The 132,645-nt window shown below is 44.8% G+C and overlaps 4 protein-coding genes and 2 long non-coding RNA genes across 16 annotated transcripts; 1 reads left to right on the top strand and 5 right to left on the bottom strand.

Moving 5' to 3' along the window:
• Nucleotides 1-1,335: 1,335 nt before the first annotated feature.
• Nucleotides 1,336-30,046, bottom strand: FHL1 (four and a half LIM domains 1). Of its 3 annotated transcripts, none has more exons than XM_068697416.1 (6): nt 29,890-30,046; nt 5,159-5,340; nt 4,559-4,736; nt 3,888-4,057; nt 3,121-3,307; nt 1,336-2,363 (listed from the first exon to the last, which is right to left on the bottom strand). In XM_068697416.1, the coding sequence occupies exons 2-6, from the start codon at nt 5,312-5,314 to the stop codon at nt 2,206-2,208; spliced, it is 849 nt and encodes a 282-aa protein (XP_068553517.1). In that variant the 5' UTR covers nt 5,315-5,340; nt 29,890-30,046; the 3' UTR covers nt 1,336-2,205. The 3 variants fall into 3 exon arrangements, with proteins under 3 accessions (XP_068553517.1, XP_068553515.1, XP_068553516.1); XM_068697414.1 differs by lacking the exon at nt 29,890-30,046 and adding an exon at nt 12,208-12,366; XM_068697415.1 differs by lacking the exon at nt 29,890-30,046 and adding an exon at nt 12,208-12,366 and having other exon boundaries at nt 1,336-2,360.
• A 12,908-nt stretch (nt 30,047-42,954) lies between these two features.
• Nucleotides 42,955-61,925, bottom strand: SLC9A6 (solute carrier family 9 member A6). The gene is made up of 16 exons (XM_068696699.1): nt 61,578-61,925; nt 57,460-57,659; nt 57,011-57,088; nt 56,251-56,327; nt 55,246-55,358; nt 54,981-55,086; nt 51,859-52,005; nt 51,533-51,633; nt 51,220-51,308; nt 50,889-51,002; nt 49,238-49,349; nt 48,841-48,994; nt 48,468-48,498; nt 47,210-47,289; nt 46,479-46,584; nt 42,955-46,286 (listed from the first exon to the last, which is right to left on the bottom strand). The coding sequence occupies exons 1-16, from the start codon at nt 61,852-61,854 to the stop codon at nt 46,011-46,013; spliced, it is 2,061 nt and encodes a 686-aa protein (XP_068552800.1). The 5' UTR covers nt 61,855-61,925; the 3' UTR covers nt 42,955-46,010.
• Nucleotides 60,162-61,514, bottom strand: LOC137863525 (uncharacterized). The gene is made up of 2 exons (XR_011100948.1): nt 61,101-61,514; nt 60,162-60,812 (listed from the first exon to the last, which is right to left on the bottom strand). It is a non-coding gene; the product is annotated as an uncharacterized lncRNA (long non-coding RNA).
• Nucleotides 61,926-61,939: 14 nt separating the features above from the next.
• Nucleotides 61,940-66,384, top strand: MMGT1 (membrane magnesium transporter 1). Its single transcript, XM_068696711.1, has 4 exons — nt 61,940-62,101; nt 62,232-62,284; nt 63,084-63,187; nt 64,153-66,384. The coding sequence occupies exons 1-4, from the start codon at nt 62,020-62,022 to the stop codon at nt 64,313-64,315; spliced, it is 402 nt and encodes a 133-aa protein (XP_068552812.1). The 5' UTR covers nt 61,940-62,019; the 3' UTR covers nt 64,316-66,384.
• Nucleotides 66,385-75,089: 8,705 nt separating this feature from the next.
• Nucleotides 75,090-112,545, bottom strand: INTS6L (integrator complex subunit 6 like). Of its 7 annotated transcripts, none has more exons than XR_011100929.1 (19): nt 112,296-112,545; nt 112,109-112,186; nt 95,708-95,857; nt 94,918-95,007; nt 94,420-94,603; nt 93,454-93,582; nt 91,415-91,578; nt 90,184-90,336; nt 88,287-88,419; nt 82,630-82,724; nt 81,770-81,880; nt 79,970-80,185; nt 79,368-79,491; nt 78,809-78,951; nt 78,450-78,681; nt 77,403-77,795; nt 76,517-76,610; nt 75,731-76,110; nt 75,090-75,364 (listed from the first exon to the last, which is right to left on the bottom strand). XR_011100929.1 is itself a non-coding variant. In XM_068696695.1 (18 exons), exons 1-18 carry the CDS (start codon nt 112,404-112,406, stop codon nt 76,011-76,013), a joined length of 2,700 nt encoding a protein of 899 aa, XP_068552796.1. In that variant the 5' UTR covers nt 112,407-112,545; the 3' UTR covers nt 75,589-76,010. The 7 variants fall into 7 exon arrangements, 4 of the variants coding, with proteins under 4 accessions (XP_068552796.1, XP_068552797.1, XP_068552798.1 ...); XR_011100930.1 differs by having other exon boundaries at nt 75,809-76,110; XM_068696695.1 differs by lacking the exon at nt 75,090-75,364 and having other exon boundaries at nt 75,589-76,110.
• A 975-nt stretch (nt 112,546-113,520) lies between these two features.
• Nucleotides 113,521-123,187, bottom strand: LOC137863523 (uncharacterized). 3 transcript variants are annotated; one of them, XR_011100944.1, is made up of 4 exons: nt 122,920-123,187; nt 122,323-122,388; nt 120,658-120,816; nt 113,521-115,745 (listed from the first exon to the last, which is right to left on the bottom strand). It is a non-coding gene; the product is annotated as an uncharacterized lncRNA (long non-coding RNA). The 3 variants fall into 3 exon arrangements; XR_011100945.1 differs by lacking the exon at nt 122,920-123,187 and adding an exon at nt 122,569-122,671; XR_011100946.1 differs by lacking the exon at nt 122,920-123,187 and adding an exon at nt 122,544-122,663.
• Between the last annotated feature and the right edge of the window lie 9,458 nt (nt 123,188-132,645).

The raw sequence follows: 132,645 nt of genomic DNA, 5'->3' as shown, positions 1-132,645 counted from the left end.
AACCTAAACTTGCCTGCTTTTTACAGCATGAAGAGATTAACTAAGCATCTTCTGAAAACTGCTACTAAAAGTAATACCGCAGTCTTGTTCTTAAGTCTCCTGTAATAGATATACTAAATAAGTGATTAATTTAAAGAATAGCTGTCTCAAATCCTGCTATAAACCATTGACTGATAGTTCAATTAAAATGAATCATCCAAATGGCAGCTGAATTTAAAGTGGTTAAATGCAAATGTATTTGCTGGAACTGCATTCTTTTCTTGACATCTGCAATTGCAATAGGAAACCCTCAGCCTTCTTGCTCTCACTATTTGCTTTTCAGAATATGTTAGAACTGTTTTAGATTTTAGAGCAGTGCCTTAGGTAAAAAGAAAAATGTATTTTTGTATGATAGTTATTTCAGGCAGAGACAATCACTCTAACAAAGATGCTGATATTTTTTTCTGTGCTGATATTATTTGTCGAATGGTCTGTTACAGCTCTATGTAAATATGTGCGCACTGTTAAATAAACTTTGCAGTTGAACAATGCTTTATTTCTGTAATGCTAAACATTACCTTACTAGGAGCCTCCAACCCCTTGCTGTGTTGAGATGCGCTCTGGTACTGCTCTCTAACTACTCCACACTGCAGAGTCCCGAAACTAGTAGCCTCGTTGGCAGTTGCATTTATATGGTTGGAAAGGTACTTGTACTAACACCTTTAGGTTTTGCTGTGTTTGTATAAGATTTTTCATAACTGTTGAATTTTTTAACTTGCTTTTTACTGCAAGCCTTTGCCTTTTACTTGTAGCACCAGCATCTTTATGTTCTAACAGTGAGTCTAGAAGTGTTCTGTGGCTGTTGTGGAGCAGCAACCATCACAAAAACAGCAAGGTGCTGCTTTCTAGTTATCCTGAGAGATTTCGCTGTTCCTGGTAGGTGTTTGTGAATGAAAGGGAATGAGTGTAGTAGCATCCAGTTTATAAATATTTCTTTGTGGTATTATCATTGCTATGGAAGAAAAAAACAACACTTTAAACCAGCATTCAGGTCACTGAAGGGTAGTAGACTGTGTATGGACTGTTGCTGTACATGTGTTCTCCAAAGGGTTTTTTTTTTCCACACAGGTTGTTCTTGGCAGATGGTCTAGTGTCAGTTATGTATTTTTTTTAGTTTATGTAAATTTTTGCTTTGGTCCTCATGTATTTAATGACACTATGTCAGAAAAGCTGGCTCTCTACTTCAATGTATCAAGGTATCAGACTTGATTGCAGTAGCTCAGCCATAAACGGTGTCAATCAGGTAAGATAGAAAAATAGAAAAAAAATAAAAAACAGTTTTGCAGACTGTAGGACTCCAAGCAGGCACTAGTCTCATTTTTATTAAATCATGAAACATATACTGACATGATAGGAGAGCTATGGTCATCAGAGCTATATTTAAGGCACTTCTAAATGCATGTGCATTTTGCTGTAGTTGAAAGATTTTCTACTTATTAATGGATTAATAATTATATGTAGATGGCCTCATTTAAACAATAGTGTAAAAAAAGCTAGTGAGCAAAACTTTTGACAAACCATGCAAAAATCATAATCAAAACAAGTTTATGGAAACTTAACTAAAGCTAAGTTGTACTGCCAAAATGTTGTTATATGTAAGAGAAAGCCACTCCATACACTTGTTGCAATTTGGTATGGTAAGATAAGCAAAGTTAATATTGAGTTTCTGTTAATGGTGTGATATATATGTACCTGTACTTGTAAAAGCATAATAATGGATCTCTCTGATCCTGGGTGCAATGTTTGCATCTCTGTTCCAAGGTGCCGAGGCTTGTGCATGCCTTGTTAAAAACATTTCATTGTAAGTTCTGAGCTTAAATGTATACTAAAGTTTAAAATTAGCTGCTTTTTTTTTTTTTTTTTTTTTTAGTTTAAGCCACACACAGATTATGGTACTACTTGGAATTCTAATGCTAAATCTAAATGGCGTTTCAGGCCTTTACACCAATAGTTACTTGAAAGCAAAGTTAGCTTTTTGCAACAGTACATGCTTTCTTGCTGCAGGAGCTTCAAAAGTTAAACCTGGTATATTTAGGCTATTTTAGTCTGTTTTATGCTCAAACAGAAAAAGGTAAAATTCTTAACATGCAAAACCTGCACCTTTACCAGGACTATTTTGAAAAGCAGGCCTTTAAAATCCATTTTATAGTAGTTGCTGTCTGCTCCTTACAGTCGTTTGGGACACTCAGCACAGTAAATTTTTCCATTATGGCAAACAAAGCGCTTGTTGGCCAGACCACGGGCACACTTTGTGCATTTGAAACAATAATCGTGCCAGGATTCATCTTCATAGTTAACCACACTGGTTCCTCTTCCAAATCCTGCTAGGAGAGAAAACAATTATAGGACGGCGATAGTAGCTTTTCCCGTGGCTGGGTTAGTCCATCAAGCAGCAGATCCCATTCTTTCTGCCTCCCATGTGGCCGTATTTGTAACATTTAAAATACTAGCCCAAAATGCAACTGAACTGCACTGTTTGCTGCTCTGTATTAGAGAGATCCAGGCAGTTTAGCATAGGTATGTGCGGCTTGTCTACAACAAGCTTTTTCCTTGGATCTTTTTCCCAGGGAACAGTCAAGCTAATGGAAAGGTCAAGACAGAGCAAGAAGAGGTTGGGCTAAACAGCCTACCTTGTTCTTACAAGCTCAGATCTATGCTCTGAAATGCTGAATCAAATGCAGGACTTACAGGACTAGCAGGATAATGCACACATTTCAGAGCCGATTTTCATATGCGGTCACTAACTGGGGCATGTAAAATATATTAGAAGTAAAACAAATTGTCAGTTTAGGGCAATATGACACTGCTCTTTTTAGGCTTCCAGTTCCCAGACTAAGATTGAAGTGGGAACAGTTCTACCTGGGACAATTCTGGAGGTAAATTTGAAGAGTTCAAAAGGTTAAGATCTCAGTTACTAATTCAGCCTCCATCCAACAGCACATGGGTTATATAAATTGTTGGAAAAGGGCTAGGGACATTTGAACTGCTTCTGGTGGTGGTGGCCTCTGAGCTGCATCTCTGGGGATCACAGTTCTGACCTTAAGCACCCAGCACCCTCAAGCTGCATTTATTACAACATACCTGTAATAGGATTCTTGCAGCCAGCACACTTCTTGGCAACACATTCCTTGTAGCACTCAACACAGTAAAACTGATCCTCTACAGGTGTGAAGCGCTTCCCACCCAATTGCTTCTTGCAGTTGGAGCAAATGAAGCACTCTGAATGCCAAGGCTGTTCCTGGTAAGTGAGACCTCCAGAAGTGATGGGCTAGGAGGAAAAGAGCAGGGAAGAGAATTCAGAATCAGTATGGAAGAAAAGAGGTTGACATAGGTATAGGGTGTATGGTATAGGGGAGCTTTGTTATGGTGAAGATCATTTGAAAGTTTTCATTAAAATGAAGTATTGCAACACTTAAGTTCCTTTGGACTGAAATCTTGCATGCCTGGAGCTTTCATAAGAGTTTATTTTACCTGCAATGACACTGCAATTCTACATTAATCAATTGCAAAAGTGTACAACAGCTGTTTTGCAAAACATTGTTTTGTAGCTTGAATACACAATACATGCTAGAGAGCTATAAACCTTCTTAGCCTTGCCCTCCCTAAAGCTAGCATATGGCTGTGCTCACTTTGTTTCAACAGATTTACACCCAACTCAAGTACTCATGTGCCACAGCCTCTAGCTCTCACATTATTATGTTACCAGCTGCTTGCGCCAGTATCTCAAGGAAGAAACATAAGCAATGGTACAGCTACAAGATGATCTGTCTGGTGGTTTACTCTCCTAGCTTCTAACAGACATGTCAGGGCCAGTTCTGGCACCTGCCCCTGCAAGTGGAAGGACTTACATTCTTGCATTTAGCACAGGTCTTGGCAAATTTATGCTCATGGCAGGAGACACAGTAGAAGTCATCACCCTTCGGGAAGAAACTCCCAGATCCAATCACTTGCTTGCACTGACTGCAAGTGAAACAGTCCTTATGCCAGACCATCTTCTTGTATTCCACGTTTTGGTCTCCTACAACAGACAGAAATAACTTGTTAGGTGGGATTTCAGGCCTGTGACAAGCTCCCCACCGCATGCAATGTAGCATACCTGTAGGCAAGACCTGCCCATACAGGACTTTAAACATAACATGGACAAGGGAAGCACTGTTAATTTCTACATCCAACTTTAACTAGCCAAGGCCTTCCAGATTTTCTTAGATATTTAGTCAGACAGGTACCCGATCCTTTCTGCGAAGAGGATCTACATTTGCAGAGTAATGCTTTTGGTAGAATTTATCTAATACTGACTATTAAGGTGAACAATCCACATGAGGGTTAACTGCAATGCAGCCTTTGAACACTTGTCTAAAACGGACAGGTAAGAGCAGCAGTCAAAACGTGTACCACTTCAGTAGTTCTGCAGATTTTCACCGTGATGCTCTTAACTGCAGCCTGCACAGCTCCTTTAACCTCCATGGTTTTGCCCTAGAACAGCACTCAGCATTCATATCAGTATTGCTAGCACCAGTACCTGCAATAATAGGCTTGAAGCAGCCCTTACACCTGAGTGCGTCCTCAGTGGCAGTGCAGTTACTACACCAGACCTTGTTGTTCTCCCTTAGCATGAAGGGCTCGTTCACCAAGGATGTGTAGCACTTGAAGCACTTGAAGCAGGTGTCATGCCAGTAACGGTTCTTGAAATGCAGCTCCTGCAACAAACAGAAACAAAGTGAGCAATAAGCCCTTTCCTTTTGCTGAGCAGCTCTAAAACTAGTTCTTAAGCAGGGCTGCATTCAGTGTTTTCAGGGTGCAACACGGCTGCGAGCAGCTGGGGAAGGCCATTTAACCAAAAGCAGTGGCACAAGGGCCTTACTTATAATCGCATTCAAATTGCTACAGGTATGCGGGGTTTAAATTCACTTTGGACTTTCAAACTTCAAGCTGTGAGATTTAAGGTTCTATAAGTGTGGTCTTTTCATGTCATCTTGTTCCTTCTAGCTTAGGTATATGTTATTATTGCCATAAACATAAAGCAATAAACACCTGAAAAACTGAAAAAAATATATATATAAATCCTATGTTTCCAAGTGCTTTGCCCATAAGATGAGTTTTTTGGGAGTCCTCACCGTACCTTGGAGTCGGCACCGATGGGTTTCTTGCACTCAATGCAGGTGTTGGCACAGATCTTGTCAAAGCACTTGACACAGCAGTGGCGGCCCTCCTTCTGCACGTACTTCTTCCCGTGCAGCGGGTCACGGCAGTAATAGCAATCAAAGCGCTCCGACATGGTGCCCACAGTGTAACTGCCGGGCCCTGCAAGAGGAAAAAGGGTAAAGTTAGAACGCTGAAGCCCTGATAACTGCTCAAGCTTCTTCCCGTTACTCCTCATCTGTCCGGACCCAAAATGGCTCAGCCACGAGCATACAGTGGGGTTATGTGCCTCAAGGGCTTGTTGCTAGAGAAAGCAGCTTCTGGAAAACAGCAAAAATTGCCCCAACAGTGCTATCAGACAGCTCAATGGTTTACAAAACAAGACAGCTCTCTACCAACTGCACGGGCATTTTCCAGGCATCTCCTGCTTTGCCTTTAGGGCCTAGAATAGGCTAACAGGCTAACACACCATCGTGTTCAGAGGCTGGCTGCAGTAGACAACCTGTGTTCAATCACAGCAATCATGAACTCATATACCTAGTAAAGCATGTCATGTATTGACATGTCCCATGTCGTGTATTGCCACTTAGGACGTAGGGAGAGAAGTACCAGGAATTCAGAAAAACGTAGGCTACAGCATTCAGCCCTGTGGGCTGGCTCCTGGCTGTGCTGCGGAGCTCAGCAAGGTCAGGGGCCGCCCTGCCTCCTGCAAGCACTGTGCTTGCTGCTGCACTTAGCATAAGCAATGTGTTAGTAACGCAAATATTTTCAGTTCCCTTAATAGCCATCCAAGATCCAAATGCTAAATTTCTGCCTACAAAGAGGCAGGATGGGCTCTGGCCAAACACAAAAATGCAGCTCTCTGCCTCCTGGAGTGCAAACTGCTGTGCTTGCAGCGCTGGCGAGTTTACTTGCTCCATGGCTCCAGGAACACAGTTGCTGGAGAGGGGAGCAGAGTCACACAGCAGTCTTCCCCCATCACCTTCTTAAGAGGAAGGATACTGAACTGTTTTATTTACTCGTTTCACATCAAGCAAGGATAATGATACGTAATCACTCAGAGCGACTTGGTTCATTACAGCAGGCCCACTGCAGGGCTGGCAAGATCCCGTCTGAGGCACAGCATAATCTGAGCAGAAATCACCGCCAACCAAGAGCAGAATAGTTTCCATGTTTCCAGCCTAAGCTTGCAGCCAGCTGCAGCCCTCCGAGGCCTTTTGTGCCAGATATTTGTGCAGCTTCCAGCTGCCTGTTTCACTAGGCTTTCACATATAAAGTCATGAGGAAAAACAAGAAAAGACCTTTTACATTCTTACATTTAAAGAAACTTCTTCAGTTCATGCCAGCAGGACTGGCCCAATGCATGACTGCTCCCTGTGGCCAGCTGGCTAATGCTCCAGCTGCGAGCCCAGCTGGGTGTGGGGGTCTCTTGACCAGAGGATTTTCCACTTTGGCCAGAAATATAAGCTCACACTTTCCACAGATACTTGCCCCAGCCTGCACCCAGGCTCAGCCTTCCAGACCACCTCTGCTAAGGAACAGCTCTCTTCATTTCCCCACGCCCTTCCTCAGAGGAAGCCAGCAAAGCCCAGCCCAGGCGGCTGCAAAAGCCCTTGGAGGTTATACGAGTCCCCATGCATGTGTCTCCTGCATGCCTGTGGCCCCAGCTCAGCAGAGCTCTGCTTCCCCGTACTACAAGCAAGCTGGGATGCAATCTTAACCTTCATCAGTAACCGGACAGGAGCTGTGGCAGCAGTCTGGCAACAGGACGTCAAGAAGAAATTTAATTATTTTTTCCCAATGGAGCTGAAGCACTGGCACGGAGTGAAAGAGAGAAGAATGCAGCCAGGCAATATAAACTGCTGCTGCTTCCTCTTGTAAGGTGCAGGAGGCCTTTCACGCTTCCCTGCATAGCCTCACCTTGGACCCTGTCAAGCCCTGGTTTCATGGTCAAAAAGCAGTGAGACCAAAATCACTCCCACTGTGGTTGGCTGCTTTGCTGTCTGTGACAGCAGAATCAGCATGAGGGTATAAATCAGAACCAATCTTGGGGTTTTGGGGTGTAGAGAAGATGCTCTAGGGTAGCTGTCATCCCTAGAAGGCCTGTGGGTCCCCTAGTGCTTGCCCTTGGCTGCTGTGTGGGCAGGACTACCATGTTGTTATGGCATGAGGACCTGCTTACACAACCACTTGGACACCTGCCCACCCCAGTAATTCTAGATTTACCATCAACTGTGTAGCCCATCCTGATAGCCTGACACTGGCACAAGAGCCCCAGGCCACAGGATCATTGCTGCTGCCTCTGCGAGCAGCAGGGCTCAGCAAACACAAACGCACATCAAACCAAACAGGTCCTGACCCGGGCACTTGCTACCCTGCAAGCCCAGGTAGTGGAGCAATCTGGAACATTTCTGTTCCAGAAAACAGTACAGATGATCCCAAGGAGAGAAATGTGACACAGGGAGGCAGCAGCAGAGGCAGGGGCTGGGTTCACACCCTTCCCTTCCCTTCCCTTCAACTTTCTGAAGCGGAGGCCGAGTTGGCCAGCATTGAGCTCTGTGGGGACCAGGGCTGGAAACGCCGCCTTGCCAAGGTCAGGAGACGGCCACGTCCTGCTGACAACTACGCCAAGGGTTGTGTTTGTGCCGGTTCAAGTAAATGAAACAAACAAACAGCTGGGAAACATGGAAACTATGTGAGCCACCGCCAGCCCTGCAGAGCTTTATCAAGTGAGTGGGTTTTATTTAGAAGAAACGCAGTTGTACAGAGTCCAGGGCAAATGGTATCGAAACGCTCCTGATATCAGGTTTAGGGTTGCTTTCAACCAGATGTAATTGTGGACATATGGCTCAGGGAGTAACACGATCCAGTGTTCCCGTGCAACGCATCATCTGCTAACGTGAGACACACATTTATCACAGTAGCTTTAGAGCCCCACAGACAATTAACATCGGGCCTGGCAGCCCCAGGAGCTTCTGCCCACCTTGTGCCATCTTATGGACCCAAGAGCCCCTCTCATACCTAAGCTGTGGCATGGATTTGTTCCCAGCTCTTACAGGAGCTTTCTGCCCTCAACAGAACCACCCCTGCCCTAATCTAGACCTAGAAAGCCACCTCTGTCCTCTTGCCTGCCATGAGCACACAAACACTGACCATCTTGTCCCAGCAAATGTGTGTCTGCCCAGCCCTGCCATGCCAAGAGCCCAGACCATCCACACCATCCCCTACAACCCTCCCACAGGAGCAGCCCACCAGGGGCTGGTGACGAGAGCCCAATAGTGGTAGCAGCTGCACTGGGACCACAGGGACATTTCCCTGGGGTGGAACAAATGTCCATCATGGCTTCAGAGCACGCTGCCCCACAGAAGAAACTTTTGGCACCCTGCTGCTGCTCCCCCATGCTGTTGAGTCCCCTCTCACAGGAGGCAGACAGAACAGAACGGGCATTTGTTGTGTAACCAAACAAATATATTTTCTGAGTCTAGATTTTGGAAGTGATTTATCATGATTTTGGAAATGTTTGTCTCCTTGATAACTTCAGGCTCCAATTGCTCCATGTTCCCACCACTTAACTTTCCAAAGCTTAACCCTGGTCTGTCTTTGTTGACTTGGAAAACAGACAAATCATGAAACTCAGGACACACCAGAAACTACCCCCACTTCAAGCAAGGTTCAAACTCTCCTACCAGCCTGGCAGAGTGCTGTCTAAATGTAGCTCCCTGATGAATTTGGCTACAGCTAAGGGGCGGCTGGCCAGACCAGTGGCCTTCTCGAGTATCAGGGTATTTGGCACAAAAGACCTGCTGGAATTCAACCCTAACATTTACCTGAACACAGAGGTACAAGTTAGCCGCTTGTCCCAAAAGAGCATCTGCAGCTTTACAACGCAGCCCCTCAGCCCACAGACAGACACCCATGCCTTTCATCTTTCAAACAAAAGTCTCAAATGTTTGGGCCCTACAGGCTTCCCGCACACCTCAAGCCATGCTGAAACCGTGCTGCGGAGCAGCCAGAGCTGTCCCAGCTAGTGGTCAGGGCTACACCACTGCAGCACAGCAAGCTTTGGGACTGGAAATGGTGCAGACCTGAGAAGCACAGCCCCACAAAAGCTATGGCATTAACACAAACCCTGCCGCTCCCTTCAGTTCCTGCCTCCCACGGCCCCATGCCGGTTCATCCTGGTTCAGCCGGGCTGTGTACCACCACACAGCAGCACAGTGGTTTGCAGAACAAATGAAATCAGAGCGCTCAGCAATTGAAGCTGAAGCATAGCTGATAAGCAAAGCACTTAGCACAGGATATGTGTTAATGTCTCTGGGGAATATGTTTAAATGTGATAAACCACCAAGGAAGAACTTCAAGTGCGTTCTCTGAAAACAACCAGGGAAACCGTACTTAAGCCTTACGGACTATTCTGTCACTTAGGAAGGAAGATGAGGCTGAAGCTGTTAACCCTCTGCTGGGGTACTGGGCACACAGGGAAAGAGCAACTGCTTTTTGGCTGTCAGCTTTGTTGTTCTGAGCAGACTGAGTACACAGCCCCCATGCCACCAAGCAGTGACAGCACCTGCCTATTTCAGCTCAGGACCTGGTATCTGCTGCTGTGTCACCTGAATTGCTACTCTCAGCATTCTTCTATATGCTTTGTGGTTTGCTATAAATACCAGGGAATACCCTTAAAAGAAGCGTCCTGTTAATCAGAAAGGAGAAGCAATGCTGAGAACTGCACCTCAAGGTCACAGGCACATTGCCCTGGACAACAAACATTGCTCTCTTTCCTTTGGCTTTGCAAATCACTTGCAGGTCATTTTCGCTGGGAGGGCTGGCAGTAAAGAGCGGAGAGCTATGCTCTCCCATTGCCAGGCTGGGGCACGTGCAAGTCTCATACTCTATAATTCAAAAATTAGTCTGATGATAAAATAGAAACTTCTTTATTTAGAACAAGAATGGTTCCAAGTTCCTCAGGCAGTTGCCAAAATCATTCCCTATGGTCCTATTGCCACCACGTCTGAGCACATCCCAATCATTATTAAATCTTCACAGTTCCCCAGGGAGCAGGGACGTGCTATTAAAAACACCCTGAAAACACATCCCCCAGGGCTGACTTTCACACTTACTACAGAGCTCAGCTAAGGCTAGCAAAGCTCTCGGAGTGCACAGCACCACTGCCTAGAGTAGGCCTGAGCACTGAGGCAGAGTTTAAGCAATGAAGCCCAAACCTTTCCAAACAAACTAAATCAGTCAAGGCAAAAAAAGTTCTGTTCAGTACCTGTGTGTTACCTTCTCCTCTCTTACACTTCCAGCTTTGCACGGACCTGCACCATCTCAGTAGCTAGGTGCCCTTACCATGCCCAGGTGTCCCCAGGAGCCTGACACAAGGCTTTCTCTGGCTGCGGGGTTCCTGCCCCGGGGCAAGCGCTGTGGCACCCCCCAGGTGATGTGCCAGGGAAAGGGGCTCCCTGCTGCTCTAAGAATGGACATGGAGCTAAAACTTGGTGGTGGCAGCACTCCAGCTGCAGCATCTGCTCAGCAGACATTTTAGTATTTTATATCAAGCACAACAACGAATGCTGGCAGGGCAGACCCTGCCCTCGGTTCAGGTGGCAGGACCAGCAGCCGGGCTGGACAAAGGCCCTCACACAGACCTGAAGGCTGGTGCATTTCTGCACCCCCTGAAAAGTGCACAGGATGTCAGGTTATCACTGCTGTCGTTGCTTCAGTTTAAAACTGGCTACTCAGGCTTGTGTTCATTGCCGAGGAGCCAGAGATTTTGTGACCAGCCCCAGTCACTTGTCCAGGGAGTTTGGTAATGCAGGAATTCTGACTCGGCTCTCCCATAATCTCAGTGCAGTGCCTGAAATGCCAAGCAAAGCCCAGTCAATGCCCCAGAGAACATCTCCCCACAGGAACAAGAGAAAGAAAAGAAAGAAAGAGCTAGAAGTAGAATGAAGTGATGCTACAGTATCAGTCAGTCTGGTGGGCTGAAGTGAGCAAATAAATGTAATCTTACATCTGAATTGAATGAATTGCTCTTTTTAAACACCTTTGAGGTGTTTAAAAAATTATACCATGGAAGTCAAATATCAATTGGAGAGAGATATCGCGTGATGTGTATCTGCCTCACACAAGCAAATCCTAAGCGAGTTACATGCCATGCAAGAAGCCTCATGCTCATGCCTTGTCCCAGGTGGCTTAGCATGAAGCTGAGTTCCCTCCCTAATTTTTAAGAAGCTCTGTGCCTCCAGCCAGGTGTGGAGCACCACAGCCCCCTAGCTCTGGGTGTGCAGCAGCTTGGTCTGATGCCCACAGGAGCTGCAGCCCTGCACTCCAGGGCATGTCCACCCCTTGGGCTATGTCCCATTAAGAGATGCAATAGCACTGCAATTGGATGTTGTCACCTAGGGCTGTAAATACATGCTGGGCACACACAAAATCAGTTTTTAAGAATCAGTCAAGTTTTTCATGCAGAGCTGACATGCACTGTCAGTGTTAATGAGAAGGAAAAACTAGGTTTTTATATTATTACTACTTGAGAGAGTCGACCTCCTTGATCTACAAGATAAACACAGAAGAGGGAGCAAGCACACACCGCCCACTAGAGCAGAGCAAACCATCTGGGTTTACCCGCTGGGCTTCTGCTGCAGGTTTCCCCTGCCCCAGGCAGTAATGCCACAACAAACTGGCTGCGGGGAGAGGCGCCATCCCCCACCTTCACCCAGTCTTCCCCCAGTAACAGCTGAGCCCCAGCCCTCTCACCGCAGCAGATACAAAGCATACACCCCGTGCATTTTACAAATGAGTAAACATTTACAAGGCATACAGCCCATGCCACCATGCTCTTCCCAGCACCAGTCCCACACACTGGTTACAAGCCTGTTTGCCATCATTAGTTACAGCTGCAGACTGCAGAGACTTAAGACCACATTTAAAAGAGTTATTTCTCTGTTAGCAAAACCTTCCTCCCTGTTCAGCAGTAATTTCACACACAGGGCTTCTCCCACAATGCAGACCGCAGCGTGTCCACTTTACCTGTGTGCCTGTGGAAAGCCATGATTAACAGCCCAAAGTCACAGGCAGCCCCTGAGGCAACAGGGTGCAGTCTCTTGGCTGATTAGAAGCTGCCTCTTTTGATAACATACATTTAAACGGAGGCTATTAATACAGACGGGACTCCTACCAGATGTCCACTCCCCTCCCCAGAGATCACAACCTTAATCCCCCTTGAAAATTCTTACCATTTTAGGTGATCCGAGAGAGAAGAATAGGATCCAGAGACCTCTGTAGGCAACATTCAAATACCTGCCCAGCTACTCAGCACCCAAATTAGTCCCAAAGGCAGAGAGTGCCTTAGGAACTTGACCCCATGCTAGTACTATTTGGCCTTGGCTTTAGAGCTAGATTGTGTCTCATAACAGTCCTGAGCTAAATTACAGACCCAGTGTCAATTCTGCACCGCCGCTGCCGAAGGGAAGAGGAGAATCATGGTCCCCAGGGCCAAAGGTGCTGCGATCTAAGGAACCAGCTCTGGACCATACATGAGGGGCTGTCTCCTGGCTGTAGGGCCCAGAAAAGTCAAGGGTTGCTCACTGGGGGACCCAGCAGAGATTATGGAGAAGCACCAGGAGCTACATTCCTGGGAGTTGGACTTGTATTCAGCATGAGAGGCAAGCTGAAGTTTTATTGCCAGTAAAACTACCGTGCCTGGTGCTCCTCCAGCTTTTACCCTAAGGAGCCTCAAGGCATTAATCATCCAGAGCGAATGAGTCCTTGAAGAGCAGCACTTTAAAAGCCAGGTTTCATGATTATGGGGCTTCTCTAGCATCTAACAGTATGGTTGGGCTTGTTCCATGATAGGATTACAGAGAGCAATGGCTCACAACTATGCCCTCTCTGCTCAGGTGTCCCCAAAGCTCTGCAGCACAATGGGAATTTTGGCGACCTACTTCTACCTGAGCTATGGCAGGGAGCAGGGGGAGCTCTGGTCCCAGGCTCACTCCTGCATTTGGACACAGGCTGCAGCAGCAGAGGCAGCTCCATGGCCATGCGTGTGCTGGGTCATGCAGTCAGCAGCAGCACGTGTGGTCGGGGCTGTGGCCAGGGACGCCCAGCTGCTAATCCTGCCTTGACACTGACTCACGGCATGGCCGTGGGAAAGGCAGTTAGCCTCCCTGACAGCCAGTGTTTATCATTCCAGTCACAGCCCATCACGGTGGTGTCTGGCCTCCGAACAGCCTGGCACTGGGCACATCACTGCTGCCCACCACAGAGGTGCCAAGGAACTCCTGAACTGCGTTTGTGGGGCGGGGAGAACAGAGCCTTCACCCCAGCACCAGGCTTGGTGACCGCCCTGGGCCTCTACAGCATCATGAAAGGTCGGCATCATTCCGACATTCCCAAATTTTCAGCATTGCCTGGGAAAGGCCACACTTGACAGTGTGCTGTCCCAAAACAGCATGGCACGGATCCACTTGTGTAGCACTATGAGGCTGGGAAATGTGCTAACATACTAGAGCACCAAAATACTTTGGCTAGAAAAAAACCCTACGTTACTCTGCCCCAGCTCATCTATAAACTCAAGCAAATTGTTTGCATAATTCAGATGGTAACAGGAACCCTAACAACTGGTATTTTCCTGTGCTAATCTTGCTGAGTGCAGTGTAATATTTACAGACATGAGTTCATTTTTGGCAATGCATGTCGAGTTTGCACCATTAACCATTCTCATTCCTTTCTAGTTCCCTACACAAAGCGCTGGCGTGCTCCCACCTGGCCGTCATTTCCTGCTTCCCCAGGATACCCTCTGCTCCCAATCACAAACAGTAACCTTTTCTCCCCACCCTGAAAAGCAGCACAGCATTGCCGTGCACCGCCAGCAGCTGCCACGTCCCACCCAGAGGTGGCTGCAGTCCAGCTGCAGTGCGGCAGCATCTCAGAGGTGTACGGAAAGTAGGGATGGACACTTGGCCATCAAAGTGCTTTTCATGCACAAACGCACGGGTGTTTGCAGCATGACAACAGGCACGAGCTGGAGGAGGTGGCAGGGAGGAAGCTTGACCCAGCAAGAGGAGCAGGACCCAACCCTGTTGATGCCAGCAAAGCTTCAGTGTGAGCCTCCCTGGAGCTGCATCTCATTGCACAGCTCAGAGGCCCTGGCAATCCCCCAGAGCCATCTGTACTAACAAGGCCATTTTTTGCTTGAATTTGTGGCCTCCTGGGCCAGCACAGCAGGAGGTGGATGGGAACAACACTTGCTGAGAAGACAGGGCTGCTCTTGTTGTTTTGGCTTGTTTTAGCCACATGACCCTGAGCAATTCCCATATCCCCCTATAAACCTCCTCCTTCCCTGCAAGCCCAGCTCCCTCTGAGAGGATTAAACGCACTGGTGATGCAAGGTATGGCACAAGCAACAAGGAGGGTCATTGTTGCCCTGTGAAACATGGCATGGAGCAGAAGCCACCAAGCAGGAAAGCCTGCCCCAGAAAGACAGCAAGCCAGCCCTGCCTGAGCACCTGCCAGTGCCTGCAGACAGTGTGTGCCACTCATGGGCACATCGCATGGCCTCGTGCAGTGTCACCATGAAGTCTCTGCTCCCACCTCCTCCATGCCACCGTGCCCTGCCAGAGCTGGGCAGAGAGGGAAGCATACTGCAAACACATCAGCAAGTGCACAGCAGGACACACAGGCTTAGGTTTTCAGGTCTTTATCATGAAACCTCATCTGTCCTGGAGGTTTTCAGCCCCACAGGGAGCTGGTCTGGACACAGTCACTCCACCATGCAGGTCTGACTGCAGAGCAGCATGGCTGGTGCATAGTGTCATCCGCTCGGATAGACAAATGATTCACATTGTGGTTTCCAGAGTATTTTCTTGCCCTAACAATCCTGCCAGAAAAGGTCTGGGCGTCTCAGCTTGCCCACACATCCTACTGTCACTCAACAGGCTGCAAGTCCTAAATAGAGACAGTATAACCCAGGCATTGATGAACTATTAGTCACCATCATCAAAGAAAGAAGCAGGCAGCAGTAAATACGAGCAGGAGGGGGGCACCTGTCCACCTTAGGATTAACACTTTACTTTCTGCTTAGCAATGAACAGCAAACATGCACAGAAAAGCACAGCCATGGTTCAGTGGGCTCCCCACAAAAGCTGGGGCTGCAGGACACTCCCCAGCCTTTCCATCCTGCAGGCTGTTGGAGCTGCTGTGATAGCACAGGATCTGCGTGGCCCTGTCAGGCAGCACAGGGCTTAGCACCCCACATCCAGGCTTGCTCCCACCTTTTGCACAAACATTTCCTTCATTTCAAGTAACTGCAGATTCAGGTGGTGTTTTTTTTTTTGGTTTTGTTTTTTCTTCAAATCCACTCGTAGCTTGCATGCAGTGTGCATTCTCCCACAGCAGGGAGCACTCCTTCTGCCCAGCCTACTGCAGACCTGAAATTTCCCTTGGCTCTGCCGAGGCAGAAACTAAACAAATTTTATGAACAGCTCCACTAACAGCTCTCCACACCACACTTTCTTTTTTTTTTATTCCCCTCTAATGACACAGAAACACCAGCAGCATTAGGGTCCAGGACTGACACCGTGGGCTGATCCAGCTCTCCAAGCCCTCAGTACACCCCTGATGCATCTTGCAGGTGAACTCACGTGAACACAAGACAGGCTGGTTCACAAGGGAGGCAGCCACATTGACAGCAAAGACATCGCTGCAGTGTCAGAGGACAGACAGACCAGCCATCAGGCAAGACTCATGCTCTCAGGGAGCCAGCTCAGCCCATCCTCCATGGGATCCCACTTCCCACAGGGAAGGTGGAAAAGGAAAGGGGCAGCACACAGCAAAGGCACCGCAGGTGTTTCCCTTCCTTCCATGCTGAACGGTCAGGTCCATGTGCTGAGCTTGTCAGTGCCAAGGGACGCTTTTAGGATCAGCTATGGACATGTGGGGCAAAGGAATTGGGAATAAATTTATAAGAAGATACATACAGGCTGGGCAGCCCTCCACAAACTAAGATATAATGTAAGTACAAAAAAAAAAAAAAAAGAAAAGAAAAAAATACAGAGAGAGAAAAGACAGATGGAGAAGAAAAGAGAAAAGAAAAATAAGGATGAGGGTACAGTAACAGAAAAGAATGGCCCAGAAATAATGGAGCTGGAAATAAAGGGATCTGAAAAATAGCAAAATTGGGAAGCCACATAAACTGGGTTTTTCCCATCTGCCTCCATCCACAGTCTGGACTGTTTCCAGGACTATTCCCATGGCAGCTCCAAATTTATTTCCCTGCTGCCATCTGCTCTGCAGCTCCCCTCTACACACGCTCCCGACTGGCACTTGTTCCTGTCAGCTGTTGCTGACATGGCAGACCTCTGGTGGCTGCTGAAAGCCAAGTGACACCAAGGCTTGAGGAGAGCACGTGTATAAATCAAGAGCTGCTTTGTAGGCTCAAGGTTTTGTTCAGCTCCTGTCCTCCTGTCTTGTATCAGTGGAAGAAGTCCCCAGATTAGCATCTCAAAGCCAAACTCTCACCCACACCAGCCAGGCCCCTTCATTCAAAACTCCATGAAGAGCTCTGGGGCTTCTGCTCACCGCAGTGCCCAGAGCTTTGGCTCCAAACCTCCAGCTAAGCAGTGCTGCTGCTTCAACACTGCCGGGTGTGATGCCTCTCAGTTACCTCCAGCGCTCCCACCAGATGGATTCCACATGATCTCTGGGGAAGCCCTCCCCGAGGCCAAGTGAGCTGCACCACAACCATCATTCCCCCAGCAATTACTTCAAAGCTTCGTGCTTAGGACAGCTGAGCTCCGTTAGGGCAGTCCTGATTGACTGCAGACATCTTTGTTCAAGTTTAGATGCAGTCACATGCAGGAGGAATGACCGGTGGAGTCAAAGACATGGCAGAGGTTTGCAAGTCATAGCCTCCCCCCATGGCTTAGTGCTGGCTTCACAACTGAAAGCGTAACTGAAGTCCCTGTCAAATAAACACCGTGCTGATGCCAGCCAGGCAGCGTGGCAGTGTTGTCCAGGAGAGACGAAGTCTGATGAGCACTCACAGCAATATAACCTTACCATACCCATGCAATAAGTGCTCGTGTTGGGGCTTCACCGAGTAGTTAGCAAGCCTTCACTGAAATGGTATTTCACAACCTCCAGTATGCTTTCTGCACCGCTAATTGCTTTCAGTTACTTCTCATAGGCACAGCAGCTGGCTGAGTGGTGCTGTCCTCCCGTGAAGTTAAACAGCTCACTGTGGAGAGCACAGAAGGAAGTTCAACTATGTGTATCACTGCCTGAAAGCTGGGTCATTCACCCTCACTGGATTCACTCCCATTACAGATCAGAAATTAGCAGCTACCCAGCCAGCAGCTCTCCAGCATCCACCATATGGGCCTCCAGCAGCCCTGCCACCCTGCTGCGTCCATTCAACGGGACCTGGCAGCCAGAAGGACAAGGTGAGCACCGTAGGCTACACCTGTGCTCTTCTTCCAAAGGCAGGGAACACACAGCATGCTGAGCCCAAACCCCACTTCTACTATTTTATTTTCAGGAGAGAAGAAGAAGGAGCTCTTTGTGGGTGGACCATGATCCTGGCAAAAGACCTTCCACGGATTTAGCACGTGGGAGACACTGAGGACACAAAGCTTCAGCTGGGGTGGTCAGAGATGGGTAAAGCAGATGATTCTCAGAACAGGGCTAGGCAGAAGCACGCTGCCTGGCTATGGGTGAAGGTAGGCCACCACTTCGATGAGAAGGACGTGCCCTTCCAGGCATTGGCATGCCAGCTGGGAAGACTCCCTGGCATCCAGCACACCAAAGCACCGCCCGAACTTGGCACGAGCACCAAGGCCATGTCCTGAGCGCTGATTTAGAGCTGGTGGGAGCCAGCCCTGGCATATGGGTTTAGTAGAACAACCAGCCCATTACCTCAGGCACGGGACAGTCGCCTCCAGCAAGATTAGCGTTTGGCTATCTACGCTTTCTGTTGTTAGATGGCGCTGGTGGCTGAAAGGACCAAATCACCCTTGTTACATGGTCATTTTTAAAAATAACATTTCCCAAAGCCCCACAGTGCATAACCCTGTGTCCGTCTCAGATCCAAGAGCCAAAAGAGATCAGCTTGCAGGGCTGACGGGGTATTTTTGGGCACTCTGACTAATTGTCAGGACATATGCTGTGCATTCTTTACAAGGAAAAACAAAGCTGCAAAGTCCCCTCCAGTGAGGCCTATGGGGTTGGATTAGCCACAGAAGTTATTCTCAGTAATTCTCTGCTTTGGGAGGGTTTGATTACATTTCTAACTCCTGAAAAGAGTGTTTTAAAATGGAGGAAGGGGTCTGCTTCCTTGCAGCTTGACACCAATAAAAAAGGTTGAGCCATGTTGCACCACCAGCAAGGGCAGAAGTGAAAACCCTTCACCTTGGAGTGACTCCAAACTCACAACTGCTTTTTTTGCATCACACTACATCGGCATTCACTCGAACTGCCAAGGGACGTGCTCCAGGACAGCCTGGAGATGTGCTCCAGGACAAGCCAAGGAAAGGACACTCATTTGAGGAGCATGAGGAGGCCCACAAGCACCCACACACTTGTAAGATGGAGATATGGTGCAACCTCCTGAGACGCCTTGCTCTGGTCCTGCATTGTCACCCATTTCCTCTGCTGAGACAAATGTCATTTAACTTTCTCCTTTTCCCAGGCATAGTTTGCGGCCAGAATTCCTTTAAGCCAGTTCATGCTAATACTCTGCAAATCAGCACCTCAAGTCTCTCATGAAAGCCCTGTTCATTTAACAGCTGCGCACCACCCTGCTCAGCCAGGCTCTTTGCCCATCTCCTCTTTCAGGGAAGTCTGAGACCTTGCTGGACTAGACCACTCGCTCTGCTTCTACTGAACTTGCCTCGGATGCTCCTTCCCCAACTGACTCCCAAATACAAAGACTCAGCAAAATCAGAGAAATCATCCAGACTTCAAGAAGAGCCTGAAGCTTAAATAAATACATGAGTACTTTGCCAGCTGTGTCCCTCTTCCTCCTCCAGACTCAGGAGTGAGGTTCTCCTCGCTCAGCAGCTGCAGAGCCTTGATGCACAGCAGCCAGACACGAAGTCCTCCTCAGAGGCCATCTCCCCAGGAGGATCACCTTTCACCAATCTCCTCAGTACCTCAAAAGCTCTTCACTCTCACACCAGTTTAAGGCAGCACTCACCCGGCTCTGTTTCTTTATACTTACTTATTAAGGCAACAAAGCCTCTGTGTGCAATATTGCCACAACACTCAGGGACACGCAAACCCAGAGCAGCCCATTGTTTCTCCATCACTGCGTGAGATCTGAGCATGCATTGCTCTTCAGTCTCAAAGCTGTTTGAATGCTTTAACCCTTGCTGCTGCCACCCCTGTGCTGCTGGCCCACGCATTTCTGCTTTCCCTTTCTGTGGCATACAAACATCAAACCTTGTTCTTTTTGTTCAGCAGAAACACTGCACCGAAAGCACACACATCTCAGGGTGACAAGAGCTCTCTGAAGTCTCCACCACTGCTTTCTGCATATTTTTCCCCTAAGCTGCACAGCAATTTCCACTGAGAATAAGTGTTGTCAATTCAATTTCTAATAGCGGCATTAAAATGTATGAGACATTTCTCTGGAGTCAGGAATAATTTTTTCAAAGTGCCTGTGTGCTACATGAACATAATTCTCATTTTTCATAAAGCTATCAGGATCCCAGGTCTCCCTGGAAATCATGTCAGATCAGAGCTGGGCAAGGACTACACCAAAGAGTGTTCTCCCTGGGGTGGGTTGGAAAACACTCACTCAAATTAAAAAAAAAAAAAAAAAAAAAAATGTTTTTTAACACTAAAGTTTTCAGGGTTAGGATTCAGTTTCTGCCAAAACCAGGGGGACCCAGCCTAACCCTCAGCCCAGGCTGGAGCCCAGGCCTGGTTTGCAGCACTGCAGCTGAGTGCCTCGATGGCAGCTGTTTGGGTGTTGGCAGGGAGTGAGCAATTTGCCTCCCCCTGGCATCCTCTTGCTCCAGTTCTCGGGGAACCTAGCAAAACCGCAGTCGCTTTGGTGTCTTCGGAAACATTAAGATCAGTAAACTAATACTTGACAAGACCTAGCAGAGACAGACCAGCTCAAAGCAGCATGGGGAGGTAAGGTTATTTATGCTGCTAAACTGAATTTGCTCCGCATTTGCTGAAGCAGCAAATGCTTTCATCCCTTACCTCCACGGGGACAGCCCAGGGACCGAGACTCCTCTCCCACATTCACACCACAGGTCTCACAGCAGCAAAGCACGCTACAGCGTTACTATCAGTGCTCACTCTTGGAGCAATGGGCAAAGCCTACAGGCTGTTACATTTATCACACAGAAACCCTGGAATAAGAAAAATAAGATACTTAGAAGTGTGCTTAAATTTATACACAGAAATAAACCAACTGGAGTTGGTACAACCACTTATGTGTTTCATTAAGCCATCCTCTGCTCTGTGGCTGGATCCAGGCCCAAAAAATGATTTTGTTTTCTTTTTCAAGTAGCAGTGAGACAATAAATTGAGGGACAACGAGTAACACAGTCTGCAAAGGGAAACAACCCTTCTCAGTACAATTGCTGCTGGCTGTCAGACTACTGTCCAAATCAAACTACCACAGGATCGGCTTCATAAGACAAAAAAGCAGTGTTAATTGCACACAAGTGCCAGAGAAAACTGTCAAAAAGCTAAAGCAGATGTGAAGCAGTGGCTTGCTTTCTCTTAAAATGAGCTTGTGCAGCTGCATTACATGAGAGCCCACAAGCGTCTGCATTCCCCTGGGAACAGGGCAGAGCCATGGGGAAAGGGAGAGGTTTCCAAATCCTCAGCAACTTCTCCAGCAATTATGAGGGACTCTGAGTGTGGGACTCTACTGTCACCTTGCTAAATTACATCTATTAGGCCAAATTCTCTTCTCAGCTGTGCTAGAGCCAGCCCAGTAGCAAGTCTTGCCTGCTTTATACCAGTGTTGAGCCATGTTAGACTCGGTCCTGGCCAAGCCCAGGATCTGAAAAGTATGGCAGTGATTTTAGCTGTGCAGAGACAGCCAAAAAAGCAAATATGCTTTTGTACCAGTAGGTGAAACAGCGGGGTAAGGACAGGCTGATGGAGGAGGACACAGCCAGGAGAGACATCGCAGACCTGCAGGGATGCCTGTCCCACCCCCAAAACCCAACACCTACTGCTCTACGCTACAGAAGAGAGGAGACAGAGAATGTCAAACCCTACATCGAATAACTCACATGCACGCTACACAAGCAGTGCCTCATCTCCAAAGGGCTACTGAAAGCAAAAGACAAAACACCATGGAGCAGCCCGTTAGCTGCCTACCAGCTCGGTTAAGGGCAGCACAGGGGATGTGGCAGCCAGGTCATAGGGCTCAGCCACCAGCAGAGTAACACAGGCTCAAAGCCAGCTGCTTGGGTGGCACAGGCGCTCCTCTGAGAGCACTCCCAGCTATAAAAGGCAGATGCATGCAGGTGAACTCATGCTTCTTTCACCCAAATCTCACTCGGTTGTAACTCTTCATGTTAAAAATCACCTTTTTCAAATGCCACCCTACCCAACTGTTAGGTTCTCTTCCCTAGAGCTGATCACTGAACATACTGGCAGCTGTGATACAGAGCTGCCCATGATGCTGAGGGACTTGGTTGTGTCACCAAAGCATTTTCCACATGGCCCCAGAGAGCAGCTAGAAGAAATCCACCCACAGGCCTGGAAGGGATTTGCAAGAACGCAGAGACCTGCCAGTCAGTGCTTATAAAATTATAATAAAAGACTTCCAGAACATAAAAATACCTCTGCTGAAACCAGTGTGCTGTTTATAGACACAACCTTTGTCCCTTGCTCTAGAATACATTTGGATAAGCCACGCGCTTAATCCAAAAAAAGATTGAGTTTTTGTATCATGTGAATATGTTTGTGGATTATGTTTCAGGGGCTCAGCTTTTGTCTGCAATTGTGCTGTTGATAATTGGTATCTGCTTTCAATCACTATGTCTTAGAGGATTTGGTGAACTCCATCAATGGGCCTCAGGCTTATGTGCTGTTCCATCGAGACCTCCACCCCTGACCCCTAGCCCTACTTCCCTTTTGTGGCTCACCCCCAAAGGCAAGAGGCAAGCACGAGCAGGAGCATGGGGGTGCTGCAGTGCAGCTCTGTAGGTGCCACTGAGAAGGAAGGGGGAGAGTGGGTGCTTGGGGAGCACTGCAGGGATGGGCAAACACAGACAGGTGCCAGGTGCCATCACCAACATCAGCCCCTCAAACAGCAAGCAAGTCCTGGTCTTGATACTGTTCTGGTTATGTAAAGCAGTGGGTGCAATAAGGGCCAAATTTTTGAGGTCCTAATGGGGTACATTGCAGAAGGTGGGTCAGGTTTTTCTTCGTACTTGTTCCAGAGCCCGGAGCAGCAACAGGGGAGAGGCTCCACTTGTCAGATTCACCCATGTAACTTCAGATGCTTAAAAGCAGCCTTTACCTACAAGCCAGGCATCGCAGTTTACCCCACAGTCCTTGCACAGGGAGCGGTTTCCAAGATAGGGGAGAGAGCAGAGGAAGCAGTCACTAACCCCCTGGGGCTCTCTGACCCATGGTCCCCCCCAGGAACGTCACTGCTGCATTTCCAGGAATTGTGAGGGCCTGGGCTCAGCAACAGCCCCACGCACTGTCCCCCGCACGAGCTCATTTGCAAGGCAAAAGCTTTCTGGCAAAGCAGCTCGCAGTGTCCAAATGTCGGCAGAGCAGACAGCGTTCCTGGCGCTGGCTCCCTTTCCATCCGGCTGCTCCAGCTCAGGCACCAGCATTGCTCAGAGGATGAGCTCATCGCTATTTCAGGTTGAATTTGCACTTGGCCATCTCCCTGGTAACCAAAACAAATTACTCATTGGTTTATAGTAGATTTATTGGTTGTTTGTTTCAGTGTCTAGTGAAGTGCACAGAGTTTCAGCACACTACAGCAGCGATGTAGCCTGGTGTCCGAGAGCGCGTAGGACGGTATTTACAGCCACTGCCATGGAGATGGGCTGTGCTAGCACTGGAGGTCAAAGGGAAAGGTAACCGTGGGCTGATCCCAGAGACGTGGAACTGTAAAAAGCAGGTGTGTGGCACGGCCTGAGCTCACACATGGCACAGATGTTGCTGCACGCCAGCCTCCTGCCACCCCAGACACCAGGCAGGTGTTGGCTGCCTCCAGCACAGCAAAGCAGCCAAGGAGAGGCTGCTCACGATCCTCCTCACCCAGAAATCAAATAATCCTTCCCAAAACAGGTATCTGACACTAGTATATCCACTAACACCAGCTATCATCAGCTTCATTTCACAAGTCAGAACCATGAGGACACGAGCCAGTTATAGGACTCACTGCCTGTTTATGCTCTTGGACAGGAATTTTCCCCCATTCATCATCACAGGCACCAGCACAAAGGGCACAGAGAAGCCAGGGAAGCAGGAATAACTCCACTGTATTTGCCCACAGAGTGCTTGAAAGGAAATCAGCAGTTCCCATTTTTCTGTCACACCTAGACCTGAGCCAAGATACAGCTCAGAAGTTGCCCAAATTGCCATGTACATTTAACAGAGGGTTTAGGCTTCTGTTGTTTTTTGCTGGATGTGTTTTTGCAAGAAAGAAAAACTCTATCCTGATGATATCAATCCGGCAATCCAAAACGTTCAGAAGTCCTGCAGACACATAACTGGTGGCTAGGGCCCCAGCCCTGCCTTCCCCAACAGAAGCAGGCAGGTTGTGTCCCCTTCCTGCAGGAGACCTGCTGCAATCAGCCCGTCCTGCCACACAGGCAGGTCCAAAGCTTCCACTTTCAGTTGAAAACGGTATAAAAGGGAAGATGTCAGCAGATGGCACACTCATGCATTAAACGAAGAAAATCAGGATAAAATAAAAGAGACTTCAGCCCCTGCCGAGCACCTCTGTGCCTCCACAGGGTGAGCGTGGGCTGCCTTCTGGTCCTGCTCTGATACTGCCAGCCGTGCCATCTCCAGAGGCAGCTCCGAAATACGTTACACATCAAGTGGCATTTACCTGGCAGGCTGTTCCAGGGTGGAAGCGTGACTGGCTTTCAGTCAGCAGAACAGGGGTAGACAGGAAACAGTATTTGCATGTGCTGAGTGAAATATATAGCTCTGTGTATTTTTAAAGTTAGATGAGACCAGAGAGAGAGAGGGATTCTTGCACCCTCGACTGCTCACTACTGGCTCTCCTATGGTACTGTCAGAAGCAAGACCAGGTCGAGACAATGCTTAGAGATCACCAGGGAATTTTAAAGAGGAAACAAATCAGTAGGAATTACTTATATTTCTGCATCAGGACTAAATTAGGACCACACAGCCCGCTGCTTCTGCAGGTGCCATCTGCATTTGCATTCCCTCAAACCACTGACAACCCTGCAGCAAATGCTGTACAGAAGAGCAGGATGCAGTGCCTGGCCCACATGATGCTAACAGGATCCTAACACTGCCTCAGCAGGTTGTTAATCTGAACGACTGGTCCAATGCATCAGGTAAATCATGCTAAAAAAAAAAAATATCCCTGTAGTGCCCAGCAGCAGCATGACTGCGCAGAGCTGTCCCAGGTCAGCCCATCCCTCAGGATGCAGGTAGTCCTGGGAATGGCACATCTGTGGGACATTTAAAAAAAGCTCTTTGCTATGCCAATAAGAGAAAGGGCAAAGCAACGGGGCAGAGCACGGAGTGAAAAAGACTCAGGAGTCCAAAAATGAGAAGAGAAGACAGAAGCTGGAAAGGCAAGCAGGCAGTGCCTCAGAAGTGACTAATTCCATGCCTTTGCTCCAATGTTTATTTTAGAAAATAAGAGATAAGAAAGGCAGCTGGTGGTAACAACTGCCAGGGGAAGCCAGTCCCAAACTAAACAAATTGCAAATGCCTTGCAAGTAGCCAGCCAACTCAGATTGATTCCCATTACTTGGGGCATTTCTTTAGAAGAAAGTACATTATTTTCTTCCACCCCATCTTGGCATTAGCAATAGGGAAGCTATATTTTGGGTGGTTTCATAGTTACTCTAAGGGGTACTCAGCCAGGTACCACTGGAAGCACACGAAAACTGAATATTCCCCACTGAAGGCACTGCGGAAGAGCTGGGACAAAAGCCAACTAGCAGCCACTGTGGGCCAGACCAACTGTGGGTTTAGTACTGACCACTTATTTTTCTTAGCAAGGGAATAAAGGCACATCCAGCACATTGGTCCATAACACAACATTCTGGAGAATTGAGTGCTGGTGTTCTGTTTTTCCTTTGCTGTCTTCGGCCAAACAAAACAATGGAGACCAATTCTTGCTCTGCCAGAAGCTCTGAAATCCTCTTCTGCTTAGACACTGCTGTGATACAGGAACATTCACACACTGGTGCAGCCACTTTGTCACTAAAAGTAGCTTGCAAGAGTCAAAAGCAAAAATAAGTGGATCACTCATCCCTGTGCCAAGTGTGCCTCCAAAAAGAGTCCCTTGGCACTTCTAGCACATGTAAGTGCTTGTTAACAGTGGTCCCTTAAACCCTTCATATCAGGACATGGACACCACTGGAACTAGCCATCATTTGATGAAGCTCCCGTCTCAAAGCACCAGGGCCTCTGATGTCTTGAAAACAAGTGGGACAATTTTCCTGAAAGAAAAGCATTTTTCAGCTATTTATCCTGTTCTTCCTCTCATCTACATCACAGATGTAGAAATGTCAGAACTTGTTGAACTGTTGAGCTACAGTAAAATAAGAAGTAAATGGACTCTGGAGGATTTTATTCCAAGTTATTACACCTCAAGATACACCTGTCAGGCAGATTTTATTCTTTTCCACTCCAGTCTGGTGTCCCCTTTCCAGGAGTAGAAAGGCACCAAAAACCAGGAAGGCAAAGAGCCACCCTGCACTGCTTATTCCCAGCAGGAAGAGCTTTTTCCTGTTCTTCCTTTGAGGTCAGGGTGACAATTTGTGCTCTGCACTTGATCCCAGCAGATCACAAATGTAGTCATGCCCCACCACTTTTAATCCCTCGCAGGTACTGGCTATTCACTGCCTACTCATGCATCAAGCAGCCAGCTCTGCTGGGCAGGTGAAAGCGGAGGTTTCCATTTCCAGTTCTTTTCCACTACACAGGAGAGAGAGATCCCAAATTACATCAGTCTCTAGGCTCTGCTCAAGAAACAAAAAAGACCAGGCACATCCGTGGAATGAGTGGATCTTCTGAAAACACCACTCTCTCCAAGCAATCTGAGGTCAAGAGGTTTTGAATTTCCTATTTGCAGAAATAATGCAGCTCTGTAATACCATCCAAACCAAAATTGTAACTTTGTCTTAAAGTTTCCAGTCAGGCGCACAGCAAAATACCACCACTTCCACCCTGGGCTGCAGTTCCCTTGCTGTCGGGAACCCTGTCATGGCTGTCCAGCCTTTTCCAGGACACTCTTTAATTTGTCTTTTTTTTTTTTTTTTCCCCAAGATTACTTCTGTAGGACCCTTTTTATCCCACTCCAGCATGCCTATAGTACAGTACTAGCCCTGATTTTGAACAGGGCAAGGATTTTTTTTTGGCGTTTAGCTAAGTCCTAAATGTCATTTTAACCCTCTTCTCCCATCGGATGTGAGCCCTATTTCCACAAGGGACAAGCTGGTTCCTGAGAGGGAGAAGCACAAGAGTATCCACCCATCATCAGTCCCCCAGACAACACTGCTCTGTCTTGCTCCAACAGCAGGAATTTGCTCTGGCAGCACTCTTGCCACCACACACACTGGGGTTATGTCCCAGAGCTGCCCATCTACAAGGGTCCCAGTCACAGCATGTTGGGGAGCTGAAACGCACCGGGCTGCACCCAGTGTCTGAATCCAAGGGAAACCCCAGTGCCTTGGCTCGTACACGCTGCCAAGTGCTGCAGACAGGGTTTTGCCGGAGCACAGGGATTACAAGACAGAATATATAGCGCAGTCCTTCTAAAACTACGTTGCAGAAGTGGAAACAGGCATTTATCTAAATAGCATTTAATCCTTTACAGTTCTAGTGTCTCAAGAGCCATCTGGTTAAAATTCCTCTCCAAATCAGGATATCTAAATGAAACATGAGGTCTCTTTCTTCCTCCCACACATGCTCTGCCAAAATCAGACATAAAATGACTGATCTCAGACAGTTTTGTTTTGTTATTATCCCTGAATCTTCCATAATAAAGAAATGGAAGGAAAAAAGAAAAAAAAAAAAAAAAAAAAAGGAAAGAAAGAAACCACAGTGAATCAAGCTGAAGCACATTGACTAAAGCTGACAATGTGTTTTTCATAACAAAAATCACAGGTCAGGTATGGGAAGGTTCCTTATACACACGTTATTTGCATTACCTTTTCAAGCAAAAGTTATTCTGCCTAACCAAAGTTACAGAACTGCATCTAAAACCTCAGCTTTGCTACCTAAATTCCCCAGCATGGCCCCCAGAAGGGGGGTAAGCTCAAAAGGGCATCATTCACATAGGCTACCACTGATGGGGCAATATTATTCCTGACTCACATCAATATTATCCCCACTGAAACACATTTCCCAGCTCCCCCATGCTAGGAGTTGTGGGTTCATAGCACTAGCAGCAAGTACGTTTCCAAAATGGAATAGGGAAGGCAATCACACAGGTGTGGTGCTCAGGAACAGTGGGATATCCTGCAACACTGAACAACCCTATTTTCACATAGGTATTAAACAAAAAGAATTGTTTCCCGGGGGTAAGGAAGGCAGTTATGTAAAGCTTGTGTTATATCCTAGTACAACAGACATGGACTGCAAGTCATAGTTAGGGGATATGGGCCTAGATCAGAAATAAAATGTGTCCTACAGCATCATTCCCTCATTCGAGAGCAGGGACCTGACAGAACTCCCAGGAGCTGCTTCGTGCCATATGTCTAGATTTTCCATTCATGGTGCAGTCCGATGGAGAGGCTGTTTCCGAAATAAAGGCCAGCCAAGATGGGCTGAAGAGTGTTTATATTCAAGTGTTTGAGTACCATAAACGATGCCTCCTTTTGAACAGCTGCCTTTATTTACATCCAGGCAGAGAATTATACCAGCATACGTGGAGGCAAGCCATCATTCATAGCAGGGAATAACTTCTCCTGTTAGAAACACTTCAAGAGACCAATCCTACAGACCTCTCCTGGCCAAAATTCCCCAAGAGCAGTGCAACTCAGAAAGCAGCTATAAACCCCAGTCCTGAACTGGTTCCTTAGAGCTCCAGTACAAAATCAGAACAGTTAAATTTCTGTTGTGCTGAGCTCTTGTGGTGCTAGCTCTGAAACACCCCCGTTTTCCTACCAGGTATTAGTCAAAAATGAATTTTTATATACTGCATTCTTTACCAAGAAATTAGGAACTAGTTTGTATTCAAGAATGCTGTACTAGGGGGGGGAATAATATATAAAAGAAAGAGGGCGTTGTCACGGAAATGAGGTATGTGGGTGCTTTTATAATTTAAAAAGAAAGTTTAAATTTTAAAGCCATATTTGGTTGCTTGATCAGCTATTTACTTTGTACATCATAGCTTAAGAATTTAATGAGTTTCCTTTTTGAAAGTTAAAAAAAAAAAAAAAAAAACTTTCCTCTCAAAACAAGGTAAGAAACTAATTGGTAGATAGATTGTTTTAATCATTTTTCCCTTTCACGTGCTAGAGTACAGTGATTTAAAAAGCAGCGACATCCATTTCTAGACCACAGACTAGCTCCTGTTTATACAAGGTGAACTGAACCAGTCATACACATTAACTTATCTTTTGAACAGTTGATAAGGATTAGTGACAGAAACACCCATCTTGCAAATACGTAGGTGAATAGTTTCACTCATACAAGTAACTCCACAAATACAGGTAGATACAAGGCGCAGTATTTGCGTAAAGTTAAAGGTGTTTGCATTCACATGGGGACAGCTGCAAGCATGGCTTGTTAGAAAATCACAACTGTCCAATACTCCATAATACAGAAAGCTGAAAATGCGATAATTATTAGCTGAAAGCTTGCATTTCCACCTTCCCCAATTCTGTTACAGCCAGCATGCTCCCACAGTTCAGTGGGTATCGTTCCCTGCTTTCCAAGAACATCGCATCACCTGAGGAGCTGACAAAACAGCCACTAGTTCAGTTATTTCCTCCTCAGCTGTCATTAAAAACTTCCAACGGGCACATCTGATCCCCCGCCTAAGAAAACAGGCTGCTGACAGCTCACACACGGCTCTGTACCACTGCAAACACTCCCGAAACGCCCACTCGGCTAGGAAGCAAAGAGAAAAAGCTATATTTATACCCCGGTGGCTGCCTGTACTTTCAAAGCCATCACCTTCCAGGAGGGAATGCGTGCATCAGAAAAAGGATGCGAGAGAAATCAGAAGCAAGACTTCAGATAAATCCCACACCCAAAACTCCCCCTAAAACAGAGGCAGTCTCTGAGGTTAACTTGGTAATCCATGAAAAAATCGTTTGCTAAGAGTGTTTCAGAAGTACATTACAGACTCACAGACTTCCCGTTTCCCCCAGCCCTGCTCTCACAAACCCTTCCCCAGCCGATTCCCCAAGCCGAGCAGCCCCAAGGCAGAGGACGCCCAGCAGGAGCCCTGAAATCCCGAAGCCCCGCAGAGTGCGGGATGCTGAAAGCCTCCCTGCGCTGCTCGGCAAGATGATGCTCGAGAAGGGAGAGAGGGAGGCATGTGCTTACTGGCTGCCGGAGAGCCTGGGAGCTGCTGCGAGGTGGCTGCTGCCCGGAGCAGGAGCAGGAAGGGATGGAGCACACCCGGCACAGCTGGGAGCGATGTGGGAGCGCCTCTGGCCAGGGCTGTGCCTCCAGCCCCTGGCCGGACAGCCGCTGCTTAGACACTTATAGCAGGGAGGCGCGTTGCAAAAAAAAATTAATCCAGCCAATAGCACCGGTCCTGCCTGGGGAGCAGCTGGAGGGGGGGGAACAGCCTGCTCCTCCCAGGGCCTCTGCACCAGCTCTTTGGGGGGAAAACCCAACCAGTAATGGCATTTTGCTGGCAGGGCTGCTCTCCCACTCCCCCCCAGTTGTTGCTGGGACCCGTGGGATTCAGCAGGCTGGGCAAAGCTGTGCTACCCTCAGGGTGTCCACCCAGAGCATTTCACACATGGAGAACGCAGCACAAAAACTTTATGTGGGGAGTCAGGGGGAGAATATGTCATCGGTCTCCCATCCTGCCCAGAACGCAGTTTAAGTGATACCAAAAGATGAATATTTTCTTCAAAGCAAATATAGAAAAAGTACTATCAGGCGGCAAATCATTCCCACATTTAAACAAATCTGACTGTTTGTGCCACACACCAGGCAAATCTGACAACATTCACTTCTGGTTTTTCCCCATCCCTTATCCCATTTGTTTTCTGCTCATGTTATCTTCCAACTTTGTCCTGCTTTCTTCCATGCTCCTCCTATTGAATACATGGCCCAGCAAGTTTATTTTCCACAGGAGGTGCTTGGGTTGGAGCTCTTGCATTACAAATAGGTTTTTGTGGTGCCTTAGAGAACCACAGAGCTTCTGAGTAAAGACAGGAGAGGCAGGGTGAGTATGCTGGATATACCACTCGTATTCTTGGAAAGCAGATCACAAAACTGGGGCCAAGGGATTTCTGCTTGTTTAGTAAAAAGAAACAAACACTGCACTAGAGTAAACACATCCTTTCCAGAAGCATTTGCATTTCTGTGTCTGTTTCTCCATGCAAACAGGTGAGTACCACATTCTTCCAACATCCCCATCTTATACATTAACAACTTTCCTTGCAGCTACAAGAAAGCTGGGCTGTCCTGAAGTTCAAGGCTCAGACTGTCACCACTTGCCAAGAAAAACTTCAGACATACATGAAATACAGATATGAAACACCCATATTATTTAGCATTATAGACTGAAATGATCCATTTTCATATGAATCTAAGTACTTGTAGGAAATCTAAAAGCTGGCTAGAATCTAAGCTAACTTTTTTCTTTTTCCCTCCCCCAGCAGCTCTCTCAATCCACGTAAAAACTTAGTTACCATCAGAAATAGGTATTCCCTAGTGGCCCTCTCAACAGGAATGTTAGCAAAAGCCTCCTGACCAGAGATGGGTCATTACCCCTGCCACCACAGGGGTATTTAGGGACTGCCCCTGCATCTTTGCTGATGCATCTTGGAGGAGCACAATCACTCTACCAAGCAAGCAAGCCCAATGGCAGGTACTTGCAGCCCACCAGCAGTGTAACAAGTGCAGGGAACAGCACCTGGCTGACACCAGGACCCTCTGCCTCTTATTTAAAATGTTAGATGTCATCTACAAACAACGCAAACCAGAGATTTTACTGTCAACTCCCAAACACCATCCACCATCAAAAACAGATCTAAGGTACAACATCTATCAGCCTAATGGCATAGCAGCTAAACAACAAAACGACCTGTTTAATGTGTTCCATGTCACTATTACAAGTCCCCCTATGATTACAGCAAAGTGTTATTTGAGCAACTCGTTGCTCTCCTCAGGCTTCAGCTAAAAGCCCGCTCCCGCACACACGGCTTGCTCCAGACCCCACTGGCTTTCCTGGCCAGCCTCATAGGCACAACATCACATCCAAAGAAGCAGCAGAATAAAGGACCACGAAGGCGCGTGGCACAGAGAACTGCTCTGCCCCACCTTCAATATTGCTGCTCCTGACAGCAAGTGAGTGTTTGCAGTACCAGACCTTAAATCTGCAGACTTAAGATGACCGATATACCTGACACAGAAAAATTTAAGCACTCTTAACCTCACACATATCAAAATAGCAACTTAATTCTGTTTGGGAAAAAAAAATAAATATATATATATATACATGTATATTTAGAAAATAAAGACAGTATGCAACTAAAGTCAAGGAAAAGGCACTCAGGCATTGTTGTATTACAGATACAACATGGCACTACAAAAGTCTCTGCCAAAGTGCTGTATTAAACAAGAATAAACTGCAAGAATGACACAACTCATTTCACAGGGCTGAGACAACTCTGAGTCAACCCCATGCTATCACCATTGCTTGCTAAGGAATATACCCAGTTATTGCACATACTGATTTTTGGCAAACACAGTAAATTTTTTTTTTGTTAAAAATAAAAATAAAAAATGAGGATTCTAATGCATCCTTGACTGGCAATCCAAACAAAATGAACTATGGGCAGAAGCACTTAAAACTAGGTCGGTTGAATTACTCACCCAAAAGCTAACTGCTAGGAAACTTTATTTGGAAATAGCAGAGCTCATACAGTTGGGCAAGGAAGCTGCTTCACAGCAGAGCGCCCTGCAAGAAACCTCACGGAGCAGGGCAGAACCCCTACAAAAGCACAGATCTTACCTGGGGGCAGGAGATCTTGTCCACGCTGCAAGGAAGAAGGCATCAAATATTTCATCATCTTTGAGACCTCCGGCCTGTTTAAATTCAGTCACTCCACATCCACAGAGGAGGTCTTCTGCACCGTCGGGCCCATTTTTGTAAGTCCATGCTCTTCAGAAGGAAGCCATTTTGGGGTGCATCCATGCAGAAGGAGGCTTGTGCACCACTTGGGAGGGCTTGGCTGTCCTCATGGCTTCCACACACCATGCTGGGAGTGACATGCCCCCACAGTGCTCCCAGGTCAAGGCTAACAGCAGCTACAACCACCCAGTGTAGAGAGAACAGGGCCACTGCACTCACCTGTCTCTGTGGGACATCACGGCCATACAGAGCCACAACAGCTCTCCAGGCCAGCATGGGTAGCCTGTCCACACATGCTGGTCTCTTCTCCTGGCATGCAGGACATGAGAGGACCTGGACTGTGCCTCAGCTACACCAGCTGCCTCAGCTCTTCCTTCACATCACAGCTCGTCCCACAGCTGCCCCACTCCAGGTGGGGGTAATTACCAGTTCCCTCCTTTAGCTCTCTGCAGGCAAACCTCCTTTCTCACAAGCAGCATTTCTCCTTCCTACAAAACCACCTGGAAGGGCCCTTTTCTTCTCCCAAGTTGCAGCCTGAGGGAGGCAGCCATGTGGGGGCTTCAGTTGTGCAACCACCACCACCACCTCCTGCCAGTGCATGAGCACAGGAAACATTCCAGGAGGTGTTTCAAAGGGTACAAAAAGAGAGGAGAGAAAGGGGGAAAAAAATAATAAAATAAAATAAAATAAAATAAAATAAAATAAAATAAAATAAAATAAAATAAAATAAAATAAAATAAAATAAAATAAAATAAAATAAAATAAAATAAAATAAAAACAGGGAAATAGACGCAGCAGTCTCCATGCCCTGTGCTTCCCCACCATTTTGCTGCTCTGGGGACAGGTCGTGGCCAAGCTGCGCCCCCACCCTGCAGGCAGCTGGGCCTCACCTGCAACACACTAATTACTGTGCAGGCCGTTAGCAAAATGTCTCCAGGCAGGCAAAGTAATGGAAAAGCTGAACTATTTCAGAGTCATTCCTCCTGGGGAGTAAGGGAGGGTGGGGCTTTGGGGGTTTTATAACGGTGTGGTTAAAACATCAGTGATGTAAACCCTTTTTCCACAGTTTAATGTGCTGAAGGGGCTCGGCTGCCTCAGCCATGGCTCTGGGCCAGGTGCACCTCTGCAAAACACAGGCATCAGTCAGCTCTCTGAAATGGGGAGTGGAAAGCAAAGCCTGAAGAGCAATGGCCAGCGAACCTCAGTAGGAGATGTGTGCTCCACCATTTCCACCACACTGTTGTGGAGCCCAGTGAAGGGCTGTGTGCATGCACGTGTTCAAAGAAAAAATTACTGGAGTATTGGTATGACCTTGCTAGCTGGAAAAGATGCTAGAGCAGTGCACCACAGACAGCAAATCCATCCAGGTCCAAGTGGGATTTGCTTAGATTTTGCTCAGCTTCTTTGTCTCCAATACCAGGTGGTAAATAAAACTGCAAAACAGAGAGCACCACCGACAGAATAAGGCTTCTGCAGTAAAACCAGTCTTTGCTTACAATATAATTTTTCCTATCAAAGTAGTTTGGACACTGCACACATGTATATGTGTGTAGTAAAAGAGAGGGGTTAAATTGCTGCTGAGGGGTATCTGTGGATCCTTCTCTATCAGTGGCTGTACAAACTAGCCAAGGATGAAGCAGGAAGTTCTCCTCAATTTAGGGGGCTGACAGTAAGACACTAAACAGGTAGCTGGTTGCTCCTAACCTACTCATCTTTCCACCATTTAATGTCAAAATATATCTGCAGCATAGCCCTATAATGCCATCAGCAAACCCAGATCAAGAGATCAAAAGAGATTTTCAAGAACTGGAAAATCACCTGCTGAAAGACCAGTGGCGAATGTGCCTGTGAGTAATTACAGTGACTGCGTTATTCAAGGCATCACCACTACTCAGATTTTCCTGAGTGACACCAGAACATGCACTTTGAGAGAGTATCTAGCTAGAGATCGTTCCCACCTTTAAAAAGCAACTGCGGGGAGGGCTCAGCTATCAGGTTAAGAGGAGAGGCTGTGTCAGCCTGCCTGTTATCCTTTGGCAGAGGCCAAAATGCTTCTCCCAGTACAAACTGCTCCTCCTGTCCATGGAAAATTATGAAGGTGACTCCCATTTATAAAGGATGATGCACCCTGCAAAATGGACGCATCTGTTGGCTCTGTGGGTACATTTTGAAAAGGCAACACAAAGGAAGGTTTCCACCTCTCTTTCCAGCAACAATATAAGTTTTCAAAGAATGTTGGCAGCACTGGCAGGCATTTATCTGCAGCCTGCAGGGGGCTGTTCAAACACAAGGTTTTCTGCCAAGGGTAGGGCTTGAGGTTTTCTGCTGCATGGTTATTTGAAGCTCAGCATTTCCAGCCACGTTCATACACATGGTCCTTGTGTTGTTTCGTTTCCTCTGCTGCTGGATGTGGAAGCCACAGGGTACCCTGTATGGAGCCGTGCTCCGGCTGGGCAAACACCCATGGGATACGCTAGCCCTGTGAGCGTGCACACTTCTGCTTTGTCCTCCCCATGTACAAGCTTCTTTAGGTCTTATGGTTTGTATAAACCTCATCTAATTGCCTTGCAGAGCCCACAGACTACAGCACGGGGAATAGCCTGGGCAAACAAATAACTTTGCTCATGCAGAACTACTGCTATTACTAAAATTTTTCGGCCACCATCCACTGAAGTCAAGTAAGTTTCCATTGACTTCAACAGCTGCTGGGTCACAATTTGTTTAAGTGTTTCCAGACTTTGGCCCCAGCAAACACCTTGGCCAACCCTTTAACAATAACTGAAATCCATCAAATATTTGAGTATTTGCATAAGCAAACCAAATAAAATTTGAGACAAGGTTTGGTTCTTCTTAGTCTTTATCTATTATCAGTTCTGGGTGGATACATATCCAGAGAGATTTATCAAACAAAGGATACTAATAGCAATGAGGTAAAGTGATGGCAATATAATATTAGGTTTTACTTTTAACATACCAAGGGGATTTGTGAAGGTATCTGTTATCACCACCAAAAACATGCTTATTTTTATCTTACTATACATAATTACCCTAACAGTGTTCTTTTTCCTTGGTGTCAGACTCACCACAAGTTTCATGTTCCAGATTTGAAAAATAGCTTCCAGGCATCAGATCAAAATTAGGCTCCTTTATTAATTTTAGCTTTAGATTTTAGTCTCGGAAAAAAAAAAAATAATAATAATAATAAAAAAATTCAAGGTACCCACAGGCTAACATAAGTAAAATTAGTGTTTTAATGGCAGAGGAGTTTTTCAAAGCATGACAAATTTAATTTTACTTGAGTCTGCAGCTAAAATCAAATCAATTAGAAAGCTGAGGACCATGAAAAAACACACACAACTGGATTAGATCATTGAAACGAACATGAGAAATGATAGGCACAGCATGGGCTGAAACTTAGAGAGTTAGCCTACAGCTCAGGGAACCAAAATTGAATTCCTCATCCCGCTACAAATGTCTTGCCTGACTTTGGCTGAGTCATGTAACATCTGTCCCTCAGGCTCTACCTGCCTGGCTCTGAGGCTGTGGTGTAGACATAACCCAGAAAGGAGTAGTTGTGCTCAGCGCCTGCAGTCCCTCACATTCCTGGCTTGTGGCTGCCTTCACCCTGTCTGCATGCCCAGGCTGGAGGGGTTCACCTGATCTCACTTGGGTTCCTGCTTGTACAAAAGGACATAACAGGACTTTTTGTTTCCCTAGGGATGGACGCATCAAAGAACGAACTGCTTGGCTTCTGTTTAAAATGCAGACTTTGCAAACACAACTGATAGGTAGAAAGAGAGAGGAAGCAGCAGGGAGAGGTTGAGATACCAGCTGTAAAAGCAAGTACCCATGGAAAAGAAAAAGGTTCACAAAGCAGAGCTGGAAAGAGCAGCAGCACTGCAAGGGGCTCACACAAACCTCCTCCGCTACCATGGCCTCTTCCAGACCACTCTGCTCAGATGTGGGACAGGACATGAGAGTCACACGCCAGTCCCCTCCACTGTCAATGTCGTTGTGGCTGTCTGAATGAAAGCCTTGAGCTGCCGAGTCTTAGTATGTGCTCTGCTGGCTTTTCATGATTTTATATGACTCACAGTTAATGCCAGTGAAAGTCTTATTTAGTAAGAGAAAGGCATCTGAAGTGATGGAGAAGCTTGAATTTGGTGTGCTCCCAGGTACCAACCTAAGCTTATCACGTGGAACCTGTGCCACATCAAGGTGCAAAGTGGAGAACAAGGCTGCTTGTCCCAGGACAGGGATGGGATCAGCCCAGGGGCTGGAGCTGACACAGGTCTCCAGCTGAAGAGCCCAGCATCAAGTCCTTCTAGCCAAATCAGAGTCAAGTCCTTTTCTTGTACATAAGGGTTCTGGGAATCATATTTACTACGCAGCCCTGGGCTGATGGTAATAAGAGAAGCCAGGTGACACCTTTCTGCCTATTCTGCTTGTTGCTTGTGCCCAACAGTACTGGCCATGTGAGTATTCTTACCTTCTCTCTCAATTCAATCTCTCCTTACATGAAAAAGCTTTTATTAAAATTGTAAGGCTATTTATAGAAGGTTTAGTCTCTAATAAGGTTGGGGGAAGAGAGTTATTCCCTATGTCAAACAAGGTAAGAGTATCCCCTTAAACTGTGTGCTTCGTGTTGGCTTCATAGTTAGGCAAAAAGAAAATCTGTGAGTGCTTTTCAAAGGCTTTGTATCACAAACAACAACAACAAAAAAAAGAAATAGTCATGGGAAAATTACAAACTGTTTGGCACTAAGGAAATTATGAATGCAATTTCCTGAGTTCTGTGCTAAAAGAGCTGCAGTAAATAGCTGTCAGGCAGCTTTCTCTACCAAAAGATTTTAGACATGATACCACTCCGTGAAGGAGATTTGTCTGTGCTGGACTTTTGCTTTCCTTCCATTTCAGAACAGATTTTCAGCTGATTTAGTTCAGCTGCACAAAGGGAGCATGGGTGTGTTTTCTATGGTTTAAACCAAGTTTTCTGGGAGTCAGCTTTTATGTGAAAATGAGGAAGCTCCCTTTTTAGCTGAATTCTACTGAAGAAAAGTAATTTAAAGATGGGCTGCAGTCAAAGCTGAAAAAGACCCAAGAGAAAGAGCTCAGATATATTCATGGATATAGAGAAACTGTCTTTCTGCCACTTCCATACTGAAATAAATACCTTCAGTAAAAACAGATTGTGAGGTTTTTTTCCCTCAGCAGCACCAGTGAGGGTTGGGAACAGATGAAGGAACTGAACCAACAGCAGGGAAAAATATTTGGCAGTAGAGACTTTGGATCTGGGGAAGAACGTGAGAGGTATGCCGAGGCTGGTTAGATTTTGACAAATGAGCAGCACGCTGCAGCGCAGGGTGGTGGAGCCTGTCTGCACAGGCTGGAGGCAGATGCACACGTTGACCTCGTAGTAGCACCAAAAGCATTTCTGTGCAGCATCCACACAATCACAGTAGGGCCTGGGGGGAGGACATGGTCCTGAAAGGATGTGCTCCAACAGAGTGCCATTAGAGACATCTTACTGAGGTGTAAGATGTCTCCAAGACCCCAAGAGGAAAAGGCCACTCAATGCTGTGTATTCACTTCCCACCTCCCTCATGCACATCAGAGCTGGTCTGTGAAAAACACTGCTAGGCTGACTTTTAGGGACTCAGCAGTGCCTCCTGCCCCCTTCCCAGGGCTTCTGGTTAGGATGTGGGAGCTGGTGCCTGGTGGGTGCAGGGGGTTATGCTGTGCTGTGGCACCGCAGCTGGAGCCAGCCTGTGCCCTAGGCACTGCTGCCTCGGAGAAGTGCTGCAGCAATGCCCCTGGCTCCTTCACAGAGGTTTCTGCCCCTTGAGTGAGCCTATGAGTGTCCCTGGCAACTCAGAGCCACAAACATCAAGTGGTAGGAGCCAAGAGGGACCAGCCAAACACGAAACCTGGTAACTGGGGTATAAATATTTACACCGCGCCTTGGCTCTACTCACTCTGCTGCATCAGGAGCACGGCCAGACACAGAAGGCCAGGTATTAACTGTCCCACTTGTTGTGGTCCAGGACTTCCAGACGGACCATAATCCCCACCGCTTCGATGTCCTGGGTCAGATCCATGCCCCAGAAAGCTGCAGGTGCTCCTCATGCTCCTCTTCCTAGCCTGAGGGTGCCAATGCATCGTCTTCCAGTCTCAGCATATCTACAGCATTAGATTTGCCCAAATGTTCCCCAAATCAGCCAGTCCTTGCAGCTCAGCCTGCTCTGTGCTGCTGCTAGCACGGCTGCTCCAGTGCCCTCTGGCACAGCTGCCTGACCCCGGCTGTTCTCTCCTCCCTGGAGCGATGCAATTCAGCCTTGTGAGCACTGCTGCAGCTTGGTGCTTGCTCTGAAATCTCTGGGATGATCACTTTTTTCCAGGGAATATTTTACTCAGCCCCTACACCCTTGTCACGAGTGCCATCAGTCTATTATCAGCCCTGTCATCGGAGCACAGGCTGATTCCAGCTGAAGCAACAAGTCGCTGATGTTGAGGCGTGTAACGGTGCCAGACGGCGCTGGCATCTCTCTAGCGGGACAATAGCACTGAGCCCTTTAAGGCATCTGGCCCAGTGCTAAGGTATTTTATCGACAGCAAATATCTCTGCAACAAAGCTCCTGCTGGTGAACCAGCCCATGCCAAGCAGAAATGAGGTCACAGGGGAAATTCATTTGCCTTTTGTAACAATTTGGGTATTTTCATGTAAGCAGCAGACACAGCTCTGAAATCCCAGGCTGGAAAACATGACCCAGACATATCTTGTGCTTTTGCAGTGTTTTATCACTCACTTCACCAGGTAGTCACACCTGCTCTGTCAGAGGAATCCAGTCTCCAGCCTTGGTTTTGTACCTTGAAAAATGGACAGCAATGCAAATAGTGACCTTAGACCACTCAACCAGACATACCTTAGATAAATAGCTTTATGTTTATTCCAAATCTAAAAAAATATGGTGGAGTATCTGGAGAAGGGAGTAAGATTCTGTTAATTCTGTCATCGAGAAAGAGGGGCATTTCCAATTCTCTCTTATTACAGATCTCAAAAGCTTCAGAGGCCAGGAGAATTCACACAACGCATCCTGAAGCACCAGTGATTAATATTAACTGCCTGGGAAAAGGGAGAAGTCAGCAACACTGCATCTGTTGTTCCCCTTCCTCTTGTACCTCTGGGAGATTTAGGAGCAAGCTGCATCACAGAAGAGCAGATTCAGCCATCCATCACAGTGTGCAGAGGAGGTACTTCAAGGTGCTGAATGAGGATACAGCGGGGAGGTGGGAGACAGACACCTTGGCAGAGAGGTGGCAATAGCTTCTTCTGCTGTGTTTGGAGTATGAGCAGGTCAGGAGCTTGTCACGGACCATGGACACCAGGCCATGGAGGGAGGAGGAGGAGAGGAGGTGTCCTTGGCAGAAAGATCTGGCCGAATTCAGGGTACAGAAGTTCCTCATGGACAAAAAGTGCTCAGGAATAGCTGCCGGGTACCTGCAGCTCTCAGCCATAGTTTAGCTTGTGCCTGCAGGAGGAGGAAGGGTAAGGGAAATGTTCCTGCTGCTGTCTCAGCCTGAGCACATTTGCAGTACAAAATGCTCTGCTGCCCCGTGGGTTGGTATTTTCCTATTCACAAAGCATCCTTTGCACCACGGTGCCTTGCCAGCTCAGCACAGCCCGTGTGGGTAGGCTGGAATAACTAACCTGGCTGCTGCTGGGAGGAGAGCTGACACGCTGCATACAGCTGATGACTTTAATTTATACACTTTTTATCTTTGTCTGCATTCCTGGGAGCTTATGCATACGGGAAGGGGAGTGATGCTCACACGTGTCCTTAGAAGCAGCTGTGACCACACTATTCTGCGAAACACGCCGGGTTAGGAGATTGCAGCCATATAAGGACTCCTGGGGCCAGAGCATCGCTGGCACCCCTCGCAGGAGGACAGATGGTGGAATTTCCTACAAAAGGCCAATTAAGAAAGATCAAATCCTTTTGTGTATATATACGTCTAAATATTTGACAACAAGTTCGAAGCTCTGCTACCTTGGAGCCCTGAACCCTACAGAGTCTCCTGCAGCCCTTGTAGCCCCTCACGCCGCCTCTGAGTGCCCATCATGGACTGTAATGGCTGGATTAAGCAAAAGCACCAAGATGGCCTGCGTAAGGGCTGCATGACCCCACAGTGACATGCTCCAGAGCCCCTGGTTCCCAAATCCGTTCTGAGAGCAGACCTTTGCACACCCCTGGTGCTGTCCTGCAACCCTGAGGAGTGGCAGACTCAACCTCTGCTTTCCCCAGCTTTGGGCTCTCCAGCCTCCCCACGACATCTCACTCCGCAGCAGCCAACCCACCAGGGCTTTGCCTCGCTTGTTTGGGGGCTGCTCCAGGCATTAAGTGCCCGATTGCTCCCAGCGAGCAGGGGAACACAGGGTGCTCTGCCGGGCAGCATCGGGAGATGTTGCTACACGGGACACGGAGTACACAAACACTGCGCTGCCTCTGGGCTCTCTCAGCGCCTGGCAGGTTTCGCTGTGACTGTCAGCAAGGACACCAGCTCTTCATCAACTCCTCATCTTCCAGTTATTCTCCAGTCACAGACACAGGTGGCCCAAGGATGTTTGCGGCTTAGTACTGGAAGGCTACGGCTGGGTCTGCGAGTGAACGTGTTCCTAGCTATCTATACGGGATTTCCTCCAGCACACAGCCCTTGGCTGGTGGCACACGCTGTGCTGGGGCTGTACAAAAAAAAAAAAAAAAAAAAAAAAAAAAAAAAAAAACAAGCAGCTGGCATTAAAGGGTCAAGCAAGGTGGAATCTCTGAGTACCAGGCCACCTCCAGCCTCCCAGGTGCCAACGTCCAGCCACAGATACCCAGCTGAGAGCCCTCTCCAGGCTGCCCGACCAGGCTGCGAGGCCATTGCTAAGCCAAGCACGTCCTTTGTGAATGCCAGCTCACAGCTGGCTTCAGTGAGAGGTCTCAGGGTGGAAGAGCCGGTGGTATTGCCACGGGGCATTTCCTCCTTTCTGCAAGAAAGGACTGGAGCTGGGTGGTGGTGAGGTGCAGGGAGCACAGCAGGGGATGGAGGGGCTCTGGAGCAGGGGTGGACTGCAGCCTCTGCACCTGCAGGGACACTGGTGGCAGACAATTAGTGGCCTTTCCAATATTGCCATCTAGAGGACCCAGCAAGGACAGGAGATCCTTGCAGGATATGATAAGGAAGATTCAACAGCTTGCATTTTTTTATTTTTTTATTTTTTAAATTTTGCCTCACATAAAGATTTTGTCAGCATGGCACGGATGGAGAGCTAAGTGCACAGCACCTGAGCATGAGAACACAGGATTGCTCTGAAAACAGCCAAACAGCCCTGTGATTCTTCTGAGGCTGTAGGTACCTTTGGGAAGGAAGGCAGAGCCGATGTCCTTTTGGCTGGCCTTGGGACAGTGGTGGAAGAAAAGTTCTTGGTTTTCTCAGTGCCAACTCATTACAAAGGAACTACTTTAAACCAAAATGCCATGGACATTTTCACAGCAAGCGTAGCTGTTTAGCAACAGAGTTCCTCTGTTTTGCTAGCACAACAGAGCAGCTTTGCTCTCTTTTTTGTGGTGGGGGATGGCTCAACACAGGCTTGGTGCTGTATGCCCGTGAGCCAGCGCTGTACTGCCCACCTGGACCTGCAGGGTGGGGGACACCTGTGTACAGGCACGGCTGTGTGGTGGCGTGGTCCTTCCCTCTGCTTGCCAAAATCAAACTCACAGCCATGTAAAGAAGGAAGGTAACAGACCTCTGCACTGCTATGGATGGAAGACAAGGGTTTATGAGGTTTCAGAGGCTGCCCTCCCGCAGTGAAGCGGAGGCACAACATATTGTAATACCCTTAAAAAAGCGAAGGTTGCCCTTTTTGAAACAAAGCCCTCAAAAGCAGATTCCTGAAGTTTCCCAAATGACCTCAGTATTGAAAGACTGTAAAGCATTTGAACAACAAACCTCTTCTGCTGTTCCCACAGCACTCACAAAACCAATGTAGATGAGAGATGGAGGGCGGAATCACCTCCAGAGGACAGCAGATCTGCTGCAATGATCCCAGCTGCAAAATCAACAAAAACACTGGGCATAAAAGTCCAGGAAAGCTCGAGACTCGGTTTTGCAAATGCCACTTGTAATGCACAGGTCCATGCAGCTCTGCAGGGTGGCTTTGCTGTCCATGGATGAGCGTGGGGTCAGCAGCTGCTGCCTTCCCTGGCTGCCAACAGCCGTGAGCAAAGCAGTCCAAGAATGTAAAGCAGCACGTCTTCACTTTGCTACAGATTTATTTCCATGTGAATTAATGAAACAGTACACACAACTCCAGAAAAAAAAATCTTTTATAGGCCCATAATCCTTCTTTCACAGTACAACGCAACAGTAAAGGATTTAGTCAGTGTAAACAGAAGGTCCAATAGTGATCATCAGCTATCACAGATCAGCTGCACAAACACCACAACTACAGGGTTAATGCCATTACCACACAAATTGACAGTACTAGTACAAACCATAACTTTACCTACAATGCTTTTTCATGTGCAAAAACCATGAAAATTCAATTTACAGAAGGAGGGCACCTTCTCTAAATCTCCATGTGAGCTGTAAACTGCCTCCTTGGGGCCGTCCTATCTACTTGGCAAAGGGTCTCAAGGGTTTGCTTCTCTACAGTAACCCTTAAAACCAACTGCAGCATACAAACCATCAGGGCTCTGCATCTGAAACCCAGGCAATCAAGTGTTCTCTGCTGCAGCAGAACAGAGAAAGTAATCAGCTGAGGATGAATCTGAGTCATTTATTAAAATGCTCACGAATTGCAGCGTACATTCATTCTTTCACCAACACTACTTGAAATAGTCCTGCTTATATGACGTATGGATCATAGCAGAGTTCACAGGTACCCCATAAAATCATCTCTTGTTAACTGTTTTTTCTTAAATGTACTAATTGAACTGGCATCAAAAGCTGAGGCTTTTGGTAACGTGCTGGCAAACTTTCAGGACGTGGACACATTATTCAGCTGGGAGGGTCAGAGAAAGAGGAATGCCACTAAGGCTATGGGGAGACCTTAGGCTGTGGCCATCACGCAGCGCTCGGCTGCAAGTTTGCACCTCGGTTGGGATTGCCTGGGCTGGAGCCCCGCGATGCCCGCACGCTGCTCTCCTGCCTGGAGCCTGGCAGCTGGAGCAAGGCAGCTGCCGGCAGGAGCAGGACGCGGCGGCTGCACCAGCGTCAGCTTCGTAAATTGAATTCATAGTCTGACCATACAGGAAAAAACAAGAGGTAGTTATTTATCATACCTCTTCAAAAAGGCAAAACAAAACACAAAAATAAAGGATGTAGAAATGATGCAGTAAACCTAAAGTCAACATGTACCTACTTTTTTTTTTTTTTTCCTTTTTTAAACACGTGAAGTTAAGTTACAGATGTCATATAAAATGCACACTTTATGGAATTCCTGCATAGCAGGAAACAAAGAGGCTAGCGCTAATCCAACAGCTACATTAACAGCGAGACTGCCATTTATTGGTGCAAGGAAGATTTCCTATCTAAATATAAACAGAGCGTACCCCCCTTCTAGAGGAGACCTATGGCAACACCTATACATTTTTTGTTCAGAAGGGAAAAGAAAGGATTTTCTTGGGGATAAACTGCCAAAATAATTAGTTTCACATCCGTAAATTTAAGGCAATGTTACTTAGACCTGAGAAAATGAAAAAAAAAATTGATTTTCTCAACTATAAATATACACACAAACTTTCAGTATTTCCTGTCTTCTCCAGCTCTCAGGTGGTGCTGGGGAAAACAGCTGTAGGGAAACTGCTCTGCAGTCTCAGGATCGGATCCTAAGAGATGCAGAGTTTGTTGCAAGGAAAGCTAATGGGAGCTGGGAGAGCTCACCCTCACCTGGCTCTTTTTCAAATATTCTCTTTTTAAAACACTTCTGTTTAAGCCTTTCGGAGTGGGTTAACTCCAGAACAGGCTATAGTGCACCAGTAACCCTGAAAGGTTTGTATAGCAAAACCGCAGCTAAAACAGACAATAAAATTACATACAGTAAATTTCTGTGCTCCCCCCTTTTCAGGAGGAAAAGAAAGATGTCAGGGCTAACAATTTCACTGCACCTTTAGCCATTCCTGTAGCTACAGAGTAAATCCTGTAACACTAGTGTGAAATCACAAATTGTTCTGTGCTCTTCCTTGGGAAAAAAAAATAAAATAAAATCAACTTGCAAACACAGTTCATTAAATGGTAAGAGACATGAGAGAGATCAGGTGGGGATTACAGACACACAGCATGCTAATGCTAAGGAATTATTAAACAAAGTGCAATGATTTTGACTATACAGGAGGACGGACAGATGGACAACTCCCCTTCAGTACTACCTAGATGCTAAATACCTCACCTCTGGAGAAGCCTGGAGGTACCGTGTCAGTCTGTAGCCATCAAGGACTCTGCGGTCCAGCATGGGCCACGGCAGCATTGCACCTCAGCTACATCCATGGCTTCAGCAGAGGAGCTTCACTTGCACAAAGACACGGTCGCTTCCCAAATGTGAATTTGGTCACCAATTCAGGATTTGATGGCTGCTTCTACAGAGCTGCTTGTGCTACAACTGAAAGACAGACTCAGCCCTAAAATCTGTGCACACCCTGGGCAGCTTCTGCAGGACCAGCTCCTTCTCCCAGAAGTGACTACAGCACGACCCATGCCTCCATCCCACTCTGGGGGCTCCCCCACTCACAGCTAGCAGCGTGACTGATGTCTTACATTAGCCTGCTAAAGCAGTGGCTTGGGCAGAGCTGACGGTCACTAAAAAGCAGAAAATCTCTGGATCCTCAGTTCAGATTCCCACACAGCGAACAAGAGTCTGCAGTCTGACTTTTTGCTGACATTTCAAACGCAACTATCCAAAGATCAGAGGCAAAAAAACAATCCTCATCTGAACAGAAAGCAACTCCCACTGTTCACCAGCACCTCCCTACCCCACTCTCCCACGTTCAAAGGATGAACAGGGAGACAGCTCCTTTACTTACCCAGCTGGGAACTAAACCCTTCATCAAATCACACATTAAAGAAGCTCACTGTGTGCAAAAGACTCTTACGCTAAAACAGTTCCACCCTACACAGTGCAGTCAACACAGTTTTTAACTTAAAATCGCAGCTTGTTCTTTACAAGTGCTTGGCAGAGAATATTTATATTCTTCTGACACCATATAAATAATATTTATACAGCTTAGACATTTTGAGACATGCATTAAACTTTAGGTAGTACACATTTCTTGATCATATATGCAAGTATTACTGTCAATTAAACCGAGCAACCTTATGCTGGACCATGTCTTGCGCTATCCAGGACGTTTGAGGGTGGCTCCGAATCGTCCATGGGAAGGACCAGGCGTGTTCCCCGGATCACGAGTTCATGGTCCCCAAAAGCCAGCTCCCGATCGAGTGCATCTTCGGAGCTGTTTCCGACGAACCGCCGCGATGTGCCGCTGGACGCAACCGAGTCGGTGTTGACGGTGGAGTCCCCGTAGGTCAGACTGATGTCCCCATCGTTCAAAATGAGGTCAGAGTCATCGTCCTTCAGCTGCTCTTGATTCTGGGCAACAAACAGAAGGGAAGTGCTGTTTAACCCTTCCTGAAGGGCTGTGTTTGTTTGTCAGCCCGAGTGTCTAACCTCCCCACAGGCTCCCAGCTCAATGTAGCATCCAAAGGCTACACAGAACTGTGAACACATCAAACCCCACTGACACCACGACACAAAGGACACCAAAGGTGGCATCAGACTTACTTCGTATGCCTGTGGACTTGTCAGGCACCGGGCAATTGGCCCACAGCAGCCGGGGAGTGTGGTCGTGAGAGGAGGACCACTGTGTGTCAGGAGAGGCTTCAGATAGCTGCAGAGAGGGTTAAGGAAGAAAAAGGAAGGCAGCGATGTCGGGGAGTCGAGGGGTGGGATGCAGAGGGAACAGCAAGGAACTCAGTGTCTTGGGGAAAGAAACACAAAACCATGGAAGCACAAAAATGAAAGGGATGAGCAAACCGAATTAAATAAGCAAGAGGGACACAAGCGAACCAGGACACAATCCTGTTAAGAGGTTTTCCAGCATCACTTGTCCTGTCATCCTGCACCCTCCGCCTGGCAAATTACTCCCCTGCTAGCTCATAACAAAGCTTTTGAAAGGGAGGAGAGACCCTGATCCAGCAAGAGGGCTATAAATGGAATGTCCCTCTGCCTCCCTGTCCTCCTGCCATGGGGAACTGGGACCAGAGACCTTTGGAGACCCTCTGGAGACCCTTCCAGCCCGAGAGCCCAGCTTTGAACTTAGCCACTGCAGCACTTCCAGTAAGTGCAGGTGGGAACAGCCACAGACACGAGGAAGTGCGAGTCAGGAAACAACTGTGAGATGGGGAAGCAAATGCTGGCTCATCTGCAAAGCAGGGAGGGAGTCGTGCTCTGAGTCAACAGAGCCCCTCAGGCACAGGGGACCTGGCACGGCAGGCACTGACGTTCAAGGATACTTGTGATCGAAGTTGTACCACATGCGGAAGAGCCAGGCGCTTTCTGCCTTTGTGCTCCTCCTCTCGCTCTCCGGGACACCCTGTGAGAAAACAAAATGTTAACAGCGGCAGAGCAATGTACTGAGGGCAGGTTACCCAGGGGAACGTAGGAAAATGCCTTCCCCACCACCTCTTTTGAAGAGACCTTTGGGCTGCAGCGAGCATAAGGACATCACTCACACCGCGACAGGCTAACAGTGCTCGCAGCACCAGGCTCTGCATTTAGCAGCATCAGAACAGGGCAAGCACAGAGCAACTGCTTTCCTGCTAGAGCCTTCCAGTTTCTGGCCCAAAGGTTTTAAGTGCCTCAGAACCAACAAATGCATCCAGACATCACGCTTAATAGCGACTGACAGGTCCAACCTCCATCAAATCACCCTTGAGATGTAATATGCAAATAATCCTGTGCCATGGGCATTCGTGGCTTCCTTTTAGCTGGAGAAAAACACAAAGCTGTTTGGAGGGCACCGTGTACGTAATACAATTACATATTTCACAGAAATTTGGCTTTCAGATTTATGGCTCCGGGCTGCCTCCTGTATTTGGCACTTTCCTTCCAAGAGCCCAATCAACATCTCTGCACAAAACGAACCTCCGAGGTGCAGACCCCGCACTGAAATCGATTAGAGGCACAGCCACAGCACTGCTGGGCTGCAGACACACAGCTGGGGGCTACCAGGCAGGTGGTGCCCGATGCCACGGGGCTGCAGCACGTATCTCACCACGGTCAGCAGTTCCTGCTCAGCCACGTAGCTGCTTGCAGCAAGCAGGAGGGCGCAACAGAGGTGACAGCAAACCTGAAGATGCTGCATAAAATGGGGCAGTGAGTGGCATTTCTGTCCTGCCCAGGACACTGGGATGAGGCAGCGAGCTTCTGTGTCATGCATGTTTTGATATTAACTTCAAAACCAGTGAGAGACCAAATGTTCTGTGGCAATAACGTGGACTGACTAAGCACTGCAACATTACTTCTAAGGCCTTCTTTCAAACAGAATAAAGGAAGACTCATTATAACTGCAGAGGGCACAGAAAAGAGATGATTCCTATGGACTTCAACTTTCACCAGAGGAGCTAAAAAGCCTTCCTCCCCCAGCTGGAAGGGAGCAGGGCAGAGAGGAGCATTCACACAGTCCCTGACACAACCCCTGTGCCAAAGGGCACAGCACAAAATTCCCCTACCAGGACCGCCTGATGGCAAGTAGCAAAGCCCTGCACTCACCACATTCTCCTGATCCGCATCCACGCCAACTCTGTGGAGGAGAAAACACACAGTGAGCACACGGTGAGCACAGGCAATGCCAGGCAGGTACGTGCCGCATGTCTTGGGGAAGGACAGGATCTTCCCATTGCCTTTGGGGCAAGCGCAGCACTTTCAGCAGCTGCTCCCTCTGCACAGGGGGATGCCCTGGGGCACGTGCAGGAGCGTTTGCCAGCAACAGGCACCACAGCTCTGCAGGGCCATGCAGCTGGTCCCATTTGCCCACCTGGTGGCATCCCTCACACCGCCTCGTGTCACGCAGCCAAGGGCGCCGTGCAACCCGCAGCAGCGGGGTGGGGTGGTGGTGGCCAGGAGCGCCCCACGCCGTGCTCACCGGATGTTCAGGCAGGACAGCATGGCCGTGGTGCCCCCGCCGAAAACCCAGACCGTGAAGAAGACGATGAGGAGCGTTGTGCTGAACATCATCTGCCGGGCATAGGTGGCCGTGTCGCGGATGGCCAGGGCGAATGCCATGGCTCCTCGCAGCCCTGCAAGGGGAAGGGATGGCAGAAGAGCAATGTGAGCCTGCAGGAGCAGAGACCACATTCACTGTGGGCTTCCCATATTCACCGTATCAGAGATTATATTCACTGCCCAGCCTCCCCTGCCCCATGTGGTTGAACACCAGGGAGCCCTGGGGAGCCCTGTCCTGCCCAGCCTCTTCTCCAGACATTGCCCTAAGAAGTCGCTCAGGGTGAGGAATGTTTGGAGGCCAGGATGCATCAACGTACCAGCAAACATCATCATATGCTGTAAATTTGTTCCAATCTTATTTCTCCTCCCCAAATTCAGTAAAAATGATAGAGGATAAATATTGGCAGCTCTTCCTAGGAAGATAGCAAGCTGTATTTGTACTTGTTAAGGAAACTGTTCTTCCTGTGTCTCCCACTGTATCCCACCTCTGCATGCTGAGCCAGCAGAAGCACGAGGAGCTTCATGAACACCAGTCCCTAGGATGCAAAGACAATAACCCAGCTCCAAGTACTACAGCAGTGTGGGAAGAGCATGCTCCTGCCTCACCAAAGCAAAGCACAGATTGCAATTCAGGAATATCACAGAGGACAAACGTAAACATATAAACAAGGGAAATGATGAGAGGATGGGTTAGACAAGAGAGAAAAACCACCAGTTCCCACTGTATGCTCTCCCCTGCTGTGCTCATTTTTCACCACAAGAATTACTTGTCCTTTGCAAAGCCCAGGTTTCACAGCTTCCACAACCCCTCTGACATTCCCCAGCACACCACACTTCACAGTTTGGCTTGAAGCTATAAGCCAGGTCCCATTCCCAAAGATTATTCAGCAAAATGAAAGCAGCAGCAGTTGAGAGGAAAAAAAAAAATCTAATACTCTTTCTGTTTTCATAGCCTGCGAGACACAAGAATCAGCAGCCCCTTCATATTGCTTTTATCTTTGAAGCCGTGTCTTTTAATACCAGCACCCAGATGGCAAAAATAATCTTGCAGCCAGTATTCAGTGCAGCCTAGAATAATATGCAAAATGCTTCCAGCTTTTATGTTCTTTCCTGAACATCACAAATTTGCATAAGAGATGTATTTCATGATCTTTCTCATGAATGAGCTATTTCATCAGCAAGCTAGCCAGTTCCTACTGAAAAGGCACAGCACACAATCTCAGTCTAACTACCCAAATGCATTTCTAGGCTCTTCACTCCCTTTACCCTACTGCAGCCCTGCAAAAGCTAATCAGGGAAATTCATCAAACCCTGCTGGAAACCCATGCATCAGCACCGGTGAAGATAACATTTTGTTTATCTGTATAAACCTGCTTCAGTGTAGGCAAAGGGTGAAAATAATTCCGCACATCAGAACTGAAACAAAACAAAAAAATCCTTCAAGTCCTCACTCTTCTGAGACGTATTAGGGCTGACAGCGTCTCCGCTAGCATCAGCCTGCAGAAAGGGAAATCCCTTCTCGTCTCATCATTGAGAGGTAACTACTGTAGCTCTAACTGTTATTTTGAAAAAAAGGAAGTATTTTTTTTTGGGGGGGTTAGCCAAATGGAATAGCACAGAAAAGAGGAAACAAAGAGGTGTCAGCACGTCCCCATTTGGAAAGCTGCTCCTGTACCACGCTGCCACGGGATGAAGCCTGGTGCTCCAGCACCATGTTCACATCCAGCACTGAGCATCTCAAAAGCTGACAAGACAGAGAAAACACAGCAAAACAAAACAGAAAAGCTGGGAAAAGAATCTCCATCTTCTTGAAACAAACAAAGGCACCACTACACAGGAGAAACTCCCTTTTAAAAATAAAGCTAGACTGAGTGGGAAAAAAATCACATTTGAATGAAAAACACACGCTAGGAATGAGGCAGCTCCCCCTTTCTCTTCTTGTTTTACAAAACGATCTCCAAAGGATACAAAAGCTCCCACCACAAAGGTAGGGTTGAAGACGTGGTTCTGGAAGGTGAACAGTGCAAGTCCCATGTAGGAGAAGATGAAGTTTTCTGCCAAGAAATTCAGCAGTTCGAACAACTGAAAGAGGAAAACAAATTAAAAATGAATTAAACATAACTCAGATTTAACAAGAAAAACATGTTAGCCCATCCACCATGCAATGAATACTTCTGCAGGAGCGACTCCAGCAAAATCCAGCTGTAGACTGGCAGATGCACCTAATTCTGGCTAGAGGGAACAAAAGAATACTAAACTGCAACTCTGGAGAGGATTAAGGGGACTGAGGAGCTCTCACCTGCTTTGTTCTGTGTTGGGATTCTGTAGATAAGTTGTTATAGGTATAATGAGCCTGTGTGATCCCACAGAAGAGTACAGCCACCACACCTGGGGAGCAGAGCATCACGTTAGACTCGTGGCCACGAAAAGGGAGCAGAGCTGCACCCAGCACTGTAGGGTTTTTGATACGATAACCCCAAACTCCCAAATAACTAAACTTATAGAAGCAGAGGATCAGTCCCATCTGCAGCCAATACTTAGAGAAGCAAAATTCAATAGCACCATCATCCCTGCAGATTTCCATTCAAACGCAGGGCAGTGCTGGAGCTTGCCTGTAAAGCCACACGCCTCAGCCAGCAGGAACGTGCTCCAGGACATCAGGAAGAACAAGCCAGTCTCCAGCAAGGGGAACTCCCGCAGTTTGGTGAACTTGGTGACGTTGCAGATTGTTAAGGACAACTTGGAGAGAAACTGCAGGCTGAGGGAATGTCTAATCCTGCTGTGTATCGTAGCAGTACTGCACAGCCTGCCACTAAAAAGGCTGTGGCATTGCCTCTCATTCATTTAGGCATAAAATCATGAAACACTGGGTCTGGGTAAAATGCCGAATAGCAAAAGAAAAAGCTGTTATGTAAACACTTGGAGAAACAACAAAAAGGATATTAAAGCTGTCACAACTCCAGTAGCTGCTCCCATTGCAAAAGACCCACTGAATATCCCCAGGAAGATCCCAATAGACTTGAACATCGCTGTGACATCAAACGTGTGGCTGTTGTCGCCCGCTGGCTGGTACGCAACAATTGAACTGAAAGAGGGAGAAAAAGCACACACAGGAGCAAAACACTCCTTAGTCTGGGGAGAGGGAGATTTTCACAGTGCTGCGTGAGCTTTGCAAAGTGCTACTAGCGCTGCAAACCCTGAGCGTGAGAAACCCTGAGCTCAACCAGCCTAGGCAAGGCTCTGCATTTGCTCCTTCCAGATGCTATAAAGCATCAGACCAAAACCCATCTCTTGCACGATCCCCTACAAATGAGTTTGCCAGGCGACAGTTCTTCATTTACGATGGCATTTTAGGGGCTTGGCATCAGGACTCTGGAAAGCCAGGCACTCTGGGAGCACAATGCATCCAAGCAGGCAGCCTAAGCTTCTCAGCTGATGCCACCTGATGTGAATATCCCCTGGAGAACTGCAGGTTCCTCAGTTTTACTGCGTTTAACGTGTGCTGCCTTCCTTTTGCACTGCTCTGGGTTCTGAGGGGAAACCTTGCAGGGCAGCGAGGCAAACAGCACAGTGCCAGTTCACAACAGCAGCGCTGCTGTCTTCATCCACCAAACTTTAACGTTTCTTTTTGACAAGAAAACCTAGAAGATTTTCCATGGTTGGTGGATCAGCCAGCCACGCTGGTGTCCCCCGGCCTGTGCTGAACGTGCTCCCTCCGAACCCCTCAGCAGGTACCCAGAAAGGCCTCGATACAGGCGGGCCCCTATCCATCTCCTCAATCCTGTGTTAATATTGACTCCTTGTTAGCTTTCTTTGATGTAAACTTGCTGAGAACATTAACTTCCTTGTCAGCAGTCCCTCAGCTGGCTCTGTTAAACCTCTCAGGCTTGAACTTTAACTAGCTGCTGTTTCTGTTTAACCTCCTGAGTTATGCTGGAACGGAAAGTTACCGTCTCACGAACACATCCTGCCCCTTTCCTCCCTAATAACAGACCAACATTCTTCTGCAACATGAGTGATAACCCTACCCTTGCCAACACGTAACGGGTCACTTCCCTTGCTAAACTTCCCTGCTTGTAATAAATTGTATTTTTTCTCCATTGTCTTTTATGCCACAGCCCTCAGACTTCTCCCTGAGATTTAAGTTCTTTTGTCAGTTCCATCTCCTACTTCCCATTCACCAACATGGTCTCAGTCTGGGGTTTTGTTGTTTTGTGTTCGTTTGGTTTTCAATCCAAAGTTTCATTTCCCCTCTATAACTGACTGTGTGGATGTCAGTTTTGCACTTTAACTTATTGCAGCCTTCCTTCTGGTTTTGCTTTTTGCCCAACTAATAAGAAAATCAAGAGGGAGAAACTAAATGGGGAGGAGCAAGTAGGAACCCGGGGGCCACAAGCTGCAGCCTGGCCCCGCACTGCTCACTGCTTTTGGTTCTGGGTTCGATTCCTCTTTACACAGCCAAATCCTGAATCAGGTTCCCTGCCACTAACCCCACTGGAAAGCACCTCCTCACAGGATGGGGAGTGGCAAAGCCCACGGCTTTGTGTGTGTTGCTTCCTCCCAACACCAAACCCCTGTGCTCGGCCGGACACAGCTGGGGCCCCTCTTCAACCCGGGGCGATGCTGGCACCCACCCACGCCAGTCCAGGTGTTCCCCCAAAACCCCCAAATTCTCCACATTTCCGATCCACCCCTCCCAGCCACCAAGCTGTGGAAGCAGAACTGCCCCTGCCACTCCCCACTTATGCCTCTTCCATGCAACAGGCAAGTGCCAAGCTAAATTTAATAAAGGGGAACCACAAATAAGAGCTGCAGCGGGTCTCTTTTGCTGCTTGGAAGCCCTTGAGAATTAAATACGCTGCTGGACCGGTCTGTACACAAACCTTGCATCAAAACAATGGCTGGCTGCAGCTCAGGGCTGCTGGGTTTGGTGCAGATTATCTTATTCCAGAGGAGGGGGGCTGAACTCAGCTCGTGCAACAAGGAAGGGAGGAAATCAGAGCTACAAAGCTGGGAGCAAAACAGTGCAAGGGGCAGATCAGAGCACATGGTGCAGGCACAGATGCATGCACAGACCCACCACAAACTCCACGGCCCTGCTGCTGAGCCCACCGACTCCTGGCAGGCTCCGAGCCCCCATCTCCTCAATGCTCTGTGTCACTTCTCAAACATGACCTGGCTGCGCAGAGTTTACTCTCGCAGCAGTGGTGACACATCCAGCATAAAAACCAGAGTGAGCAATACAAACAGTTCTAGAAACATTCAATTTAGTAAATACAACTCAGGCGGGTGCTGATACGAAGCTCACAATATGTTACTTGCTGCCTCCACATCAGTAAAACCCACGCAATCAGCACGCCGGCTTGACAAGTATTCCAGAAATATTTTCTGCATTAGTCTTAGTTATAAGTTAACCTGTCATGACTGCAGATACTATATATTCCCAAACAAACTCCCATGATGGCAACACAACGGAAATGCAGATAAAATATGTCCTACGTGCAGAGGACATAAAATATTAAAGAATGTTATAAAACACTCTTTAGAAAGGCACCCACTTTCCAGTTCAGGATACTAACTCCAGAAATACCATCTTCTTGAGGCACAGAAAGTGGGCAGAGAAAGGAGGCAGCTGCTTTACCAACTGTCTCCACCAAAACAAAAATGGGTACTTGTGGATGGGAAGGCAGGCAGGTAGGAGCAAAGCCATCAGCAAGGGGTTTCAGTAGGATCCTGTGGCTGAAAAGCAGACGTGGTGCTTTTCACATTGCAGAGAGACATGAAAACTTCCTTCTGGCTGGGTCAATGGACCATAAAAGAAAAACACAGCTATCCATCATGCAACAGGAAGCTGTAGATACAATCCATGCTCCCAAACAGTGGTCTTCAAGGAGGAGGCTGATCAGAAGATCACTACAGCTTCTGTTGACACTTACTAGGGAAATCTGCTCTGGCCAACACCAGTGCTCCTATTTTTACAGGAGCAAGGCCAGGTGGCTCCCCCCAATGCCTGACACAGAACATACATAACAATTAAAAATAAAAACAGAACACACTTACGAAGACAGCACTATGGCAACGGCATCATTGAGAACGCTTTCGCCAAAGAGAAGGGCATACAGCTCAACATCAACCTGGAGTTCATGGAATATGGCAAGAACAGTCACTGACAAATAGAAAAATAGAGAGACATTCAAGAAGGTGCCGTTATTGTGGTGTAATCAAAGACAAAACATCCTTTTTAGAAAGCTGCCTTCCTTCCTTTCTTCCCCTCTTCACCAAATGTAGGTAAAACGAGGGGAAAAAAAAAACACATCTAACATACCTGGGTCAGTAGCTGATACGATGGCACCAAAGAGGAGGCAGTCAGTGAAGTAGAAGTCTCCCCCAAGTTGCCCAGTGACCTTCATCAGTGCCACACAACCGTACATGACGGAGCTGTGGAAGCAGAAGAGACAACAACTCATACTTGCAGTGTAAGGAGTTCCCCGGAATCTGCCAATTTAACCCCTAAAGTTGTCCAAATATAGGAGAAGAATACCCTGAGAAGTTGTATTGCATGAGCTGAGCCTGGTGAAACACCAGGGTTTCAGACCAGAGAGCAGGACTGTGAAATCCAAAGCACTGACAGCACAGGAGCAAAGCACAGTGCTGGGGAGGAGCTGGTACCACGACTCCTCTGCCAGCACAACACGGACAAAAAAAGCAGCAGCTTGTGGGACAGACCATGACAATCACCTGGCAATTGCTTCACAATGCTTGATGTTAACACTTTTCAATGGAATTGACTTTTCAGTTGACCTGACTTTCAAATGTCCTAAACTTGCAGCTAGGAGCAGATAATGCAGGCGCTGAGTTTGCTTGAATCCCCCTGGATCTCCGGTGGAAAACACCCTACACAAGCCTGCACGTTGCTATTCAGAACGGGAATTATCTAGCTCCCTCTGTGCACACAGATAAATAATTTGAAACACAATCTGTGTTTGCTAGGCATCTGCTTCCAGCAAGTAAGGACAGGACATGCATTTACGATCCTGCCCTCTACTCGTGTGTCTCACACTTGTTTGGGCTCCGCTTTCAATAATTTCAAGTCAGTGCCTGTTTATTCTCAGGGATCTGCAGAACTTGCCTTGCCGTGCGTATAAGCAGTCTGTATGGGATACAGGAAAGCACTGTGCAATGAGGCAGCAGGCACACTGCGCGGCCAGCAAAAGCAACGTTAGCTGGCCTGCTGAGTAGCCCAGGGATCCCCCCTGGCCCTCGCTGCAGGACAGAGCTCTGTGTCCACACACAGCCCTGCCAAAAAGCCCGTCTGGCCACAACCTCTCACCCGATCATCAGGCAGGAAATCGCAGTGCCAAGAAAAGCGTATGCCAGAATTGATCCCAAGTTTCTGAAGAAGTGCCTCTAGAAGGAAAAAAAAAAAAAAAAAAAAAAACTGAATTACACTTTGCTATTTATTTCAAGCCGTGCCAACAGATAGGTACCTGCACAGCACCCACAGCAACTTGCGCCTGGCTTGAACACTGCGAGCTGTGTGAGCTTGGCTGAATAATGCCTCACACAATGGCACATGCAGCCAGACCAGCACAGCAAATGCAGCACTAATAAACATCATTTTCCTGTACTGGTGTATTGAACAAGGTGCAGCTCCAAGTCCTGGGGACTAATTCCTAACACAGCATAGGACCTCCTTCCTTCTCCCAGAGATAAACAGGATCATTTTCCTTTCCCTCCAAATCAGTACTTCAAAGAGCTGCTGCTTCCTAAAACCATCCCACCTTCTCAAGTGTTTCAGCATTCCAGATGGCTCAGCTGGCCTAAAATACCCCTGCACAAACCCATGCTGGAAATGGTCGCAGTTGCTGACCCTTCCTGGGATGAGGGATAGGTGAGACCTACAGGGGCATCCTCAGCCCTGCCTCCTACCATCCTGCATGTACTGGGAACACCGTACCCAATTCTGCAGCCTTGGCCTGCTGCTGAGCAAGCATTAAAACACTCTTAGTGTTTTAAGTATTAAAATTAATGTATTAAAAATGCTCTGGGGGCAGAGGAACTGAAAGTGTAGGCACTGTAAAGGCACGTACCCTTTTTAAGCTGTAGCCTGCATAAAATATAATTGGAGGAAGCAATATGTTGAAAAACACCTCAGGATCAAAAGTCACCTGTAAATAAATTAAAAAAAAAAAAAGAAAGAAAAGAAAAAAAAACAGTTAATCAGTTTGTTAAGATTTTACAGGAAAAAACACAAAGAATGACATAAAAAATACCCTGTACTCCCACCAGATGAAGGGCTGTTAGGTGAGCATGGAGGAATCAGGGCTCTTTCAGACGCACAACCCAGAGTTTAAACAGCTCACGTTACGATCAGCTGAACCTAGAGCTTCATTACATTGTGTATTCAGCTTACAATTTATGGGACCAAAGTAAAAACATAAAAATGCAATAAAAAAAATCACATAATGCAGCAGATATGGGATTTCTGCATTTGCATGCACCTCACAGAGCATCCCTCACCACGAAATCGCTCCCTTACCTTTCTCAGCATCTCATTATCCTGGACATTGTTGAGCTCCTGGGCGCTGATTTCCCCCTTCAGGGTGTACTCGTAGAACTTCCCGCTGACGTTCACCAGCAGCGTGGCAGGACTGGTCTGCACCTGGCAGCTCAGCGTCACATTGTTCACATCGCTGGGGACGTGGATGCCGTAGCGCAGCACCACACCAACGAGGACACCTGGGGAGAAAGGGATGTGGGGTGAGACGAGCAAACTGCCGGGGTGGTCACTGTGAGCATCTGCAGCTGGAAACCTGACAGGATCACGTGTCGCCAGTACAGAAATACACGAAACCTTTCCTTTTGGTAGGGGTTAAAAAGGTACCAGCGACTCATGAATGCTCTGAGGACAGTGAGCATCCTTCATACGACGCTGTCTCAAACTGGGGAGAAGAGATGCACTCAGGCATTGGCCGGCACAGCAGAGATGGTTTTGGGTCACTTTTCTGCTGGTTTTCTGATGTTTTTTTTGGGTCACTTAACCCCATTTCTGAACCGCACGTTTATGAAAAAGCTTGCAAACATGTGGGAGCTAAATGGAGACTGCAACACTCTGAAGGCTACTCTATTTGCCTCCGAGGATGCTCAGGCTCTTCACTGCTGCATTAATTAAAATCTCGCTCTGTGTTTTCCTAGGGGCAGGGCACAACCCAGACCAACACCAAACTCCTTCCCCATCACAGTCCTACAGGAGCAGAGAACGGGCACAAGCTCTGCAGCAGCAGGGATGGAGACCATGGGACTCACCCAGCACCTCCTGCAGCCAGTCCCCACGTGCCACCGGACTTTCACCGGCTCTTCCCTTGAAAGCACCTTTCCAGAATGAGATTTGCTCATTTTGCTGACAGCCAGAAGAAAAGCCCCCACCTCCCCTGCCAGGGGATGTGATGTGCAGCAGGGGCACAGCTGGGGCTTAGCTCCTGTGAGCTTCCTGCCTGCTCCAGGAATAAAGTAAAAACACAAGGAAATGCGAGGCAAGGATGTCAGGAGCATCGGGGTGCCCCAGCACAGCTCCATTTAAGCACATGGCAGGGAGGTGTGTGACCACCACAGCATGGGGACAGAACACCCAGAAGATGATGAATGAGCTCTGAGATTCCATGGGAGATGATCAAAACTCTTCACTGGGATAAAGTGAGCTTCAGAGGGTCCTTACATCTGCTTAGGACTATGAAGCAGCCTAAAACAGTTGCAGTGAGAGCACAGCGTAAAGTCACAGCCCCAAAAAAGCAGAAAACCAGGAGGCTCATCCACCTCCTACCCTTGCAACTCTGTTCCTACAGCCTTCCAGAGCTACCCCTTTCAAAAAAGTTGATTTTGGAACTTTAGGGAAGAGTCAGAAACCTCCTGCAGCAGCTGCCTGTCTTTTCTCAGCTGTAAACCCACCCTGAGACACTTTTCAACATCAGGGCCCACCGCTTTGAAATGAGATGCCCGGCAAGGAGGAAGGAGGGAGAGGCTTTGGTTGCGGTTGGAAATTTAGAAGGGATCCTGACTCACCCACCTCTTGGCTCTTAATCCTTGTCCCACAGCAGGGCTACATCTGATAACAGCCGTGGTCGGCCTCGCCATCTCAGCGCCCCACGCAGCTGTTCCCAGCCCCGCGTGCCAGCCATGCTCCGGCCGGAGCCGAATTCCCAGCAATGGGAGAAGGGAAAGGGGACGGGCAAACCTGCAATAACCGCCGAGACCACTGGGCTTGGGGCTGCTAAAGTTTGTCTTGCCCTGCAGCACACGCAGAGCTGTCTGCACAAAACAGAGCTGGGTGGGAAGAGGCATCTGCGTGCACAACCACATCCACGCACACACAGAGTGCTCGGGCACCCAGTCCAAGCCAGCCTCACACCATCAGTTCCTAATGTTGAGACAAAACCAGAATCACCTAGAGGAAAAGCTGCAGGGTGCCGTGCCCGAAGCCTAGAGCTCTGGTGTAGAAACAGCCTGACTGTGGGCCTCGCACCGACCTTCCCCACGCACCTCCCACATCGGGGAGCTGGCTGGCGGCACCTGGCACACACCCGAGCTGCTGGCAGGGTTTTTCAGCCCCCCAAACCAGACCTGTGCTAACGGGATCACGGCCAGAGCTGGAGTACGTCCTCTTGTTGCTGACGGCCTCTTAGGAAGTGGTTGGAACGCTCCTGGCACTCGGAGGGCTGCCCTAGCTGCAACCCGTGAGCCGCCCCACCGGTATCAAAATGGTTTTGTTGCCAGAAGTTTTACAAAAGTGAGCCCTGGGAGGGAGCTGAGCGGGGGAACCCGACACCAGGAAGCTGACAGCTGAAAGCTGCAAGGAGTGAGGAGCTAAAGGCAAAGCTGGAAAATTAACCGGGTTCTTCTATGCAAAGTGCGAAAGATTATTTTCATTGCATTTATCCCAAAGAACAAAAACCCATGGGCTTTTTTTTTTTTTCTGGTGCTACTGAACGCTTCTGAGCTAAGATTTAAAACAAAGACTACTATGTTACCATCCAGCCACTTAACAACAATGGCAGCACACAGGAACCCCCAGGCAAGCATTAATCCGGACACCAAAAGGGAAGAAAAACGCAGCGAGCACCTGAAAGCATCAGGCCAGCAGACAATCGGGATGTCCGCAACCCAGGGGCCAACCGGGAACCACTACAAGGAAACTAAACTTTTAGAGAAGCTCCTGCCACATCCACCACCAGACTCCAAGAAGAAATGAAACAAGACTGCTCATTTAATTGTCCTAAATGTTGAGTATCCAGGGTATGGGAACCTAATTTTAAACACTGAAATGAAGCCCAGGGGCTGCTGAACACGTATTGCCTATCACTGTGAAACAACTCCGGCTCTTGAACAACAGCTCTGAGCCAACAGTGTAATTTGTAAGGTAAAACGCCACCTGAAGCAACAGCTTGTAACTTGGGGTAAAAGCACAGGCTCCGTGGAAACCCTGATGGATTTCAGCAGGAAGAGATGCAGAAGTCTTGACTTAGTTGCTGAGGTTTCTTTAATTAGAAAAAGGACAAGATTTTTTACCAATTGCTTCTTTGCCCAGATGTAAAGGTCTGTTTTGCAGGCTGCCTGCTGCAGCACTTCCACATTTTCCACCAACTTCCCCTGGTCTGAGAGCATCAGAGGGGACCGGGCATGGCAAAGCAGAAGCCGCACTTGCTTTGCTCCTGGCGGCTTGCTGTAAAACAAGAGCTCTCGCCAACCACTGGGAACTAACACATCCCTCTGCCTATGGTGGCTGCCTGACCTGAGAGGGCGATGCCAAAAGCCTTGACAGCAGAGAAAAAGTCAGGGTTTTCCGCCTGACCAGGCAGGTGAGGTTCCTTATTTTGCCAGCAATTCCCTCAGTGCAGTCTGCAAAAGAGCAGACGGAAAAGATGCGTTTTAGGGATCATCGGGAGACCGAAATGTCATGGGCTGGGCTCTGGGACCAAGAGGGGCGCTCACATGGGCAAGGGACAACAAGGGGAAGACAAGTGCAGCAGCCTCACAGAGGACTTGCAGGAATTTGTACACGCAGCCCGGTATTTTGGTTATATTTTGTGCCCCCGGGCTGCAGCAAGCTTCTCCACCCCTTCGTTCCGAAAGCCGCCTCCAATTAACTGAAAGTTAGGATGACAAAAGCCAAGGGCCTGAACGCACCAAGCCGCAGCCTTCAGAGCTGAGCTTTCCGCTGCGTGGGGAGCTCAGCCTCATTTCTGCTCCCACCGAGCTTGGTGGCACATCACCTGCAACCAGACTGGGAGGGGGAAGAAAGAAAGCAGAGATGGGGACTGCAGAAAACACCTTGTCAACCCTATATTCCACTGATCTCGCCTCGATAGGCGTCTGTGGCCGCGTTAATCATTCCCCCAGCACAACTCCCAGCCCTACGCTGGTCGAACTCCAAGGCGCGCCGGGTGACCCTGGGCGAGCCCCGTGCGTTATCTGCTGGCCATGGCCAGGGCACCTCGGGAGGCCACTCCCGAGCACCTCAGGCCACAGCAGCCCAGCATTGAAACCCAACCCTCGATCCACAGCCCCGCTGCGGGGGAACACGAGCACCTCGCAGGGTGGGAGGAGAGACCGGGAGCCCCAAAAGGAGCTCAGGGGGACCCCCGGCCCCTTCTGAGCCCTCACCGTAGATCATGGCGAGCCCGGTCTCGTGGAGGAAGCGGGCGCGGCGGTGCTTGAAGAGCCAGATGGTGAGGATGGTGAGGGTGAGCAGCAGGATGAAGACCAGCAGGTTGGCGCTGTCCTGCCGGTGGCTCTCCTCCGCCGCCTTCTCGGACACGATCTCCTCCTCCAGCGCCCCGGGACGAACCTCCCCTCCAGCTGCCAGCACCCTCCGTGCCCACAGCCCCACCGCCAGCACCGGCACCGGGCTCAGCCCCGGGCCCCGCCGCGGCCCCGCCATCGCCCCGGCCCCGGCCCCGGCCCCGGCTCCGCCGCCACCAGGAAGCGGCGCTGGGCGCAGGCGCCGCCACCTCCCGGTGCCGGCCCCGTCCCCGGTGCCGCTGCCGGCCCCCTGACGCCATCAGGCGGCGCCTCGGCGGCGGGCAGGGCGGGCAGGGCGGCCGGGATGGCGGCGGCCTCGCTGTGGAAGGGGCTGGTGGGGCTCGGGCTCTTCGCCCTGGCTCACGCCGCCTTCTCGGCGGCGCAGCGTGAGTGAGGGCGGCGGGGGGGGCACCGGGAGATGTTGTGGGGTGGGGTTTTGGGGGGGTGAAGCGGGGCCCGGTGCCCGGCATCGTGGGCGCTTGGGGCCGTCCGCAGCCGTGCGCTTGTCTCCCGCAGATCGCTCCTACATGAGGCTGACGGAGAAGGAGGACGAGACGCTGCCCATCGACGTGAGTGGGGCCGCGGCGGCGGTGTGGGGACGGGAGGGGATGAGGCGGCTCGGCCCGAGCTGCCCCCGGCCCACAGAGCCCGGCTGCCCCCGTCAGAGCCAGCGCAGGGCAGGGCCAGGCCTCCAGCCCCTTCCCCAGCACCACCCGGGGACATCTCGCCCCAAGCCCCGAGCACGGCTCCTTCCTCACTCCCTGCAGCATAAACATCCTCCTCCCTCTGGCTTCTGCTGCCTGACATTTGTTTATCCGGCGTGGCTGTGCGCCCGTCTGAGCCCAGCACGACCTGCTTCTGCAAGGGTTTCTTGCTTTCTTTTTTTCTTTTTTTTTTTTTTTTCTGTGGTGGTTTAATTCCACTTATTATCTATCGTGTTTTTGCTTATCTTGAAAGTTAAAGAGGTGAAACACCCACCACAACCAGGACATTTGGACAGAGCAGCAGCTGTCACCTCTGCGCAGCACAGGCTGGCCGCTGACCTGTTTCTCAGAACAAGTATTAGATCCTAAAGTGCGCAAGAACAGGGTGTGCTGTCCCCCAGATCGCGGTGAGGAGCTGTGTGAATTGATGCAGTGCCCGTAGTACAGCCTGTCTGCCCGGTGCTGGGAACTCTTGGCTCTGCCACCATCTCCTGGTGCCATCTTTCCATGCCTCAGTTTCCCTGCTGTTGAGCTGCCCACCTCTGTAAAGCACTTTCTGTCAGTGGATAAAAAGTGAAAGAGATGCTGTTTGACAGATGAGATTTTTTTTTTTTTTTAAAGCAATTATATTTAGTAATCTAAATCTGTTTTCCCTCTCCTACAGATAGTTCTTCAGACTCTGCTAGCCTTTGCAGTTACCTGCTATGGGATAGTACATATCGCAGGAGAATTTAAAGATATGGATGCCACTTCAGAACTAAAAAATAAGTATGTTTTATTTCTTCTCTTCATAAACACATGTATCCGTTATGCTCTATGCAAACAGCACGTCTGCACAATAGCAGGTCTCTTTAGCTCAGCTCTTCTACGCGTGTTGTAGACGTAACGCAGGAACAGTCACATCTGGGAAAGCCAACAATGTGTGGGACATAAGACAGAGTTAGATAACCGGAAGAAATTAAATAAACTTTTTGCTTTTCCCCATCCAAAATCCTGCTGAGCAAATTTAGTAGAGGAATTAAATGTTTGCCTGGGAAGTAAGAGCTTAGCAGTCACAAACTGCTGTCACGAGATGGTCTCAGACCACAGGGCAGTACGCCTGGCTCACCCTCTGTTGCACATTGCTTCTTCACAAGAGCCTGAACTACTGGAATCTTACAGTCTCAGTCAAGGCAAAATGTCAGATGCTTGAAAGATTTTAAGAAAATAAAGAATTTTGAATTGAGATTTTGGAAAGGATATGAAGTGGGGTTGGTAGAGGTAATCTTTCTGGCCATTCCCAAAAGCCTAGGGAAATATGCAAACTGAACAAGTTGGCATCGCTATATTTAGTGCTTACCTAAAACCCTTAGCTTCAGGCATGGAAAGGGCTGGGAAGCTGACAGTGTCAAGTTATTAACACAAGTGACGTCTGAAATAAGGCCGTCACATTTGGTGCGTATGTAGTTAGTAGTTCTCAGAGCTGCCCTTAAGCTCAGGGAAGGAAAGTAAAGTTTGTCTGCAGCATGGGGCAGCTTCTGTGTATTGAGCAGTCAGTATTTGTCAGGCATCTTGGCTTTGTATCTCTTCTGTGACTTGGTTTAGGAGACTTACAAAGTGAGCATGTCTCCCTAAGCTTTGGATTCAAAACTTGTATTTCTGCGTACGTAAAAGCTGGTATGCCCTAGACTGACTCTTTCCAAGCCCCTATTCTGAAGTAGTATTAACGTTGACTTTTTACCTTTATTTTGAAGGACGTTTGACACATTAAGGAACCATCCATCATTTTATGTATTTAATCATCGTGGTAGAGTATTGTTCCAGTCCCCAGACACAGTGAATTCTTCTTCAAACCAAGATGCTTTGTCATCCAGCTCGTCACTGAAATTTCGAAAACTTGAACCTCTGCGCCGCTAAGACTTTTACAGATTATAATAATAATACAGGACACTGGGATGTAATATTCAAGTCGGGGATGTAAACACTTTTTTTAATTTCTGGAGCAGTATTTATATTGATCTTCCAGACTTTATAAAGTATATATATATAAAATAAGGACCTTCTTTGTACACTGTTAATGGAAATGAATTGTGAATTGGCAATGCAGTGTAAATTATTCTACAATTATGCTGTGAAACACATCTTCAAATTTTCATATATTAAAAAAAAGAGTTGCAGGTGACCTAACTTCAGATAAACAAAAAACAAGCTAGTTTTTACTGCGGTTACTGTTCTTTGATAAGAGGGAATGTTTGAGTGCTATTTATTTTCTCAGTTTGCTTGCACTACAGTTTATGGAACTCCTTCAGAAATACTGTGGGCACTGCATCACTTAACAGCAGAAAAAGGGCAGCGTCTCCTGTTCCTAAAATGCCTTGGAGACCTGCATGGTGTAGGCACAGGAAGTCAAAAGGTTGCTTTTATTTTTATTTTTTTTAACAATACTGGAAAATAGTTGTGTGAAGGTTGTTTTTTTTCTTAGTTTTTCATTATCACATTTAATTTCTTTGTTGCTCTCCTCTGTTTAAGCTGTCCTATGTTGCCCCAAGTTGCCTGGGATGTAGCTGTACAGTTGGTGGCTGTGTGGGGAGGGCAGCTTACTTCGGATCACATAGATCATCTTCTATGCTCAGCTTGTTTACCCACGCTATTTATGTTCTGTTTGGTTGTTCATATAGGAATGTTCCTCAGATGGCTGAATGGTGTGTTAGTACCTCAAAATGGCACTGGATACTAGTTCCCAAGTCATCTTCTATGAGATGTATTTAAGTATCAATAAGAAATGTCCCTTCTGTAAATGTTACAGGGGTAGGGTCCAGCAGCTGTATCTGTTTACTGTCATTAGTACAGTACAGGTAAACAACAAGTCATGGTACTAGCCCCTTTTCTGTCAACAGAGCCTTTAAAATTGATTTCATTTTCCAGCTGAGCCCTGCGTTGATTTAAGTTGACTGTCTTTGATTGTCTTAGGACGGATGATATGCTCCTTAGCTCTACTGGCTTCTCAATTCTGACCTCCACTTAGGGGCTGAATGAATGCTAATTTTTTTCTTGCTCTGGCATTTCAGTCCAGAAATGGAACGCACTTCTCCCACCTACCTGCTGTAGCAAAAGAGATGGTAATGATGGGGCCAACTAGAATTTTGCGTAGTCTGAGGATGTCCCACTGCCTCCAAGCAAATTCAGCCTTTTGTCCTAGCATCTGTTTTTTTAAACTGCTAAGAAGCGTTCCAGGCAAAAAGCTTAGCAAAAATACTGTGTTAAATGAAGCCTCTTTTTTTCTAGCTCTGCCCATCCTATGGAGTGGGTGTCCCAATGCTAGAGCAATATCCATAGCTGCTGCTCTTCAATCACTCTTAAGCAACTGGGTTTGGTTAGAAAGGGTTACTCTGCCAGCTGAAACCTGAAGTGTTCTGGTTCCCTCCTCCTAGCTGGTGTCACAAATCAGCTCGTGACAACTGCTGTCACCAAAGGCCTCTGAAATCGTGTCAGGTCAGCTCTCTATTACAAAAAACTTTCCTTGGGGAATTGGGCTGCTGTGGTAGCAGTCGCTGCATGGAGAAAATGGCTGAACATCAGCCAGCGTCCTTGCAAGGCCCGGAGGAAACTGCAAAGTAGTGGAGAGAGGGAGAGGCAAGGCAGGTCAGTAACCACCGTACCAAACTGATCCTACAACCATGGTTGGCAGGGAGCCTTTTGGAGAGGGCTGCTCACCCGTAATGTCTAAGAAGCCCCATTTGTGCTACGGTAAGGCTGTGTGGACCTGCCCACAGTGGGTGGTGCTGCTGTGTGACAGTTCTAAGTTATTCTTGATGAAAAATACTGCTTTTTCAGACTGTCGTGCCAGGAGCACCCTGTTGGCTGCATCAGGTCTCTCTTGTGACAGGTAGCCTTACTCTTCAGCAGCAATGGTTATATCACAGAGCTGTACAAATTATTTTTTCTTATTGATCTTGCAATGTCCAATAAAAACTGATATCCTAAAAGTGTTTGGGAGTGGTCTGTTTATTTCTGACCTGGAGCCTGCTGCAGCAGGTCCCTGATGAGTGCATATTGAACAGTGCCTGCCTAATATTGACAAGCGGGCTTGCCTTCCTTGTGGCAGCTCTGCATGAAAATGTGCGCCTGGCCTGGCATTCAGTACTAGAGATAAGATCAGTACAGGGAATGAAAATAACGTGCTACAAGTGGCTGAACAAGACACTCAGGCTGAAAATGTTACTGGCCTGGGGTTCTCTGCCTTTGCAATTCTTAGTCAACATACCTAGTGGCGCTGACATGGCTTCTGCCTTCCATTTAACCAGAGCGAAGGCTTTTCTACCGTGCACTAATAATCCCTGGCCTACCCACAAGGACAGGCTGGAGCAAGGCCGGGTATTGCAACAGTTGCTGGGGAAACTGGCAGCAACCCTGTAGGGCTGGAGATAGTTACCATTGCGGCCTTGGGCGAGCTCATTTTTCACTGGCTGTTCTGCTTTTCTTTGGGGGGATGTTGGAAAGTTATCAAAGAAGGAGCTTGCTTAACTACGGCATCCATCATGATTGCACCACGAAGAAAGCAGCAGTCACCCTTCAACCACTTGCTGTGCTGCCACGGTTGTGTGCATCCAGCACTGAAGATGAGCGTGTAAAAACCAGTAACCAGCATCTTAAAGGAGCACCTTAACCAGCCCCCAGAGGAATGCTGAGCTTACCTTGCAAAACGTGAGCAGCGCAGCTCCTCACAGATAAGTTGCCCTTCTAAAGCAAACCAAAAGTTATGCCAACAGCTTCTTGGGTCAGCCCAACTAGGAAGAGTTTCCAAGCCTGCCCAGCACGCTTTTGCTGCCATCATACCTTCAGCTGATTTGGCTGCAGGATGGGATGTTTCTACAACGTTAAATAGGAAAAAAAACATGCTGATAATTTGCATTTGTTGCTGATGTAGCAGGCTTGATCTGCCTTATTTTTGCTGGTTTCTCCAATCCTCCTCTCCAGCCAGCGTCACTTTCAGTGGGGAATTTGTTTCTTTGGAGGGGGCAGGAGAAGTTCAGCCCCCAACCAGGCTCAGTGCCCAGCGCCTCTGCTTTGGGGCAGAGGTCAGCGAGGGCTGAGCTGCAGCCCCTCCTTTGCCAATAACTTCAATTACACACATTAGTTTCCAAGCCTGGCAGTCACCGAGGTGCTTACCCTCTGTGCAGCTCCAGAGATGGAGCGCACTGGAGCTGCCTGCAGTACAGGGAAGCAAAATGCAGCTGTGAGCTCAGTCAGTGCTGCTCTGAAGGCCGAGGTGAGCCTTCTCCCCGCTGCTGCAGAGCTCTGGCTTGAAGCCTTCTGGTGAAAGCTGGAGGCCAACCCCCCCTTCCCAGAAGCTCACAAGCACAGGCACAGCTCTGCCCCTGGAGAACACGGGAAATGGCAAGCACTTTCTGCTTTGAAATGATTTTTGGCCTCCTGCTCTCACTTCCCATGCTTCGGGAAGCCCCTCTGGCCCCAGGGGGACAAGGGGCCTGCAGCGCTTCCCTGCTGTCCCCAGCCCATGCCTGCGTGGAGGGGAAGGGCCCAGAGAACCTATTTCGAACGTTTAAACAATCAGAAAGCTTTGGTACCAGCTTTCCTCAGCCAGAGCTGGTAGTGAAGGTAAAAGTCCCCTTGGCTGGCTTGGCCTTGAGGTTCACCTTGAAGCTGTAATCACCTGGGGGAGAACCACAGCGTGAATAAATGCGGTGCTCGAGCAGGTAAAAGCCTTTTAATCAGTCCCACATTGGTCTCAGTGACACGATGTCATTTCGAAACACTTTGGACTGCAACAAAAAGCTATATCCTTAAAATGGCAGCTAATTAATTTTCCCGTCCTGCTCACTTAATCCTTTTTCCAGCCAAGAAAAGGCAAGTGGGCGTTCACGAAGCGGTGAGGCGGCCAGGAGCCTGGCAGGGCGAGCAGGAACGTCTGTCAGGACACAGCCCCAGGCTGCCTTGGCAGGGGCCCAGGCTTTGCAGTGTCACAGCTTATCAGGCCGTTTTCAAGGGAAGGAGGGGAAGAAAGGGTGAAATCTGGATGAACACAGCAGGGGTTTGTCCCAGGCCAGCCGTCCAGGGGAACCCCCATGCCCCCCACAGGGACCCAGCTCACTTTTCCCTCATGTTTCGGGGCCAGACGGAGCGCCTGGTGCTGGCACTGCCCTCCCTGTCCTTGCTGCTGCTGCTGCACCAGTTTCCCAGGGATTAGCCAGAGGCACAGCACGCTGCAGGAGGACTTCGCTCCAGATTTAAAAGAAAAAATTCCCCCTTCCCCCTCCAAGGTTTTTCAGCCGCGTGTTTTAGAGAAGCTGAGGGCCAGCCCCGCAAGGCCAGCCTGGACATCCTGCAAGGCCCAGGCCAGCATCCTCTGTGCCCCGGGGGGTCCCTGCTGCAGTGCAGGAACTAACGAGTGCCCGGCCAGCCGAAAGTGCTGAGGCGGTGATTTACGCCCTTGTCCTGCACACACAAGTGCAGAAAACAGACGCTTGCCTCAAAGAGCGGTTTTGGAGGAGACAGGTCAGCAGACATGCCAAAAATCAGCTTGCAAAACCCCCTCGAGGCTTCCTCGCTTCCCCACAGCAGCCGTGCGGGCTCAGCTGTGCTGAGGGCAGCCCTGCAGGAAGGCAGCGGCTCCCTGTGCAGCGCAGAGGGCAGGGAGGGGAGAGAAAGGGCCACACAACCTCCCCTCCGATGCAAACACAGCTCATTTCTTCCAGAATACCTGATCAGGAACAGCCTGCAGGGCTTTCTCCTTTCTGCCCTTGCTTCTCACACTCAAGAGGGAACTGCGGAGCTTCGAAGGGCTAAAAATGAGCCTCAACACCGTGATGTGCCCAGCAGCCCTGGGACACTTGGCGGGGATCAGCTACCACACAAGTTAAGACAGGAGCACTGAAAAAAACGAGGTGAGTCATTGCAGATGTGGCTGCAGAGGCGCAGAGACGAGGCCGGGTGCCCAGCACCACACACACCCCGCTCGCCATGCACTGACCCCAGCCCCAAGCTGAGATCATGCCAACGGCCTCCCCCAAGATGCAGCCTGGGCTCAGGTTTCTGCCTCCTGAGGAGGTCCCGTTCCGCACATTTGTATCCAAGGATGAACAGGGCAAAGCTTTAAGGGGCATTTTCAAACCCCTACTGGTTTCCTACCGTGACAAGAGCAGTCCCGTGAAGTCAGAGCCTCCTCGGGGCCCTGTTGCATGCACTTCTGGAAAAAGCCATCCCCCAACCTACCCAGCAGCACTTTCCTTTCACAGCCCAACCAGGATTCACCAGCTTTACCTCAGGGGAACACTGCCCGCCCCAGGAAGGAGGCAGCCTGGTTTCCCTCACCTCATCTCACCCACTCCGGGGGCAGGCCCCCACCTCCTATGCCACTAATGACTGCTTTGGATAGCGGCTTCCACACCCGGCCCACTTGTTGGCAGAGGGAAGAGCCCTGAATCTGGGCACACCAGAGGAATTTAGAACACACTTCTGTGATGGCTGAGAAAGACGAGGTGCAGAGCAGCTCAGGTCAGAAACCAGAACTCGAGTTTGAAGATGCGGTAGTAACATCCCCAGCACCTACGGGCTTTGGCCACGTCTCCACAGCCTCCTCCTGACCTCTTTTTGAGCTCCCACTGTTTTCCAGCTCCTGAAGCACACGGCCAGCCCACAGCAAGACTGCGGGGAGGAGCCCACCGACAACACAAGCCCAGCAGCCAGCAGGCTGCTTTGTGGTGGGATTTTCAACACCAGAGAAAGAATTCAGCGTACAAGACCAAATTAGGGCATGGATTTTATAACCATCTTTGCTAGTGAGACACTGTGTGACCTTGGGTAAGTCCCTCCATCCATCTTTAAAGACACTCTCAGAGGAGTGCCACAACACTAATTAGCAGCCCTACAAGTGCTCGAGATAGTTTGTCCAAAATACCCAACCGCAGATGAATTGGAACAATCCCATTTCCAAATTCTGCAAGCAACTGGGATCCAGGCTGCTCTCAGATCAGCCACTTAAACAACATAATCAAAGCTAAACGTGCCAGCTGTGCATGAAGGATTTTAATACGCTGCATGGACCAGAAATTAGCCTGAAGAACTAATGTTATTTTTCCATGTCTGGGATGCCACAGTCAAGCAGCTGCATTATAACCATCTGCAATCAGCAAAAAATTTATCGCTTGCTAGTCTTGGGGAGGAACGCTCATTTTATTTCCATCCAACTTACAAAAGCACCCTGGAATCCTGAGGCACCCATTACCAAGGGATCAGGCAGCTACTACGGCAATGAAAACTGCTAGGTCTTCTGCGTTCTGCAGTTAAAACCCAATTATACAGACAAGTTCCTAAGCTTCCCAAGTTATGTACACAGTAACGGCTCACGCTACCACCACCTCAGGAAATAACCCAGCCAAAACCTAGCTCTGGTTGCCTGTCACATACCCAAAGCTCCCCGCGGTCAGCGGGATGGCTCCGAGCTGTCCCTCCCTGCAGAAGACCTGAGCGCAGCCTCGCTTCCTTCTCTGCACAGCTGCAAGCTGAAGCAAGAGGGGAAGCTTTCCAACTCCGCCCTTTCCAAAGGACTGCACATCTCTTTGATATGTTCTACGTATTAAATATTTACAAATAAAATATAACATTAAAATATGCACGTACTTTGACAGAGTGACAAGAAACAGGCGGACCACACGGAACAAGCTGTGCCCTTTTAACTACCAAACTGCTTTACAAACCCCTCCTCCCTTCCACTGTCCTGTGAGGCAGTATTTTACAAGTGGGGCACAGCATCCAGATGCCCTCCTTGCAAAGAGCTCTCTGTCGCTCCTAGCAGCTGCTCAGCACTGGCGAGTGGGGCACCGGCACACAGAACACTGCCAGAAGCGCTCAGTATTTTTGGGGACATCTCGCAAGACTGCTTGCATCAGAGGAATGATAGGGATTGAAATGACAGCAAGCATGTATAAACGCCAGGGATCCGGCTACTTCCACCGCTGTTGGAGCTGATCCAGGAATCAAAAATATCCATGAAACTCCCATTGCAAATGTAGAGATGAAATTTCCCCAAGCTCTCAGAAAAGAGATAAATCTGCATCGAAAATCTGATTGGGGGTTTCCATTCCACTGCATTTCCCAGACCAAACTACTCAACTTCACCATGAATTGTGTATCAGCTTCAACTCAAGTGCAAAAGCTTAGAAAAAGCACCTTCTTTAGTAGCTTTCCAGCTCACGTTGAAGGCTCATTTTGTTTTCTTCACATGGTATCACACAGTCCCTGTTCCAGGCAAACCCCCATGCCTGTCAACCCAGGGCAGGCATATGCAGCTCTTCTTTTACCACATCTGAAAACATTCTCCACCGAGTTGACCACAAGGCTGTACGAACAGTGCAACTTCTTCCGTGGCATGTTCTTTTTCTGAACTCTGAATAACCAGCTGCTGACGGTACCAGATTTGCACTCCCGGCCTGAGAACTGCCTCATAGGCTTCTTAAGCAAAAGCTCTGAAGTGCAAAACCAGATCAAATGGAAGCAGCTTTCACAGCACGCAAGGCACACTGCCTGTCCCACTGACTCCACCAGAACCCCCTACCCACGGCTCTCTACTTGGTGGGTAACAACAGAGCTCTTGCACAACTGCGGTGCTGGTTAGCCACTACTAAGAAACAGTCGCAAGCATTGTCAACACAGAATGAGAAAAGAAAAACATCACCACTAAAGCCAAGCCAGCAGTCTCCTTTCAAGGATGCAACCACATGCCAAGTTGCAGCTGAATTGGAAACATGGGGAAAATCAGATTCATCCAGTGTCTTTGGTTTAGTCTTCCCTACCTGAAATGCCAGTCTAAAACAGTTAAAAACACTGATCTCAAGATTCAGATTTAATAGTCCAAGTTAACAATTCCTGCAGACCACAAGTTTTTCCTAAATCCCAAAGCATTTTCCTTCTCCAATTTCTTCCTTTTCCACTTAGGGCAGACTTCAGCTTGTTCTTGCAGTCGTGAAAGCAGCAGCTCCTTCTAAATCCAGCGACTACCATCCTTCCTTCAGTTCTCTGCCAACCATTGCTTCTGCCAGATCATTTCTGAGGTGTCTTTGGCCTTGTTTTCAGCTTACTGAGGTTGCAGTATCTTCAAGAGGAGTGCTGCAGAGACCATTTGCTAAAGGTGTGGTATTGCCATGCTGGCTGGTATGAAACAGCTTTACAGTTTGCTTCCGTTACCCAGTCCATATCTAGTCTTATTTTTCTATCTAAAGTTTCCTAATAGGTATCAAAGAGCAGACAAAACCAAATGCAATACCCTACCTCACTGCCATTGCAGAAAAGGGGGGAAATAAAAAAAAAACATCTTTTCCATCCCTTCCAGGAGTAGACACAGGAAAAGACAGGAAATTGCTTGGATAGGAAATTTTGCACTGCAAACCCAAACATAGCACAGTTACAGCCTCCCTGGCATTTATTTTGGAAGATGACGATCATTTTCTGATGCTGGCTAGGCAAAAATACACTCCTGCACATCATAGATGTACAGAACGTGAATTAGGTACAGCAGCACCTAACAGAGATCTTTCAACCGACTGGACCCTAGGAGCTACAAGGCTATGGGCTCACTTTAGGAAAGAGGAAAACTCCTGTTTACAAGAGAAAACTAAAGATAATAAGCACTGAGGATGCCCAGTTAGAGTCAAAAGAGACAGAAAAAGCAGAATACACACTGCTATCTGGACAGTTTAACTGTGCTGCATTATTTTAACTTTGCATAAGGGCTCAAAAAAATTTAAGTTTGAGCAAAACACATGCAGCATCCCATATTCCATCTACATGTACATATGTATTTGCCAGTCTGTGCCATTCCCTGACCCCATTCAGGAACAGTCCTGGTGCTCGGACTGCTCTGTCTTACAAACACACTCTCAGTAATGCAGCTCTTGCTTCATGGGTCATGGTCTCCACCCACAAGAAGAAAGGCCTGACAGCAGTGTAACATCTAGTGAACTGTGCCATTCAAAACTTGTGGCTGTATCTTTTCCAATGCATTTGCTACCCACACCAAGCATGGCCGCGTGTCTTACAAAGAATTGTCTCTAATATTCTCCTTAACACAGGCACGAAGCATCCATTGTCTTTCTAATCAAGCAATGTTCCTTCTATGCTCCATTTGGGATGCAGGACTACATGCACTCAGATTTAATCCACTCATTTTTCTTCATCTTTTCATTGGCAGTCTGCAAAGACGTCTTGCTTTCTTCCCATGAAGACTCACATCCAGTTCAGTGTAAGGCATCTTTTCCCTCCGCTGTTCTAATCCAAATTTAATTTACCCAGATAAAACAATAGTGAGGTAAGAGAGAACTGAGTTGAACAGATTATTTTGCAGTTCCTGTTCATTTTCTGATGTATAATCTTCCAAACAAGTGAATGAAAGTCCCCATCTTCCTGTACCTAATTTAGCAGACAGCTGTACCACATCAGATGAGTAGGTTTAGATACTAACAAGGTCACAGCCCCTGATCAGGCACATCATGATCAAGTGAGTGCCTCTGGAATCAGGAAAGAAACTTAAATAAGAATCAACTAGAAGAAAGCTGTCTCCTCTTACCACCACCTATTTAAAAAATAGTGTATTACAGGCAATTCTATGGACATAACCTGGCATTTCAAAACCACGTACACACAGTATACCTAACCTGCTGTAAATAAATTCCCTCTTACAAGTCCATCATTAGGCAAGAGAGGTGTATTGTGGTGACATACAGCTGCCGTATAATGATCCTGACGGGATGAATCGTCCTTTTTATCACTGTATTCCAAGGGATTACTGTTTTTTTAAATATGTTCAGCTGTACAGATGAGTACAGTACTGCTAAGAGAAGAGTTCAGAAATGTTTATAACAACTTCTTTCCGTGTGTCACTTTTTCACTTAACATCATAACAGAGATACGCTGCTTTTGGATTTTATTTCCTTCTTGAATCTCACTGGTTTAATTCCAATGGTCAAACTACCTCTTCCAGAAAGACAAGGCCACTGCTTCACAGGAGAAGGAAAAGACATCTCACAGGCTGGCTAGTACTAAAAATACTAATAGGAACAGAAGTTCAGGCCATCAACTTAAATCTGTTTCCCTGCCTCTTCTGCTGGCTGGTCAAGTGGAATCCTTAGGATATTCGCAGTACTTTGTAAAGAGCTTGTTAACACGAGCACAACTTCAACCTGTCTTTTAAAACAAAGCTGTTAAAGGAACAGGAGGATGTTTTTAAATGAGAACAACTGAAAATAAAATTATCTGAAGAGCCACTTACTACTGGCATATTACTGTTTAAAAAGAAAAAATTAATTATGTGCAGGTGCTTCAGTCTTCGTTGCATGTTCTGTGATACACAACATTACCTTTGAACAAAAGAGTAAGAGGAACGGAGGAGAGGATATTAACTCAGGTAACCAAGGATTTGGGAAGCTGGAACTTGGTGCCTTTAATACTTTCACCTTGGAGCAAAAATGTACACCCTGCACAGGCTGAGCTGACTGATGAGGCAGGTGCTCCAGGGTGCATGCTACTAGGAGGTAAGTACAAACATGTTCTGCAGCTATTACCATAAGTGGAGTTTGAGGGTGTGCAGACTGGTTTCACAAAAAATATTAGCGGTCTGTTGGTACCAGACAATTCGAGGAATTCAACGCTGCCCGCTACAGACTCCTCAGATTAGCACTTATTAAAAATTAATAAAATGGTTTATTTTATATATACATATGTTCCAAAAAATTTATACAGTTAAAATATCAAATTAGTGATCTGGTAACAATACTGTTCAAAATAATCTCTTTTGTATGAACATTAAAATACACGTTTTTAAAAGCGTTTCCTTTTAGTGCTTCCAAAGCACAGCGTGTGCCAAGGCCACCTGAAGAATCTCCGTCCTCCTCACAGGATGAAAGAGAACTGAAGTCGGGGACCTGGGAAGCCTCAGGTGCACTTTCATAATGTCTGTAGACAAAACAGAAGAGAGTCTGAGGTAGATTGTTTAGTGACCATCAGGTGGTAACAGTCACAGGGCTGTCTTTAGCTTTCATTAACACAATAGCAGTTTCTTTACTCTCAATCTACACTGAATCTCAAGTTTAAAGGCATGGCTAGCAGTTCTCGGGAACAAGACCCTTGTCTCTGTGGTGGCAACATGCAATATTACCAGTGCAGGTGTTTCTGGGAGGTTTTATTTGGGGGGGAACACACGGGATCTCTCCACGATGCAGACAGTGTGTGCATTTGACAGTGCCCCATTTTAGTGCAATCTGCTGCCTATAGCACGTAAAATGTCTAATGACAGTGTTCAAATGAGTAAATTCTCATCACCTGCAGGAGGGGCAGCAATGGTTATTTTTTCTTCAGCCTGTTGAGCAAATAGCACCCTCCACAGGAAAAAAGCCACACCTTTCATAGCAAATCCTTAAGGTTATAGCCCAGCTTCTGCCGATAGAGGTTCGTAAAGTTAAAGCTCCACTGCTTCTTCTCAGACTCTGACAGTAAAATCACTTGACTGCCAAGATGGTGAGGGCAACAGCTACATCCTCTTCCACTCTTCTGTGGCACAGCAAACTCATTCCTGGTCCGTATTCCTCTGGCTGGTACACTATTATCTACTGTTGACATGATTAACTCTGTTGGGTAGGCTGTTGAACTCTAGTTCCTCTAGTATTCTCTCTAAGTGTTGTATTAAGACACGTTTTTTAAACCTAGGGAAGAGAAGGGAAGTAATTTCATTTTTTCTTCCAAAAATAACGGTTAAATAACTCAGTATTATTTTGCCATGACAAACAGTATTACCAGAGGCTCTCTGTTTCCAGCATGGAAGAGCTTTCTTCATTTCTGACATCAGAATGGCAAATTTAATTTGATGCAGCCATCTTTCCCCAACCCAGGCAAATTCTGGCTCTTTCTTCCATAACCACCCATCTTTCTATTTCACATTTCAACTCTAGGTAACGACCATTTACTCCAGAAAATACAATGGTAGTTTGACCACTAGAACTGTAATAATTTAAGTATGTCAAAACAACGTATTCGTTTTGGAAAAGATTAAGATTTACTATCAAGAACAAAGTTAGCATTTAACTCTGAATCATTTATATCTATACAAACCTTGCTGCTTCCTTTATAGCAAATTCAATGAAATACTTCTGAATTTCCATAGGTCCTTGTACCTCCTCAAGAAGAGAGAAGATTTTTTCATAATCTTGAAGAAAAAATCCAAACAGATATTAGAAACAGATCTTGCAAATGCATTTTCAATAAATCTTAACAAAGGAAAAATAACAAAACCTAGAGTTTCCCATTTCTGCATACAGTAATGCACATAAGACAAGAAAAAAGCCAGCATACCAATAATCTGAAGTGATATTGATTAGCTGGTATTCAAATGCAGCACTGAAGGATTTTGTTCTCTTTAAAAGAGCAGTATCTAGAAACACCTGCCCTAGAAAATGCAGTCTAGGTTTAATCAGCAGAGAAGCCTTGTACGTCCATGAACACACTGCCATGATTAGCAGTTAATACAAACAAAGGGATACCAAGCCACGTTTCAACCTAGAGCTGTCATTTTTGAAAGCAGAAGCTTAAGATAATTACTCTTTATAAGATGATTAATCTATGTGGAGCATGAGCACAATTAATATGATTGTCTTGTATAAAGTTAAAAAAAAAAAAAGTAGTGCAAAATAACGAACTGGACACATTAGATCTGAAACTGGTATTTTTTCATTGGTTTCTGTATTTTCTCATCTGAACCAACTATGAAAACATGAATGGCGCTGTGACTAAGCCTGCTTAGGAGTGCTGCAGTAAGTATAGTGAGGATATGAAGTCGGACTGTGAATACATGTACTTACTTGCTTATTCTTCCACTACTCATACACAAGTAATCAAAAATCATTCAAAATTTGCAGTTTTATTTTCAAAATAGATCCTCATTTCAAGAAAAGTCTTCTATATCCCTAGCCTATTTTTAATATACTAATAAAGAACTTACTTCTTCCAGGTTTGCGAACCTCTTTCATCACTCTAATTTTGATATCAGCATTGCTTCCCTCCAACATCGTAGGTGTTATTTTAAATGAATTTGGCACGGATTCAGAAGTAGACTCCATCACCCGTTTTTGGTCATCTCCGGCCACACTGTAATTTAGAGGCCCTCGAACAAGTGCATTGGTACCAGGTTTATGATCCAAGCCATCTTCATTTAAGCAATTGAACTCATCAGGTAGGGAGTCTAAGTCATTGGGTAACATTTCATCTTCTCCCATAACAGCTGGAACTGAAGAAGCCATTTGCACAGACAAGCCATCAATTTGCTTTTCCAGCAACTGACAATTTTCTGCTTTCTTCTCTCCATTACCATCTTGGACAATACTGTTACCAGTGTCTGAAAATGAAGAAGATGTATCTTAGAGTAACTGTAGTGTCAAAAACACAGAAGGAAATTATTCTGCATCCATTCTTGTTTAAAGCACTGTGTAGAGAGTTACTCAGCACTGTCAGATCACTTCAGTAGTTTTATTCACCCTTTGATACAACCGAAGGAATACCTCCTTTTGGACTGCTACTGTCTCATGTGACTGTTGTGAAGTTGTTTTCTGTATTCCCATTTCAGTGTTATGACTTCCAAGTAAGCTAAAGTTTCCCCTCTTTCCCCCAGTTCCAGCCAATTTTTCTTTTGACTATGCTGCAACAGGTGGGTAACTTTTTTTTTTTTTTTTTTTTTACACTTTCCTTCCCCACTATAGAACACACAAGTGAGAACTAAAAGCTGAAATGAAATCCTTGCTACCTCCAAACCATTGTGGTGAAAGGTTTCAGCACTTTTGAAAAACAGTTCAAAATCATTGCTCATTCAGGACTTCGTTAGCTATAGCACCAGCCTGTTTGCCTAAGCCGACCAAAGAAATTCAGTCCTAATTAACTCTAAAACTTATGTGTCCTTTTGAATTAATACAGAAAGCACAGAGACCTTTTTTTTTTTTGCACACTTATTTCCACTTATGACCACACAAGCTCCTGTACTACAACTCCAACATACCTTTGTTTGTTGGCATGCCTTTGAGGTTCAGATATGATGGAGATCCAGCAGGACAGGGTGGCCCTTTCCCACCAACATGGTTTGTCACAACAGGTGGTGACTGTGGCCGTCGCAATAGTGGTGACATGCTGCGCCTTCTTTTTAGTGATGCTGGAGTGTTGGGCTCTCCGGGACGCTTGATCTTATTCTGAGGCCCAGCAACAAATTCATCTGCTTCATCTATCATCATACCCTGAAAAGACATTTTTTTAAAGTAAAAAATAATTACTTCATCAATTCACTACTAGAGTAATTGCCTCTGTGTTACAATTCAGTTAGTTTTCAAATAATGATACAGCAGATAGCAAGACTTCTCCTACCTTCTTATCCTGTTTGAATGGATTGCCAAATGTATGAAGCCTTTTTGGTTGATCCGGATCAATCTCCCGAAGGGGTGAAGGCATCATTTTCAAGTACTCCTGATAATTTCCCATTTGAGCAACAGGAACGCTGTGAAGGCAGTCTGCAGCAGAACAAGGTATCTAAATTTAGTCTACCTTAAAACTAAGGAAATACAAGCCTCATATGCTTCCATTTCAAGTGTTAGCATTTCAGAACTAGAAATCACTATTTCTTCCCTCTACAAAGGAAAAGCAAAAGGCAAATAAAAGCCCTCTTTGCTTTCACCATCACTATAAAAATATATACTGCATCCTGTTGTACAGGAAAGCTCACCCATGAAATTTATTTTTTAAATTCCAAGCATGTTTTGTGACAGAAGACAGAAGTTTCATTCTTTTCCTTTAGAATCTAGGAAAGGACGACTGACCCAACAAACGATGCAAAGTCTACTTCCTCTCCCACACCGAGGACAGAAACACTACTTAGGTGAATTAAATAGCTGTACTAGACTGTTAATAAATAATTGTGGCAATTTACCTTCATCCTGCCCCACGATATGCCTGTGTGTTTTCAGAAGATTGGTTCTCATTCTAGTTAGCTGATCTAGAAGACTGCGACGAGGAATATCATATGCATTTCTGAATGCCTGTGGCTTCAAATCCTAGTTTTATAATAAAACAAGTAACTTTCAGTTAACCCACAAGTTCTCATGCACAAAGAAATTGCTCTATGAACTGTAATAACGTTAACTGTTAAAAAAAATATTCTGAAACAACTTCAGATCTTCCTAATTGGTACAGGAGACTCAACCCTTTTTAACAAGATTTTATTCAGCATTATCTCTTTCAGCTTTATTAAAACTAACTAGGTTAATTCCTGGACTAACAATTTTAGCTGTCTTTCGCAGAGGTTGTCACTTTCATCACAGTTGTCTTTGACTACTACTGTGGGATTTTCAAACTGTGTCCCAAAAACACATGCAAAAAATTGCATTTGCTCCTCTCAGTATTTATGCCTATGGTACATTCTTCACAATTCAGCAAAAAGTACTTACTTCCTTCTTCTACGTTAAGTCGATAAAAGTTACCCATTTAAAACAGATCAGCTGTTTAATCATGCAAGATCTCTATCATGTTTACCTTGTTTAAGAGTCCTATGTGGAAGCCAGCAAATTCTTTAACATTCATTTCCGCCAGTCTCAGTGGAGATTCCCCAGTGATCCCTTGCAGCAGTTGCTTAAAATCCCTACTGTGTACCAAGGAGAGGCCACTGGAGTGATTTTTCACTTTTATTCCAATTTCTTGTGGAACTTTCTTACCCACTGAACCTATTATTCGTTCCGACTCTATTTTTGTCTAAAATGGAATCACATCGTGAGTTAAAGAATCAGCATGCATTGCAGATTTCCAGTATAAAACACATAGTACATGAACAGAATAAAACTACAATTTAGTTCCCAACCACTCAACCTGCCCAGGGATATATTGGATATAAAGTAGAATAAAATTCTTGTGCTAGCATACAGAAAAAATATTTAGCCAGTGTATCTAAATTTATATGCCAGTAGGTGGTCTGTGAACATCCCTGATTTTGCTGCAAGTCTGTGACTTTCTTTATGTGCTCCTGAAAAATCATCTTTAAAAGGAAAGAAATAATGAAAAGGGTGATACCTTAGGTTACTGTCAAGCTACATCTAAAACCGTATTCAAATACAGTAACATCAGATTTCATTTTGGAAACAATCTATGTACTCAGGTTTCCAACAAGATGAACAGTAGTAGAACCTGTATGTAATTTGCTTCATCAGTAAGTTTCTAAAAAGATGTTACTTCTCTAATTAACACAGGTTTCTTATTAATAGCTACAGATAATTCTACTGTATTAAGCTTTAAGTGAATTCAAAGCAAGATTTTTTTTAAACCACTTGCAATACCTCAGAAACACCAGTGATTGCAACCCACTTCCCCCACATCTCATCCTCTACAGGATTTGCTTTATTATCTGCGGGAAACTCTGAATTTAAGGACAGCAGGAGCACTACATAATTCTGGCACTGCTTGCCCCTGCATAGGAGCCTATAATGCATGCAACACATTTAAGCTCTTTCACAGGTTGAGAAAGTCTGTGAAAACCACAGTAGCCATATCAAGCCATTCCAACTCCATATTGCAGATAATAGAATTTGCATGTCATTACTGAAATACCACAGGAAGCTTTATATCTAATAGATGCTCAGTCATTCTGAAGCTTTTGGAATGTAGTTTGTGCATTCTTTAAGGAGGAGGATCTTTTCTTTGTCATTTCTAAAGGCTGCACTGCTTTGCTGCTGACTTCTAGATATTGAAATACTGTTATAGGAACTGTTAATGCTAAGGAGGCACGGCTTTCAGAGTTACACCTGAAAGGGCATTCTTGACAAAGACAGAGAGACATACAAGACTATTTCCCACCAGGTCACACAACACACATAATGGATTTGACCTGAAGGAAACAGGAAGCTCAGATATAAACCATGAATTATGATCTTATTCCCCATGGCCAGGAATGTATACGTTTTGGAATGTACACACTGCCAAGGCATCCGTGGAAATAAATACAAAACTGAGAGCAAGCCTCTGACTTCAGCTGTGATGAATAATAGCAAGAGCAGTCATAAATCCAATTAGTGATAATCTTTGGAATTTAAAGGTCTAGCAGACACTTAAAATGTAGCTAAAGTTCTCCTCACTCCCCTCCACCACTTACAGAAGGCACAATCACTGGCTATACAGTCACTCTAGATTCATCTGCGTTTGTCATGGAAATGTTCACCCATCTTTGATTATAATGTATACTGCACACCCAAATGAACTCCCACCGGGAATAACTGTGTTATAATGAGATTACCACAAACTAAATAATCAACGCACTTCTAATTGCAAAGGTTTTATCAATACTACCTGTTGGCTGAGTTTTTTAAGGTAAGAGATAACACTGTAACTAAGTCCACAATCTAAATTATCTGATATCAGATTTGGAGCTCCCATCATCCTTAGGGCTTTCTTTAATGGCTATAAGGAAAACAAAATACACAATAGTAAGAGAGTAAGTCTTTAAAAAAAATTGTAAAAGATCAATTACAGGAAGCTAAGGCACATGGATTAGTGCTCTAGCTTTTCCACTTTTGGCAACTAAAATTCAAGTCTATTCAGATAACATGTGACATGAGTTTGGTAGACTAACTAGCTTGCAATGGACATGAAGCCACATTACCAAGACACCGCACAGCATGGTGCCACTGGCAATTTCCACTCAGAGGCTCAGTACCAGAATAGCCGGGATGATGCAAGTCCGTATTGAGGTGCATTGTCCAAGCTACATGTAAAAGGTGACATGGTTCCTCCCCCCCACCCTTTATCTGGCCCAGCCAGTTCTCTCAGTGTGAGTTTTTCAAGTTCTAGCAGTTCACCCACATTAATAAACAAAGAAATCTGTATCTTCCTTACCAAGTTACAAAAATAATGCCAAATTTGGTTACAATCTAAAGTGTACTAGATCAAAGCTCATTTAATATTTAACGAACTGAAAACATTTAATATTGTAATATCATTATTATTGTTCAATATTATTAGAAATGTATTTATTTCTTTTAGAAAAGATAGACCTGATCTACATACCTCTACAAAACAGAATGTTTACTACCAAAAATTGCCTCAAATTTACATAAACAAAATTTACTAGGAAGAGGTATGATGCACAGGACTCTGGTCACACCAGCCATCATTATACCCAGGAGCACAAAATGAGAGAAGGAACATACCAGTAAGTAGTAAGGAGGCATTGTTTTTAAGTAGTTGTCAAAAGCCTGTCGCCACTTCAGATTTGGCTTAAGTTTGTGAACCTTAAACAAGTCATCTGCAACAAGGAAAACAACAAAAGAAGGTTTTGTTTATAGAGTACCAGACTGTTAGAATTATCCAAAATTCAACTGCCAAGTAAGTTTCCTCCCATTTTTCTTCTCCCTCCCCCCATCTCCCAATGGGGCTTCCCCACAAAAACTGGTCTTAACCTTAGGATTGAAGGGTTTTGAATCCCCAGTCCTAGCTGTAGGATATACTCCAGAACAATTCCTCATCACAGGTGAACTTACAAGGCCACCAGACTTAAAAACTGCACACAACTACTAGTAACATGGTAGATGCAACAGATTCGCCTCGCAATAATTCGCATCATCAAAGACTCTCTGTATTAGCCAAACAACATTCACTTGGTTCAATTTCCATTTTCAGCTCAGCTGTCTTTTGTTCAACCTGTATGATGAATTCTGGTCTTCAATAAATACAAAAAAAAAAAAAAATCAGAGCAGGGAATCCTTATGGGCAGCTTTGCTGGACTCCACTAGCAACAGTGAGCAGCTATCCCCAGCAGGCAAGGGGTGCACCTTCAGTACCACTGCCTGCCTCTTGCCAGAGCAGCAAACTCCCACAGATGCAGTCGAGTGAAGGTAATTAGCTACAAAAACTGCTGCCTGTTAAGACGGGGCAACCAGACAGACTATTTCCTTTGCAAAGTGTTTTAGAAATACCTTGTTCACTCAAGAGGTGTGTATATTGCCATTTAGAAATCACTGAGCTGAAGCACGTACTCATTTGCTGTGCATGCTATAACAGTGATTTCTAAACATCAGAAGGGAACACAGTATCCTGCAATTAATCATTTGAAATTATAAATTATCAGCTGAGATCAAGCTTCTCCTTAGTAGGGCAATACCATGCTGGCAGAGTGAGGCTAGTGGAAGTAAATACAGAACTGGAGAAAGGGCTGTCCAAAAATTAACTGCGGAGAGCTGCAGGAGATGGAGATGCACACAGAGGAGGGCGCGAGAAAGACAGATGCAGCAAGGAAATTGTTTTCTCCAGACTGAGCTTTCAGGAAGATATATTTGGAGAAGAAAATTTGACTTGCATAGTATTCTGCACAAATGGAACAGATGTTAAGATACACTTTTCCAAGTTCTCATAGTCAAACCACACTTAATTACAGGTATTTTCTAATCTAAATTAATTCTGTAGCACATAAAAACCACACTACAGATGCTCTAGTTCTCTTTCCTAGCCTGAAGGAAGTGGGGTGCAGTTTGAGAGGACAAATTAGAACTCAATTTTACATCTCAATATGCTTAGCACTATTATCCAAAAGAACCCATGGTAGTACCATGAAGCAAGTGGCAAATAGAAAATAATATCCATTCTTATCTTGTAAGCCCATTAGTTTTTTGCTGCAGAAAGGAATTTGCTGCTGAACTATACCTGCCTCACTAAATTAAAAATTAAAAATATCAGTCCTGTAAAATATTCAGTGTTAGAGCGTCTCAATATTTTAAAGCCTATGAGTTGCTTCTAAGTACAGCTTGAACCTTCAACTCCTTAACAGTTTACTCCTTTCTCAGTTCTTCCTCGGCGAAGGTTGTTCCAGCATATAGCCCCTCAAGTCTGACTGCACAGCCACTCTCAAATGGCACAGATTTTCATAATACATACTGGTTCAACCACCTGTAATTCTTAATCTGCAGCATGGCTGCAGTCTGAGAAATCAAATGCAGAAGCACCTCCCTGATCTTCGCTATCCAAATACAAAGTTCTCAAATCTAAGTAGAGCTTCACCAAAGATTTGTCTGTCTTATCTACAGAGACCCTCCCCACAGCATAAGATTCCTTTAAAAGGAATAAACTCACAATGATAAATGTGGCCACAAGTCAAGAAGAACACCACCATCAACATCTTACCTGCCTCTATAGCAAGAGTTTGAGACATGCACTGTCAATAGACTGCAACACAGGCACTTGAAATGCACTCTTTCCACAGTGCCCTGGGCCGCATATAACCATTTATATAAACAAGGAAACAAACAGCAACTTAGTTAACTACTTCATTCATGGATTAAATCCAAACCTTTGGTAAATAAAATCCAAAAGCACTGAAATCATCTTTTCATAGTTTTAATCCAACCTGCTGATTTTCAGATACTGCTCTGTATAGTCCAGAAATCAATACAATACTCTTTTCACTTCTAAACTCAGAGGGAGCCAAAAGCACTGCATAATTGGGAAGATGGCAATAGAAACAACCAGTAAAGGGCCACAAGTTGTAGCAATTCCAAGAGAACAGGTAAACCTACAGATCACTTAATTCAAGTTGTGCTCCAAATGCTCTTTATCCACTTCCAGACTAACATAAAAAATAACCAAATAATGCCAAACCAAGATACCAATACACATCTTCAGTAACCAGTACCACATAAGGGGGCTTGATGCACCTTCAGACTCAGTGAACAAAAGGGAGAGAAAAAGTGTGCAGGAAAGAAGGGTCAGTAGGCAATTTCAGTAGTTTGGCAAGAGCCTAATTACCTGAACAGATCATTTGCATGCTAGTTCTGACTGTTTATACCATGGAACGAAAAAAAAAGTTTTAATTTTTATTTTATTATCACTACCCATGCTAAATTTCACCTGAACGAGTATACCACCATTCCCTGAGCTTTCTGATGTCTCTGCACTAATAGATATGCTCATTTGTTTTAAGCAGTGGGAGACTAATGCTTTTACATTCAAGAAAAGCAGTATTCTTCCCTGCAAAAAATCTAGCCTACATATAAGGAGCTACAATGTAAGATAGTATCCAACACCAATAGTATCGTACTTTTTCCATTGGTACAAAATGTTTGGCTCTCCCTCCTAGTGCAAGAGCATCCTATGTTCACATTTGTGAGAAAGGCAACTCTTGGTTTCCAAAATATTACTTGCAGGTTCGCTCAAGCAGCCTGTAAAATCATCAAAGGAAACGATCCATATTGCAGTCCTTCACGGGCAGCCATTTTCTAAATGCTCATCCTTCTGCATGTTTAGATCCACACAGAAAGGCTACTCACCACCTTCTCATGGCATTTCCATCACAGCCGATTCAACACTACTTCTGCTGACCCTCCCAGTGAATAATCACTCCTGTTGCACAGCAGTACCTGCCCTTCTATGAAAATCAATCATGAAAGCATCTTAGCAGAGATGAGATGCAGCATTGCCCATCTCTATCCCCTCGTTTGACTTTTACTTGATGAAGTTGGCTGTGCAGTTGTTTTTAAACAGTAGAATATCTCAAGTACATGAGCTATGCTAGTATTAAAGGCAACAATCCTTGAACAGGAAATCTCTGTAACGCATAAGCCAAACATATGCATAAGCACATCCCTCTACCTGTGAAAAGTTCTGTCTTCAGAAGCATCTCACACTGAACACACTAAAATCCACTCTTGCAGAAACCGAGATATAAATCATCAAATCTATCAAATGTGATACACAGTTTGCCTCCTTCCATCATGGACCACAACTTGCTTCAGTTGGCTCAAGCATCACCTGCAAGCTCCTTCATGCATACCTCTCCTAGCTTTTAGGACTGTCTCCTATACTCTTTACCAAAAATAGGATTAAGGCTTGCCCTGCTCAAGGACACAGAAAAACAAATGCAAGAAAAAAAAAATCTTCAGCATCTTGTGATCTGTTTATAATGCTTGAACACATATAGGTCACTTGATAAGACAGCACGAGGAAGTTCTTCACAGAGAGGGTGGTTGCACACTGGAACAGGCTCCCCAGGGAAGTGGTCACTGCACCGAGCCTGTCTGAATTTAAGAAGAGATTGGACTGTGCACTTAGTCACATGGTCTGAACTTTTGGGTAGACCTGTGCGGTGTCAAGAGTTGGACTTGATGATCCTTAAGGGTCCCTTCCAACTCAGGATATTCTATGATTCTATGATTCTAGGAATGTTGTAAGGCGTTTTTGACTTGTCTGAAAGAGACAACGAAAGGAAGGGAGAGATATTATCCATGCCACTATACCAGGACAAGTCCCACTCCTCCAACACAGTATAGGCAGTAGCCACTAGAACCTCAACTGGTGGACCAACATTGGTGGGCTGGATACACTAAGTTTCTCCTGGGTTTCGAAGTTCTCACATCCTTTTTTATCTGGGTTACAGTAATGGAAGGGGCCAGATCCGCTTTCAGGTTTAGGTATATTCCACAGAACTTCATTCCACCATGCCTTAGACACCAAGGATAAACAAAGTTCTGGAACAAGATCTGAAGGTAACACTTCATGTACACTTTTTTGTTAACAACAGAGAATGCTGTGCATTCACATTCTAGAGAAAACATCCATTTTACAACTTGCACAACATGGAAGTTTCACATTCTCCTTTAAACAGCCTTTGCAAACTTAAGATACCAGGTGGATGTGAGTGACCTGAAGAATAGCATTACACATACTGAAAAGGTGCTTTTTTTTCCAAAAAAGCAGGAAGAGCTTTATAACCCTGCAAAAAAGGCAGGAGGAAGACATGAGCTCCCAGGGAAGATATAGCAGAACTGCAAACAAACATCAAAAGAACATCAAAACAAACAGGGAAATTCTTTTAGTATCAGTAATGACTTTTCAGCAAGTGGACCTGCAACATTAATGCATTAGCCACCAGCTTACAGAAAATGCTAAATTAGTCTTGAAGGATCCTGCTTGCATACTTTAAGACAACTGTTAGTCTACAAGGATGATTATGGAAGGCAGCCACCTTACCCAGCAAGCACAAATTTCTTTTTTTGATTATGACCAGGATTAGGAAAAAGCAATCCCAAGTTGTTTTCCAGAACTAAATGCACAACCTTGTGCGAGAAAGTAATAATCAAGTTTGTGTTCATTCTCTCCAATTTCCACTTCTATTTTCTATCTATATAAATTTTATTTTCTATCTATATAAACAGAACAAAAAACTCCTACAGCATCTGCAACTAAAAGGTTTGGCAACACCCAAGAAACTCTCCTCTCTGCCATTACCTTTATGGCAAAACCCTAATAGACATAATTATTATGGCAGTTACTCACATAGCACCTTTTCATACTGTTTTTCCTGTAGAAAGTACTTTATTGTGAGTATGAAAAACATTGGTTCTTTGGGCAGGGAAGAATTGTAGGCTGTATCCCTACTCTATTCCTTCTTACTGCTCTGAACAGCATCTGGGAATTCCCTCTTCCCAACACCCATAACACTGAATCTGATCTTCCAGAAAAAAAAAATTAGCTGCTACAAGAGCAACGGCAAAACCTGGATACACCACACCCTAAATGAGGGAAAAGAATGGAGGTTGAAGCTTACTCCAGGTTAAGGAAGAGGCTACGTGTCTAGGAGGTGAACAGCATCAAACATGCACTGGAAGCAGGTAGCTCTCCTCCTCTGCTGGAGAGAAAAAAAGGGAGAGGGGGTATGAAAATCCTCTCCTCCCAAATTATATTAAAGAGTTTGCAACATTCTCTACACTCCATTCTCCATTATTTTATAACGTCTCAAACTAAGGCAGCACACTAACCATGTTTTTGTTTTTATTCTCAAGTAGCTGCATCGGCAGTCCAACGTAAATTTATTACCTACCTAACAATGGAAGTAAAACAGGATAGTTGTAAGGCATCACAAAGAGGTTTACACAGGTTAGAGTAGTGCTTGCTTTTAAATACCCAAATGGATGGCCAAGTTCACTGTATTTTCCACTGCTACTCACAAATACCTGATAAAGAAAAAAAAATATATCACTATTGGAAGAACATGAGGAATACTAAGCATAGAGCATTTTAATAACAATCTGAATCTTACTGCATTAAGGCAACTCATTATCAAGAACAGCCAAGTTTGAGGTTGCACACATCAGGATGAGCATGCACTTACACTTCCCAGTCACAAAATGTAAACATGCAACATCTAGCATACTCCCAGTCAGTGCGGAAATGCTCTTCACAATATAATCTTTAGTGCTTTAGTAAGCCTACTTAAGTGATGCTCTGAAAAGATTTTGAAATTATTTGAAATTGGTTAAGGGACATCTGTGACGTTAATAAACAATGCATTTGAAATTACTCTTCTGACCTGTAAAATAGCAGGACTAGAATTTACAATGGCAAAGGAAATCTAAAACTTCTTACACATACATATCAAGCATCACAAACAGGAATATTCAGGAAACATCTTTCAATCACACCAAGTGCCCATACTCTTAATGTTGAGCCCATTTCTCTAGTATGCATGGGTCTGTTAAGGAGGTGGGAGAAGAAAAGCAGTTCTTGGAAAATAGCAGGAAAATTTAACAATGGGATTGTCTGGAGGACTTAGGCAAATAATTTATCTATGAACGCTTTAAAGCCATTTTTGAAGTAAGTTTATTAGAAATAACTTCAATTTTTCAATTAAAACTAACTTCAAAAATACATCTTATGCTTTCAGTTAAGTTTTAATATTTATTAGGCAAACAAAAATAGACTTCTTGTCCCATCCTTCCGGGTAAGATCCCACACAAACCAAACTCCTCTTGTACCTATTAAGCTACCCTTTACAAGAAAGAACACCATTTAGAAGGGATTTACAAGCCGTATTTTATAGAGGATGCAGGAACACATCACTTACCCAAAGATCACAAAAGAGCATGTGACAAAGGATTTCAACATCAGAACTTTGGCTTCTGCTAGGCCAATCTCATCAACAAGATCAACAGTTTCCATCCAATTCCCACTAGCAGTTTCAATCAATTAGCGGAATTGTTACCTAATCAACATCTGCAGCTATGATAGAAACTAGCATAGTTTCCCCAAAAGCAAATGAAAGCCTACAGAGAATTTCAATTTAGCCAAGAACGGAACCTGCGAGACACATTTCTTAAGAAAATTAAATGGACCTAGAAACAGAATTAAATGAGATTACAAAGCCTGGAGAGGGATCACTCATTCTGACCTTGTTGCAGGAAGAACGGCCGAAAACACGACAGCCACTGGTATGGTCAGATCATGCTGCCTCTTTATTACCCAAATAGCCTGACTTTTATAGTCAACTTAACAGGGGCGGATAGTGTCTCACACAAGATTATTGGTCAAAAGCACTCAGACAAACAACTGCAGGAAAACAACCCCACCTGCAAGAAAACAACCCCCTTGTGATTAGCAGTCATATAGACCTTGTCCTTGAAGCCAGCTTCTGGCAACAATATTTTTCTAAATTCCTCAATTGGGCGATGTGGGAACACTGTCATGGGAACTTCTTATAGCCATCCTGGTAGCCTGGTTTGCTCAGCTGCAGCAAGCCATGGGATCTCTGCTGTTTCAAAAATCCCTCAACAATTCCTGATAATTCTACTAGAAAGAAGGTAACTGAAACCTTGACACGTTTCTTCCTGTCAACTGCAGACTCTCACACCAGACCCCAACTCTTCAAGGCTTACAAAAACTAAGGCACTACCATTTCAGGATACCCGTTTATTTGATTGTAGAAACGTAAGGGCAAATACCTGCCAGCAGGTATGGGGAGACTTTCGTTCCAAGATGTACTGTGTTAAGGGCGAAGGCTCAAGCTCATACTTGTCAAAAGGAAGCTTGTCTATTACCATTGGCTCACAATCAACACAGGAGAATCTCACAACAGGGTGAGCTGTGCGCGGAGGCTAAAAGGAAGTGGAGAAACACATCAATTACCTGGTATTTATGGTAAACAAATCAACTCTCAGAAAACAAATTATTCAGAAACATATATTTTACTATCTTGTAAGCTTAACCTTTCAGTTTCCAATTTATTTCAAAAAAGAAAGTGACAAGCTCCTACAACAGAATATAAATTAATGTAATATTTCTCTAACTTAAAAAACATACATGTGCACACAGGCACACACATTCTTCCCACTAAGAGAAGAATATGGTTAGCATTCCACTATTTATCTTGATATTTAGAAGCCTCCATGCCAGTCCACCCATACCACAGATGGGTTTAAAGAAAACTTCCAACTCTGCTTCTTAGGTTGATGTTAGCAGAATTAAAGATGTGAAACTGCTCACTTCACAAAGAATATCCTCAAGATATTCTCTGTTGAGTTTCAGTTTTTTTTCCTCTTGAATCATGTGTGGGAGGGGAGGGAACTGTATCTTGAGTTCTTGCAAAGTTTAGAAAGAGAACATGCCTAACAAGAAAGGTACCTAGAAAGCCTAGCAAGATAAGCCAAATGCATGATTGTTTCATTAAGAAAGGATAAATGAAGTTAATGATCTTTTTATCTCATTTTCTGAATGGATAACTCTTCTATTTTGGTTTTAATTCCTTCTGCTGTGAAAGAAGTGAAAGAAGAGTCCACATCTGAAGTACTAAGAAAAAATATGGTTGATCTATCCTCCTTATCAAAAACAAATACTCTGTGTTCCATCCAAAATGGATTTTATATCACAAATTTTAGTCAGAAGCTTTATATAAAGTAATTCAGAATTTAATGTTATAATCTTTTGAAGATTTTTTTAAACCAATCAACCATACACGTCGAAGTACTGCTTCCAGATAAAAAAAAGAAGTAAAATAAAAATCACAGCATACAGTATCTACATTAGATTATACTACTCTATGTTAAAAAGTTTTAACTATTCTTTTCAAGCAAAGACAGATTGCATTAGCAAACACAGAAAGTCAAAAATTATTTAATTATTAATTTTCAGTCTGTTTAATTAGGTGTAGAATCCTTTTTTCAGTTCTTGACTTACCAGTGTTGGTGAATTCTGATCAGGCCAAAAAGATTCAGGGATTGGCCAATGCCCAACAGGAACACCAGTTTTAGGGTTAGGCCGTACATAAATGAGTTTATGACAACTATGCCACGGTTGAGAAGCAAATGAATTGATGGGTCTGGATGAATCAACAAGTCCATCTAAAATTTAAACAAAGCAAAATAAAAATAAAATAAAAAGCTACATGGCATGCATTTGTCTCCCAGCAAATTTTTTCTATTAGCAACCAATAAGATGTTTCACTACAACTGTTTCAAAGACACAGGATCTTCACATCAGTGGCTGAAAAAAATACGTATCAAAGCGTAGAACAGCGTCATCTGAGAAAAAATGTAAACATTTGCCCACGTCCACCCTTCTGCTCCTGTGGCACAGCCATTAGCTAATTAGTGCAGCAGGGTACTTTCGTATTACGGAAAATGTTATTTGGGTCTGCATATTCACCCAAGTTCAGTACTTTGATGTACATCTGATATGCAACGGCAAGTCTATCATTTTCAGTTCTGCTGCACCTGTAAAAACTGATAATTTGCATTTACAGTCTTTCTATATGGGATGCAAAGCTCACTGACTGATGTTGCCACTCATGGAAACTGAAAGTGAAGAAAAGTTTCATGGGGAAGTCAGATGCATCTGGCAGGAGCAGCTTTTGTCACATTTTTAATTAGTAAGAAGTCACAAATCACTTAAACCCCACTGTCTACTGGGAAGAGCAGTGTTCTGTCAGTCCATTGTAATGTACCAGCACAGACTTCCTCCGCACTGAGCACAAAGAAGTCTGTAGCAGTACAGAATCTCAGAATTATTTTTCAAAGACTGCTCTTCAAGGCAAGTGACACAGAAGAGATCACGTATTTCAAGAATTTTTTTCATCTGAAGAACATTTTACTCTACTGAATTGCCCTGCTTTAAACAGTTGGTCAATAATAATGTGCATAACACCTTTCAGACCTTTCAGTTGCATACCTGTTTTATTTCTCTGCACTGTATGTGTACTCTGTACTGTACAGTGATTTTTAAAACTTTGGTGAGCAGCATCACATTTCTCTTTAGTTGAGGATTTCCACAATTTATGTAAAGACAGAAGCTCTCAATCTTTTTATGCATACGTATTCACAGCACATTACCATTTAAAATGTGACAAAAGAAAAAAAAAATTTCACCAGCTGTTTTGCCACATAGGAGAACATTTGTGCCAACAGAGACCTAAGAATCTGCTGAAGTGCTATCCTGCAAGGCCTTACAGGAAAGCCTTAAGCATACTTACAATAGAATGGCATTATTAAGCAAAAAGAGAAAAAAAATATATAAAGCAAGAAAAGGGTGATTAAAAAAAGAAAGGAAAGTAGGGGTAAAACTGGCTGTGCTACGATGCTCAGGGGACCCTAAAAGCTATTAAGCTCCTGACATTCCAGAAACATCCTCATTTCCTAGGTATAAACTGGTCAGCTCTCTCCTTCCTTTCACCATGAAGTTCTGCAAATCCTTTGTCCACATTAAGAATGCATTTTTCTATTCCGCTATGTACTTTACTTGCAGTTATCAAAATAATTCCTTGTTCTCTGCACTGAGTTTTTCACTTGCAGCTACAAACACTCAATTGAAGTTTACTGTGTGTGTGATCAATTAGCGGAATGAATATGTCCAGCAAATTCAGCGCTGAAATTACTTCAGAAATGATTAAGGACTCAATTACACTAATCCCAAACTTAGTTCATTTCAAACAAAGTTTTGACAGCAGTAATTCAAACTTTACCACTTCCTACAAATATTCACTTTCCTCTGTTACTTCCATCGTGATCTGGGGTAATTAAAGAGAAATCAGAACTCTATCACTGAAGCACATAAGCTCTATAGCTTATTCACTTTTTTAGATTAGGCATCTGATAAATCCTGTGTACTACAGTGAAAAGCTAAAAGGAAGGAAACTGAAGACATCAAAAGGCATTTGCATGCATATACAACATTTAAAAAAAATAAATTAATTAATTAACAGGAACAAATGATTACTGTACCTTCTCCAATAGGAGCTGGATCTGGTCCTGATTTTTCAAAGTTTATAACAACTCCACTTTGGACTTTCTGAACTAGAGATTCTAAACATTGATTCAACATTCTTTGTGTCCGAACACAGTAGGAACGACCTATACAAGAGATCATTAAGATTACTCAGAGCTTGCTTTCATATTTTCCCTCTGTAATTTAAGGAAGACATTTTGTTTTGTAAGCCATACTGCCAAGACTTTCAGCTTTATCTAAAATAATAGCAACAAGATTAGTAGTAGTTGATGTTAAATGCTTTCAAACACAATGAAATCAAGGAAGAAAGAAAACCAACCTGCTTATATTTTACTATTTGCTTAAAAAATAAAAAAGCCATAACAGCTACATCAGGCTGGACCAAGGCCAAGTTTATAAAGGTACTTAACAACCTCCAATTTCACCAAGTCTGCATGCCCTATCTGCTTTTGTCTACCCAAACTTAATCAACTCCAATACAACCCCAAACTTCTTCTCCCATGCAACACTTTCAAGCACCAATTTAACAAAAATTCTGATGAAGATCTTGAAGAACAGACTCCAGAATTAACTATTTTAACAATAAATTTAGCTTAATAGTCCTTTAGCAGAATTAAAATCCCTGTAATACATCTCCACCTCAACTCAACATTTAAATAACAAATCTCGTGAGCGAGCAAAATCAACTTCTGGAAGGACAATCCAAGAAATTTTCAAATCCTTCCTACTAGTGCTTGAGAAAATGCTCTTAGAGCCACAAGATCTAACATACGAATATGGTTTTATTTTAAAGTCCTCCTGTGCTACAGGAAACCAAGCTCAAGAAGCACCACACAGATTCAGACGGACACTGAGTAATTCATATGAAGAAAAGCTAGAGGTAAAGATTAATCAAAGGGAAATAAATAAATGTTTTAAGGCAAATGACAAACATAAGCCAAAGCAAAGTAATATCCAGTTACCTCCTGTAACTTCACACATCTGTGTGATAGCAGATTCATCAGTAGGCACACTCCCAAGCTGCTCTGGCTCAGCAGATGCAGCTCCGGGCAAACGCAGCACTAGAGCAAACAGTCTTTGATCCCAACGAAATGGTTCTTTGGTTAGTTCACTTCCAGGCAAAGGAGAATTCAAAGGAAGATGAAGCTGTTAAAGAAAGATTTAGGAGTATTTTCAAGTATTTGACAAGCCATCTAAAAACAGAGTATCAAAATTTAACCATTACTCTGAAAGGGATCCCATTTCTCTTCTATCCGCTAGTTTATCTGGCGCTATAGTTTGGAAATCCACACGGAGTGTGAATTTAGGGGCTGGGCAACAACACCATAGCTAGTTGCTTTTCTCTGCAGAATAGGCTGATGGAACAGAGGTACTCTTTGCAGGATAAAAACATGAGCATTCATCTCAGCATAGTGCCATCTTGCAAGATCATAATTTATAAGAATTTAATACAAGTTTACCTCCTCTTGAACTCCAGCTGTATTTGTCAGTTTGTTTCCATCTGTGATGGTAATCAAAATAGATGGCTCCAAAAAGAATGGATTCCTTCCCTAGAGACAAAAGCACAGGAATGCTAGGAGTAACCTTAACACTCAGTTGTAGATTATTGTCACTATAAAGTAAGCAATAAGATGAGCAATTTTTTGGAACAACCCTGAAGTTTTCTTTCAACAGGTGTGGAACCACACAGAACTATATAAGAAGAGCTACTCTGCACGTGCACACACAGGCATTCTGAACACATTTTTGCAATTACTAGTCTTCTTCCTACAGTAATGGCTACAAATCCTTCTATTCCACAAAAGGAATAAATAAGTTAACACATAGCAACTCAGTGAACTCAGTAATTCATGGTGGCAGTGCAGCAAAAACAGAGTAATTTCAACTGGAACTTCCAAATGTGAGAAAAGGAAAATGCAGGACAAACTACAGACAGAATAAAACTAAAAAGCAGATGTGCTGCCATCCAGTGTACACGCTCCAACGCAGCAACTGTACATCTATACTCTGGGTTATTTACATTACTGCTTTGTTGTTCAACAAGAAAAAAAGTGCTAGTGTATTTCATGGTGTGCTCAGAAAATGTAAAAAGAAAAACAATTTACTTTAAAGATTTAACACACAAGCTATCCAAAAGAACAATTACAAAACAGAAAAAGCAAAAAGATATACTTGAACCACCCATATTTCTCCCTACTGTAATTGAGAAGCATACACAAATAAAAAGGAAGACTAGAAAGAGATTGTTACCTGTCCATAGTTGTCTATTCCAGACACTAATCTATTGAGATTTAACAAGTCAAATGAAGATCTGAGTGCCTGACCAAGGGTTGTTAGTCCTGATGCCTGCAGATTTTTCAGTTCGTTCATAAACGTTGCATGGTTTTCTTTCCACCCAGCCTGTTACATAAAACAAAAAAGCTTTTCAGTTTTGCAACAACTAGAATCAACTGTGAGTTGTCATTAACCTCCCTTCCCACCAAAAAAAGGGACATCCCTCATTATTCAATCTACTGCACCACTTATATGTTGCACACACCTAATCCACATCTGCAGAACTTGATGTGAAATATATAGTATATATACAATGGGATACTGACGAAATACACACATTAAAGTGCTTGAAGAGCACAAAAAAGCAATGATAAAAGATACAAGCAGCAGTGTCTTTGCTTCTTCTGTCTTATGCCCACCTCCCTTCCATCCTTTCCTCCACAAATCAAGACTAGAAGAAAGGACGCATATGCAATGTGCATATGCATATACAGGAGTTACAAATCTAACAGTAACAGTCAAAAAAAAAAAAGAAAAAAGAAAGAAAGAAAAGCAGCAGCAATAACGACTGTCACCTTTGCTCCCCAGTGACATATTCTCCCTCCCACAAATTCTCCAAGTATATAAGCATACGAGTTTAGTTCATATGCTTATTTTTAATATACTATCTGACTCTTGCTTAACTTTACTGTTTTTCTTGGTTTTCTTCCCCATGGGTTCATTTCATGCCATTTAATGTACTGAGGTTACCGTAAGTTACCATTTACCATTTTTACCATTCAAGTTACCATCAGGAGAATTAACAGAAATGGGTTTGGGTCAGGTTTGCTTTCCTGAACCAAGTCAAGAGTCCTATCAGTGCAGGAGTGCAGGGGGAGAAGAAAAACGCTGCACTGGGCAAAGGAAGGACAGGACTGGCTTAGCTTCATCACCAAACTGCACTCAAAGTTCAAAGGCACTGGGTTCCATCAGACAGGTCAGTGTCAGTAAAACACCATCCATTCCCTCACCACCGTGGCTTAACAAAATATGGCATCTCATCAGCTGGGCCTCTGCAACAGCCCGCACATGCTCTTAGCCCAAAGCAAGCAACAATCCTTCAATACGTTTGGTCTGGTACAAAACAGCTACCAAACGAGTCACGTTTCTTGGGAACAGCCAGGTTGCAGCTCAAAACGTTTTTTTCTACCAGACTGCTATTTGAGTTGCCTTATAGCAAAGACGCATCAGGGAGTAAAACATTTACAAAGGAAACACTATGCCTAGCCCACAACTCTAGATGGGACCTCTAACGAATTTAAGAGTTTATTTTTTAAATAAACAGTAACAGGCTCCACCCATATTTCGGGATTCTGCTATTTTCCCATTCTGAAAACATTTGCTCGGCTTCCAACTCCCACCACGTTTGATCCAGCTGCGGTTAGCTAACTGCCTGCAAAGCAACCAAGCAAGCTGGATGTACCAGGAGGAGCTCATCACCAGTGGCTTGTCTTTGAAGGAAACTACTTTTCGTTGTACAACCTCTCAGAGCTTCTTCGAAGATAAACCAGAGGAGACCTGTGCCTTCCGAATAAACAGGATAATACCAAAGAATTTTTAATTAAGTGAAGAATGACAGCAAACGTGACGCTTCCCAATTTCATACACAGATTTAAAATAAAGATAGGTGTTTTTTTCCATTTTGTTTTGTTTTTCAATTTTTAGGCTTACTTCTGTATAATGTGTCTCCCAAAAAGACTCTGGTCAGTGTGGGTAATTACACATGTTTCAGAGACAGAAACTAGAGCCCAAGAAACTGTTTTCTCTTCTCCATACATGCAGCAGAATCATTCTTAGGGCAAAATAAGGAGTCAAGTATGTAACACAGAGCATATGGATAATGAGTTCAACAAAGCACTTTAAAGTGATTAAATAATAATCCTTCCTAAATTCAAAATACTACCACTAATGCTGCTTCGAAAAAAAAATCTTTTATAAAACACTACTTCCACTTGCCAGCAGAAACGCTAAGCAGCAATTTAAAAACAAACAAATAAAATCCACTGCACACAAATATTAAGACCACCAAACTCAAACATACCCAAAACATGTATCCTCTACAGGTCAGTAATTTTTAAGTCAAAACTAAGTATCAGTTATTTTAGTTGTTTACAAACCAATTCTAGCATGGAGTAATTTCACATTATCTTCAACATTACACTCCCACTTAGCTTTATGCCCTGAGTTTTTTAATAGCAATTTGAGCAGCCTTTATCTTGCTACCATGTTACTACGTTATCTTTTGGTAGTTTAGATGAACAAAGTAATTTTACCCTCTATGTAAACACCAAAAAACTTTCAAAGGCGGTTGCGGGGGGAGTAAGACAACAAACCACTTCAAGTCCTATAAGCTGAAATCTCACCCTATTTGCTTATGTCAAAAGAAGAGGCAAAGATGTGGTGTCACCGAGCCTTCTGTGCTGCCAAGAGCAAGTTGTGGGTACCACCTCTGAGGCCCTAAGACCTGGAAGCTATGGCACCAGCAGCAGCACGCTGCCTCCAGCTCCCAGCTTTGGCCTTTGCAAGCCATCATACCAAGAACTAACATACCTGAGAAGCAACTCTTTTTGTTGTGGCTTAGTTTGCAGACAAATCTACACCCTGCTCTGTCTCACCGTACCACTGAGCAGTGCTTCAGCAGCTTCAAAAAGCAGGTAAGGTCAACTGGCCTCTTTTTTCAGTAGATAGCCCTACACTATCTAGGATTCAGGCAAACACCAAGCTGAAAAACCTAGCAAAGAGGAGGTTTTATTAACCAGGACTAACAACATCAGAAGGAATAGAGCTGAGCTGCGAAAGAGAATCTCATTCATAAACAGAGACCTTTGAAACACAGAAGAAATGACAGAAGAGTATTTCAATTGCAAGGGACAGGAAATAACATCTTATAAAATGCTTTAGTAAAGCAAAGCAAACTGCCTCCAAAGAATGGCCGCCTCCAACCACCTGACATTAGACCCCAAGAAGCCCAGGTCCAAAGCTCCCTTTCTTTATTTCTCCAGCTCCATGAAACCCGGGGAGCTGCTGCTTGGGAGCCTTCAGGCCTTCCTCCTCACTGCTTCCATAGGAGGTGCCGCACCACAGGGCTGCAGAGTTTATCATTCGTTCACGGGACTGCTTTCAGATCTCATTCAAAAATTGTAACATTACCAAAAATAATATTCTAAGTTAGCAGAAAATGTGCAATCTAGCATGCCAATCACAACAGCCTGTGTTATAGTAACTCCTCAGTATTTATTTCAACATACAGATATTTGTAGTTCTGCTCATGTTTCCCCAATAAGAAACTGATTTTGGATACTACAACACATTTTAACTAAGTTTTGCAGTAATTCAAAGTATCGATTGCATCCATCTCTGGAAAACAGAGGCTAGTTCAGCATACCAAATCTGAGGCATGCTAGGCTGTCAGTGACATCCATTTGGAAAAAGTAAGGTAAGAAACTGGTGCAATCTGAAACCACTCCTGCTACAGCATTTCTAAGTGCCATGTAAAGAAGGTGAAAGCAGCTGAATATTTTGCCTCCCAAGTCACTGAAATTATTAAGTTTCAAGTTACCTTTCTGTTAACTCGGTAACTTTGTGATCACCACTCAAATTTGTTCATGTCTGTGTAAGAAACAAGTATTTCTGTCCTAGGGAAAATAATTATTCTTTTTGACTCCCTATAATGTCAGAGGTTGCTTCTCTGATTTCACCTCTTTAATCTCCTGAAGGCAGCCCCAGCACTGCTTTGTATGCTCTGCACTAAGGAAGACCCTCCCCTATATAATCTAAAGCTTTCCTGCCCCAGCTTCCCCTTGGAACGGGATTTCTCGCGAACACAATATTCATTTTTCACAACAGCAACACTGAGAGCTGGCCAACCCAGTTTGGCTATGACAGAACTTGCCAAAGGGGGAGAGGAGAAGAGGTTCTGGTCCCATTCATCTCCCTTCTGCACAACGGGCAGGGTAACCCAGCCTGGAGGTACAGAAAACAGTCAGTGCCTACACTACACCCCCTTTTTTTGGTTGGTGTTCAGAGCTTTACCAGCTAGAAATAGCTCTCAGTGGAAGAGAGGTGCTCTGAAACATCCCGTACCATTTTAACTTTTAAAATTCCTAAAATCAGCCACTGTCACACAACCTCATCACCTACGCATTTCATTCTCTCAAACGTTTCTTTGCACTGAGCAAACGGGTCAGGAGAAGCAGGAGCCCCAGCTCACAGCCAGCAGACTCCCCTCCCACCAGGCAGGAATGCCACTGGAGGCAGCAGAGCTCCCCGGCTCTGTCTGTACCTCAGCTGCAGCAACTCCTCTCCAGTTTCAGGACCTGCATGCTCCAGTTACTTCTGTGCAACCCAGCAGTCCTGTCACTGCACAGTACCCAACAGCCCTCAGCAAAGAGACTCGGAAGATCAATTCTTTTTCATTCTTGGCACAGACAGCATGCCAACACCTGTCTCAGAGCAGAACACCTCCGCACCAAATGCCCACAGCACGCAGGACTGAACTCAGCTGATTGCCGCGTGGCACCTCAGGTAAGGGTCGGAAACACCAGCAGCTGTTTCCCCGGTCCTTCTCAGCAATAACCTAAGATCACAGGGCAAGGAGGGGCATAAAGACACATATGTTTTGGTTATCGAGCCAAGGCAGCTCATCTTTAGGTTTTCACATAAAAATCTGGTTTTGCAAAGCAGAACATGGAACAGAGTTTCAGGGTAGGTATTAGACATGACCCTACAGCAGACACAGGAGAGACAAGCTCTGGTCACCCAGGTCACTGTTTGCTGCAAGCCCAGCCTAGAAAAACATCTTTTCACAACTTCTCATTGGAGGAATATCTTAACTGATGGCAAATTCACAACTTTAACTGTCCTTCCGTAAGCCCAAACAGCATTCAATTACAGTAAGTGTACAGAAACGTCACTTGGTCCTTGTGTTAGAGCTACTGGGAAGCAGCTTAGTTTTAATGCTACTGTTGTGTACAGTAAGCAAGTTTTTTCTTCCTGTCAAGTTATTTCTGGTTTTGTAAGGCACTCAGACTGAAACTTAGTGGTCAGGTGCTTCTTTATATACAGAGCAGACTTTTGACAGGCAACAGTAGTCAACAGAATAAATCTACATAACATATATATATATATATATACACACATATATATATATATATATAAAATGTACCTTAGATGTCTCCAAGAGAACAGAGAAGTATGAACTGTTTTAATACATCTTTATGAAAACAAGTTACTCCCGTAGAGGATTCATTTAATCCCACACAGTTGACACATTGTGACTTTTTTTTTTTTTTTTTAAATCAATGCTGTCCTTTGTCCTCTACCTCCATCCATTTCCAGGCACCACAATTGTTCACTATTTACTTGATATCACACACTTTGATATCCTTCCTCCCCTCCCCAGGTTTTTGTTTTGTTTTGTTTTCTCCCTTCACAACAGTTTAAATGTCAGAAAAAACATGTTACTCACTGGCCGCATTTGGGCCAGCAGGCAATGTGGCACAACCAACAGGTGGTTTGCAGACCAACGGAGTTGTCTCTAATGAGATGACGTCCACATTCCTGCATTTCAGGGTTTTACTTCTGAATATATATACTTCAGCTATCCTACAGCGTTGTCCCGTAGACCCGTCATCACTCAATAACTGGAGAGCATCTTCCAGTTTTGTTTCATCCCAAAGCAATCCCATTCTCACACGCCAAGGCAGGTCTTCCATGAGAAGCAGAAGATCCCCTTCAATGACACTTTTCAAATCTGAGCTCTCCTGTAGGTGCACCCACTGAAGACCAACTCATTTACAAAGACAGACTGCACCAGCTTGTTTTCTAAAATATATGGTATTAGTGAATGCAAACAAGATCAAAACTGAACTTTAGTGCAGTATTGTCAGGCAGTCAACTACACAGATATAATTTTCTTTTTATACAGAAAAAAGTATTTCTCTATGATACTTAAAAAACACACACACACCCCTTAGGAAATCAGCTCTAACTACGTATTGTTCACTGCCCTTTACAGATGAATTCAATATTGAAGATATAGAAATGCTCTCTCATCAAGAAAAAAATCAAGATGATTATATAAAAATGACTCATTAATCTTCAAGCATGATATCCACGAAAAATACTAGCAGGCTCTTAAGGTCCATTAACAAAGCAAGAGCACTGCAGCCCTCTGTTAATGCAGGAATTCGAAGCAAAGCAGCACCTCCTCCCGTTAGAAGTGTCAGAGATGCTGTATGATCACTTAAAGCTGTACACTATGCTTAGAATCAAGTGATAATAATAATCAATGCTAAGGGAAAAAAAAAGCCTACATTACCTTTCTATTCATTACCTGCTGCTCCTGCTTTAACCCATCTCTGGATTTGAGCTTTTTGGTCAACGATATTTCATGTATTTTTGACAGGAACACTTGCTACACTTTTTGCTGCACAAGGATGAAAAGACTACACATGAAGAAAGGGAAGCATAAAAAGCAAAGGGAGCATGGTGCCACCCCATTTCTACAAGCATTCTTACCTAAATGAAAGAACACTATCCTGACATTAAAGAGGCATTTTTTCTGAGAAATGCTCAACAAGCTCAGATATTTCAGTACAGCACTGAACCAGAGCAAGATACCTTCCATGCAACAGCTTAATGAAAATGGAACAGATTTAATCATACAATCTGCAGCTCTCACATAGTAAGCAAAACAAGATGCTGCTCGGTAGCATAGCAGTCATTTTAAAAAAGCCATTATAGGTGTATTTAAAAAACACTACCGGGTGGAACAGCTGAAACATGGCTGTTTCCATCAAGAATTCGCACTGACTCGTAGTGCCCACTGCTCTTCCAGACCACCAAACCTGCCTTCAATGCCAGTCAGCCCCTCACTCTGTCCTCCTGGCCCCTTCCTACTCCCAGCATTGCTCGAAAAGTCACAAGGAAAAAAGCTAGGTTACAGAGCATGCTATCATCGCAAGGGATTCTTCATGGCACACTGCTGGAACTAGAAGAATTACTCATGATCCTCTAGCTTTACAGCACAGAGCTGAGATGACACAGCATGATCCATGTTCATTTTGAAAATCTCACATTCCTCCCCCTCCTTCCAAAAGCACATCGCAGAACCAGTGCAGCTCACCCAAATGTTACGTCAACTGCAAGCTCTTTCTGAATCTCAAGAAAGAACCATATCTAAAAGAGGTCATCCAGTCAACAAATTTCCCCAATTTGCATCAGAAATATTATCTAAGGCACTGCTACAATAAAATAAAAAAGACTTCACAATTAAATACGAGGCGCCCACCCTCTCTCTTGCCCTCACGGTGCAGGCTTTGCCCCTCCACGCGCCACTAGCCCGCAGCACGGGGCCAGGGCCCTGTGGGGCTGCTGCCAGCTGCAGGACACCAGACCCTGTCCCCAGCCCAGGGCTGAAGGAACTGAGTCCCAGCTCAACAGATGCAGATGTTCCCACAAACTTTTTTTTTTTTTTTAATTAAAAAATGCACCAGCTCTACCACTAACACGCTCTGAACACCGGTACTAATGCATTATTCCCACTTACAAACCCAGCACAGCAACGTCAGCCCAGGCACACTGTAATCTTTGTTTGCAGCTAAATTAGGCTCTTGACAACATCAAGATTTGTACTTTTAAACCCTATTTCACACTTTCAAGAGTTAAGAACATCCCAGAAACCAAAGCCAAAATAACAACTGTCTTCAGCTTTCAAAATAAAATGCAGGAGCTCTGAAGCACTGCCTTTAACATGTAACATTTCCTACGCTGCTTTCCTGGAAAGTTCTCATAGGAGCCTGAGCACAGAAACACAGTAACTCGGTAAAAAGTGAAACTGGCCTTTTAGTTAAAAAAAAATAAATAATAATAATTTAGAATAAAATAAGGCTCTGGCTGACTTACCTGGTATGAAGTAGCTTAAATTTCAGAGATACTTGTAAGTGCCAGATCTTACACCAAAAGAAACTCTAGTCTTTGAAATGCTGCAGGTTGAGTACACAGCCCCACACAGCTTTATGGAGAACCACAGATTCTGATCTGCACAGGAACCAAGTTTCATCACAAGAATGTACTTTTTCTCTTGGCACTTCACTAAAACCTTAACCCCAGAAGAACATGCTGTTATATTATATTTAAGATGGATTACTACATAATCATTTTCCGACAACTCTAAAATTAACAAGAAGAACGCAAAGCAAAAGATATTTTAATTACTCCCTACTATACCTTTTCAATGGTGGTAGAAGCCTAAGAGTTATGTATTAACTGGTACATTGTAAGAATAAGGTTTCTGAAGGAAGAAAAACTTCCAAGACTAAATCACAGGAATGAATTTCATGAATTTATTAAATAATAATCTGCATTTAAAATTCAAAACAGCAATTGCCCTCTCCCTTTTGCGCTTTTGGTAGCTTACATCAGTAAGTAAAGCCAGGAACACAGGCATTCAAAATATTGGAAGAGATGAAGAGAATCACTGACTGGAGACATCCAGAATCTTCTCAAAGTGCCCTTACACTTGCACTGCTCCCCCCTCTGAAAGCACTCATCTTCCAGAAGACAATGAGCTGCCTTTCTAAGTCACACAATACAGAAATGACTTTTTCCTCCACTAGACTGCAACTATCTGAAGCATGAAAATACTGTAGGGGTAGTATTAACTTTTGTCTTGTCCATAACAGGCTCGGAACATCACTCTTGCACCACTGCTGCAAATCACTGTTACTTCTGGCAAGCTTTATCAACAAACTGTGAAAGGATGAACACTGTACAAGTGTCAGCATCCTTAATTACCTTTTCCATTGCTGCACTAAGCAAGATTCAGCATTTAGAACTGTATTAGCTAGCTTTTCCTGAAGGTTAAAAATAAACTCCCGTTCTGAAGACATCACGTAAGTATTTTGTGCCTATTCTTAGTTATACCACAAAGCCAGGCTGCAAGGCCCAGAACTTCCACCGTAAATATCAACAAAAATTAGAAGATGCACATGCAAAACCAGAATACAAGCAGCATGAATGGGAAGGAGGCAGCCAATGAAGATTTCACTGGGCAGAAATTGATTTCACAAAGTACCTTCTTTCTTGCAGCTCTCACTACAAGAACACAACTATAGGGGGATCCAACTTAACTGTTTGATTACACATTTTAAGCTTCTATTTTTAAAATAAAAGCGACCTTTGCACTGAGGATGAGTTAAGCCTCTTACTGCAAACATATCTACTTTTGTCTAGTTTATCCTGTAGTCTTAAGGGCTTACATCTTTGAATGTGTCCAAGATCAAATGAAGAACCAAATAAAAAGATGAAAAAATAAATTGCTACTGTGTCTATGAGCAACAGATGTTGGTTTCCATTCAAATTCTTTGGCATCTTCTCCACAGCGTGGGGGAACAACCTGCTTCAGATGAAAAAGCAAGGTTTTACTTTACAAACTCCAGGAGGAACAGAACTGGTTGAAATATTTTCATTAACAATTAACTTTGCAGCACAGACTCTCCCTTCCCAGAAAGGCAGGTAGCTGGAGAAAGCACATGTTCAAGTATTTAACTGATTTCCAGAACTAAGGGTCAAAGTGACAGCCAAGCAGAGTTTGGTCTATCAGATCTATCAAGAAGAAGTTCATTTCTGAACTGCCCTCCCATTGAAAATCACTTTCCTTGAAAAACGATCACCTTCTTGCTTGAACTTGAATTTTTACAAGAGACCTCAATTTCAAAATGTACCAAACTGCTTCTCTCTTTTAGAACGAATCACTCGGAAATTTACTGTCATTAAAAAGGATATGGTACATTACCATACACAAAACTCCTCAGTACAGTCTTTCTCCTTGCCATACCAGTTCCTGCATGAGCATGTTGACCCTAAGTCACACACAAAAGCAGATAGTACGAAGCAGTCACTCAGGACAAGAAGAACAGCATGTTTATACGTGCTTAATAGCATGTCTGAGCTTTACCCGATACATTAGTTCTCAAGAAAGGGAACGTGCTTTTCAAAGGATGCTGTCTACTGACACCCACTTAGTGCAACCGTAAGCTAAGAGGGGCTACAATACTTTATTGCATGCTTGCTACAAGGATGCCAACTGATACTAGAGTTTTTAGTAAAATAATTTCAGAGTTTTGATAATTTTGATTCCTTTCACCAAGAAAGTTTTATCTGTCTTTGGCCTTCCTTTTTCAATTCTGAGATAGAGGCTTAATTTGTATTTTATTTTTTTTTTAAAGGCCTTTTTGCATGCATACACAGCGCACACATCCTGCATTTAAAAACTTACATGATAAAGCAGTTAAACAGAAAGGAGAAGGCAAAAACTGGTGGGGGATTCTCAAACAGCATTGTGGATTTTGTTTTGTCCTCCAAAAGAACTAGACCATCAGGATTTGCCTGAGTGCTACCTAAGTACATGACATGTGTTTGTTTCTCTTAAATCCATTGTGTCTAACAGAGTAAGTGCAATTGTTGGTTTTAAGCTACCAGTCATTTATGCTGAAAGTCAGTCCAGTGAAAATACACAAACTCCATGGCAAAAAACAAACCAAGCACAGTAGAACCTGTATCAGAAAACTGGAGGAGAGGTCTGCTTAGTACGTCACAGGCAGTGAAAGATGTGTTGAGACACGTGAGCAGATTAAACATTGCTAGGAATGACTCAAAATTTGTATGGAGGAATTGCTGATGTGAGAGGATTGGTTGCGTATCTCCAAAAAACAAGTACAGAATGTATGCTCCTGAATTAGTTACCAATAGCACTGTGTAGCCTACCAAGATGTCGTCCAGTCCCTCAGTACTATATTCTGCATGTTTTTTTCTCTTTCAACTAACTCTTGACTGGTAGATTCACCCAAGTTTGTACGGTATTTACAGCATATGTGGAGAGAAAAATAGGCCTCTCCCACTTAGCTCAGCCTTCTTTCCCTTTTACATCTATCCAAATAGCAGCTTCCCTCTTGTTCCTATAGCTGCCAACCTGCCTTGCACCAAACAGTTCTGCCTGCACACCTCACTAGCAACTTGTACCCTTCCAGTTGTATACACCTCCTTTGCCAGACAGGTCAGGCCTCTGAGTGCTCGCATGTGCAAAAAGCCAGACTTTTTAATATATAAAACTAATGATTTCTGCTATCTCCAAATTCATGTAAAAGCTTATCAATTTAAGATTATGCTATGCAATTGCTACATTCTTCTGGTTGTCTTCCTTGACAGAAGTTAAAACACACACAAATGCACTTCCTATCACTTCAGGCAGCCTTCCTGAAGATCCATGCCTAAACCCAACAGGTTTCACAGTCGGGATTCTCTTTCTCCCTGCAGCTCAGAAAATGAGATAAAGTTAGTCTCCTGGAGCCTGACCTTATGAACTTCCACTTTTGAAGCACTATTTCAGTATCCTAAATGAACAGGTTATCTACACATGCCAAGCACTCTTTGACAGACTCTTACAGCCCTGCACAAATTCCTATTCCAGCCTCTAGCATACCCCAATCTGGCATCAAAATCTACGGTCATCAAGCTCAACCTGTTAGGAGAATTTCAGGGAGACAGGAGAGGTTACCCAGACAGTACGTCATGAAGGCTGCTCCCACACATTGCTCCTTAGCTTTGGAGCACACATTCAGAGTAGCAGGATCAGTAACAGACACGGAAGGCGTCCCATTAATTCCTGTTTGCACCTCAGCCACCTCTCTTTCACTTTCTTTCTCCTGCCTACGTGGCACATAGTTTCAGGTTAAGGCTATCAATCTTTCTGCCTTCCCACAGTATATAGATACAGCTTCCAAAAGCATCCGTCACTTCTAGTCACAAGAGGTGGTCACCCAAGAATTCCTTAACGCTTATTCTCCCCATCACTTACCGGTGCATGCCAAAAAAGCCTAATACCTCCCCAACATGGCTCACAGTGATCATTCTTCCCTCAATAATGCCTTAGTGTTTTCTTCGAAGTCACAGTGGACACTAATCTAAAGCTATCACCTGCAGGCATTTCTCAAACAATGAAGTTTCAAAGAGCAGTCTCACACTATTAAGACTTCTGAGCTAGTTCTCAGACAGCTAAATACATAGTTCAGGGAATCTATTTATAGTGCAGTCACAACTGGGTCCTGAATTCAGCCTAAGACACAAACAGAAAAAATGCATATAATTTCAGATTCAGCAGAATAAATGTAACTTAAGTTCTCCCAGTCCCTAGACTTGTGACCAAATCGTTTATGAAAGTCATTACAGAGTCTCACAAAAACGTTAAACAAAAGTTGTAATTCTATGACCCTGCCATAAATAATACTCCTCAAGCACTGAGGAAAGGCCGTGTCACTATCAGCAGCCAGATATCAGTCACATGGGAGCAGGGCAGCCCAGTTAATCAATAACTTCACATAAGACCACCATTGTTTTTTTCCTGGACTGCAGTAGCCATTTGCAACACAAATCCACAAGCAGACCACAAACCACAAGATGGGAGGTTTAACAAAATCAAGACTGGAGAAAAAAAAAAGAGCTAAATCTTGCTTTCATTTTCAAAAACTCTTTTTAGGCAGAGATTTGGGCACAAGCTCCACCTACAGTGAAATCTAGATAGATCTTGCTGAAATCCCCTTCCCTCTTTTCTGAATTGCTGGAAAACAGTAAAAGCTTGGGTTAACTAGAGCAGGTGAGAAGACACTCCCCTTCTCCCCATCCTTTAATTCTAGCACCCCTAATACAGGAAAACCCAAAGAAACTGGCTTAAGATCTTTCCCACTTAAATCACGACGCACTCAGCTAGAGAGAAAATATCTGAAGATGCTAAAAGTTCATGCAGCTTCAAAAAAATCAACTGAGCAAATGCAAAGAAGAAAACGCTAGAGAAGACCATTCCTGGTGCACCAACCCTTAGCGTGTCTCTGACCTGCACGCTGTGGGGAAAGCAGAACTGCAAGTAACACCCTCGGCTTGTTTTCACTCTCCTCCCCACTCACTTGGTGTCCAGCACTTTTTTGCGGAAAGGGGTAGGGCTGGCACACCTGGGAGGTACAGCGGTATCTGGTTGATGCACGGATGGGATGGAGCACCCAACACTCCATTAATACAGACATCGTACTTCCTCTCACAAATCACCATCTCTGTGTGATGCAGCCAACAAAAGCAATGCACCTGAGCTGGTTTCTGAGGCCTTTGCACTGAGTGGAAGTTGTTTAAGACTCCCACCTCCTCCATCTTACTGTCCCCACCTTTCTAGGACAGTACCGGGTCACCTCTTTAGACGGGTGCCACCCCAATCCTTTGCAGAGCCATGCTGCAAACTCAGTGACTACGTAATCCCATTTAAAAAGTGACACGGAGCCATGAGCAGTCATGTAACAACAAGAACGACTGGGAGAAGAGCCACACGTCTCAAATCATTTCAGACACTTTTCACTAAAGACGGTTCCAAACACATCATCTTAGCCAATCTTTGTGCCACGGAAGGACCCTTTCACATAGAAAAACACCATTATTTGTGTGACGTGTTCGAGAGGTGTTCTTTTCCACCAAAACCAAAATCTGCATTGTTGATTTAAAATACTTTAAGACTACAGCTAAATGAACTCTGAAACATACAGTTCATCTCTCAGATAACCCACATAATTATTTCCCTCGGTTAGTTCCCTCCTAACCTTAAGAACTATCTAGGAGATTATGATTTACACTAATTAAATTACATAAAGAAAAAAAGAGGATAAAGCAGGCATTTGACAAAAAACAGTTGCTAATACGTGTATTTGGAAAGCAGACTTGCAAAATACGTTCACTTGCCAAGTTTGCTTACTCCTTTTCTAAATCAAAAAAGCCAATAAGGTATCTAACTCCAGCAGTGCTTGTAGAGAAACTGTATTTTATTTCTTTTACAAGCACATTTTCTGAGACATAGGGAATCTGGACTAAACTAGAATGTTTTCCTGGTAATAATAAGGTAATTAGGATACACGAGAGAAGGACACCATAAATACCAGTAAAAAGTCTTGAGAACACATCTTCAGCTCGGAGAAGAGTCATGCTGTTGCTGTAAAGCTCTCTGCTTGAATAAGAGACAGGGCAACAGCCTAACCACGCTAATTTATGTGGTGCCATGAAGTAGTTGTGTAATAGTTAAACTGAAGTTGTGATCTATTAACTATTATGAGCATGTATTTTTTGATTCACAGCCTGTTCCCACTGATTACTGAGTTTTGAAAAAGTATTTTCACATTCTTTAAGGTCTAATTTGAAAATCAGCAAAGTAAAAGGAGAAAGAATTTCTAAAAGAGATAGATATGGCATGTTACAAGAACCAAAACATCTGTTTCCTTGGTCATTTACTGTATTTCAAATATGATTTAATCTTAAAATGGGTATCACATAGTCCCATTTGTTTCAGTCATTATCTACTAGAATTGAGAACACAGATACTCATTAGGACCTGGCGCTTAGGGACATCGTTTAGTGGGTGATATTGGTAGGAGGGTGATGGTTGGACCAGATGATCTTGCTGGTCTCTTCCAACCTTAATGATATTACATTTATTTAAAGCATAAGAATTTTCTTCAGCAGATCTGGAGTACAGCATGTGATAACAACCTGTAGCATTATCACACAGATCTCCAACCAAAAGAGTCACTTTTAATAATAAATCACCAGGATCCTTTCTAGCACCGCAGTGGAAAGGCTTCTTCCTCAAACAAAAAAAAATGGCCTTCTTGTAAAATACTTGACACAGAACTTAAAGGAAAAACCCTTAACACAGGGAATTTATGGTTAACAGTGAGGTAACAGAGACTTGGTTTTCACATCTAGCTACAACCAGGCATGGGGAAAAAGGATGTGTTATGTCTTCAAAAAATGTAAGAAATTCAAAAAAAAAAAAAAACACAACACTCTCCCTGAGGCAGCCCAAGGTCTTTTGACAAACTGTAAGTTTCTGTAACTGAAATATGATGGTTCCAAGTCACAGAAATATGAGTACTTCTGACACTCTCTTCTAAGGGAAGAGAAGGGAAAGATGTAATAACGGGACGTTAAGATGTAAAAATAACATGAAGTCCTAACAGCAAGTGACTCACAAGAGCCACTTATTCCTTCAGAAATCAGGCCACACTTTTAGTTGTGCAAATATATTGCTGATGAAAAGACCCAAGATTCATGGGTCTTGATAATTAAGTTTCCTTATTACCAAAAGATGTGGACAGACACCATCAGCAAGCACAACTGCTCTTCACAACTTTTCTTCCAAGTTTTACTGGGGGATCTAGGCAGGGCCATCTCTTCTTCCCTGGGATGACCAACAGGTTTTATGTGGGCTCGTCGCACACTGGAACAGGCTCCCCAGGGAAGTAGTCACTGCACCAAGCCTGTTGGAGTTTAAGAAGCGTTTGGACTGTGCACTTAGTCACATGGTCTGAACTTTTTGGGAGACCTGTGTGGTGCCAGGAGTTGGGCTCGATGATCCTTATGGGTCCCTTCCAACTCGGGATATTCTATGGCCTTCATAATATGTGCCTAAGACCCCAACAATTCCCATAAAACTACTACATTGTTCAGGGCAAATATAACAACCCAGAGTTCCTTGAGAGGATTCTAAAGCTTGGGCAACAACCATGTGTTCTGTAGAATGCTTTGAGCACTGTAAACACCAGCTGAAGGTCTGCGTGTGTGATTTGGAGGCCGCAATTTAAGCGTGTCACCATTTTTTCCTCGTGGTGCCGTCGCCGTGATCAACGCCAGGCCCCACGTGCCTCAGCGCTGAGGAACGAGGAGAGGGCCAGGAGCCAGCGCCAGGCGGCTCGGCTGGGCAGGAGGCTGCCCACCCGCACACCACAGCCACGAGGGCGTAGAACCGGTGCGGGTTATGAAAAGCAGCAGGAAGAAATAAGGAGATGGGGAGAACGAAAAAATAAAAAAAAATAAAAATAAAAAATAAAAAAAAAGGCTGGGGGCCGAGGAGAGAGAGGAGAGGCGAGGATGAGGCGCGGCCCCTCAGAGCCGCCTCACGGGGGGCGGGCGGGCAACGGCCGCTGAGGGGAGGGGCGGGGAGGGGCGGGGGGGGCGGGGCGCGGCGCCATCCCGCCTCCCCGGCGCGGCCCGGCCCGGCGGGGCGGTGAATCACGCTGCCGCCCGTCTCCTCCCCCCCCCTCCTCCATCTCAGCAGCGCCCTCAGCCTCTCTCCTCCATACAAAAGCAAAATGTCCGCCATCTTCAGCGGCCGCTGCCGCCGCCGCCGGGCCGGCCGGGGGCTGCGCCGCGCCGCCTCCCCGCGCAGCGGGCGGGCGGGCAAGGGAGGAGGAGGAGGAGGAGGAGGGAAGGGGGGGGGCACCGCGTTGTGTGGGGAGGGGGCGCCGTTACCTTGATGCAGTAGGGCGGCTCGTCGAAGGTGACCAGCATGTACCTGTCGCCGCGGCTGGCCGGGTCCCGGGCCCGCAGCTGCGGAGAGAGCGGAGAGAGGCGGCGTGAGCGGGCCGGGGGGGGAAGGGGGAGACGCAGGAGGGGGGGGGTTGGTGTCGGCGGCGGCTGCCCCCAGCCCCGCACTCACCTTCATGAAGATCTCCACGGCGCCCTTGGCGATGTCCAGGTAGCTGGTGCCCAGATACGCCCGCTGGTTCATGGAGGCGGACGTGTCTATGAGGAAGAGGAGGATCGGCATGGTCCAGGCGGAGCGCCGGGCACCCTGCGGGGAGGAGGGGGCGGCTCGCTCCCCCGGCCGGCCGCTCCGCTCCGCTGGGCTCCGCTCGGCTCCGCTGGGCTCGGCTCTGCTCGGCTGCGCCCTGCCCTGCCCGGCCCGGCCCTGCGCGGCTCAGGCTGGGTCCGTGCGCGGCGGCTGCGGCTCGTTACTGAGCTGCTGCCTGTGTTCGCCCAGCCTCAACTTCTCTCCCCTCAGCTTCCACCAGCACCATGTGACCAGCGCGCACGCCATTGGCTGCCAATTATACCCGCATTTGCATATTCATGGCGGAGGGGAGCGGGGAGGCGGCGGGATGACGGGGAAAGGAAGGGAAGGGAGGGGGGGGGAGGCGCTGACGAGAGGCTGCCTGCGCGCGCGCGCGCCGCCGCACCTGTCAGCACGCCCCGCCCCGCCCCGCCGCGGGGCTCCCCGCCCCTCGCCACAGGGGCCGCCCGCCCCTCACGGCCCCCCGCGGCCCGGCCCGGCCCGGCCCGGCCCGGCCCCGCCGCCCTGCGGCCGGGAGCTGCGGGGAAGGGGCCGGAGGGGGCCGCGCCCCGCGTTAACACGGGCAGGGCCCGGCCGCGGGGCAGGCCCCAACCGCCCCCCCCCCTCCTCAGCCGTGAGGGGATGAGAGGGGCTGGGGGGCTCGGAGCGCTGCGGCTGCCTCCGGGACCGCATCCAAAGCACACAAAAGCAACACTGTCAACACGAATCTTAGTTAACAATAATAATTAAGGAGCTCATAGCATTCTCCACTGCTTTTACATTCGAAGGCTCTTTCCACACTTACCCACCCGCCCCCCAATTTGAACAATAGGCCAAGAGGCAGCTTTCGCTCCCGTACTTAGAATTATTGGGGCAATGCTGTTGCTTCACAACACCACAGGTAAATTCCCAAATCCCCGTAACAAACCATTGCAAAATGCAAACATTTGTAAAAACCATTACCTACCTTGACCAAAATAACCAGAAATGTAAATCCATTTAATTCAGGGACATGCTTGTCCCTTTTGTCATTTAAAAAAAAAAAAAAATCCAAATACAGGACAGTGGCAAGTCTCCATATTGTTTTTAGAAAGACATTTGTGGTAGTTTGTTGTTTGTTTTTTTTTTTTAAGCCTCTGCAAATATTTAATATACTATTATGAAATTATTTAATTGCAGTGCACCATAAGTGGAGAAATTACTAGTTGAGAAGCAGCTCATTTTGAAAACAAATACTATCAAACTTGGAGACTCTCCATTCCATTATCTAGGCCCTCTCTCTGAGTTGTGTATCTGTAAATGCAATTGTGATTAAAGTTTTTGAATGTTAGAAATCATAGCAGAAACTCCAAAAGGGATAAATAATTTTATGTATTAGTGCACACCGATGGAACCAGACTATAAGAATCAGGGTTTCAATCTCTACACATAAGACAAAAAACACAGATACCATGTGGTTTTGGTTTGTTTTGTTTTTGTACTGCTGCATGTCAGTCTGTAAAGACAGTTCCTAGATATGAATAGATTTGCTAAGGACTGAACGGAAAATAAACTATTGGTACAAGGTGCCAGCTAATACCGCTAGGTCCCTGCGCTGAGAACTTGATGAGGCCACCTATGCATTTCTCTCACATCAACGAGATGAGGTCAGAGACTAACTTTTGATTCCAGCTGACCTCAGCCAATTCAAACTGGCAACCTAGAGGCCCCACGTCCTACAGTGTCCTCAAGTCAGGCTGTATGAAATGCTAAACAATTAAAAGCTCATACTCTCACCATTTTTTTTTTTATTTTAACTCCAGACTGCCAGAAACCTAAAAGCCAGTTCTCTCCCATCCAAACATAATATTTAAAGGTCAAGACAAAACTCTCTTGTTTCCAGTTTCAGAGGCTGACCTTTCCAAGGGCAGCAGCAGGCGATGTTCACATACTCTCCTCTGTTGAGAGTTTTAGCTTTTGGAGCTTGCTCCTGCTGGACACCACAAGAGCTGAAGTCTTGCAATTTTCTGGGCACAACACAAGACATCTACTTAATTTAATGGGACTTTCTTTATTCCTGAAAATAATGGACACCATGGTTGCTAATGTGCATGAATGCAGTTAGAGTGGTTCTTTACAGCTACTCTATACAAGCTGTGTTTGCACTGCTGACTACCTGGCAGCTATGGTGACAGACATTTGCTACATCTATAAAGTTCAAACTATGCTTGATTTTCAATTGAAATTACACTCATCTTAATTTCTTCAGCTGTGATAGTTAAAGAAATTTTCTCTATGGGGAAATTAATCAGAACAGCTACTGCAGATTAAGCTCTCCTACAATTAAGTATTTTGAAATCACTCCTGCCTCAATATTCTATCCCACAGTAAATAGGAATGTTATTCTATAAGAATGTTTTCCGTCAATTTCTGACCAAACAGATGAGTTGTATTTTTCCCTGTTGTGCTGATAAGTTATTATTTTTCTGTTCCTTGTCCTAGCACAGCTTAACATCTAAGCTGTTGGCACTAACAGGATTTTAGCTCTAACAATCTTACTTCTTAACACTTTTGTATTCCTTCATCTGCTACTTTTTTTCTCACCTAGCTATTTTCTGCCTTGAACAAGTAATATACCTGTGAGACTCTAGGCATGCTCCTTTAGGCACTAAGGACGTCAGCTTCAGCACCAATTAGCCATCTGAATTTGGGACATGCTTGATACCTTAGTCAGAAAATATCTACTGAAAATCTGGATCAACAGCTAAATCCTGCACTCCTCCCTCCACATCTGTGGCTCCCTATCTCGGCCTTGTAATACAGCTGCCCTGATGACTTTCCTGCTTGATTTAAAAAGCTTCAAGCCAGAGCAGAAGCAGCAACCATTCCATCACGGTAAAAATACTGATTCATTCGCTTAGCGAGGTGAGAAGTATAAGCCCTATTATACAGGAAAGCAGTTGCCACCAGGGCTAAGGGACTTACTCACTACCACGCGAGATAAAAGTTTCAGTACCACAGTGAGATTTCACAGGTGCTTAGCTCTTAGCCAGCCATAAGTCTATACTGTCCCTGTCAGAAAGATGAAATCTCTCATTTCCATTAAGAATTCATGTGCAGTATGAAAGGTAAAAAAAAAATGTACTAGGTAACTTCCTCTTTCCACAGCTCCAGTAACTACACAGCAGAGTGAGAATACAGAATTATATTTGAGATGGCAGAAGCTGAGCAAATTCAAGCCCTTTGATATTTTGTGCTGTATCAGGGCTAAATATTCTCACCCATCAGCAGTTAGCCACTCTTAAGCCAGACAGTAGAACAGGACAGGCTGCTTCTGCCAGTCTCACAGGGCCCCTTCTGAAAAGAGGAAAAAACAAACAAACAACAAAACAAATAAACAAGCCAGCCACAACAAAAGCAGACCAGTATGTTCCAGGATATTGCTCAGCAGCCGCCATTGTGTGTGTGATTTTGTAACTGCACTACAAACTTCCACAGGACTGTAACTCAGCCTTTATAGATTTCTGCCCCCTTCACCTGCTCCATACCCTTTCTGTAATCATTCCACTAAAGACAACAAAGAGTTTGAGAGTCTGAACCAAAACTTGCCTTAATAGCAGCCAACTCCCCTCTGCCTTCCAGGAGTTTGGGTTTGCAAGTTAGAGGAACGTAACTGTAACTAAAGTGCAAATCCCATATTGCTGTGGGCCTCCCAGCTTTGCATTAATTTCACATTTTCACAGACTTCTGTGAATTCAAAAATTCCATTTTCAGTGTAAGGAAAGACAACAAATACATGCCCTGACTGCAGCACATTTTCTGCTGATTTACTGACTGTACATAAATACTACAGTGTAATTGTCATTTTTAACCACAAAAAGAGAAAGCTGTATGCTTAGGAAAATAATTCAAGGAACGTCTGAGAATTTCATTAAGTCCTGTCATCTCTTCCACGTACTTCAGCAAATGAGGCCTATTACTGAAGGGGTGAAGTGCAGCCAACATCGTTTTCTCTCCTCTCCCTACCACATGGGTTAAGCCTTTGCCATGCCTGGCAGAGCCTGAGGAGGTGGGGTGAGCGTGCACATCAGTCCAGCTGGTACCATGCTAAGGAGAGATGTGAATCTCCAGTTCCTAGAAAGCTGCTGCCAGTAGGGTACAACGTGAGGGCAGTGACAACGCACAAGCACAGCTCCACAAAACAGACTGTAACTGCCCCGTTCTTGGCTCTTTCAAAGCCAGGAAAGAAACCACAAACTCCAGGCCCTTGCAGGGCTGCCAGATGCTTCCACCAAAGCGTATCACAGCCCAAAGGGCTCCCAAGTACCTTTGAAAGGCTTTCATGTGAGCACAGCTAATAGTGCCCACGGTCCAAAGGTGAAAGACAGATCACCACAGCCTGCGTAACAGCAGGCATGGTTTAATTTCTATTTTGCTTTAAAAAAATAACACAAAGACTATGAGGAAGTGATTGGTTGCCTAAGATGGTGGATCATTTTGCAATAATGGTAGATAAGCAAAATTCTAACAAAATGTCTGCGAGAAGACATAAAATAAATCCACGAAGCAGCACTTTGAACAGCAAAACAAGCTGGAACAAATTTCCAGACAGGCAAAGCTTTCCATGCAAGAGCTGGTTTCAAAGTCCAAGAGTCTCTCTAGGGAAGAAACAACACTCAAAGTTTGAAAAAAACAAAACAATAACAAAAAATGTTCTGACTACTGCAAAAAGTAGTAAAAACTTAGTTAAACTTAGTAGTCAAAATTCAGTAAATTTAGGAAGCTGGAGAAATGAGTTGCTATAAATTTGAAGATGAGAAAAAGAAATTAAAATACTGGACATACCTATACATATGCAGAGAGATACAAAACCAAATGCATGTTCTTTAGCTCGGTACATCTTTGGGATCAAATTGCAAATAGCATCTGAATAAGGCCCTGTATCTCTCACTGTGTTTTCCCCACAAAACTATTCTCTCTCTCTCATACATGCTGGGAGACAACAGAGCTTATTCTGGGGAGGAGAAAGGAATGGGAGAAGGATTTCTGGCTGTCTGAGGCAGGAGCTATGTGTGCCAGGCAGTCACAGTCACAGAAAATGGGGGCTCAGAGGCTGGAGTACAGGAGCCCTGGGGATGCTCTAACCTGTAGGTGCATTTGAGTTGACAGCCAGCCAAGAACTGCGTGAAATTCCCTGTTACTTCCTTTTACTGGTCTTATGCTAAGTGTTGCTAAGCTGTACCTGGGAACCGGGCCAAATCAGCTTGGGATCTTTGGATGAAAGGCATTATAAAAAAATCCAGAGTATTACCCATGTGGAAAGCAACAATATGAATTAAATGAATGTGCAAAGTAGCAGGATTTGTTTTTTATTACATTTTACTAGGCAAAATATAAAGACAGACTAAAGAATTGCTCCATGTGAGGAAAACTACATCTTTCTGCCTGGGTTTCTAAGAGGAAGAGTCATTAACGCAGTGTATCATTACCAAAACTGACACCTGAAAACACACATTTTTTAATAGACTAGAGCCAACAGGGAATGGCTCAGAAAGTCGTTTTCCTCAGATAGAACATACAGATCTGTGCTACCAAGAAGTGAACACCACTTCATCTATTATCAGCCGGCATTTATGACAAAGAGTACCCATGTAGGTAGAGATCTGCTCTGAACCAACAGCTTTCATCATGAAGGTAGAGTCCAGCCTGACTGTTTCATTTCTGGACACAGTTATGACTTTCCACTATATACATGGCTTGCCTGCAACAGAAGTTCTCACTTACAGAGTTCAAAGTATCTCCCACAGAGAAAGTTTACCTAACCTGACCGTGCACTCCACATCCTGCTTGCGCCTGATCCAAAGTGGACCAGACCCTACTGTGAGTCAGGGAGTCTCAAACCTCATCCAGGCCCACGATTCTCCAGTTTGGGCTCTGTAAGTCACCCTTCAGCCCTCAGCATCATTTCAGTCCCTGGGGGAACACCCACTGTCTCCAGGTAGCATGGTGTCATGGCAAGAGGGTAGTGTCTTAGAAAAAAAGATAGGGACATTCTCCAAAATACGTAGGAACACTACTGCATGGGATGTTAACTCTGTACTTAGTGCGTCTTGACTCGAGAATTACTGTTCTTGAACTGGAAATCTGATATATTAACACTTCCAACATTACTTTAATAGGTCATTATTATCACCTTGCTGGAACTGAACTCTTTCAGGCAATCAATAAATACATTTATCATCAGAAAACATCCTGCAATGAAAAATGCTTACAGTTAAATACAATACCTTTACAAAATTCCCCCCCCCCCAAAAAAAAAAAAAAAAAAAAATTCAAAGCTTAATACTAATGGCCATTCTTTCCTGAAGACAGTTACAGAAGCAGAAAGAATCATCTACTTAGAACACAAGCTTCAGTACCATGTGAGCTCTCACCATCCCTGCTACAGACCTTCACCAGCATCATCTATATTCACCTGGCCTTCCTGCCTTAGTTTCCCCAAGCTGCGCAAGGGCTTATTTTGTTGTTGTCATTCCTCCCCCCACCCCCAGTCCCAAAGCCAGTCAAAACTGTGCCAAGCCCTCACTAAGGAGGCAAGAGAAATCAACCCTGCCCTGTAGTTCTCTCAAGCTAATTTCAGACATGATGTAATGAGTGGGTGGTAACAATACAGCAAGGCAGGACAGGAGAGAAAGGCCCAAGCAGCGCTGTTGCTATTAGAAGGAAACTGAGCAAAGAGCAAGTGCAAGAGAGAATAAAACAAAGATCCTTTCATTCTTGAATAACATGGTATTTTGTTTATACACATACAAGACAAGGAAGGGGAAGCAAACACTTAGGTATCTGGTAGGTGTTTGGAAGAAACAAGTTTCCAGAAAGAACTTACTAGGCAGGGATACAACCTTTGTCTTGCTAGACCAGCTAGCTCTGTGCAGTGTTACATGAAAAAAGGAGACAGCAGGAACAGACAGTGCAGTGCAGCAGAATTGCCAGCAGGACAGACCGGATGGGAAATTCAGAGAACTGAGACACAGCAGCAAGCAAGAAATAGGTCTGCAGAGTCTTGAAGAGTCAGCTTGAATCTGATGGAGTAAGGAACAAAAAAAAGGGCACAAGGTGGAAAGCCTGTGTGACTGAAAGGGCAGCAAGGTGTTTCCCAGCAGGTGCTTGCCCCTGGGTCTGAAGATAATTGCATTTGCCTCTGTCAAATTGGGTGTTTATGCCAGATAGGAATATAGATGAGATACTGATTCTTTATGTAATTTCTCTTTTCTGTCTTTTAAGATTTATCCATGACAGAAGATCCTGTACTTATTCTGGACTAAGTGGAGGAAAACCAAACCAAAATAAATAAATAAATATTCTGCCCTCTCTGTTCCTGTTCAGCCCTGCTGACCTTGCTCAGTACAGCCTGAATTGCTGCACTTCCTGATCTCTCAGGTCCCGATTTTGTCACTTCCTTGCACTCGCGCAATTTGTGTGTGTGTTAAGTCTGAAGGTTTGCTGGCAGCAAAGGAGAACTTCAAATCCAGACACTTCTCCTGTTTACTTGCTGTGTGCTCTTATCTACTTTTGGATATGAATGCAACCTCAAACTGGAGAGGTTTACAAGAACAGAGTTTTCACTTCCTTTCAGAAGCTTTTGGCAAATTCTAAGAGCTGAAAGCTAATTATTTTGGCACAAAGAGGCACCAAAGAATCTTTTAACTATGGCATTCCTGTATAAGGTTTCCTTGACACTTTTGTCTGAGAGAAAGAAGAAAGAGGAGTAATAAAAAGCCCACATTTATCTTTTTGAGATACAGAACAGCTTCACTACAAGAAGAAATTAAATAGGCAAGAGTTCTTCAGGTTGGGAAAAAATTAAAAAAAAAAAAAAAAAAGATGACTGCAGAGGGAAACGATAGCTATAAAATCCTGAATGGAGAAGGTATATACAAAATAATTGTTCACATTCTCTTACAGTATAAAAGCTGAGGGGGCATCCAACAAAGTCATTAAGCAGCAGGTTTAAAACAAACACCCAAAAGGAAGTATTCTTTCATCCCGCCCATAATTGCATAGTGGCAGTCATTGCCTTAAGAGACTGTGGAGACTGAAAATGGATTTTAAAAGACATTACGTAAATTCATGGGGGACAGTGTGATCAATAGGAAATAAAGTAGCTAAGATGAAATGTTGGGGTTTTCAAATCCTTACCCTGCTGATTTCTGAAAGCCAAGAGGATACACCAAGCCAAGATTATTTTACATGTATACTTTTTCCTCACCTCTAGCCATCTGCCACTGGCTGATCCTGGAAATAGCGTGGCAGTTCCTGTTACTCAGCGCAGAGCTACAAGGACGAGTGTTGCACATCAGTAATGAGCAGCGAACGGTTCTCTGCATTCTCCTGCTTGGCTCTTCTTTATCTTCTGGCAGGCTTCCTCCTAGGGTAGGAAATACTTTTGGCAGAGCTTCACAATCCAACCCTCCTCCCATTTTCCCTGCTGCAACCATAGTATTAATTGTGCAGAGAGAGAATATTGCACTCACTCTTTCTAGTTGCAAATTTCAGATTAAAAAAAAATGAAAAATGTAATTCTATGTTTTCATATTTAATTGTAGCCTCTGTAGCTCATATTGAGTTTTCAAAGGGTAGAAAACGCAGCTGTCCTCCATTCTTGGTCAAAAAGCTCCCCAGTCCCCAATAATGATTTGATACTCTCCACAAAACAGTAGAGACAAATTAAGGCCATCAAACAACAGCTCTCCATAATCAAGTGAAAGTAACAATTTACCTCAGACAGCAAAAAGACGAGGAAAAATACAAACAAAAGAAAAAAAGAAATTACCACACTGAAGTTACTCAGTTTCATTTTTAAAAAGTAACTTTAATAAAAGATTTTATATTCAATATTTATGAGACAAGAATTTACAATTATGATTATGCCCAGCTTTTTTTAAAAAGCTGTAATAATGCCAATTCTCTTCCAAACAACTTCAGAACAGTCAGAAACATTTTCAAACTTTAATTATTCCCTATTCAGCTAAATCTATTGTGTTTGCAAGGAAAGTCCGACTGAACTGCGACTTTGTGCCAGCTATTTCCCATGTCACAACATGCTCATTTGTCACCCCAACACTTCTCCAGCTTTGCGCAACGCTTACTCTACAGCCTGCCCGTGCCAAGGGCAGGCAGCTTGTCCCTTACCCCCCAGCTGCCCTACTGCTGCCCCCTTCAATCTCCCCTTCCTCCCAACCCATATTCCTCCTGCTCCCTCATTTTATCATCTAGCAGCAGGGCAGAAAGGAAATAGAGAAGAAAGCAGCAGAGAAAGGGGGAGGGAACAGGACATGGTGGGTGATCGGTGCTGGGCACAGACTTCACGCATACATAAGAGAGGATTGAAAATTCAAGGGGAAGACCACAAAAGCCTAGTGATGGTCCAGCACAGCAGAAATACCCGATGAGCCGCTGATGACTCAAGGTTTCCATAGCACTTGTATTCTCAGCTTTGGAGCACACTAAACAAAAAGTACAAAGCAAGTGGTACTTGCACTAAGGCAGGGGGGTCCTAAGTAGTTGCCCAGTGCTACTACAAACTTGGTTCCCCTGGGAAGAAAATTGCCAGTACTGGACTGGGCCTTTTATGGGTTAGTATCTCAGTGCCAATGACTTGGATATTCCTACCAGGACCACACAGCCCTTTTGTCCCTCTCCTCAGTTCCTGCTTGCATTAAGCAACACAGACAGAAGAGAAAGTAAAACTGAAGGAAAACAGAACTAAGTGAAAAGTAAAACAGGGGAAAACACTTGAAAAAGTAGTTCTGAAAAACATAGATCAGAAGGTAAACAAGCACAGAAAGAAGCACAGTTCTAATGAGACTCCTATTTTTTAGAGAGACAGAACTACACAAAATATATAAATTATTCAACTGAAACCATAAATTACCCTTTGATACTCATGCTTCAGGTAAGTTCCTGTTACGCAGCAAGCACCCACAGTCACCTTATGAATCTAAAACGAGCATAAAGGTAGAAGATAACATTCTTAACTTAATAACTTTAATTTAATTTAAGAATTATCACCAATATATATATTTTTAGCTATCAGATTACTTAACACAAAAATTAATAACATATTAAAGAGTATTAAAGCACACCAGTCCAGACCTACAGCAATGAAGGAAAAAATAACCTCAGTCTCCCCAAAAGAATTTCAGTGAAATAGACATTTCAGTTAATGGGCTTTGACGGGGCATTTTTGCTCTAGGCAGTTTAGCCTGGTGCACTTTGAGCTTAATTCTCAGAGGTATCGGTCACTTGAAGCTCCAGATGAACCCAACAGGATCAGGACCAGCTGCCCTGAAATGGTTAATCAAACAGAGGCATACAAAAATGTGAATCCACCAAAGCTTTGACAGCTGGAGATTCATCTGTAGTAAGGCTAAAAGAGCAGCAACAGCAGGACCCTAAGATCCAAGGACACCCTCTGTACCTCTGGCAGAGTAATAAATAGCAAGGCTATTGCTCTGACAGTGATACCCACCACTGAGCATATTATTTTCCAAATGTGGCACAAGTTGCAACACACAGCACTCCAGCACGAAGAAGAGCAGTCCCTGGGCCTGAAGAGAGAGCAGGACAGCACCTGTAGCTATGTGGGTTGTGGCTCCTGCAAGGAATGCTGCTACGGCTGGGGCATTCCTCATTAATTAAATACAATCCCTAGGCTGCCAGCCAATTATCCCTATAACCCTCCTGTGGCTATGTTTGAAAACCTATGGTCAAACAAGGGATACACGGAGAGCTTAGAAGGTGAGTAAACTCAGATTTAAAGTCTTGCTGCGTACCAGATAAAATGATAATATTTTTCTTGCTCATTTACTATTTCCAAAACAAAAGCAGCAGAGGGTATCTGTTATCAAGCTGAACTCTTACTTCCTGTCTCACAAAGCTGCAGCTCACTTGCAGAGACTCAGAAGGCTGTCCCTTGGCCCTGCATCCAGGCTCTGGTACCAGCACACCCACAGCACCCCAGGATACCAGCAGCTGGTGATGTGGCAAACAGGGAGGGCAGTAAAACAAAGTAGGGCAGCGCTAGAGCAACATTACGGAAAACTGCTGTGCTCAGTGCAAGTATAACATAAACTTTTGCAGTCAGCACACCTCTTTCCTGAAGTACAAAATGAGAATCTTATCTTTTTCAAAGCTTTTCTTGAAACGCTATACAGAGCTGTCTGTGTACAAGCATTATATTCAGCTGTTCCTTTTCCCAGTAGATAGTCAAAAGAGTGCTATCTAATTTCATAGACCAGGGCTACACTATGACTTCTGTCTCAAAATGGAATTTTCCCCTAACTTCATTAAAATGAAAAAAGTCCATCTAAGAAATGAGACTGAGGTTAATGAATGACTTACAAGCTTTAGGTTTTTGCTAGCTGTTCTTTCCTACTGAGATCTATTTTTTCATCACAGCCTAATCATTTCACAGAGGTATAGAACATACACATGCTCAACTGGCAGCTGGCAGTGGCCACATCCTGCCTCCTGCCAAAATCCACTTCTGGGGATCTAAACAGGCTCAGTAAAAATCCTCACTTTGCGACTGCTCTCCAACCAAGAAAGCAGGCAGAAACAATTCTGTCACAGCCAGGTCTTTCCACAGACCCTGCTTTCATGTTAATTTTTATTTATTGGCACAGAGGAGTTTCCTGCATCATGGGCTGGAAATTGCCTCTGTTGCATTTCCAAAAGACATGGAAGGATTTCGGTATCAGTCACTGTGTCAGGCAGGCCATAAACCAAATTTTAACAGACAATAGCGAAAAAAATCCTGAATCATGAACTAGCATGACAGAAACTCAGTCCTCCCTCTGAAAACACTATTGTTTATTGCTGCCAAGGTTGATGAAACTATAAGCAAACTGCTTTAGCAGACCCCATAAATTTATGTGTCAATACTCTGCATTGTTAGTTCTGAAGATACCTGAAAAACAATTAAGATCAAAAGTAGGTGAGCCTCAAATACAGCAGCTGAACAAAAATTCAGTGATCTGTGTGGCATAGAGGCTAACCTGTAGCTTCTCCAACAGGTTCCCTAGCTATTTGAAACTTGGACGGGGGAAATAAACATGACCATTTTCAGGGATCTCAGTGGAGAAAGTGTAAGAATTTCTGGTTTCAAGGTCTAGGGGCTATTTGCTACTCCCTCGAGAGGACCAGACCATTATCCAGTGGCTCAAGCCATGCCAGATGTCCACCCCAAAATCCTGGAAAAATGTCAAACACCTAGCCTGGGTTTGACATTATCCCATTCCCATTATGGGCAGACTGGAAGAAGCTCTCTGGATGAGCTCAGATTTGGTTTGGGATTTTAACAAAGTGAAACTCTTCTGCCCAACCATGGTTACAGGCATGTCATAGAGCTCTAGTTAACAAATTACTAATTTGTGTGAAAGTCAAGCATTCTGTATCTTATCAAAAACAAAAGAGGTGAACGTAAATGACCAGCAAGATTGAGAATCAATGATGCTTTTGTATTACTTGTGTTCTTGCCAATAATTTGGCTTAGTGCCAAGTATTAATCCCAACTGTTAACAGTCATACAAACTAACTCACATCCAACGTACTTCAAATGGTTTAAGTGTTTTATTCTCATTCACTGAGGGAGAAATTAAAGTCAAATTAGTATGAGTCAAAGGCATTTTTGTCACTGAAAATCACAGTTGACTGCTGTGTGCCTCATTTTCTTCACCAGTAAAGAAGGCATAATTTTGACTATTGGTTATGTTTGATTTTTTTTTTTTTTTTCAGAACTTTTACACTTACTGCCTTTTTAATTTGAATTAAGTGACAATTGCAGTCTGGTCTTAAATGACTTATGCAGGGCCAGACATTGAGTATATGGCAGAAATGAGAACAGAACCTCTATTTTCTTACTTATAAATCATGAGCTCTAACCACTCTTCAGTGCTGCCTCCCTTACTGAAATAAGAAACCATAAATGCAGGCAGTTCCAGTTTTCAGATTATATGATCCCAGCCTTCCTCTTTTGTTGTTGCTCATTCATCCTTTTTATGTAACTGTTCCCTTAGCTGTGAAAAAAACATAAAGGTCAACTTGACACTGAACTGTATCATTTGGAAGAATTATCAAAATTGTGGAAAAAGATTAACAGATTGTCACCCATTCTCTTGATTTTGGGGAGACAAGATGTTTTAACATTATTCTAAACACAGTTGCTCCAGTGAACTACACTCAAAACACTTTTGCTATCAATTTTTCTGCCTACGATTGTGTGTGCTACAGGGGGAAGCTGTAGATAAACAGCAGAGCCTTGCTAATGATTGTACATAGGGTAAAAGTAAGGTCAGATAGCAGTGCTGTTGTATTCAGTAAATTCAATGGATCCACTTTATATCTCGCCTTGCTATAATTTCAGTGGTATTACTTTATTGACTTTTATGCTAATATAATCCAAAACACTTATAGAGTGTTTCTCCTAGTCAAAAATCTCTTTTGAGTATAGTAAAACTGCATTGAATGTATCAGTATTACTACAAGAAGCACAAAGAAACTAAAATAGAAGACATACCAAGAATACACCAAGTGCTGTATCTATGTTGTCTGTATTGAACTGTGTTGTTAGCATTAAATTTGGGAAAGGAGCAACCCAAATGCTGCACTAGACCAGAAGTTTCATGAGGATCTGTGCATCAGTTATGCTGAAAACACCTTTCTCATCATAAGCCCACTTTTACTGTAATTAAATGCTTCAAGAAAACAGTAACTTTGTCAAAAAATCATTTTAGGGGAATAGCAAAAATTCTGAGACCACCTGGTGTCATTTCAATGTTTTCCCTTCAAAATAATTTTTCAGTACTGGACCAGGCAGCATAGTGCCTACAAATACTACAGTGCAATACATCATATTACAGTACAATAGAAACTAAATTAAAACAGAAGTTTAAATCTATCCATAACATATATAATTTCTGAAAGCTCCAATTTCGCTGCAAATAACAAACTAAATTTCACAAAACTCGGATGAGAGCTCTTCTTCCAGTATTCATCACGGAATTTCCTGTTTTTCCATTTCTCTGTGCTGAGCCGGGAGTTGGGTGGGCGCAGTCCTGCAAGGAGAACATGGCAGGAAGACTGCTTGTGGGCTCGCTGCGATGGGAGACATTTGCAGCTCAGGCTAGAGCTCAAGTCACCTAACTTTCACCACGCTCGCTCTCGAGCTGGCACGCTCTCGTCCTTCTCAGCTGCCGTCAGCGTGCTCATCGGGCAAAACTGAGGAGGAGGTGAAAAGCAGCATGTGGCAATGCCAGGCTGCGCGGCTGCAGCGGGAGAGCTGCCGAGGCCTCAGCTCTGCAGTGGCACAGCGGGCAGTTCCCACAGCAACCCGCAGCTCCCGGCCGCCTCTGCGCAGGCAGCACCGAGCTGGCAGGCTGCTGCTGAGCATGTCGGAAATTCTGCAAGAAAGGTTACCAACTTCAAACAGATGGAGATTACGCTCCAACAGGGCTGCAGCTAGTCCTACTGTGGCCAACCTCTGCCTCCCCACAAAAAAAAAAGAAAACACCTCAGTGCAGAACCGTCCCCTACGCTGCACTCAAACTGTGCAGACGCTGCAGGTCCGTGATTAAACCCCAGGGTACACCGCAATTCTCCTGCCACTCCCAGCGGGGACATGGGAGCTTTGCTGCTTTGCAAGCTTTTCCTTGTCCCCACTGACATTTGCATGCGTTTCCAAAAGGTTATTCTATCTGAGTGGCAGCTGGTCATCATACACATACACAAATTAAATTAATTTAATATCAGATTTTGTTAGGTTTGCATTTCAGAATAAACATAATTTTGCACCAGAACAACAAGCAATGTGAAATGAGATTTACAAATGTGCTGGTACAAGCTTGCACATGAGCCAGTTGCAGATGATTGATATGATGACTGACACTATAATTTAGCTTTTTATGCAGCTTAAATGAGCACTCAATTCCGTGCCCTTTAATCACAAGGTGGCATTTCATCTCATAAGTAGTCAGCTTTAGTTCAATAAAAGAAAGAGTGCCCAACAGGAACAGGCAAAGTAGGATGAGGCCTCAAAAAAACACACATACACACACACAAAAAAAAAAAAAAAAAAAAAAAAAAGATCAAAAGCATTATTTGAAAAATGAAATATTAATACAGGCAAGGCTTCCAACTAAATGTTTCCTTTGGTATTTGCTCAAGTGAATGTTATACCTCTAGTGGCAGTAGAAGTGAATTACTTAGTATAATGACTGGAAAATTCGGACTACAGTTAAGTAGTTTCTACATCTTGGATATAGGTATGTACACACAAAAACGTACGTCACTTTTGAAAAATGAAATCTTAAATCCCCATGTCGGTAATTCACACAGCTCAAAGCCTGACAGTCAAGCAAGAGACATACGTAGGCCTTTCCAAGTTAAATACTGTAATTTGTCCAAATAAAATGACAGAACACAGACTCACACCCTATTTGGATGTGCCTATGGCTTCTGCTTAAGTTACCAGATATGTCCATTACCTACTCTCAAAAGAAAGTTTGTTATAAAAATGCTAATGTACAGTTTGTCCCTTCAGGAACAGGGGAGGGCAAACTGGACGCTACAGCAGTGCTGGAAGACACATTACACTTGAGAGGGAGGTGTAAGGCAAGACTGGTTTGCACCGTGACAGTGCCGGGAGTCTGTCTGTGGACACCTATCTCCTCCCAAATCCAGCTGTGTTGACACAAGAGTCCTCCCCCAGTCTGCCCAGGGGCTTTTGAGCATTGCCCTGCAACAGGTTACCACCCCTCTGATCCGGATATACTCGTTCTAACACTCCCTAACCTATTTCAGTGATTATCAGCTGGGCCAACGAACCCTTATTACTTCAAATGTTAGGCCATGGTTGCACAGACATTTTTGCTTCCCTGCAAAGCAAGCTCCAGCTATTTCTACTCCCCAGTCTTTGGCTATGCTTTTCAGCCTCTGCATCTCCCCCCCCCCCACCCGCCTCCCCCCTTGATCTATGCACTATTTCCTGGATTTTTATAAACTTAAATTGCTTTTTTTTGTTTGTTTTGTTTTGTTTTTATTTTGTTTTGTTTCTAAGTTGGATTTGCCCCATGCCTGATTCGCTTAACTGAATGTTAAGGTCTGTGCTGACACAATGGAGGTGATGGCAAGTGGCTGGAAAAAATGGCCATGAGGTTCCTACGTCAAATTTGTCTCCAGAAGAAATGTTTGTACAACCATGGCCTGATACCCTATAAACCCCCTCTGAATTTGTCCTCTGGAAACTACGTGACTTGTTTTACAACCACCTCATTAACAATCTCAATCTCTTATTAGCATCATGCTCTCCAGATCCACCACTCAGTCTGATCTCCACAAGGTTTTTTTCTGACCTGGGCCTTCATCTAAGTAATTCAGGATGTGGCTATTGCTGAGTTGTACCCTCCCATACACAGTTCAGAATATGTCAAAGGCAGCTTGCTTCTGATGCCTTGGAGTCAAAGGAATCAGTAATACCAGATGGAGAAATAAGCTCTAACCACTGTGTATGTAATCCAGGTACTGGTAGTACCTGTGCTGATGGTGTCATGTTCAAGTCAGTGCCTGCAGATTACCTACACTGTAAACTCTTCAATTACTGGAGGCAGTAAAGCCCAAATCCAAAGCTTTTTGAATTGCCAGGTCAGAGATCAACTCTGGCCCACATGCCTCACAGATTTCTTTTTTTCTGCAATGTGTTTGCAAAGTACCAAAGGCTGCACAAAGAAAATCTGCCAGCAGCAATAACACCTGCTTGTTCTCAGCTCCTGGTTTTTTGAAAATCCTTTGTCTTTGTCCTGCTGGCCATAATAAGGAGCGAGTACAACAGGAAGGACGAGTGGCTTCCAGAGTAATTCCCAGCAGAATTCCATGAGGGAGCCTAGAGCAGGTCTTGCCGTCATGCTCAAGAAACAGAGCATGCAATGTAAAGAGTCCTTCAGAGAGGAGGCAGGATCAGAAAGAGAAGGACAAATGGTACTTGTGGTCAACTTTTAAAGTCAAATCTAAACATAGGTATTGGCTAGCAAAGTAGCAAAGCCCTCAGTAAGGCTGCCCTGTCTCCCCTCTGTATAGCTGCACAAAGACTTAATAATTTGCACATGTAGAACGCTTGAGCAGCAGAGGTGCAAAATGGATTGTACTGAGTGAAGCCTTTAATAAGATTTTGATAACAATAATTTTTATGTTAATCTCTGAAGAGTTTGCTTTTGTAACATTTAACTGATAAGCGTATAATCTAGTTTTAATTTAATCTCTGCAGGTGTTTCCCAATGGTAAATGTTAAAGTTTTATTGCTTCCTTAGGCAGTAATAATAGGGAAAATCACTGTGAGGCTCCTACTTGTCCATTTGTATGCAGATAGCATCGTATTTTATAATAGCCGTAAATCTGTCAGGCTGACCTCTTACTTTTGAGATGACATTATTAATAAGTGTCAAAACTGAAGTAAACATGTTTGGAAGGAAAATGAAATAGAGATGTTATTAGAGGTCTAATGAAACAACCGTTAACTGCCTATTTCCGAGAGATGTATGCGCACATCCTCGAAAGAAGCAGAGACCATGCTGAGTTTGCAGCTTTTCGATGAGCAGGACAATGAAGATTCTCAGCAGGGTCCTACAGACAACGCAGAAATAGATCCTACACTTCATAAAGATGATGACTGTCTATAAAACTCTAAACGTTTGCTCTCTCTGAGGTTTCTAAATGATTATAAATACTGTGATGTCTAAGACCCAATTATGGCTTCTTTTATACAGCTTCACAGAACAAAGCATATGTCAAGAACTCCTACATGAATAACCATAAGCCCAGACACAAAGTAGAAAGAAGTGAACCCTGGTACCTGTCTGAAGTACAATACAAGTATACTTTGTGCAAAATTCACTCAGTTTAAGACATGAGACAGACAAATGAATGCTTAGATCTCACACTGGCCTTATTCTCAAGAAATGAGCGTGCATGAAACCTGCCCTTGTTTAGTATTTTAAACTGAGCTATGCTTTAGGCTATACTTTTCCAAACCATTTTATCTATTCTGCAGCAAATATGGTTTTCTGGCATGCTGTACTCACAATAGGCATGTCTCAGGGGCCATTAGTAGGGGCACAGAGCTAAGGTAAAGGACTTCTAAGCTGGCACTGGCTTGCTTCCAGACAGTCTGCAGCATGGGCAGTGAGAGCTTTGAGTTGTCTTTACTCTCTTGTATAGACATGTCCTGAAAGGGATTACACTTTAACAGAGGTTTAGATATTTCCTCAATGGTACTTAGATATCTGGCTCCCAAGGTCCACATTATTAGTCATAAAAACAAACAGTCTAACCCCTGACACAAAAAAATACACGCTAGTATGTTGAAGTCCCAAGTGACGTAAAATGGGAATGCAACATGCTGCCACTGGGGGGTGGAAATTTGAAAAGTTGCCACAGAAGCAAGGGGAAAAACAAACCACAAGTTTTAATAGGTGAATTAAAGGCAAGAGAACTGCTTGGACAGTTAGGCTGAACAATTCTTGCTTCTATTGTAAATCACAATGTGTACGCTGCTTTAAGATGGTAGGTTGAATACAGTATTTTCTTTATTTGATAGTCTTTTAAAAGGAAAAAATCTTTTATGAAGTTTTGTTTGCTTTGATAAATAGGTATTAATTATTTAAAAAAAATCAAATCATTTTCTACAGAAAGACAAGATAAAAACATAACATGGGTGTGAATGGAAATAATACAGATACGTCACCTCATTTCCTGAGGTATTTGAAAGGCGAAGTGGATATTCACTGCTGTGCCATGGCGAAGGCAACTGTCAAGAAAAACAAAATTCACAGGGGTTATACCAATTATTTCAAAAACAGAGGTATTACAGTTTGCTTGAAGGAAGCACGATCCTTTAAAAACAAAACTATTCATTATTAAGAATTAAATGTATTACAAGCTATGGGTAAGACAAAGATACATTAAATGTGCTGCACTCCTGTCTGCACACCAGTTCTTTTCCTATCAGACTTTGTAAAAATACAATTTATTTTGTGTAACTGCTTCAGACTGAGAATTCATTAAAGGAGGCCCCCTCATAAACTGTATTCAGTGAGCCTGTCCAACTGCACTACAGAAACACATTTGCCAGTGTTACAGGCATACCAGACTAGCAGTAAATACAATTATCTTTCTGCCATGACAGTTAAAGTAGAGTTTTTTGCTACACAAGTGTGAAAACTACAGGAATCAGGCATTATGCTGTGTTTCTCACAACTTAAGAAAATCTTCTCCTCAATAAATGAGTTGAGAATCTCCCATATAAAGTATTTAAACAGATGGATAATCACCACAGCAACCAAAAACACTTCCACAGAAGTCATTCAGGAGCATTCTGCATTTGCAGACTCCAGTCTCAGGTTTCTGGCTGCAAGTAGGCCATATTTTATGTAACAGAAGACTAGCCAATGATTTTAGGTAACTCACACTGGTTTCCACGGTAGGTAAAAAATTAAGAGGCCAAACATAAGCTACAGAAACTGAATCTTTTTACTCAGATTAAGCTTAAAGTGACATGACAACCTTGTCGCAGATTCTCTCCTGCATTTTATGTCTCTACTCCTTTGGGACTTCATTTCTGATTTCCTCCTCATCCACATTTTTTTCTTCTCTTTTCCCTGCCTTACCAACATTGTCACAAGGACTGCAACCTCAGCCTGCCTCTGATCCCAGAAATAATTATTCAGGCAAAATAAAGTAATGTGGGGAGAAAGTAAAAGAAATAATATCCTAATAATAAAGAGAACTTCCCACACATCTGACATAATTCTAGTTACTGCCACGCATGACAGTAGTCTCCGTCTTCCACATGTCAGATGAGCAGTCTACCACAGCACATGGCCTATGGGCACAGCTGTATACTCACTCCAGTATTTTTTTCATCCATCTGAAGTACTGGGCGTTGCTGGCAAGGCAGCGAGGAGAGCGTCAGGACTGTACCAATCCAGGCTCTGTGTATGCTCCACGCCAAGAAGCTCAGCATCAGCGAGTTTATCAAGCAGCTCCGTAATATTTTTGCATATGTCAGTGCTGGTTAAATGGTGATGGCACATACATCCCTTTAATAATGCCTGGTATGGGGAACAATCTCTCTCAAGGCAAAATTGTCAATGATGTGGAGTTTGTGCTGATGCATTAGGCATAAGAAACCAGGACAGAAGAACAC

Source organism: Anas acuta, chromosome 13, assembly GCF_963932015.1.
Source record: "Anas acuta chromosome 13, bAnaAcu1.1, whole genome shotgun sequence".
Lineage (NCBI taxonomy): Eukaryota > Metazoa > Chordata > Aves > Anseriformes > Anatidae > Anas > Anas acuta.
Note: the sequence above shows the minus strand (reverse complement) of the source record. Positions and strands in the feature narration are given on the sequence as shown.

Excerpts from the sequence above, each read along its gene's own strand:
- FHL1 (XM_068697414.1), bottom strand. The coding sequence starts at position 12,229 with ATGGCTTTCCACAGGCACACAG. Across the intron at positions 4,058-4,558 it reads CTTCAAGCCTATTATTGCAG|GAGACCAAAACGTGGAATAC; the intron begins GTACTGGTGCTA and ends TGTCTGTTGTAG. Across the intron at positions 2,364-3,120 it reads CTGCAAGAATCCTATTACAG|CAGGATTTGGAAGAGGAACC; the intron begins GTATGTTGTAAT and ends TTTCTCTCCTAG.
- SLC9A6 (XM_068696699.1), bottom strand. The coding sequence starts at position 61,854 with ATGGCGGGGCCGCGGCGGGGCCCGGGGCTGAGCCCGGTGCCGGTGCTG. Across the intron at positions 51,003-51,219 it reads CCCAACACAGAACAAAGCAG|TTGTTCGAACTGCTGAATTT; the intron begins GTGAGAGCTCCT and ends TTCCTCTTTCAG. Across the intron at positions 48,499-48,840 it reads CTGTCCTGCCTGAACATCCG|AGTTGGCGTGGATGCGGATC; the intron begins GTGAGCACGGCG and ends TCTCCTCCACAG.
- MMGT1 (XM_068696711.1), top strand. The coding sequence starts at position 62,020 with ATGGCGGCGGCCTCGCTGTGGAAGGGGCTGGTGGGGCTCGGGCTCTTC. Across the intron at positions 62,102-62,231 it reads CGCCTTCTCGGCGGCGCAGC|ATCGCTCCTACATGAGGCTG; the intron begins GTGAGTGAGGGC and ends TGTCTCCCGCAG. Across the intron at positions 63,188-64,152 it reads ACTTCAGAACTAAAAAATAA|GACGTTTGACACATTAAGGA; the intron begins GTATGTTTTATT and ends TTTATTTTGAAG.
- INTS6L (XM_068696695.1), bottom strand. The coding sequence starts at position 112,406 with ATGCCGATCCTCCTCTTCCTCATAGACACGTCCGCCTCCATGAACCAG. Across the intron at positions 94,604-94,917 it reads CAGCTGGAGTTCAAGAGGAG|CTTCATCTTCCTTTGAATTC; the intron begins GTAAACTTGTAT and ends TTTCTTTAACAG. Across the intron at positions 78,682-78,808 it reads CATTCAAACAGGATAAGAAG|GGTATGATGATAGATGAAGC; the intron begins GTAGGAGAAGTC and ends ATGTCTTTTCAG.